The following is a 144,179-nucleotide window of genomic DNA, read 5'->3' as shown; positions in this document are numbered from 1 at the left end:
AAAGGAAGGAACTTCTCACACATGCTACAACATGGATGAACCTTAAGGACGCTATGAGACAAGCCAGTCACAAAAAGACAAATACTGTATGATTTCACTTACACGAGGCACCTAGAATAGCCAAATCCAGAGACAGAAAGTGGGATGGGGGCTGCGAAGGGCTGCGGTGGGGTGGGGAATGGGGAGTGGCTGTTTCAAGGGGACAGTTTGACTCAGAAGATCAAAACGGTTCTGGAGATTGGTTGCACAACAGTGTGAACGGATTCGACATTACTGAATGACACACTTAAGGGCATTAGGGTGTATTAGACACCTGAAACTAGCATAACACTGTACGTTAACGTCACTGGAATTAAAATTTAAAACTTCATGAAAATGAAAAGGAAGAAAAAAACTGTTAAGATGTAAATTTCACGTTATATGTATTTAACACAACCTCTTTGAAATCCTCAATCTAATCAATAGCTCATTCCACATGCTGTTCACAGTCTGAGATCCTGTCACAATCACGTAATCCTCTAACACCTTTAACCTTCCTCTAACCCCTGAAATAGCGTTTTTTGGTTTGTTTGCTTGCTTGCATGTTTTTGCCAAAGGCAAACCAGGGGTCTCAAAGGCACAGCGTGATCCCCTAGACACAGTAATATTTCCGGCTCCAGAGCCCGCCTTGGAAGGAAGCACCCGGAAGGTGAGCCCGGGGACTCCTGGACAGAAGGCAGAAATGGTTAAGATGTAGAATCTGAATCTCCATCCCTTCCCAGAGGTGGCCCCCAGCCTCAAGGATGCAGTGGTTCCCTGTGACACTGGCCCATGCCCACCCCAAAAGATAGTATCCCCGGAATCAGTACCCCAACTGCTCAGGCCAAAAACCAGCCAAGTGTTTGTATGTTACGGACCGGCTGACGACACCGATGGCAGGCCATCAGAGCCGGGGAGTGCAGGGAACCCCCTGAGCGTCGTGGGTGACGGCTCTCCTGGAATCCACTCCCGCAGGCCCAGGGAGCCGGGCACCTTGAAGCCCTGCATACAGTTCTCATGTCAAGTGTGGTCCTGTCAGCTTCTGCAACAGCAGCTTCCACACCCTTCACAGAGGCCACACCTTCTAAAGCATGCCCCACTATTAGCCTATTAGCCACAGGAAGAAAAGACTTCCAAGCAGCCCTGTTGCCAGCCTTCTCTTGCTCATTTCACTACTTATAATTACATCAGGTGATGTGTCTGCATGCCTGTCTTCCATTAACGTCTAAGGGCATGAAGGAGGGGACAGCCTCATGGCATTTGTGATCTCAGGGCCCTGGCAGCGTGCTTTATGCAACAGACAATCAATACGCGATTGTCGAGAACTCAGAGGTGCACAAAATTTTTTACCCGCAGGCACATACAAAGTAGGCACTTGAAACCCCGCCGACAGCTGTCTCTGGGCTGTGTCCTGCTATCCACGTGCTGTGTCCTGCAGCACGATGCGCATCATCATCTTCTGGGGCCTGCCACATGGAGGGGCAGCCCCATCAGAGCCGAGCTCCAGAGCGTATCCTCAGCATACGCTGGAGGTCTCAGCAGGGCTTCAGGGGAAACTTCCCAGATGTTACTGAAAGCCAGATTTCACACAAATGCTAAGATCAAATTATCTCCATAATGCTGGCTGATTTACAGGTGGGTTGGGTCAGGTCATAGCCGGAGACGATGGTCTCCTGTGCTCTTCACACACCTTGCACACCAGCCAATAACAGAGAAAGAAAACCAAACGCCAGAAACACCAGGCTTGAAGTTCTAAGCGTCTCAGGGGAAAGACACCGAAGGAAACATCCTGAAGATTCATATTCCAGCCTCTGGAACCCGCTCACATGCACAAACGTCTGCATGTACAAACTGTTTCATAAGCTTTTGGGGGAGTCATATTTAAGTTTTACTGGATGCCGAAGGGAAGGGCAGGAACCTACAATCATGGGTGAGCTTTCATGCCGACTAAACCCTCATCCTGGAAAAGAGAACTTGGGTGTACGATTTAAACTGAAGCCATCTTGGGGCACCTGGGTGGCTCAGTCGGTTAAGCGTCCAACTTCGGCTCAGGTCATGATCTCACGGTTCATGGGTTCAAGCCCCGTGTCAGGCTCTGTGCTTAGAGCACGGAGCCTGGAGCCTCTTTCGGGTGTCTCCCTTTCTTTCTACCCCTCCCCCACTCTCAATCTGTCTCTCTCTCTCTCTCAAAAATAAACAAACATTAAAAAAAACGAAAAAAATATAAGCCGAAGCCATCTGATGAGAAGGGTTTCCAGAAGTGAGAGCACAAGACTGGCACGGGGGACGCGAGTGAATGGCCTGAAAGTGGTAAAACAGCAGGGTTTTTCTCCCCACTCCATAAACATCGTCAGTGTGCCGACAGGGGTCCTGGGGCTGAGGGGTGCAGGGCACCAGGTCCTTGCCTGCAAAGAGTCTGTCGTCTAGCAGGCACAGAGTAAACCAAAAGTCGCACAAATAAAATATGGCAAAGTCTAAGGACCCTGAAGGAAAGCAAAAGGACAGCAAAGGCACGAGACCTAATTTACACGTGGGGAGGGGTCCTGGAAGTGACTTGGAAGCCAAGAACTGAGGCTGGGTGAGTCAGGCCAAGTGGAGCTCAGGACAGAGGGGCTACGTGAGGCACAGGTAGTGCAGGTGGGGGGCGGCCAGAGGCCCTGAGAAGGCTGTGTCACTGGCAGCCTGCTGAGTTCCAGGGGATGAGCCCAGAAAGGCACAGAAGGACACAGAGCCCACGGGTGTCCTGAAAACATCATTTTATCCTTCAGTCTGTTCGGTCCTGACCTCCTGCCATGGATTTGCAAACAGAAAAGGAGGAAGAAAGGAGGTGAAGAACACAGGAGAACGTTTCTCATTGTGAAATCCAAATAGGAGTGCCAACCATGAGGAGCAGAGGTGTTCCTGTCACCAGGAGGGGACACGCCTGAGAGCCTCCCAAGTGAGGAACCCCCCCCCAACCTGTCATTCACCACAACGCTCCCCCCAAACACTCGGGTCATCTGGGCTAACTCATCTGTGCTTCTGGCAATGCTGTGTGACCTTGGCCATGCCAGCTGACCCCTCAATGACTCAGCTTCCTGGTAGTGAACTTGTAAAAGGTCCCCAGCAGGAAGGAGTCAGAGTCATAAACAGGGCCTTCCAGAAGCATCTGCTACATGTCTCCCCTTGATTCCAGGGTGGGGCTGTGACCATTCAGCATTTCTGGAATTGCCTGAATGAATGGTTTGCAGCCTTTAAGCATTGTACTTGGAGGTTTAAGTAAATCAAACAGACTATAATTTCTAGGCAGGCACTCTAGGATGCAGGGACCCCAAATGGTATATTGGCAGCTGACTCTGGTCCCTGCTCCTCAGCCCCCTAGCATTCCAGGGCAGGGGTCTTCCGGTGTCCTCCTACAAACAGAAGTGCTTGTCCCTCTATACATTCCAAGTCAAAAGGGGGTGCCCAAAAGTAATACTGCCCCATGGAAATAAAGAGTGGAGGGACACCTGGGTGGCTCAGTCGGTGAAGTGTCCGACTTCGGCTCAGGTCATCATCTCACAGTTCGTGGTTTTGAGCCCTGCGTCAGGCTCTGTACCGACAGCTCAGAGCCTAGAGCCTGCTTCAGATTCTGGGTCTCCCTCTCTCAGCCCCTTTCCCGCTCACACTCTGTCTCTCTTTCTCAAAAATAAATAAACATTAAAAAAAAAAAAAGAGTGGAAAAAATTTAGAATCTTGCCATTTTACAGATGAAGAAACTGAGACTGGGACAAGTGACATGTTTTTCTCAAGGTCACTCAGCTGGTGGGCCCCTGATTATCTTAAGCTAATTACAATTCACCCTAAAATACAAATGTTTCATGTGCCTGTGTTCACAAAGAAAAGGCTTTTTTGCCTTGCCTTTTTCTCAGTTCGTTCCCTGCCCTCCAAGCTCAAGTCCTGAGTTGACAAAGTTCTCCCTGTCCCTTAAACTGGCTGCTCACAGATCAGAAATCTGTTTTCAATTTAAAGCAGTTCCTGGTAAAAGTCCAGCTTTGCAGTGACTTTCGGTTCTTAGGGTCTAGAAGAGAATTTCAGAAACTTTCTTGTGACTGGATTATCAGAAAATACAAAAGATCCCTGAAAGAGACACCCACAGGAGGTCTGAAACGAGACTTTCCAACTCAGGGTCAGGGGCAGCACCACCAGCGGGCTCAGCAGCCTGCGGAGGGACAGTAATGGAAGGTGCTGCCACCTGAGGCCATCCTGGCTACATCGCCATCACCACAAACTGCACGCACTTCCAGCCCCTCCTCCACCTCCTTCGGAAACTTGGAAGATTCTTCTAGAAGCACCGAAGGAGCTAGGAGTCTTCCAACATGTCAATATACTCCTTGTTGTTATTACACTGTTTTTACAGTGAAAAGTCACTTTTGAGGCTGATATTCTTAAAGCTCTAAGTGCCAACCATAAATATTCAGTAATTTGCAAAGCAAGTTCACATAACGCTTCACCCTTCCTGGCCTGCGTGAATACGTGTACGTTAATTCAGTTTATTATCTGAGAAGCCAGGAAAAAGTTTATTATCAAAGATTCCAGGGGAAAAAAATTAACACAATTACATTAAGAGAGAGCTCTCTAGTCTCACGTACTTTTTAGGATTTTAACCATTTCACTGATGGCTCCTGTCCCGACCGGGCACTTTCTATGGTATAACTTGAACCAGATCAAATCTTGGCTTCTATCCCGACCATTTCTTCTGGATAACAGCTCAGCATTGTCTAACGACACTGAAAAGGCCCACACACGTCCTCCTTCAAAACACTCAGCAAATAGATTTGGTAACAAAGACCTCCTGTGCCAGGGGAATCCGCAGACACAGAAACAGAGGGCTGGCCTCGGGGTCAGCCGATTCTTGTCCGTGTCACCGGACTGGCCTTTTACAGAAACAGGACTCGGTTTCCAGAAGCTGCGAGTTCCAGGAGCTTCTGTCTAAACCTGGCTTCATACAGACACCAGGGGAACATTCCTCAAGTTTCAAGCTCTTTATCAAAACTGCCTGAGACTGATGGACGAGCCGAGGGACTGTACTCTGCGTTTTATAGGAAGCACTACCGGAGCCAGAGAGGCTAAAAAGGAAAGAGAGGACAGGGTAGAGTGTTCAGCTACATAGTTGCCTTTAAAAAGTGCTAAGGAATGACATGAGAAACTGAGTTTCAAGAAAAGGTCCAGGTGCCATGGGGCTCCAGATCAATCTCACTGTTTGTCGAGTCTTTCTCTCATAACCCTACAAACTGTGACCTGTGCCAGTAAAGGTCATTCAGGCAAACCCTAAACCTCCACGAGTCATGTGACTGTATTTAATTTTTAGCCACTTCTCTGGCTGCTGCTGCTGCTGGCATTTGCCACTAATGCTACCCATTAATTATGAACCAATTATGAGCAGAAATGCCTTTGACATGACAGCTTTCCTCCCTTCCTCCTGGTTTCCGCCCTCCTCGGGGCTTTAGCGCTGCGGTAAAAGTTCCTACTCAGGGAGGAAAAGCCACCAGGCAGTCGCTGAGTGGCCAAACGGAATTAAAATCCCAGAACATGGGGGAGGAAAAGAAGAAATTTCAGAAAACAGGGGTAGAAAATTTCAGAGCAGGGGGGGCAGGTCCCCTGTGGAGGCCCCAGTGTGGTGACCTCAAACCACAAAAACTTTCTCTGCAGATTCTGCAGTCAGGAGGCTCAGGACAGAACCCCAAGATCAGAGTGTCAGAGGGGTGCGAGTGTCCTGCTTATGGCCAGGCACCTCGGGGACAGGAAGTGACAGCCTAGGGGAGAGAATCACATGGTTTTGTTCGAGTATCTCTGTCTCCTTTGGTCTAGATGTGGATCCTGAGCCATTGCCCCAAGGGACCCTTTCCTGACCCTTCTGGATGAGGTTCTGGGCCCCTGAGTACAGGCTCAACACCTCCTACAGGAACGACTCATCCATACGTCTGTCCTCTGGGCCACACAGGGACTTCCGTGGGCAGAGACCCCAGAGGTGTCTCGAGCCTTCTGGCTCCCTCATGCCCAGCACCCGTGCTCACTTTCCATGTGCCCCCCTCCTTAATTAATCTGGTCACCGAGTGAAGTCCAGGGGCCGAAGTTACATTTTTGCAAATGCCTTTCAGCTCTTCCACGTTTCTACGAACCGAGCTGACGCAAGCCCACATTTAACAAATAAGCCGTGGAGACAGTGACTAAGGAAAGAGACCGACTCAGTTCTTCAGTTAAAGACACGCCCCGGGTTTGGTACACACACACCGACGTCTTTCCTTTGGGAAGGCTTCCCTGCTCTGGTCGGACTCCTTAGATCTGCTCATCAGCTCCTTTCGTCCAAGCTCGTGACGGCCCTGGGACATCCCTGGGACATGCCCCGCTCCAGGGGAGTGGAGCACTGCAAGCCAGAGGCAAGGCCTGGCGCGTCCACCTCCCGAGCAGGCCTGGCTGGCAAGCTTCCCACGGGCTGCTGGTGTCTACGGCCAGGCCCCGGGCAAGCGAGGCGCCGGCACTGCCCTCAAAGCGGGCAGCATGAGGAGACGAGGACTGGAGGACCTCGAGACAAAGGCGTCTGTGTCCTACCTCCTTCCCCTCTTACTTTCCTGTGACCGCAGTCATGAACAAACAAGGAAAACCGAGACACGAGGGACCGAGATGGGAAAATCCCCAGCCCCATCTGCCTGGCACGCAAGGGGCAGACTCACTTAAAAAAAGGACAAGCGAGCACATAAAATGCGAACCCCCCCCCCCCGCGAGATGAACGGGGCCCGACGTCCCCTGCACGTGGCCTGGTCACTCACTAGCCTCAGTCTCAGGAGCCACACGCAGCTCCTCTCCATGCCAGCCCAACGGAGTCAGTGTTGGGTGTGTTGTTTTGAGCATGCTCGGAGTACTACCCGGCGAAAGAGGCGGGAGCAGGCTCCCGCCTGCTGGTCTTTCCTCAACAGATGGGAGACACTGTGTAAGGAGAGAGGTGAAGTGCCCGCGGCCACGCAGCTGCGGCGAATCCTACAGCGGCTGGAAGAAGAGCCCGTATTTTCCATTGCAGGGAGCAAACCTTACCCCTTTAACAGGATCCCAGTCTGATAATAAATACCGTGACCTGGCACCTGCAGACAGCTTTATACTTTTTCAGCAGCAGAAAGGCTCGTTCGCTGCAAGCCTGGCCATCCTTTCTTCCTGGATGCACTAAGTAGACCTACCAGGAAGGTAAGTCAGGCATCGCTACCCTTCCCCGTGTAAGATAAGAAAACTGCTGCCCTAGATCAAGGAACTCTGATGTAGAGCTCATCCCAACAGGCCATCTTTATACCATGATTTGCAAAACGATTCTCAGGCCAGTCCAAATTCAAATCACTATACTGAGCCCAACTTTTCAACTCCCTGCTGAAAAGAGAAGGTGCCTCTGCAATTCACTCCAGAGAGTGAAGCCACGACTTACCTACAGCAACAACCATTTGTCATCATCCCCTTGCCCTCTGTACTGGCGTATCTGACCAAAGAACTCCTATGTATGTGTTGGAGCCCTGCATTCCACACCATATCATCCCCTTGCCCTCTGTACTGGCGTATCTGACCAAAGAACTCCTATGTATGTGTTGGAGCCCTGCATTCCACACCATACTTTCTGACCAAAGAACTCCTACGTATATGTTGGAGCCCTGCATTCCACACCATACTTTCCCTGCTGGCTCTCCCTTAATTCCAATCCCTCCCTCCCAATAACGTGGCTGGGGCCGCATCATCTGCTCCTCTCAGAACCCAGCCCAGGGGCTCTGCGGCCATTAACATGTGAGTCTACTCCCCACCTCACTTGTTGCTCTCACCTGCTCCCTTCCACACTCTCCCCCCTTAGCTCTGGTGTAGCAGAAAATGCTATTTTTCTGAAGCTGAGTTTTCTCATCTGTGAAACGTGAAACAGTACATGCCTTTTCCCACCTTCAAAGGAGAGCTAAGAGAATCAAAAGACAGAATGCAGATCGAAACAATACAAAAATACTGCAATATACAAGTGCAGAAACTACATACAGGCATAGGCAGGCCTTCAAGTAATAACGCTTTTAGAAACAATATAGGAGCTAAAACGAACTGAGTGCTTAACAGGTACCGACGCTATTCTTAACACTCTAGGTGTGTCATAATTCAATATCATAATTCTCATAGCAACACTGAGGTGGGTCCTGTTATTATCCCTGTTATTACAGATGAGAAAAATTAGGCACAAAGAGGTTTGTCTGGGCACCGTCCCCAGGCAGTCTGGCCCCAGACCCTGTGCTGTTAACCTGAGCTGCTCTCAATCATTAAGTGTATTGCCTCTGATACGATCTGTCATTATCTGGGCAGGTCAGGGTTTAGAAAAGCTGCTCACAAATGGGATCCCACCTGATCCCAGCCCCGTCAAATAAGGAAACAGCAATGTTAGTCAAAGACTAATATTAGGGGAGTCTGGGTGGCTCAGTCAGTTGGTTGACCCTCCAATTCTTGATTTTGGCTCAGGTCATGATCTTACAGTTCCTGAGATTGAGCCCTGTGTCCAGCTCTGCGCTGAGAGCTTGGAACCTACTTGGGATTCCCTCTCTCTCTCCCTCCCTCTCTCTCTCTCTCTCTCAATGCCCCTCCCCCACTTGCACATGCACGCTCTCTCAAAATAACTAAACATTTAAAATAAAAAATAGGGGCGCCTGGGTGGCTCAGTTGGTTAAGCATCCGACTTCAGCTGAGGTCATGATCTCATGGTCCGTGAGTTTGAGACCCGTGTCGACTCCGTGCTGATAGCTCAGAGCCTGGAGCCTGCTTTGGATTCTGTGTCTCCCTCTCTCTCCGCCCCTTCCCCGCTCACACTCTGTCTCTCTCTCAAAAATAAATAAACATTAAAAAAAACTGGGGGGGGGGGAAGGGCACCTGGGTGGCTCAGTCAGTTAAGCATCCAATGTTGGCTCAGGTCATGATCTCATGGTTCATGGGTTTTCAAGCCCCACGTTGGACTCTGTGCTGACAGCTCAGAGCCTGGAGCCTGATTCAGATTCTGTGCCTCCCTCTCTCTTTGCCCCTCCCCTGTTCACATTATGTCTCTCTCTCTCTCTCTCAAAAATAAGTATTTAAAAAAATTTTTTTAATTTCTTAGATAAATAAAATGAAATAAAACATAAAAAGAAAAGGCTAGTATTAGTCTATTAGACAAGGAGGCACTAGCCTAGAGAAGTAACTTGGCCAAAGTTTCAAAGCTGGCCAATGGCAGGACCAGGACTTAACTTCCTAGGGCCTACCCTGCCCCAATTGGGTGCCCTTTCTAGGGGCTTCAAGGCCAGCACAAGCCTGAACACACACACACCCCTGCCCAAAGGAGCATCTCAAATGTAGCCCTTATAGCCAGACCAGGGAACAAAAAAGCGGTCACTATGAGAGATCAGGGCAGGGCTTTTGCCAGCCAGACCTCAGGTGCCACTGCTCTGTGTCTCTCGCCCGATGCGTCCCATGGATCCAGAAGCCCCAGAGAAAGTCCCCTCAAGTGACACAAAGCTGCAGCCCCTCAACTTGACCCAACAAGGGCCAGACATTTCTAAAGCTGTTATGCAATTCTTGCTTCAACCAAGCTGCTGCTGGGATCTCTATTTCAACACGTTTTGTTTTCTCTTCAGAGAGAAAGCATGAATGTGAAACCATAACACCTCTTAGTGACCAGACAACGGCCCTTCCCGACCGTCTGGGATTACTGATAGGGTGGAGGATGTTTTCAGAGTTACCTTCTGGGAGCCGATTTCAGCTTCCAGAATGACTAATGACCTCAAGAGCAAGGAAGAGGACCGGGGGGGGGGGGGGGGGGGGGGGCTGGTGGTACAACTGAGGGCCACTGTCTCCTCCAGGGGAAGGAGCCAATTCAAGATTGCTCAGCAAAGAAGCCCAAAACAATGCTTCCCGGCAGGCTCCAGACCTGCAAGATGGCAGCCTGAGTCCAGACACCCCAGACCTTGTGCCTATTTGAAAGCAAATACCAAGTTGGGCCATTCTTCTTTTCAGAGAGAGCCAGTCCTGCCACCTTAGCTCAAGGTCTAATTATAGGGAGCAATGCCCCGGGAACAGGGGCCGGGACTTATTTTTGTTGCCTGATGTCTAGCACCGAGCCTGGCAGGGAAGGAGCTCAGTAAGTGGGGAATGAAGTGGGTGGCCAGATGAATTAACAGCCTCACTGGGGGAAACACTGAGACTTGCGAGTTCTACTGCAAAAAAAAAAAAAAAAAAAAAATACAAAAGGGCTGAGAAAGTCTTTCTGTGGGTAAGATCCACATGGATTCAAAAACCACACATACACACACACAAATAAAATTAAAACTAGCATTTTTTAATAGCATATTTCAAAGCACTTTCATCCCCACGTCTCTATAAAACAACCGTGTCTGCATCCATTCAACCGGTATTCACAGAACAGAATACCTTTATCTGTCTTGCTCTGGCCAACACGTCAGAGCAGGAGAGGCTCTGGGTATCTCACACTACCCAAGGTTCAGGCTTTATTCTGAAAGCAACTAGGACAGCTGGGGGAGTAGGCGGAGAGAGACACCATGTGACATGAGAGGCAGCCGATGGGGCTGGGCCTCAGCCCCCCTTGTGGGCTCTGTGGCACTTGAAGAACAGGCTGGATTTTCCATTCCAATCAGCTAACCTTACCTTTTAACAGGATCCCAGGTTGATAATGTCATGCCCTGGCACCTGCAGAGAGCTTTATACTTTTTAAATTGTGTTCATTGTTTAAGCGCGGTTCACTGCAAATCTGGCTGCATTTTCTTCTTAGAGGCAGTAACTGGACCTGAAAGGTGGGCAGGACGGGCACTGTGACTCTTCCCTGCTTAAGAAAACTGCAGCCTGCCTAGAAGCTGGAGGCCTCAGAGATGAGGATGACCAGGAGTGATTGACAGTAATTCATTCAACAAATCCTTAACTGAGCACCTACTATGTGCCGGGTGTGGTTTCCGGCAATGGGAACAAACGAGAGAACAAAAGAGCTAAAAGATTCCCGCCCACTGGGAGCTTACATTCAAATAAGGGGAGACGAACCATAAATAACATATAAATAAACGTACAAAGAACACAAACGATAAATAAAAGTAAAGGGCACTGTGTGTTAGAAGGTAACACACGCGGTGGAGAAAAACAGCAGAGCCCGGCAACGGGGAAGTGGGGGCGAGGAGAGGGAGGGCATACTCAGTCGTGACTCGGGTGGTCAGGGAAGCCATCACTGCAAAGGAGACAGTGAGTCCCCTGAAGGCCCCAAGGTGGCCCCAACGGGAAGGAGAAGAACAAATCAAAGAGCTATCACAGATGCAGAAACGGAAGGGTCTTGGAAACATACAGGGGGAGGGGGGAGAGTGGGCAGAGGCGAGAGGAAAGCTGACCACAGTCGCCACGTTCCTGAGGGAGGGGGCCCAGGCGGGAGCGTGGCCATCATGGACACCGAGACAGCCAAGTGTGTGACATGGCTGTGAGGCAACAGGACAGCCGGCTCCAGGGAAGACGGGACCGGAGACACCAGTCCGCCATCTACGAGTTATCAGGACCCAGGCAGAAACGGAGACACATGTCCTGAGGGAAGAAAAGAGAGTGGCTTCCAAGGAAGACCAGGCGGCTGCCCCACATCAGAGGGGCCAGGAAAACGACGACTGGATTTATTAGCAAGGAGATCACCAGCAGCTTCCGTGAGGGTGCAGCAGAGTGGTGGGCACAGAGCCAAAGGCCTGGCCGGTGGGGGGTGGGGGGAGGGGTGGACAGGTGAGGAAGGAGAGGCCGAGTGCCCATGTTCCTCTCACAACACTTGTTATTTTACGGAGAAAAACCCTCGGGGCACATGGGGTCAAGGTGAGATGTCTGGGGTCTGTCTGTTATTTAAGACGGGACAAGTCTGGGCTGTACCGATGCTTTTAGGAGGGAATCGCTGGTCGGGGGGAGGGCAAAAGATACCGAAACTGAGTTACTCAGGAGATGACCAAAACGACTCCCATCATGACCATTCAGAGAGCACTGGTGCTTTATCTGCACTGCCTCGTTTAAGTCTGTCCCAGCCTTCTGTCCGGGTAGGCCTCGGCATTAACCTCCCCACTCTGCCGACAAGGAGACTGAGCTGAGACAGGCCCCTAATGTGCCCCAGGTGCAGAACCAGGATTGAAATGCAGGTGTATGTGGGAGGTCCCCACACACCCCCTTTCCCTAGGCCCGCTGGTTCATCTTTGACAGAGGAAGGGCCCTCTTACCTTAACGACAGTAGGAAGGTGGGGAACGGCACACTGGTTGGAAGGACAGTGACGGGAAGGTGAGCTTGACTGGGGTCCTGGTTTCTCTATGAACTAGAGCAAGCAAGATGCCGCGCAGAGGCTGAAAAAGCAGAGGGATGGGAGTTTGAGAAGCAAGAGCATGGTCTGGAACGGCTGTTGAGACTGACCAGAACCCACAGCAGGACAGGCTGCGGGCCCCGGAGGCGTGGGCATACACGGCACCAAAGGAGGCATTATGGGGCTTTTCTCCGGAAGGGCTCGGCTGCCCCGTGGGTCGATGGGTCATCCAAGACTGGGGTGTGGGCAGGCAGGTGCGGGAAGAACCGAAGGCAGGAAACGAGAGGCCCCGGGAGTGGATGCACGGAGTGGGTCATAGGCCCCAGTCTGGATGAAGGCGACAGGGACAGGCTGAGAGGGAAGAGAAGAGGCTGAGACCTAGCCCAGTGTGGCCTGGCTGAGACATCTGGACTCAAGACCTCCAGGTGGAAAAGGTGGGGGTTAGGACTAGGCCCCATGGAGGTAGACGCCATCAGCCTGAGGGGCATAAAGAACGCAGGGATTTGGATGTTAGTCGGGCAGTGGCCAGGAGGGGACATTCTCGGGTGATGACAGCATTCATTCGCGGTGGGAGCAGTCTGTGAGCCAGACGCCAAAGCCCTGGGGGTGGGGGGGAAGGGGCTGCAAAACCACGTTGGTGCCCATGACCCCCGGGGAGCACTCACTGCACAGCAGCTACTGTCCTCGGTGCTTTAGGGACTTAACCCTCACAGTCACTCACAGGCAGCAGTACCGCCTGCCTCCTTTTCACAAACAGGGAACACAGCACAGACAGAAGGGACTTGCCCAAGGCCACACTAAGGGGAGCCAGGGCCCAGTCCACACAGTCTGGCTCAAGGGTCCCTGCTCCTCACGAGTCCGCCTCCTGCCCCTCAGCGTAAGTCAGGCTGGAGGCGGAGGCGAGCAGGCGACAGGAGAGAAGAGGGAGGAGAGGAGCATCAAAGGAGGAGAGGCTGATAAGAGGCTAGTGGATAACGGTGCCTGGGTTTGAGCTGATGGGAATCCTACAGGAAGGAGCGGCCTCAGGAGAAGAGCTGAATTTCTCTCAGCTCAGGCAGGCAGAAGGAGCACAGGGTGAGGCTATGAGGGAGCTTGTTACAAGGCACTTCCGTAGGGCCTGACCGATAACGAGGGAAGAAGAAAGCAATGGACAGCTGGGTCAGGAGAGAGAAAGCAGCAAGAAAGTTAGTGTCTGCATTTTACAAAGAAATGACACCTCAGAGAAGCTAAGTGTCCTGCCCCAACCAGTAAGTCAAAGACTGGGCTCTGAATCTCCCCAGGATAGTTCTCTGAGGGTGAGACATCCGGCTCAGAAAGAGATGGAGGGAAGGCTTATATAGTTAAAGACAAAGGGATGAGATACTTCTCCCCTATGAGAAATGTCAGCCGTGAACACCCCAGGTGGAGGTGGGGAGGGGAAGGGCCGGCTTAGGGCTCACGGTGCTTCCTGAAGCGCCCGGCAAAAAACAGCATGACTGTAGCCATGTGTCTGCAGCCAGCACCCATGAGGCCAGAGGGCTCACTGAGGTTTAAAAAAAGAAAAAGAAAACTCTCTGAGAAGGAAATGTTGGGTACTAGGAGAGATATGAAGAGAGCCAGAATGTTCTGGAGTTTAAGAGAGACTGCCAAAGGCTTCATTCAACACACAGAAGCCAGTTCATCCAGTGGGTTGGGGAAGGGCAGCCCAACTGGAGTTGGAAGGGGGGGGTCAAAATCCCATAAAAAAAAAAAAAAAGGGAAAGTGGGACTACAGTTGGTCATTGCTCCAAAGAGCAGATGGGACAAAAGTCCTCATGAATGAGATGGCCAAAGGTGGTGAAAACAGGCCCAAATGAAAACCAGGAAAAGGCAGGGGAAGAACACTCCACAGAGCAACGCCCTCTCTTCCCCTGTGACATGTGCACACCCCTGAGTGCTTTAAAGGACCCAGTCGGTTAAATCCCCCATGAAGCCCCCACTGCCCCTCTCTAGAGGTGAAGGCGCCTTCTCTGCCCACTAGAATCCCAGGGGCGCCCCCTCAAGCCCTCTGCCCCAGCCCACCCCTCCCCCACTTCCGGGCAGACGGGGCTGGGTCAGATCCACCCCCTCCTCCAGCGGCAGGCCTGCAAGGTGCAGATCCCAGCTCTGGGCAGCAGCACGGGTGCTCACGAGGCAGAGAACAGGACCCGAGTTCAAGGGCACTCCTTTCTTGACTCCCTGGCCCTCCCAAATGCACCTTTTAGAAAAGCACCTCCCACTTAAGGACAGAAAAGAACGGAGGGGAGGGACGCGAAGGAGACAAGACAGGAGAAGAGAGACAGAAAAATCATTGTAATTTTCTCGCAAGAACTAGAGCAATTTGGGATTTCACGCCCTTTTGAAGCTGAATGGCACCTACTGAACTGCACTGGGTTTTGAAAGCTCTGACGTGGGTGGGAGGGGACTCTGACTGAGCACCCTTCCTACCAGTCAGCCTGCACGGCTAGGCCCCGGTGGAGCAAACTCCGGGGTGAGGAATGCCGAGCCCTCCTGGCACCTGCCTGGCTCACTCCTGCTCAGAGCTCAGCAAGGCCAGCGACGCAACCACTCCCCCCCCTTCCCCGAGGCCAACTGAGCTTTCCAACGGGCTCAGCACCCACAGGCTCCTAGAGAGAAGCTGAGCCTCACACCCTCACCATCAGCGCCACGGGCCCGGCTGGGCAGGAGGCCTTCTCCCAGCAGAGTGAAGGGCAGCATTTCCCTGACTAGCAAAGCAAGCAAAGGTCTGAGAAAGGGTCAGCGGAAGTTCCCTCGCTTCAAATCTTTCCTGTTTCCTTTTGCCCCTGCTTTCACCACCACGGGACTCAGCATGGTCTAGAGTGGTGTGCCTAATCTGGATGGAATTTCCTCCTCCACCCACCTGGCATTCTCCCCACGGTCTCGAGCGTTCCCGACCAGGGCTTTTCACCGCCACCCCCACGTGCTGGTCTAGGTGACCATGCCCCTTGCCACTGTGGAGCGCCGGCTAGAGAATCGTGGGGAACCTGCTGCAAAAGTCCCAGTTGGAAAGGAATGAGTCATCGCTACCAGTTGGCAAAAGCCCTGCAGAACCCTCGTGTTCCCTACCTTGGTAAGATGCAGGGGCTCAGAACGGATGGCAGGACAGGGTGGCTGGACCCTTCATGGGTTAGTAAGCACTCACAGTCCACCCCTGGGGACTGAGAGAAGAAGGCACAGGAAGAAGCAGTGAAAGTTTGCGGAAGGTCTTCCAAATAATGCTTTAATAATCACAGGCCGTCGCGACTGGAGCTCAAGAGGCATTAGTGCCCATCAGGTTCAGTGTTCTTCATACTTTCTGGGGCCATAAACCCCAGTCGGAAGAGCATTTTGCACAGCCAGCCAGGGAATACACACACACACACACACACACACACACACACACACACACACCAATTTCACTAAGCAACACTCTCCTTACTGCATGCCACACGCACTTAAATTCTGAACTCTCACCAATCTGTCTTTCTTAAAATGTTGATGCCATTAATGAGTCACAACGCACAGTTTGAAAAACGCAGGTCATTAAAATGACACGGGGGGGGGATGGGACTTCATGGGAAGGCATAGTGAACATAATACTTTAAGGCATTAGTAAGGCTGGCCTTCTGCCCCTGTGACCACAAAAGCAAGGAGGACAGGCTCAGTGGTGAAAGCGGCCAGCACCAGCTTCCATGATCCCCACCATCTAGGACAGAAAAACTAGAAAAAGCAGGCCCACTCGATACTCTCACTTAACGTCACATGATCAAAGTTCAAACTGTGTGCCTTATAAAATTAAAGAAAACGTTTTCTTCCAACCTACAGTTCACACTGACTTGGCTTCAACCGTGATAATTATCAGGAATGTCAAGTATCATAAAGGAGGACGATGGGTGTTCTGTGTACATACAAAGGGGAACAGGTTAAGGATGGGGAGACATACTGAACTGGTCCACTGCCCCCACTTTCCAATGACAAAACTAAGGCACCGAACAGTGCCTAAGTCATGAAGCAAGTTAGGGGCAGGGCTGCGAACCCGACCTAGGGCTTCTGACTCCATTACTCACAGTCTCCATCGCCCAAAACATTTAAGCACACAGTCGAGGTCTCCCCAAATGGAGCATTTCCATGACTGAAGCATGGACGCATCCCTGATAGGTCATGCTGGGCACGGACAATTCTGCTGATCTTGGCAGACCTTGGCACTCTGCTGCAGCCCCCCCTGGGCTCATGCGATGACCCATGCCACTTAACTTTCTCTGTGCCTTTTTGCTCAGCTGAAATATGAAAAGAATAATCCTTGCTACCCGCTTCCGGGAAAGTGGTGGTGAAAAGCGAGGTGCTCTAAAAGCAAACCTGCATGCTTAAAAACAGAAGAACTCCTTAATGATTAGCTAACCCAGGCCTTCATTTTACAGTCAAGCCCCGTAAGGCGAGTGACTTATCTAGGACAGCCAGACCAGCTCCAGCTACCGCATGCACCCTGTTACCTCTATCCACAGGTGAAAACTGCTAAGTAAAGTAACACTAAGTACACAGTGACATCTGTAGCCAAACAGACAACGTCTACAGGGCAGGAGGAGGGGCAGGGAAAAAACTAAACAGAACACACAACTTAAACATGTAAGACAAATGCCTCTTTAGGGTGTTGAAAAGGGAGTTGAAAAGGCATGACTAATTATTTCCAATCCTAAAGATAAGCTACAGTGATGCGCTAAATCGAACTCTGCAAAATCTCTGAAACGGTAGAGTTCCTCGATAGAACGTTCATCTCTGAGATGCTGTGGGTCTGGTGCCTGCTCCAATAACACCTCCCTGCCCCTAACTTTTTAGATACTCTGTCCAAAGGCACTGGAGACAACAGCTTCAAATATGGGAAATTTTATTACATGTGAGGGATTCTTTGCTATACAAATGCCACCTGGTATCTGTCCAAGGTCTTCCCTGGAGAAGCTTTGAAAGCCTAAGAGCCAAGATCTCCCCGCTGCCCTCCATAACCCTGGCAGCAAGGATCATTCCCTTCATTCCCTGCTGGCATGCTGGACAAGCCAAAGGTGTGATGGCTCAGGCTCAGCGGCATAGTTACAGGCTTGGACCTCACCTTTCCTCAAAGGCTCACGCTTTCTCTCACTGGATTGGTGTCTATCTGTCCACTGACGGCTAGCTCTAGGAGAGCTGTCCAGTGCAGGGAAAACCCTCTGAGTCAGACATTCTGGTCCTCACACCTCCAGTGTGGGGCCAGCATCAGCAAGAAGATAACAGCTGCAGTGAGGGAGCGCTGTGAGCCCTGCCTTTCAAGATAAGTGCCACCAAAGCACACTGGGGCTGGAGTCCGAGGAGGCAGGTGGAGTATCAGCCTGGCAGGTTAATCAGTTCGCTATCTCTTTGCCTCAGTTTCTTCATCTGTCAATCCCTGGGTTGCTGGATGAATTAGTGGAGTTATGCTTACAAAAGTGCAAGGTGTCAATACCCGCATTACCTTCCTGCCACTCGGTGTCCTGGATAGGCGGACAGAAGGCAGCTCTCCGTCTAACAGGAAAACTCCTGGCTAACGCTGCCTCCTTGCAGAAATGCATGTAAAACTACCTGGGGAAGTGATGGGCAAACCGAGTGCCTATTACACAACCCACAGTAAGAGTGGTAGAGCTCACGCTCTCCTTGCCTGCCCGCCTCCCTGCAACAAAAAAAGAAAAGGCAAATGTCAACCCAGGGCTCGCTGCCTCTAGGCTGCTCAGCTGCCCGAACTCCTGGGGAAGAGGTGCAGAAACCCCGTGAGAAGGGGATCACCTAAGGGCGTCGCTGAACCGGTATCTCCAAGAGAGCTGCTAAGAACCAAGAGAACCCCTACCACTCCTACGCCTCCCCAGAAACCCGGGGAGCAGGAGCAGGAGCAGGAGCAGAAGCACACTCGGGCCAGAGGGCGCGCGGCCGAGCCGGGGCCACGTTTCTCCGCGCCAGCGTGGTTAGCGCTTCCCGGCGGCGAGCTCCCTCGGAAACTGCGCACGTGTGGGCAGCCTTGGCCGCCCTGCACGGACCAGAAGACACCTCTCGCCGCGGCTCGGACAGGGGGCGCGCCGGCGGGAGCCACGAAGAGCTGGGACCCACCGAGCCCTACGGTCGCGTGGGCAGACGTGGTAAGACTGTGCAGAGCTGCAGCGATCGCTTCCTCGGGCACTCCGCCGCCGCCGCCGCCGCCTCCGAGAGCAGGGGCGCTCGCCAGTTCCCCCCGCCGCAGCGCCGCGAGCAGCCCGCGTCGGGAAGGCGGCGGAGGCAGCGGTGCGGGGCGCCGGCGGGAGCACCCCCGTGGGCAGAGGGGCGCCCCCCGGGGCCCCGGCGCGCGGCGGAAGGAGTGGCGCGCTCGCCGCGAGAGCCGGGGCGCCGGGCCCACGCCCGCCACAGCCCGGAGGAGAGGTGTTTTCGGGGCGCTCCCCCAGGCTGCTCTTGCGCGGGATGCAAACGCACGCGCGCACGCTCCCCTCTCTGCGCCCTCCGTGCCTACAGTCTTCTCGCGCCTCACCTTCACTGAATCTACCGGGTACATGACCGAGTGCTCCAGGATCCCGGCCATCGCTCCGGCTGTCATGTGGGTGGATAAGGAGGCGCTGGTCGGCAGGTTCTCATAGTCCTCCGACCCGCCGTCCTTGCAGCCGCCGCCGCCGCCATCTCGGCTGTCCCCATCCATCCTGCGCCCCACAGCCTGGCTCCCTACGCCGCCGCGGCGCAGCTCCATCCGCCAGCTCCGCGGGGCGCGGGAGGCTGCAGGAGGTGGGCAGGGAGGGGGAGGGGGCGAAAAACTTCACTTCTTAAAGTGGGAACCACCTCCCCGGTTTTGCGGCGCCTGACGCCATGGCGGGCTGGGGTGGAGCAAAGGGGCCCCAGACACCAATCGCTGGAAAAGAAGAGGCCAGCCGCGGCCCCGCCATTGGTGTGCGGGATAGTGGGGACCCGCCTTCCTGTGTGACGTCACTGTCCAGTGCAAATTTCCAAGCAACCGGACGGGGGCGAGAGAAGACATGGGGGTGTCCCGGGAAGTTGTACTACCTCCAGGGTGCTGCTGCTGCTGCCCTTGGGGCGGGCGGGGCGGAGGGGGGCGGGTGGTCACTGGGCAGCGTCAGCCGGACCGCAAGAGGGACGTGCCCAGGGCTGAAGGGAGATCAGGAACAACGGGTAATCTTCCCCCAGAGCCCGGAGTTTTGCAAACAGTGTTACTCAGCACGCGTTGGCATTCCTAAGGCCTGGAGTGGGGGCAGTTCCTGTGGATGCCATCTATGGAGCAGTTACGATGGCTGGATGGGGGAGGGGGGCACCCGGGGCGGGTGTGTGTGTGTGGAGTGAAGTTCTAGAAATGAGGGAGGACGCACTGCGTGGTGTCACTGGAGCACCACCTCCTTTTGTGCAACACGAGGGCATATACCGTGGAGGTGACAGAGTTTAGACTCAAGAGCCTGTGCTAAGCTTCTTTGTTGAGGAGAGCGCCCATTTAATCAAAAATTTTTCTCTCACTGAAACACGTAATATAGAGGTAAATGTGTTCTCCTCTTAATTCTCACGAAGAGGCTAACGCCACCTTGCCCTGGACTGATCAAGGCATGGGTAGTCACCAGAACGCCTTTCAGCACGTTTTCCTCAAGACTGACAGGCCTGGAAGGTCTTTAGAGGCTGATCTCTGGGTGGGGTGCAGAGTGGCCCCGAGTAATATCTTGCATCATCGCGTCTGCCTTTTAAGACTCTGCTCTCCTGGTTCTTAAACTCATCCGAAACGGACTCCTTCAAGTGTAACCAGGCTGCTTTATTTCAACCTAAACCATGTTGTCTTGCTCTGTCTGGGGGAAGGGGAGGAATCAGAGAGTAGGAGAATGACCTGTCTTTGGAAGCCTCCATGAAAGCATGGCATCTGCATATCTAAATGTGCTCATTCTGGGGCTTAAGACCTGGCACTTGTAAAGCACCAGACACCTTATCCCGGGAAGCCTTCTGGTCAGGAAAGCTGTGCCTTGAGAGATAGGAAAGGGTGGGGGAGATCCTGAAGATCTGCACCGACTCTGCCCTCACCCTGGTTCCAAGATTCAGGTCACAGCAACCCAGCCCCCCCCCCCCAGGGGTTTTAGGTACAGCGATGTAAGCATTGTCAATTAAGACTTCAAGGCCAAGGGCACCAGTTTCCCATTTTGGTTAGCAGCCAGTAGTAGTTCCCAAGATGAGTGCTAAGGATGTCATAGGTAGAAGAAGCAAGCTCTTTGTTTAGTGATCGCCAGAGAAAAAATTGTTTTTACTGTAGGTGATTTTTAAGAAACGTTAATCAAAAGCTGTTGATACTCATTTAAAAATGGTACTTTTGGGGATGCCTGGGTGGCTCAGTCGGTTGAATGACCAACTCTTGATTTCCGCTCAGGTCATGATCCCAGGGTCCAGGGATCGAGCCCCATGTCGGGCTCTGCGCTGAGCGTGGAGCCTGCTTAAGATTCTTTCTCTCTGCTCCTCTCCCCTGCTCATGTTCTCTCGTTCTCTCTCTGAAATAAAATTAATTAATTTTTAAAAAGAATTTTAAATGATACTTTTAAACCAATACGTATTTTTGACCCATTGTCCCTTCTGGCAATGTGCCACAGAAGTTTTAATATGCGTAAGCTCCCCTTCAAAACATTATTTATAGTACTAAATAATTGGAAACAACTGAAATGTTCCACTAGAGAGGAATGGATGAGTAAACTATAATTTGTATCTTAGTGGACTATTATGGGACCATTAAAAATTGTGGTTACATTACACCATAAGATGAGAAGTGATTATGATACAATGTTGAGTGAAGAAACAAAACAAAATTATATAAAGATGACATTTACAAAGATGTAAATATGCACATGGACTGAGTGAAGTGGTCATTGTGATAGTGACGTAGGATTATAGGTATTTTTACTGTATTTTTCAGACCTAAATAGTACTTTTTATTATCTCTATAACTTAAAAAGTGGAAAGAATGAAACTAGATCACTCTTTTTTAGGAGACAGTCTCCTAATGGATGAGAAGCCTTCTGAACTTGGCAATGGTGATGCTGGTGGAGAGAAGCCACCCTCTGGATGATTAAGAGGAATCTTGGCAAATGTGGACATGCCCATAGTTTTCAGAGACACCAGACTTTTTTTTCTTTGAACTTTTTTTTTAATTTTATTTTTAATTTAATTTAATTTTATTAAATTTTTTTCAAATGTTTTATTTATTTTTGAGAGAGAGAGAGAGAGAGAAAGAGAGATAGAGAGAGACAGAGCACAAGCGGGGGAGGAGCAGAGAGACAGGGAGACACAGAATCCGAAACAGGCTCCAGGCTCTGAGCTGTCAGCAAGGAGCCCGACGCGGGGCTCGAACTCACGGACCGCGAGATCATGACCTGAGCCGAAGCTGGACGCTCAACCGACTGAGCCACCCAGGTGCCCCTATTTTTTTATTGTTTAAAATTTACATCCAAATTAGTTAGCATATAGTGAAACAATGATTTCAGGAGTAGATTCCTTAATGCCCCTAACCCATTTAGCCAATCCCCCCTCCCACAACCCCTCCAGTAACCCTCAGTTTGTTCTCCATATTTATGAGTCTCTTCTGTTTTGTCCCGCTCCCTGTTTTTTATATTATTTTTGTTTCCCTTCCCTTACGTGCATCAGTTTTGCAGAGACACCAGACTTTTTTAAATGTCATTAAATAAATGTTAAGCTAGAGCCGTTTAGAGAATCTGGAAAATTTAAGTATTCAATACTTTTTCTCATGTAAGGAAGATATGGTAGTTTGGCACTTAGCATCCATCTTAAACTCCTTCTTGTACTGCAGTGGCCAGAAATTTTTAAACCACATTTATCAGACCCTTGCAGCTAGGAGGCCAGATGTGAGTTTGATTCTGCTAATTAGATGAACTGGAGAGATCTGGGAGGCAGTAAGGAGACAGAAGTCACCTTCCTGCTTCTTTGATGCTTTCTGATGCCTCGCGAGGTCATAAACGCTCCGGCCAGGAGCAGCTGGGGTGGGCAATGGCTTTCCTCTTGCAACAGCACGGCAGTGTCTGGTCACCGGATCCATGGATGTCAAGAAGCAATTGTGGCAATGGGAGTGGCAGCAGGAAAGATCCCTGAACCATAGCTCCCGTAAGTGGCCTTCCTCACTTACCAACACACGGTGGAGATTCCCTTGGGAAGCCAGTTAGGCAATGTGGATCTGAGAGTTCTCCCTGGAGGCCCAGCCTTGGTTTCAGCTCTAACAATATTGTATATACTAGCAAAAGGGTCTGATAATGAAGGAGCCATTCCTGGACGTCAAAATACAGCCACCAGCCCCGGTCCTAGACCGCCGTGAAGGCCTGTTTAGAGGGAGTTGACATCCCAGACGCCATCACCCAGTGCTTTGGCCACCACTGTCAACAAAGAGGGAGCATAGGGACCTGGGAGCAGAGTAGTGATCCTGTCCTGTAGGGTGAGCCTGGAGACTCAAAATGACACGCCGACTCCACTGGATTCTTACATAAAGTTCCTGAGTCTTGAAGTTCTAAGGATGTCATCATACTGCCCTAACCTAACTGGGATCCAAGCTCCACTTAGAAAAGGGAAGCCACAGAGGCTGTATGGTGAAGAGCACGTCATGGATCTGTGTGGCTCTTGCCCACTGGTCGGCATGCTTCACATCTACTTAACACGTGGCGAATGAAACACAGGCAAAAATAAAGGGGCACCTGGGGGCTCAGTAGGTTAAGCGTCCGACTCTTGGTTTCAGCTCAGATCACGACCTCACTGTTTCAGTTTGAGCCCCGCGTCAGGCTCTGTGCTGACAGCCCAGATCCTGCTTGGGATTCCCTCTCTCCCTCTCTCTTTGTCCCTCCCCCACTCATGCTGTCTCTGTCTCTCTCAAAATAAATAAATAAAAACTTAAAAAGAATGCCTGTAAAAAATAAAATCCCATGGCCAAGTATATATAATTTGGGAATACTGAGGGGAAAGAAATGGAAAGGAGTTAACAGTACAGAGGTAAGAGGTCCAGTCTGTCTCCAGAATCTTCCTTTTTTTTTTTTTTTTTTTTTTTTTTTCACAATAATTGCTCCAGCCCTGGCATCCACCTGCCCACCTATGGAACACACAGACATATTAACAGTCCTATCCCGATTTCAGCCAATGCTGTAGCTCCCACCGGGGACACACTTGTCAGGGACGAGGCTCCATGCCTTGGGAGTGAACGCAGCTGGAGTGATGCGTCCTAGAACACCATGTGGAGTTGGTGTGGTACCAGGATGGGGGGCTGTGCATTTTGTCTTTGTTTTTCTTGATGTACACCCATCCGCCCGTTCAAGTCAAGTTTATATGTTGGAAGGGCTGCAAGGGCCTCTAAATGGAGGGATCCCTCCCTCTTATACGTATATGGCCCTGTATTCCCAGAATCTCTTGCCTTCCCAAGCTCAGCGCCGTGTTTCCTAAAAGCTCTATCTGTGATTCATCCTTTGGGATGAATCTCCCCATAAGATGGAAGAAGAAATGAAGGCAAAAAGCTAGCCTTCCTCTACAGCCCCATGTCCAATAAGGAAGGAGTGAGAAGAGCCATCAGGCCCAGAGAACACAGAGCTGCTTCACTTTACCAGGCTTTTCTTTTCAAAGGATGGCGATGGGCGAGGGTCAGAGCTGGGGGTTGAATCGGCAGGTTGGGAGAGGAGTGTTGACACCTGCTCTACCTGCCCTTTGTTCACGCTTCTGCAGACTCTACTGCTGGAGTCCACCGGTGATCATCCATGTGATGTGGCTGGACCCCACCGCTGTGGGACAGTCTCCTGACTCCTGTTCTGTGGATGCCTGGGCCATCCTCTTTAGCAGCTGTCCCATGCACTTTCACTGAGGAGAACCAACCATGCCGGCTGCCCCCTCCCCACATCGCAGGCCACACCGTCTATGCACTGCCCCCATGCCTGCTCTACTCAAGAGCCTATGCCCTAGTGAATGGCTCGGGGCCCCAGAACTGGACAGGGGTTGTGGCGGAGGAGTGCTGAGGCCCCATTGGAAGCAAAGCACTGGCTAAATTCTGGGCGAGAAGTACCATGTCTGTGTGTCCACGTGGGTGGATGCTGGACCATCCATTAGCTGCCCACTGTGATAGCTTCCATCTGTTTTTCCCTCTCCTCACCTTTCTCCATAAATAGACTCAACTCTCCATGGCTTAAAAAAAAAATCCCTCTCCCCTGCTTTACACCTTAAGCGATTGCCCTATCTCTCCCTCCATCCGGAAGTCCTTGAAAGAATAATCTCCCCTTGGGGCGCCTGGGTGGCTCAGTTGGTTAAGCAGCCAACTTCAGTCAGGTCATGATCTCACGGTCCGTGAGTTCGAGCCCCGTGTCGGGCCCTGTGCTGACAGCTCAGAGCCTGGAGCCTGTTTCAGATTCTGTGTCTCCATCTCTCTCTGACCTTCCCCCATTCATGCTCTGTCTCTCTCTGTCTCAAAAATGAATAAACATTAAAAAAAAATTTTTTTTAAAGAATAACCTCCCCTTGTCTTTCCATATTCACAATGCACTCACTCCTGAAGCCTCCACATGGTTTCTAACCCCTGCGGTTTTCTAACAGAGGAGCTCTCGAAAAGGTCACCAGTGACCTCAGTTCCAAATCAGCCTGGTCTAGTCCTGACCTCTTGACCTCTGCTTCCTCTAAAATTCCTCCCTCACTTCCTCTCTCTTCTTGCCCTTCCAGCAGTGCCCTCTGCCTCCTCTCTACCTTGCCTTTCTCTCCGCACCCTCTCCTCAGACTTCCTTTCTCCTCTTCCCTGTGGTCCTTTCTTCTAGTCCCCCCTTCCCACTCCCAACCCTGGCTCTGTTTTAATCCTGACCATTCCTCTGCACTCAAGCCCCACATTTTCTTGTGTTTCCCAGACAGTGACCTCTGAATATCCCACCTGAACCGAAAGCTCGGGAGGTGGATCAGTGTCCCAGGGCTGCCTTAACAAAGTACCTCAAACTGGGTGGCTTAAAATAACAGAACTATACTCTCTTATGGTTCTGGAGGCTACAAATCCAAAATCAAGATGTTGGCAAAGCCGCGCTCCCTCCAAAGCCTCTAAGGGAGGATCCTTCCTTGTCTCTTCCTAGTGTCTGGTGGCTCCCGGCTATGCTTGACCTTCTTTGGCTTCTAGATGCATCACTTGGATCTCTGCCTCCATCTCACATAGCGTTCTCCCTGTGTTCTACATGTCTACCATCAGATTGTCCTCTTCTTATAAGGACACCTGTCATATTGCATTAAGGGCCCATACTATGCCAGAATGACATCATCTTAGCTTGATTATATCTGACGAAGACCCCATTTCCTAATAAAGTCACATTCATAGGTTTTCAGCAGACCTGAATTTAGGAGGGACACTATTCAACTCAGTACAGGGAGGTAGAGAGAGCTGCAAAGAGGGGCAAGTGACCTAGGTTCCAGTCCTAATGTCCTTTGCCCCATTTCCTTTACCTGTGAAAAGAGGGGTTGGGGTCACTGGTGTGCAGACAACTCTATCTCTCTGATCAAAAACTGAATTCATCATCTTTCCTTCTAGTTGGCCACTCCTTCTGATGCCATTTTTATCTGTATTTTACCAGGCAACCAGCTGGCAAGCTTAGTCATCCCTGACTCCTCTCTTTTTCTTTCCTTGTTTTAATTGAAGTCTAACTGACATGCGATATCTTACTAGTTTCAGGTGTACGTTATAATGGCTTGATATTTTTATACTTTACAAAATGATCCCTACCTTAAGTCTAGTTACCATCAGTCACCACACAAAATTATTACGATATCATTGAGTATATTCCTTCTGCCGTACATGACATCCCGGTGACTTGAATCTTTTATAACTGGAAGTTTGTACCTCTTAATCCCCTTCACCTATGTTGCCTGCTCCCCCACCTCTCCCCACTCTGGTAGTCAACAGCTTGTTTCCTGTGGCTAGGAGTCTGTTTCTGTTTGTTTTGTTTTGTTTTTATTTTTATTTTTTGATACAATTTTTAAAATTTATTTATTTATTTTGAGATAGAGAGCACGAGCAGGGGAAGGGCAGAGAGAGAGGGAGAGAGGATCTGAAGCAGGCTCCGCACTGTCAGCGCAGAGCCCCATGTGGGTCTCGAACCCACGAACCACGAGATCATGACTAAGCTGAAATCCAGAGTCGGATGCTTAACTGGATGGGCTGCCCAGGTGCCCCTGTTTTGTTTTTTAGATTACACATATACGTAGCCTCTATTATGTTGATGTACCTTCCTTCTATACCCACTTTTTTGAGAGTTTTTAATTAGAAATGGGTGTTGAATTTTGTCAAATGCTTTTTTCTGCAATTATTGAGATGACCATATGATTTTTATCCTTTGTTTTGTTAATGTGGTGTGATTTGTGGATGTGGACCCAACCTTGCATCCCTGGAATACATCCCTCTTAATCATGGTTTATGATCCTTTCAATGTGTTGTTGAATTCAGTTTGCTAATATTTTGTTGAGGATTTTTGCATCTATGTTCATCAAGGATATTGGCCTGTGATTTTCTTTCTTGCATGTTGTCTTTGGTTTTGGTATCAGGGTAATAACTTGCCTTGAAAAATGAGTTTGGAAGCATTCCCTTCTCTTTAATTTTTTGGAATAATTTGAGCAATATATGCACTAACTTCTTTCTTTTTTTATTTTTTTAAGTTTACTTATTTATTTTGAGAGAGGGCGCACAGGTGGGGGAGGGACAGAGAGACATAGAGAGAGAATCCCAAGCGGGCCCACCTCTGTCAGTGCAGAGCCCGATTTGGGACTCGAACTCACAAACCATGAGATCATGACCTGAGCTGAAACCAAGAGTCAGTCGCTTAACCGACTGAGTCACCCAGGCACCCCTGTACTAACTTCTTTAAATATTTGATAGGCCTCACCTGTGAAGCCATCTAGTTCTGGATTTTTTTTGGGGGGGGGGGGGAGTTTCTGATTCAATTTTATTACTTGTGATCAATCTATTCAGATTTTCCATTTCTTTGTGATTCAATATTGGAGGTTGTATGTTTCCGGGAATTTATCCATTTTTTTTTAAATTTTCAAATTTGTTGGCATATCATGGTTCATAGCAGTCTCTTATGATCCTTTGTATTTCTGTGGTGTCAGTTGTAACTTCTCTTTCACTTCTGCTTTTATTTATTTGGGCCCTCTCTCTTTGTTTCCTGATGAGTCTGGCTAAAAGTTTATCAATTTTTTTATCTTTTCAAAGAACCAGCTTTTAGTTTCATTGCCCTTGCCTATTTTTTTTTTTTTTTAGTTTCTATTTCATTTATTTCCTCTTTTATCTTTATTATTTCCTTCCTTTTAACTTTGGGTTTTGTTTGTTCTTCTTCTTCTACTTCCTTTAGTTAGATTGTTTAATTGGAATTTTTCTTGTCTCTTGAGGTAGGCCTGTATCCTATGAATTTCCCTCTTAGAACTGCTTTTGCTGTACCCCACGGATTTTGGAAAGTTGTATTTTCATTTTCATTTGTTTCAAGGTATTTTCTGACTTCTTTGATTTCTTCAATGACCCACTGGTTGTTTAGTAACACCCCTCTCTTTCTTTCCCTCTCAGATCCTATTAGCCATGTGGATATTTGGCCTCTTAAAGAGTATCACTTATAGCTATGGTGACAATATAGTTTATCATCCAAATTAAGATGATTTTTGAGAGTGAAAAGGGGGCGCCATTAACAACTACACCAGGACAGAAAATATAAACTGAAACTGTCTTGGGAAAACTAGGACATATGATCACCCTGTGTATGGCCAGCCCCTGCTTTCCATCCCCAAACCTTGGTCAACCTGTGGCCCCGTCCCTCCTCTTCTAAGGGAAGACTCTCCATGTCTCCACCTGCTGGAACAGTACTCATTTCTCAGCTCAGACAGCTTTGCTTTCATAAAACCTTATCTGACCCGGAAGAAGTGAGCTGAACCCTGTCACTTTCATGCTTTCTTCATCGCTCTTGCTACCTCTCACTTTTAATGTTTATTTATTTTTGACAGAGAGAGAGAGAGAGACAGAGTATGAGCCGGGGAGGGGCAGAGAGAGAGGGAGACACAGAATCCGAAACAGGCTCCAGGCTCTGAGCTGTCAGCACAGAGCCCAACGCGGGGCTCGAACTCACAGACCGTGAGATCATGACCTGAGCCAAAGTCGGATGCTCAACCGACTGAGCCACCCAGGTGCCCCTCACTACCTCTCACTTTGCATCGTAGTTCTAGTAGCCATGTCTTAGCTTCCCCCTACAGTCTAAGTTCTTGAGGATGTAAATTGAGTAGGCAATCAATATTTGTTAAAGGAGTAAGAGTTTCTTTCAAAAACATTCCATATTCTTACATAACATGAAAATATTGCAGACCCTTTTGGTCTCCAGGAAATTAAAGCACATCCTTCACTTCACATGAGCATAGCTCTGAACACAGTTTGTGAAGAAAAGAAAAAAAAAGTGGCATTTCCTTTCCTTCCAAAGGACATGTCACAAATGCTAAATTAGGTCGCTACTTTCCAGGAACATGAAGTTACAAAGCCCAGGAACTGGAAGAGATCAAGAATGGGATATAGGCCGTAAATCTCATCTCACGGGTAACAAAAGAGATCCAAAGGTAAAGCAGCTGTCCCAGGATACAAAAGTGGTTAATGGCAGAACTGGGATCCAAACCCGGGTGTTTCATCCAGTATTCTTTTACTCCACACCTTTGAAATAAACCCTGAGGCTGATAAGATTTACTGCTGCCATTAGTCATATCTCAGATGCCTGTTCTGTAGAAATAAATTGTCATCAGTCCTCCACTCTGGCCAGGTTTGTCTGACACAGCACATTAGCACATGGCCACGTTTGCCAAATTCCACACGTGAGTTTTACGCTGAGCTCTGTACCTCCTGAATAAGAGATCGTGATCCTCTGGACAGTATGGTTACCATTTTCAAACACCTCAAGTAGACTACTGAGCATAGAAGAGGTGGTCTTTAAGGGAACATAGGAGATACAGAAAGCATGTGCTTTGGAGACAGATCAGAATTAATTAAATCGATACCTGCTGCTTCCAAGAATTGTCCTGGAGCAAAGCAGCCCCTTTGCAAATTGGAGCACCAACATTGTGATTTTTCATTTGAGTTTCATATTTGTTTTCTCTCTCCATAGTATCCTGTTATGCACGGCATGTCTCTCCTGACCTCTAATCACACGTGCGTCTCAAGGGTGGACCTCAGTTTCAGCTGCTGTTGGAGAACACTTGCAGACCAATTGTGAACTTACAGGTGAAAGACACACAAAGGGGCACCTGGGTGGCTCAGCTGGCTGAGTGGTTGAGCATCTGGCTCTTGGTTTCAGATCAGGTCATGATCTCACGGTTCGTAGGTTCTAGCCGCAGGTCACGCTCTGTGCTGACAGTGGGGAGCCTGCTTGGGATTCTCTCTCTCTCCCTTTCCTCTCTGCCCCTCTCCTGCTCATGCTCTAAGTAAATAAATAAATAAATAAATAAATAAGAAAGACACACAAAAGTGCCCTAGTCACTAGTGAACAAAGCAGGGGCTGGGTTAGTACTCGGAGTCTCTCAGATCAAGGAGAAGTGTTAACCAAGGATAACCACTGGATTTTCCATCTCCACAGTCCCCTTCAGAAATGGAGAGTAGAGGGAAAGGGCCCAGTGAGTGGCCTCGGAGAACAGCCAGTCTGAACCCCTCAGTGATCATCTTGGGAGGGGGAGTACCAATATCCGAGGTTCCCAACTTGGTCATGCTTAGAATAACCTGGAAGGTGTGTTTTCCCTAAATTAAAGCTCCAGACTATGGGAAAATCCCACTGCACATAAACGGTGAAGTGTTTCATTTCACTTTGTTAATTAGTAGTTAATTAATTAATTTGTTAATTAGTAGTAAAAATATGAAACTCTACTAATTAACTCACTTGATATGAAAAAGATATCCTTCTCAAGTTAGCCCAAATGTAATTCACAAAATCTGTCTGGGCCGCAGTAAGCCGTGTAACAGTTTTTCCCAAGAAATCTGCCTACCCAGGACAGGTTATCAAAAACCAGACTATTTGGTCAACATAATCAGAAAGAGTAATTTTAGTCTGGTTTTTAAAACTAACTAAACCGATACAACCAATTTGGAAAACTGTCTGACAGCATCTTCTAAAACTGAACATACATACACATAACCTTTGACCCAGCAATTCTACTCCTAATATATACCCAGCAGAAATGTATACTTTGAGTACCAAAACGTACAAAACGTGCATGTATCAAAATGCTCATGGCAGCACAATTTGCCACACAGCCCCCACATGGAAACAACCCAGATGTCCCTCAACAGCAGAATGGACAAATGAGCTCTAGTTTGTTCACACAATGGAATGTTAGGCAGTGGTAAGAATGGATGACGTCTAACTCGAATGCCTCATTCATAGAGAAAACAATCCAAACCAGCCCCCAATCACTTTGTAAAAAATTTATAGCACCCATTGCTCTGTCAGATTATCTTGTTTGTTTATTCTCTCTCTGCCTTCCCACTATCTCCCTTCTCTCTCTCTCTCTCTCTGTCTGTCTCTCTCTAACACACACACACACACACACACACACACACACAGTAAGCTTCAAGAGAACAGACACCGGGTGTCACATCTTCACAGTTGCATTCCCAGTGCTTATGACTGGCACAGAGTCAGCTATGATATGAATGATGTGAATGAATAAATAAAATGTCATTTCTTCCAGGAAGCCTTCCCTGACCCTGACAGCCCACACATACCTCTCTCCACTGAACTTTCCTAGGATTTGTTTGCCACACCACCCACATGACATTTATCCTTTACTACCTTGCACTGTGCTTTGCTTCAGTACACATCTTAGTCCCCTTCTAGTTCTTAAGTCCTTGGAGAGCAGAATTTCTGGCTTATACTCTTTTATATACCCAGAAACTAGCCCACAGGAGGCTCCAAACACCCTGCTCATAACAGGAGAGCAATAAACATGTGCTCAATCTATTGAAGAGGAAGCAGGGCATAGTAGAAAAGGTGAACTTTGAAGTCAGAAGTCCCGACTAGCACTTATTACCTAGCTGTACGTCCTTGGAAAAATTACTTAGCATCTCTGAGTCTAGATTCTCAATTATAAAATGGGCACAGGAATTCCTACATCATAGGATCAAAAGCGAAGTTATATAAAGTAGTATGTGTGTGTGCGTGTGTGTGTGTGTGTGTGTGTGTGTGTATGTATTCAAAAATGTCAGTTCCCCTTCAATGTTTGATAAAAGTTTGTCATCTCTTACTGTAACCATGGACATATTTCATACAATGCTTATGTTTACCAAAGATCTCCTGTCTGTTAGGCAGCAGCTGATTCTGCTTTTTAAGTATTTTCTTCCCCCACCCCCACTAAAATGCAAGTGTATAAAATTTTCATCAGAGTGTTTTCTGATGAATGCAAGTGCATAATAAAATTGGGGCATGAACACAACTTGCTAAATTTAATAGGCTTCATTTCAACGTAATACTAAACTGGACCAATTCAAATTCTCACCATTGCTTTCCCACCCACAAAAGTGACTTCAAGAGCAAAGCAGTCTCCCAGAACTCATTAACTTGGTGCAAGGAAGGCATGTTTTACTGCAGCACATTTGAAAAGGTAGAAACCCTCCCATCATCTGCTCTGTGACAGCAGCATGCTCATTTAGCCCCTGTTGTGTCTCCATTCCCAGAGGTTGGTGGCCAAGTCATAGTAAACAATGGCAACTTGTGTCACTCTGGAGAACTTTCTGGCAGTTTTACGCATCTTATCTCGTTTGATTCTTAGGGCTGTTATTAGGGGGTCAGATGGAGAAGTACGGGCCGTGTAAGATTATCGTGCGGTCGGGTTGATCTGCAGCTGTCCCCCAAGGATTGGTTAAATGGGGCCTGTATCAGCAAGAAGGGAGGTGTGACACAGGACTCTGACCTTGACCGGGTTCAATTCAACTATTTTTTAAAGTCAGCTACTAGAAAAAGTCATGGAATACAACAGACTTATCAACGTCTTAGAAGACATAATACCGGGGGAATAGCTTCCCGGAATGCTAAAAGTCAAGGTTGTTTTTAAAATCTCTAAAAACGTAAAATGCTGCACTTCAATCCTAAACAGGATGGATATGCTGAACAGGATAGAGCACCCCTGAACTGCTGAATCTTCACATGACTCTGTAGTTGTCTGTAAACTTGGCACAAGCTCCAGTTTCTAGGGCGTTTTCCCTGGCACGCTTCATTTGGATAGCCTCCACTTGTCCTTCCAGCCCCCCTTTAGATGTCACCTCCTCTGGGAAGCCATCCTGATCCCACACCTTCACCTCTAGTTGCTCAGGCTGAAACCCAGGAGTCATCCCAAAGTCCTCCCTGTCATTTACCTAGAAAACCCTGTCTATCAAGAATCATGCCAGCCTACCTCCCAATAGACAACATAGTTGTATTTATCATTTATTAATGCATAATGTGACTTTTGTTACTTATAGTTTTATTATTATGCTTTTGTCTGTCTCCCTCCAATATCACATATGCTTTTTAAGAGAAAGGCCTTTTCTTTTTGGCCCACTGATCATTCTCAAAGTCTACGATAGTACCTAACACATGACAGGAACCTAATAAGTATTTATTTTTAATAAATGAATGAATGAATGAATGAATAAATGAATGAATGAAGGTGAGTTAGGTGCCCCACTTTTGTGCTCCTATATCACCCTGTAATTTTCTCATCATAAGGCTTGATATGCTGTGGGGCAACTGGGATTTATTTCCACTTAAAAAATATATCTTTTAATTATACGTTTGCCCATGAATAAATTCTAGTTGTCATGTAATGGTTTACTTGTCCGACCATTTCACTAGACTACAAACCACAAAAAGCCCATAGCTGGTCTGCCTGGCTGACTGCTGTGCCCCCAGCTCCGGGCACAGTGCCCTGTGCAGAGAAATAGTACATTTATGGAGTGTCAGGCACACTTCTAATGTTTTACATGCACTAATTCACTCAATGAATACAACAACCCAATGAGGTGGGTTCGATTTTTACTATTTCACAGATAAGGAAACTGAGGTTCCGATAAATTAAGAAACATGAACGATGGCATCTATGAAGTCTGGCTCTGGAGCTCAAGCTCTAGATGACTGCCCTGAATTGCCTCACCTTTACAAGGTACCCAATAAAACCTGTTCAATAAATGAATCAAGGAAATATGGCTGACCAAAAGAAAAAGGCAATGTGCTGCTTGGCTGTGTCAGTAAAGGGTCGAGATAAGAGAGGTTGTAGTCCTGGAATACAGTTCAGGTCGGGTGAGTTGAGGATAATTCCTGTTTGGAAGCAGATCACTAAATTGAAGTGGGTCTAAAGACCCACACCACAATGGCAAAGCATCTGAAAATTATGAAATAGCCAGAGACTGCTTAGATTTTGAGGAGTTGGCAGTGAGAATTCAGGACCTGTCTTCAAATCCAGGGATTCCTGCGGCGCCTGGGTGGCTCAGTCGGTTAATAATCCGACTTCGGCTCAGGTTATGATCTCACGGTCCGTGAGTTCGAGCCCTGCATCGGGCTCTGTGCTGATAGCTCGGAGCCTGGAGCCTGTTTCGGATTCTGTGTCTCCCTGTCTCTCTGACCCTCCCCCCATTCGTGCTCTGTCTCTCTCTGTGTCAAAAATAAACAAACGTTAAAAAAAAAAATCCAGGGATTCCTGTGGGCCACTCTCAGGCTGTGGGCCCCAAGGGCAGAGCTGGACGGGTGGGTGGAAGTCACAGAAAGGCAGGTTTTCGCTCGCTCTGTGGAGGAATTGGTAGGAAACATTCAAATCCTGAGGGCCCACCAGCAGATGAATGGATAAACAAAATGTGGTCCACACATACAAAGGAATATTACTCGGCCTTGAAAACGAAGGGAATTCTGACACAGGCCACAACACGGGTAAACCTTGAAGACATTACGGTAAGTGAAATAAGCCAGTCACAAAGGACAAAAGGATTCCCCTCATTCGAGATATCTCCAGTAGTCAAAAACCACACAGACCGGAAGAACAGTGGTTACCAGGGCCCAAGGGGACAGGAGCCAGAGGAGTTATCGTCTAAAGAGCACAGAGTTTCCATTTGGGATGATGAAAAATTCTGGAGACAGACAGTGGGAAGGCTGCACAACACAGTGAATATACTTACTGCACTTAAGTGTACTTAATGGTTACTTTTATGTTCTATAAATTTTACCACAACAAAAACAATTAAATTAAAAAACAAGGAGACAGCGAGACATTGAGCCTCCACCACTGGCAGTGAATAAACAGCAGCTAGCTATCAGGGAAAATATAGGGGCATTTTTTAAAATGTTTATTTATTTATTTATCTATTTATTTATTTTTTAATAGATGAAATTTATTGTCAGATTGGTTTCCATACAACACCCAGTGCTCATCCCAAAAGATGCCCTCTTCAATACCCATCACCTACCCTCCCCTCCCTCCCACCCCCCATCAACCCTCAGTTTGTTCTCAGTTAAATGTTGATTTGTTTTTGGGAGAGAGAGAGAGAGAGAGGGCGCGCACATGCGTGGGGGAGGAGCAGAAAGAGAGGGAGACAGAGGATCCAAAGCAGGCTCTGCACTGAAGCCCGATGCGGGCCTTGAACTCATTAACCATGAGATCATGACCTGAGCCGAAGCTGGACACTCAACCAACAGAGCCACCCAGGCACCCCAAGGGGCTTTCTTGAGTTTGGGTGGGAGTTGGACTGGAGAGCCCTTATAATCCCTCGGTCCTTCAGTTCTTGTCTGTTTGCTTTAACATTTATGGGGCACTTGCTGTGCACAGATTAGCTTATGGATGCTACACCACTCCATAAGCCATGACTACCATAGTCTGCACCTTACAAGTGAGGAAACTGAGGCCAAGAGACCTCCAGTCACTTGCTCAAGGCTTCCCGTGTGCTAAGCATAAGGAAGAAGGGCAGGAATTCCAGAGGCGGCACGTGCTACAGCACATTGACTGCACCACGCGTAGGAGGAAACCTAGAGGGTTTCACGACTTCTCATGCTATCTCAGCCTCTTCCAGTAACTCCATGCCGCCTCGCGCTCTTTCCTACTCTGCCCTGGACCTCAAATGCCCGACGTGGGCATTCCCAGTCAGTCACAGAGGGCACGAAGCTGCCCGCAGGAAGGCACAACCTCGAACGGATTCTGAGGGTGTTGCTATGGCCAGGATGTCTTATGACAGACAGAAAGCCTGGACCGGCGTTGGCTGGTACCATTATTGGCCTTGAAGGGTCAGTTTTCCTGGGAAATAAGCAAGTGACCTTCTTATTTCCCTCCCAATTCTCATTCCACAACTTCCACGTTCCCTTACTTGAAAGCTGATTGTAAATGAGGGTTTGAGAACAAAAGCTCTTGCATAGACTCAAAGCCCATTTTAATTTTATGAGCGTTGTGCTTTATACTAGTTACAGTCTTTAAATGCTTTGAAGCAGTGTCTAGACCAGCAGGGCCCAATAAAAATGCAACGCATGCCGCATATGTAATTTCAAATTTTCTGGTAGCCACATTAAGAATGTAAAAAGAGGAGGGGCGCCTGGGTGGCTCAGTCGGTTAAGCGTCCAGCTTCGGATCCGGTCATGATCTGGTGGCTCACGAGTTCAAGCGCTGCGTCTGTGCCGACAGCTCAGAGCCTGGAGCCTGTTTCAGAAACTGTGTCTCCTTCTCTCTCTGCTCCTCTCCTGCTCACACTCTGACTGTCTCTCAAAAAACAAATAAACATTAAAAAAATTTAAAAAAGAGGGTCTCCTGGGTGGCTCAGTCGGTTAAGCGTCTGACTCTTTGATTTCGGCTCAGGTCATGATCTCACAGTTGTGAGATCGAGCCCCACTGGGTATGGAGCCTGCTGAAGAGTCTCTTCCACTCTGCCCCTCCCCACAAAAATTTAAAAAATCTAATCTTGAAAAAAAAATTAAAAAGAGAATGTAAAAAGAAACAGGTGAAACTAATGTTCATAATATGTTTTATTCATCTCAATTTATCCAAAATCATTATTGATGAGATATTTGACATTCTTTCTCATATTGTCTTTGAAATCGCTGTATGTTTTGTACTCTAAGCACATCTCGATTCAGGCTAGGCACCTTTCAAGTGCTTAACAGCTACATGGAGCTGGTGATGACCACTGAGCAGTACAGGTCTAGGCTCTGCTTTTCAAGGGGTTTGATGGTGAAGAGGAAAGAAGGCATGTTTTAAGGGGAGCTGGACCTAGTGAGAGTGTTACTTATTACAGAATTCGTGATCATGTATGTTGACCGTGGGGGAGAGAGAGAGGAGAAACTTAACATGGAAGCAAGAAATCGTGGTGCCTCACCCAGGAAAATGCTGCGTGAAACTGGGAATGGAGGAGAGCTCAAGGGGCAGTGGGATCAAGGCCCGAAGACAGGGGCAAGCTTTGAGGTTGTTGCTGGTTGGGTTCTTCTGTGATTACTTAAAACCGTTTTAGGGGTCCCTGCGTGGCTCAGTCGGTTAAGTGTCCAACTCTTGATTTCCATTCAGGTCTTGATCTCGGTTCGTGGGATTGAGGCCCGCCTCGGCTCTGCACTGACAGCACGGAACCTGCTTGGGATTCATTCTCTCTCCCTCTCTCTCTCTGTCTCTCCCTCTGCCCTACTCTCGCTCTCTCGTCTCTCTCAAAATAAACATTAAAATCATTTTACTCTTTTTGTGATCCCTAAGTGTCACCCTTATTCCCTTCCCATCACCCCCTGCTGCTGTTGATTTATCCAGTTGCCACTGTTGTGATATCACAAATGCAGAGCTGAGACTCAAGTCCCTACTCTGCCCCAGGTGCCAGGGCTCTGCTGTGGCACTTGGAACCAATCAGCATTTCCCGCCCCCTTCAGTTTCCTCCTTTCTAAAAGGAGCTGGTTGGACTATTCAAGAATTCATTCAGCCAGTCAACAAATATCCAATAAGTCAACAAGGACCCAATAAGTACTGATCACTGTTCACTGTTCTAGGTGCTTTCTGATCATTGCTTCCTTTTTTTTTTTTTAATGCTTATTTATTTATTTTTAAGAGAGAAAGCGCAAGCAGGGGAGGGGCAGAGACAGGGAGACACAGAATCCGAAGCAGGCTCCAGGCTCTGGGCTGTCAGTACAGAGCCCGACATGGGGCTCGAACTCACGAACTGTGAGATCATGACCTGAGCCAAAGCCGGACGCTTAACTGACTGAGCCACCCAGGCGCCCCCAGCTTCCTTCTGACTCTAGTTTTTTGTGCCCCATGATTTTTGGGTGCTGCTTTGTCTGTCACCATGAGGTAGATTTCACAGCCCGAAAATGTCCATTCCCAAGTGACAGCAGAGATTCCTCAGGCTGGTCAGACAGTCCCCAGAGAAAGGGAGAGAAAGTGGCAGAGAAGTAGGGGGGGGAATGGTCACTAACAGGGTGGGTCAAATCTGTGCCCACTACACTCTTCCACTCTGAGCCCCTACTGAGAGGGATTTCCTCAGCATCAGTGGCCTCCTTAGCTGACATTGGAGGTTCTTACCAACATCCACCTAAGCCCTTGGTACTATACAGCACAGCACTGAGAGGGTCAGGGAGAAGGTAAAACAAAACTCCCTAACCTGATCTATCTAGAAGCCTGATTTATGGTGGCCGTCAGTACCTGGGAGCTTGATGATCCTCAAGGCTTTGGCAATGAGGGACAGTTCGCTTTCTTCTGAGTGCTAAACTTGAAAATCTACACACAATACGCCGGAGGTGTGCAGTCATTTGAAAGAGAGAAGAGGTTGCTCAGGTCTATAAAATCTGACTGATCATTGGTTGAAAATAGCAATATTTCAATTAAAGAAAAAAAGGGGGCACCTGGGTGGCTCAGTCGGTTAAACATCAGACTCTCGATTTTTGGCTCAGTGCTGAGTGTGGACCCTGCTTGGAATCCACCCCCCCCACCCCCGCGCCCAAAACGCTCTCTCTCTTTCTCTGTCTGTCTGCCCCTCCCCAACTCAGGTTCGTGCTTTCTCCCTCTCTCAAAAATAAATAAATAAACTTGAAAAAAAAAGAAAAAGGAATGGACCTTGAGGCCATTATGCCCAGTGAAGTGAGTCAGACACAGGAAGACAAATTCTGTGTGATCTCACTTATAAGCAGAATTCACAGAAAAAGAGATTCGATTTGTGGTTCCCAGAGGCCAGGGTAGGGGGTGGGGAGATTGGAGGAAGATGGTCTGAAGATACAGGCTTGCAGTTATGAAAGAAATAAGTACTCGGGCTGTAGTAGGCAACATGATGGCTATAATGACTGCCATGTGGTCTATTTGAAAGTTGCTAGTAGAGTAAATCCCAAAAGGAAGACACACATTATTTGTAACTATGTGAAATGATGGCTGTTAACTTCTTGTGGTAAACGTTTCATAATATATGTTTGCCAGTCGCTATCTGTATGCCCTAAACTTATACAAGGCCGCGTATCAGTGATAACTCAATAAAGCTAAGGGGGAAAGGAATGGGTTAATCAGAAAGGGTTGTTAAAGTCTAGAAGTAAAAGCAGACTCACAGATAGAAACGTCAGCGGCACTTGTCTGGACAGAGATGAAGAAAAGAAGGAGGGAACAACCTTCAGTGTCCCATCCTTTGCCAGCCTCTCTGATGCCAGGACCCGCAGGGCCGTGAACGCCGACAGCACACCGGTATTTCTGCCTTTGGTGGGATGGTTCTGTAAAGGGCTGAAACCTATTATGCGGTCAAAAAATGTCTGATTCATCTAAATACCCTGGTTCTGGCTCTGTGCTCAGCAGGTCACCATCCGGGTCATCTTTGGGTTTCCACAGGGATTGCCTACGGAGTTGGAATGTGCAAGGCCCCCCGCGCATTTATTTCTCAGTGTGTAAATTCACGGGTAACCTGGCATCCTCATTCCACACATTAATCTCGAGTGTTTGATAAATATAGAAACACCTGAGGAGTCAGAGTACCCTTGGGGCACCAACAGAAGCGGGTCTCTGAGCCTGGGATTCTGTGGCCCACACCCTGGACTGTGCGGTCAGTCACCACCACCTTAGTGAGTATCACCCAGCAGGAAGTGGCCGTGGCTTATGCATCTGACACATCATCTTTGGACACCTTCTTAGTGCTAAGCATGAACTGAGTGTTGGGGACACCGGACCCCTGCGCTCTTGGAGCCGCTGGCATATTTTCTACTGCAGCTCTCAGAGAAGTTAAAACCAACAGCCCTTCCTACCTTTTCTCAAGCCAAAACGCTAACTTTGAAAAAATATAATATAAATGCAGACTGCAGGAAACTTCTGCAGGCCTGTCCTGTCCTGCCACACCCTTAGGTACTGCTGACATGAGGTTTGTCTTTTAATGAGTGGTTTCCCCTCATGGGCCCCTTCTTGAAACCTGGCTCTGTCTTTGCTGCGTGCTACCTGGACGGGCAAGCAGGAGAGAGCAGCCAAGGCTGTCTGGAGTCCGGGGGTGGGGTGGGGAAGGGTGGGGAGAGACCTGCTGGGAGACAGACAAGGAGCAGTCGGGTGTATGGGCACCCAAGGAAAATCTTCCCTAAGGTTCAAGCCATTACAGAGTACCCAGGGATCCAGCTGGGTCCCACAGCCTTTCTGCGTGATTGTGTCTGGAAGTGTAGAAACAGCAGAGAAGTTGTACACGGTGCCCTTGGTGGGCCCTCAGTGGAAGCTGCTGGCCTGCCCATCACTTCTTCGCATTCCATTTTCAACCTCCCAAGGGGCTCCTACAGGGGAGATCTCAGCTGTATTTATCGCCCGTGGACCTGCCAGGTCCTTTTTGGTTGATTAGGAGAGGGATGGGTTCAGCCCATCAGAAACCATCTGCTGTCAGGCCAGAGACACGTGTGTGAAGCCAGATGTCTCCGAGAGGTGGTGGGTATGCTAAGATAAGCCGGGGGGACCTGCCAAGGCGGGCACACCCGTCCCAGGACCCGGGAGAAGAAAGGCTCTTAAACGCGCCACATGAGGTCTGTGTGTTTCCCGAGTTGCTTTGATTGTTCAGAACATTCCACTGCGTGATTGTGGCTTAAAGGACACAAAGCTAACTGTCACACACGGTGGCTAATTGAGGGCATGGCTTTGTCCAGTGACCACTAGCAGTCTGTGTCCTTTTTGTGTTCTCTCGGAGGCCATTTATAAATGGTAGCTACTCTACATAGATCATTTAGAAGCAACACTTCAACGTGTTGCTGAAACAAAGCAGGACTGCCTAGGAATTGCTTGGTGCTACCATACAGATTCCCAGGTCCCACTCTCGGAGATTCTGAATTCAGTGGGTCTCAGGTAGGACCCAGGAATCTCTCAGCAACTCTCCTCTCTACACCCACCATCTCGCCTGTGCCCTCATTTATACACGGGGTGATTTGGACAAGGAATCTCAGAGGACTCCACTTTGAGAAAGTCTGTGAAAAAGACACCGGGCTCATAAAGTGAAGGCCTGGATGTAGGAGTAGCTGTGTAACCTTGCAGAAGTCCCTTCACCTCTCTGTGCCTCCACTGCTGTCTGTAGAATGAGGGAACTGATCTTTCGGGTCCTTTCCAGGGCCAATATTCCACAAATTTAAGCATGCTCACCGTGGCCTCCCAAGGCTGTGGGTGTTCCAAAGCTAGAATGGGCAACCCTCAGGCTGAGCTTTGCCCTGAAGAGGACCAGTGAGCAAACCACAGAGCTTTGTCCCGACTTCCCACTCGGGATTAGACCTTTGAGGATACTCCCCTGAACACAATACTCCCCCCAAACACCATCCCCTTCCTCCTCGCGTAATTCTGAGCATGTCCACAGGGGTGACTTATTTTCACCTTTCGGGAAGCTAGACTTGAGGCAGGGCAACAGGTGAAGCTCCACTTTGATTGAAGAAGATTGAGGCACAGAGAGGGGAAGAAGCCGGGAGACCCTGGCGGCCCGTCTGTCCCAGGCTCCCTGCCTTGTCCCGGGGCACCATCCTCAGCGTACACGCAGTGCAACCACACTGGCAAACGGCAAGGGCCAGAGATGAACATCGCAGCCCCCGGATGCGACTTGGGAACAGGCCGTCTCCTTGTGGTAGGATTTCTGTGAGTTTCCGTGGCACGGACACATCACAGGGGCAACGTGCACAGCCCTGCGCTCTTCAGAGTGACAGCGCTCCTGAAAGGCACCGGGCACTTTCTCTTACGTGGTTTTATTAGATCTGCTCACCACCACTGCAGTTAACATCTAATGAGCCATAACTGCCTGCACTCAGAGGGTCGGGATCTAGTGGTGAGTCACCAGCCCTCTGGGTCACAGCAGCATGAAGAAGAAAGAGCAAAGCGCAGAGACCCACACGTTAAGAAAGGTCTCGATCTGTGATACTTGAGCGTGGCAGCCCTGCTTTATGTCCTCTCACCTTCCCCCTGCCGATTTTGCCCAAAGGAGGCCTGAGATTATAGTTCTGCCCCTGCACCACCTCCCGGCTCCCAGTTTTCTCGGCTGCTTCAGGTTGTTTCTGACAAAGACGTCATTAATGATCAGTTGCTGTATCTTGGGAAATTCTTGCACCAACCACAGACTCTTACAGCAGATGCTGTGTGACTCCGGTTTCGGTCTCAGTGTAGGGCTTTTTAGACATTTCATCTTTTGGCCTCTCATTTCTGTGGCAAGAACCCTGTGCCAATAGCAAAACCTTTGCCCTTGATGGAGATCACCCTGGCAATGAGTGACGCTGTTCTTTTCTCTCCACCTGTCCCACCTCCCAGACTTAAGCCATCCCTTGAGAACACCACTGAAAACCAGAAGGAAGTAAAAAACAAAACAAGATAAAATAAAATAAAACTTAAATTAATTTCAGTTAAAAAGATGGCATAAAGTTGGTGCATTCTTTTATTTTGGGGAATCCTCTTAGCATGAGCCTTGAGCCTCTTAGGCTGATTATTTTACAAAGAACTCCAAGAAGTTAACTTCTAAATTCATGGCAGATTAGAAGGAAAGAGGGTGCTATAGACAGAAAACTGATGGGGTAACTCGCAGCAGTCTTGGGAAATGGCAACACTGGGAAAGCTCTAACTACACGTTCTGTGTTCTATTTAAAAAGGCAGAGAAGTAGATAAAATATTCTAGAAACAGTTCTACTCCAACTCATTACAATACAAAAAAAAAAAAAAAAAAAAACGTAAAAGACATTAAAAGGATATGCCCTCAGCCATCTGAGAAAACTCACTCCCAGAAAGTAGCTATGTTTAACTGTAGTTAAATATTTATTGTCAGTAAGTTGTAAGTCAAGTCAAGTCCTTGCAGTGTGCTGGGTAACAGAACATTGGTGAGTAGAATGCAAGAGCCATTTGCCTAGAATCTCTTGAACCAGGCTTGGCTAAATGAATCCTAGAACCTTTTGCTATACTTCCAAACTTTGGGATTTTTCTAATTTTGTGATAAAACCTGCCATCCTTCCCAAACACAGTGCTGTGTGTCTAAGTCCGGGGGAGGAGGTTTATATTTAAAAGTAACCTGGGGCGCCTGGGTGGCTCAGTCGGTTAAGCGTACGACTTCGGCTCAGGTCATGATCTCACAGTGCATGAGTTCGAGCCCCGCGTCGGGCTCTGTGCTGACGGCTCAGAGTCTGGAGCCTGTTTCGGATTCTGTGTCTCCCTCTCTCTCTGCCCCTCCCCCACTCACACTCTGTCTCTTTCACAAATAAACATTAAAAAATTAAAAAAAAAATACGGTTAACCTAAAACTAACTTTTTAAGAATTTTTGAAACTTTCATCAATCTTTGAAAAAAATGACTGTATTTGGGGTGCCTGGCTGGCTCAGTTGGTAGAGCATGTGACTCTTGACCTCGGGGTTGTGAGTTTGAGCCCCATGTTGGATATAGAGATTACTTAAATTTTTTTTTTGTAAAAATAAAAAATGACTGTATTCTTATCACAAATGTGATACGTCAACATTGTGGAAATTTTAGAAAATACAGATAAGAAAAAAAAAGAAGTAAAAATCACTTATAGTTTCATTCTAAGAGTTAGGACTGCAAACATGAATCCTTCCAATCTTTTAATTTAATTTAATTTAATCTTTATTTTTTTTGAGAGAGAGAGGGGGGAGGCACAGAGGGAAAGGGAGAAAGAGGGGATCATAAAGAAGTCTTCATGCCCAGCTAGGAGCCCGAAGCATGGCTCGATCTCACAACTGTGAGATCACGACCTGAGCTGAAATCAGGAGTCTGTCATTTAACTGACTGAGCCACCCAGGCACCCCCCCCAATCTTTTATTTTTAATTGAACAAGAGATACATAAATACAGGCATCTTTTAAAGAGATACATAAATACAGGCATCTTTTAAAGAAAACCAGAATATCATATATTAAACCAAATCATCCATTGACCACGTCTCATAATCCCAGGCCCTTCTCTCTATCTAAGTGACCAGCCACTTTTGGGAGTTTGGTGTGTTTCCTTCCAGAGTTTTATAATTATATATAACATAGTTTGTGGATTATTTTTACATAAGAGGCATCATACTGTGCAACTTAGCAATCATCTATTGCAACTTATCAATGTTTTGGAAATCTAACCGCGTTAATTTATGAACCAAGCTAATTTCTTTCAACTGCTGAGTGGTATTCCATTGTATGGATATACCATATTTAATCATCCTCTCCGCCTTTAGTGGACCCTTAGGATTGTTAACAATTTTTCACTACCCCAAACAATGTTGCAATAAATGTCTTATATATTTTTTCCCACGTCTCTCTATTTTAAATTTCTACAAGGGGAAATTCTGGATCTGAGACTATGCCCACATTGCCTCCAAAGTGGCTGTGGGTCATATGAAGTGTCCCAGCAGTCTCAGTGACCCTTTGCCCTCCAGACCTGTCAAAATGGCCAGTTGTAGTAGGTGTAAACCACTCTCTTCACTGTTTTAATTAGTTATTTGCCTGACAAAAACTGTTTGAGTGTCTTATAGGTTTGTAGCTATTCATATTTCCTCTTATGTGAATTATGTATTCATATCCTTTGCTCATCTTTCTAAAGGTTGGGTTTTATATATATATATATATATATATATATATCTGTTATACTCATTCTTTGTTGCATGTATTGCAAATTTTCTCAGCCTCTGGCTTGCCTTTAATATTGTTTGGGGTATCTTCTGTTATATAGTGGAGCTTTGAACAACTCAGGGCTTAGGAGTGAGGACTTCCTCCGTCCCCAGTGGAAAATCTGCATATAATCAGAATCCCCCAAAACTTAACTACTGATAAATAGCCTGTGGGTGACCAGAAGTCTTGCTGATAATGTAAACAGCTGATTAACACATATTTTACGTTTTATTGTTACTACATTCTTACAATAAAGTAAGCTAGGGAGAAGAGAGAAAATGTTAGGAAAAATCACAAGAATAAGAAAATACAGGGCCACCTGGGTGGCTCAGTCAGTAAAGCATCCAACTCTTGATTTCAGCTCAGGTCATGATCTCACGGTTCGTGAGATCAAGCATGGCATTGGGCTCTGTGCTGACAGCACAAAGCCTGCTTGGGGCTCCCTCTCTCTCTCTCTCTCTTTCTCGGCTCCTTCCCCTCGCTCATGCTGTCTCTCTTTCTCTCAAAATAAATACATTAAAAAAAAAGAAAAAGAAAATACACATATAGTGCTGTACTGTAAGACATCATGTATGAGGGGACCCATGCCGTTCAAATCTGTGTTGTTTAGGGGCCAAGTGCACAGTTCTTTTTCTCGTTTACAAGTTAGGTAACATTTACTCAAGAACTTAAGTTGTTTAGCGTTTTACTGTTTGAGTTTTGCTTTCCATGGCCTCTTCAAGGTCTCCCTTTTCCTTGGATTGTAATGATATTTCCCCTTACTTGTTTCCCCTACTACTTTAAAACTTTTGTTTTGAGGGTTTAGGTTTTTAATTCATCTAGAGTATAATTCTGTGTATCATCTAAGGTAGAGACTTGCTTTCATTTATTTTGTCTACATATAAATACTGATTTGATACCATTCATTAAATAGTTCACTTTTCCCCACCGACTTGAAATGTTGTATCATACACCAACTTGCTGCATTGTTCCTAGATTCTTTTCTAAATCATGTTTTATTGACCTAGTTCTATTTGAGTCTCACCGAAAAATGATACTGATTGACTTGCTCTGCCGCGTGTATGTTTGTTTTACGCCCTGCCTTTTTTTTTTTACAACCTACTTTTGTTGTACAGCCTGCTTTTTTTACTAAAAAAAATTGCAACAGGAGAATGGATAAGTTCTGACAATCACACCGTGGAATAGTATATAGCAATTTATAGAAACTAAAGCTATACATATCAACATGGATACATTTCCCAAATATGTTGAATTAAAAAAAAAAAAACAACAAGTAAAAAACAGGTTTCCACACAAATACCATAGAGCATATCATTTATAGAAAGCTCAAAAATGTGTAAAAGACACTTGATATCGTTTAGGAGTACATATGTAACAAAAACAGGAAATTCATGGAAATGATGGAAACCGAAATCAAGATTAAAGGTGTATCTACCACAAAGCTTGTGAAGGTTAAGCCCCTCACTTACATGGACTCCTTTTGAAGTCCTGTAGTGAAATTTTATTTCATAATTTTGTGCTTTTTTTTTTTTTCTTAAAGAGGCTGGCCTTTCCCAAATCGTGTTAGCTTCAAGCCTATCCTCAGAGTAGGGGAGGGAAGGGGAAGGAGGTAGGAAGGGGAGGGGAGGGAGGAGGAAACAAAGTCTCTCCCAAAAGCCTGCTTGCTCCTGGGCGCCTGCCTGCCGTTCTGCCACCACCACCGCCACCACCGGCTGGCTTTGGGGCCCCCGGGCCTGGAGGCGTATTTACTGTAAACCAGGTGGTAATTGGATGGGATCTGATGTGCTGTTCAGTGCCTTGCGCAGGGCTCCAGGCCTGGAGACACCTAGCAGCAGCCAGCTGACAGCCAACAGTTCCCAGGAGTCCTGCCTGCTGCCACACCTCACGGATGGGTCTATTTCTTCCAGAGAGAAGCTCTCCAGGCCAGAGGCTGCGTGCTTGAGGCTGTGTCCCGGAGAACGATTTGAGACCCCAAAGCACCCTCGAGTTGCAATTCTGCGCCAGGGCTTGAAGCTTCCAGACTAAGTCTTGCTTCTTGTTCAATTAAAAAAACAAACCGGGCACCTGGGTGGCTCAGTCGGTTAAGCGTCCGACTTCAGCCCGGGTCATGATCTCGCGGTGAGTTCGAGCCCCGCGTCGGGCTCTGTGCTGACAGCTCGGAGCCTGGAGCCTGCTTCGGATTCTGTGTCTCCCTCTCTTTCTGCCCCTCCCCTACTCATGCTCTGTCTGTCTCTGTCTCAGAAATAAATAAACATTAAAAAAAGTTTTTTTTAAAAACCGACTAGAACAAAATAAATTTACGGCAGTTACTTCAACAACGGCAACAGAAATACACACTCTGGACATCTTTCCACATGGTGAAATACTCTTCAACAACATCTTTCATGGCTACATAGGACATGTCACTTATTATTAGATCACTTATTGTTAGACGTTTAGATCATTTCCAGTTTCTGCTCAGGGTTGGAACAAATGTTCCTACAGCTCACCCCTGGTGTACAGCCTTAATTATGTCTTCAGAAAAAACTCCCGTAACTACACTCCCTTGGCCAAGAGTCTGATTATTTTCAAGGCTTTTGAGATATAGTGCCAACTAGACTTCCAAAAATGTTGCATCAATTCACCCACACGTCAGGATAGGAGAGTTTCCTTGGCAAATTGAAACCAATGCTAATTATTTACCTTAAAAAAATTGTTCAGGGCACCTGGGTGGCTCAGTTGTCTGAGTGTCAGACTTTGGCTCAGGTCACGATCTCACAGTTGGGTTCGTGAGTTCAAGCCCCACCTCGGCTCGCTGTGTCAGCATAGAAGCCATTCCAGATCTTCTGTCTCCCTCTCTCTGCCCTTCCCTCTCTTGCACTCTCAAAAAAAAAAAAAAAAAAAAATTGTTCATTGGACAGACAAAAAATGGAACCTCATAGCTTTAATTCGCCATCAGTTACTAGGCTCAATTGCCTTATGAACATTAGACACTGTTTCTTCTGTGTTGATTTACTACTCGTGTGCTTTGTTCTGTCTTCTATTATGGCACTCCCCTTTTTCTTACTGATTACAGAGAGCTTCTTATTTATTATGATATTGACTCTTTTTCATGTGTGTTTTTAACTCTTTTCTGTTCCATCATTTGCCTTTATATTTTCTTATTCTAAGTTTTCTGACATGGGTATTTTTAATTAAATATTTAATTTTCTACTTCAGCTTCTATCTTTAGTTTTGTTGTGTTTTTTTTTTGTAAGAAAGTCTTTCCCCCCAAATTATGTAAATGTTCACCTATATTTTCCCCCAGTGCTTCCCTAGCTTTATTTGGGGAATTTTTCCTAGTCTGAAGGATGAGATGGGACTCTCTTTTTCCCCCCAAAGAGTTAATCATTTCATTAATAAGTCCTCTTTTTCTTACTGATTTTCAATGGGACTTTAATTATATACCGAACTGAGTCTGTTTCTGGACTGTCTTCTGTTTTAATTGATATGTATGTTTCTGGGGCGCCTGAGTGGCTCAGTCGGCTGAGCGTCCCGCTCTGGCTCAGGTCATGATCTCACAGTTTGTGGGTTCGAGCCCCACATTAGGCTCTGTGCTGACACCTCAGAGCCTGGAGCCAGCTTGGGATTCTGTGTCTCCTTCTCTCTCTGCCCCTCCCCCGCTCATGGTCTGTCTCTGTCTCTCTCTCTCTTTCTCTCAAAAACAAATAAACATTAAAAAAATTAAAAAATTGATATGTATGCTTTTGCCAGTACTTATGTGAATTATTGTAATTATTGTATATGTCATTTCTAGTATTATGGAAACTCTTCATTTCTTTCTTTTCTTTGTTTCAACATTAGTGTGGTAGTACTTGCCTGTGTATTCCTCCAGAATTAGGGCAGTTCTGCTTCTTTTCCCTTTTCTTATAATATTAAGAGTATTAATGCTTTTTCTTAAACTCAGTCATGGTTATGACCAGAAGATGTGGTTGGAAAAGAGAGGGAAGTTTAAAGAGACACTTACCAGTCCAGATGAGACATTATAGATTTTTTGCTCTAATCATTTCACAAATAACCAGACCTCGAACTCTTCCAGAATGTTCCAGAGCCTTGCCACTTATGGCATAAATGAAAACCTTCTGGGTAAAAGGGAGCCATAGAGAAAATAAAATGACATATGGGTAGAAGTAAAAGAAAGAAAACAGGATCTGAAATTGAGAGGAACATAAAGGCACGTGACATCAAAATGCTGGATGTAACCAAAAACATTATCCATGGTTTCCATTTGTTCCTCTTCATTCATTTTTCATTTCTGGAAAAGGAAAAAAAAGTCTAGAAGTTTCTAAGCAGCTACTGAAAATTTTTCATATTATCTCCATATCTAATTCATGAAGTATTGAACTTGCATTTTGGACAGTTACAGAAGAACAGAATCTTTGAGTTAATCTGCCCAATGCAAGAATCCCCCTGCAGCACTTCTAGGAGTGGCTGTTCAGCCTCCGCTTGACTACTGCCTGAGGAGGTCCTGACTCACTGCCTCATTGAGCTCTTTCCATGTTTAAAAAGCCGAATTCTTTGAAGGCTCTTGCTGTTATAAACTCAAAGTCTGTCTCCCAGTATTCCCTCTTCCTTCACCTCGGTTCTGCCTTTTCAAACCAACAGAGGCCTCACTGCTTTGAAGGTGCCTCTCCTTCAGCTTTATCTTTCACAGCCTTGTCATTCCTGATTCCTCAAACTAGTCCTTTTAGGACATGGTTCTAGATCTCTCAACATCTTGGTCTCTCCTCTGGAAATGTTGTAAAATAGCCAGCATTTCTTTTACAGGTAAAACACAGGAGTTAACATAATTCTCCAGATTCCATCTGGCCTGTGCAGCAAATTGGGAGCAGCTCATTCCTGACTTGACCTTTTTTTCTTTTCTTTTCTTTTTTTTTTTTTAATGAATGCACCTAAGTTACAATCAGGCCTGAGATCACAGACTCAGGCTGGAGCTATTTGGCCTTGTCATCATGAAAATAGCTTAGGCCCTTTGCACATAAGCAAGTGAGCAAATCTCACAGGCAAAGTTGACCCCCTAACAGACTTTGGTGAAATTTGGGAAAGCCAAGAGAAAGGAAAGGCATTGCCATGGAAAAACGGAAGAGTCCAGGTGGTGGAATTGTGGGTTCTGTGCCCAGGGAAGATGGGTGCCTGCTGGCCCACAAAGAAGCCCCTGGATGAGTCCCTGTTCCAGGTACAGGCCTGTGTGCTGACAGACGAGCACTGCATGACTGAGCTTTTGCACTTTTCAGTCTTGCTCCCTGCTTCTCAGGATTGGTTGGGAGCAGGGCGGACTTACCTTTCCATCTTGTCCATGGCAGTGAGAGCGCTGGCCTGACCATGCAAAATGGAAATTAATACTAAGGACCCCAGTTACCGGAGGGCTTCAGTCAGACCTCCCAGCAGCTTCTCTGTAACCCAAGGAGCACCTAACTCCAGGGATGCCCCTCCTCCCACTGGCCTTTCCGTCCCCAAGAAGACAAGGCCATCAGCGCCCCAGGAGGGCTGGCAGGCATGGGCAGGAGGGTGTGGTGACTCCACCATTGAGCTGTGACCCTGGGGTATGCCACATCTGGGGGGGGTGGGGGCAGATCAAGGAACTGGGGGCCGCTCTAGCTGCGCAGATTGGCCCTCTGTTGTTGCCTCCAGATCGGAAAAATCAGGCATATTCACAGATGGGCCCTGCCTGAAATCCAGGAGCGGTCTAATTACAGAGCTACGGCTCTCGGTTTTCTCTGTTACCCTAAATCCTGGCATAAACCATAGTGAGTAAGTCAGGAACTAAATAAACACTAGCTTTCAAGGGAGGGAGGCGGCGGTGGAGGACGAGGAGGGTGGGGGAGGGTGGAAGCTCACCGAGCTTCTATTGGTAGAGGAGGATCACGTGATCTGAGGTGCACTAGGATCTTTCTGAGCACACAGAAGTTTCTTCCACTCGCTCATTGTCGGTGGGACCGGCCTCCCTCACCTTTTTGGGGCTTTGTTTCCTATTAATCTGCCTCTTATCATGTCAAATCCATTCGGGAGTAGGTTGCATATATCGTCTTACACTACTATTCTTCCTGGCCAATTAAGTCACCGAGGAAATACAAAGCAGCCTGGTTTGTCTTCACTTTTGCCACCCGATGAGGCACCCTATGAGGCCCTGGGCTCACCCTATGTTATTCGGAGGTGTTGATGTACAGGTGCTTTCTGTCTCTTTGGTTCAGCCAGCTGGAAAGTACATCTCCCTTTGCAAAGTGGAGCCCAGGGCCAGTGGTTATAAAATAGAGGGGAGTAGAAAAGCTGACAGCATCCCACATGCGCCCTCTGCCCCAGGCTCGGCCATGAGCCCCAGGCCCCTTGGACGTGAAGAGAGTGACTGGGGACAAAGAGACGCCCTCTTGGGCTCCCCAGTCCGTCCACCCTTCCTCCCTACCTGGGAACTCTAAGCCCTGGGCAGAGGCATACCACACATGGCCGCCTCCCTGACCCACTGAGCTTCCTGTAAGGTTTGGGGCGTTTGCTGAACTGTTACCTTGTGTCAACTTTTTTATTTGTATATCACATCTCTGAAACTCAGCTATACCCCTCACGGCTCATCTCTGGGCTCAAGATGAAAAATAACACCTCCTGAATGAATGAATAAACCCGTAATGGTCACTCCCCTGGTCCACAAGGAGGAGCTGGGCCTTAGGGGATGTTTCCATGGACTGATCAACACTGGGGAAGCTTTTCAGAAAGCTGCAGTCAAGAGGTGAGTTTATCTTTATGTTCGACTCTGAATCTTTACACTCTGGGTTGGAATATCCCGCAAAGGTCATTCGTGAACAGTCCAATGATTTGAGATTTATTTTTATTTTTATTTTTTTACGAAATTTATTGTCAAGATGGTTTCCATTAATTTGAGATTAAAAAAAAAATGTTTTCCTATGACAACTTTCAAGCCAATGCAAGAGTAGAGACAGTTCCCGTGTATCTACCGCTTAGCTTTAACAAAATCAACTCTTGGCTGATTTTGTATCACTTATCCCCTGTCTGGTCTGTTCGTTAGGCCCCCTCCCCAACCCGGATGATAAACAAAACACCCCAAACAAACAAAACACATCATGTCATTTTGTTCCTAACTATGCAGTGCATATGTCTAGAAGATAACTTTTGTTTGAAATAATCACTTCTGTGCTATCGTCAAAGTGCTCTGACCTTTGAGGCAGAGCCTAAAGGCTGATGAGCCCCTTCCCATAAGCCCCTGTGAAGCCCCTATTTACTAGCACATGGGACGTCATGAGTGCACCAAAATCTTACATATTTCTGTCCACCCTGCCACTCCTCCTCTTTTCCCAATCACCCGCTGTCAGGAGGACTGGCTTCTTACAAGAGGTTTACATGTATGGATTTGGGAGAAAGTCTGGCTTAGAATCCCAGCTCCACCATTTCCTTGCTCTGTGACCTTTGACAAAATACTTAACCTTTCTGTGCCTCAATTTCCTCATCTGAAGGCGAAGCCAGTTCATAGTATGCGCATACTTGGTAGAGTCGTAAGGATTAAATATACTAAAGCTAACGTGAAGCTCTTAGAACAGCACCTGGTGCATAGAAAGTACCATGTGTTTGCTTTTATTATTATCCTTTGCTTAGTACATGCATCATCTCCACCAACACCGCCTACATCCTGAATTAACTGACAAATGCAATAACGCGTCGTAGTTATTTCTCAAAGTATTTTCGTACATTTCGTCAGGTGCCGTCCTGCCATAATCTAGGACGGTTCAGGGAATTCGGAGGTGTTATTGCAGAACAGGGGAGGGCAAAGATTCAGCCACAATTGGCCCTGTTCATGATGAGGAGAAATTAGAACCAAACAAAGGGCTAACAAAGAGAAAGCTTGTTAAAAAAAAATAAAGCATATTTGTTATAGTCTATCATCATACATGAAAAAGAACATTTGATGACAGAAAAATTATTCCTGCCGAGTAAAGCGAAAAAGGAGGGGCACCTGGGTGGCTCAGTCAGCTAGGCATCTGACTCTTGTTTTCGGCTCAGGTCATGATCTCACAGCTCGTGAAATTGAGCCCCGCGTCAGGCTCTGCACTAACAGAATGGAGCCTGCTTGGGATTCTCTCTCTCCTTCTCTCTCTGCCTGTCCCCTGTGCTCACTCGCGCTCTCTCTCTCTCCCTCTCTCAAAATAAATAAACTTTTTTTTTTAAAAAAAGGAAAAAACTAAAGTGAAAAAGAAAAGCTACGAAAAGGCATGTAAACTATGAATCCACTATGCTTTTTTTCCCTTCAGGTATATTAGGCTTGTTTAAAAGACTGGAAAAATATACATCAACATAAATGTTATTTCTCAGTGGAGTAACAAAAAGTCATTTCTCTTTTCTTGGGTTTGAAATTTCTTTTTTTAAATAAACAGATAACCTTTTTTATTATATTGGTAGCATTTACATTTCTTCATGGCATCTAATAATAATAATAATAGATTGTGTTTGAAATTTCTGAATGCTACATAACGAATATGTATTACATTTACAATAAGAAAAGGTTACCATTTAAAAACAGGATAAGTAATTGTACCTGCAACATGGTTCAGTTACGTAGAAGATCTGTGAAAACAGCAATGTTAATGGGAGAATTGTGGATAATTTTTTCTTTATATTTTTCAGGTTTTTCCAAAAATTTTATTCTGAGAGCATGATGTTGCTTTTAGGTAGATGGTTCATATAGGGAAACTGAGGCACAGTAGGTGGGCAGGAAGTCTCTCTGGCTTCAAACCAGCGCAGGTGTTCAGTCGTTCCCAGAGATGCTCCCTTTTGGGTCTATTCCTGACCTGTGACTTAAGGTCAAGGCTATGACTGTCACATAATAACGGTCTTTAAGCCTCTCCTCTCAGAAGAAATGGGCTGCAGGGCCCTGTGTGTTTGGGGTGAGGGTGGGGAGGCTCAGCACCCCTGAAGCATCACCCTGGCCATCTGTAGGAGCAGGAAGCCAGCCCTTAGCTGGGCCACATGGCAGCTGTGTGTCTCCAGATTCTGAGGCTGCAGCCATCTCTCCGCTCCAGATGCCAGCTGTTAGGGAGGAGTAAGCCTTGTAGGCAAATGTGTCCATATGTGATAGCAGCCCACCCAGTCCAAATATTTGGGGGCCTCCCTGATCTACCTCCCCAACAAGTATGTCTAAACCAACACAAAATAGGAATAAAAACAAATAGAGGTGGGGAAAGAAGAAAAAAATGGGAAAATGAGAGAGAAGTATTTTTCAGATAAAGAAGTTGGATCTGATAACAACCCAGGAAACAGGCAGAAGGGAGGGTGGTGTGGCCCAAAGGGCAAAGCTGTGGGTTAGAAGTCACTGACCAAGAGTGTCTTTCACCCTCTGCCTACCTGTATGGTCCAAGGCATGCCCCCTACCTGGCAGAGTGCCTCTTCTGCAAGAGGCAGATGTCACTAAAGAGTAAGAAGGGTTCTTTGCTCCTGGAAGGGGCGCCCCAAGTGCACGTTTGGCCAAATACCCAGAGGAAGAGTGGTTGGTTCACGGTCTTCCCACACATGCCTGTTAGGATTTAGTTGTCATTGCCAGACTCACTGCTTCCAGATGCGTAGGTGAGGAATCAGCCGATGGCACACTGGGGCGGCTCCTGCTGGGCTAGCAGGCAGCCCCTGGCCCCTATGTCACAGACAGCAGCAGGTCTGGACCATCTTCAGGGCAGTCGACTCGAAGTGGCTCAGTGGCCCATGGCTGTCCTCCAGCAGGCCCACGCTGCCCAGGAGGACATTCACACACCTGTCCTTTGGCCTCAGAGTAAAGTAGTCTTTTGGGCTCCCCACCCCGCCCCAGCCAAGTGGAATGGAAGGGGGGAAAAAAGTAGCAATGGTCTATTGCCATTAAAATGTTATTTACAGTTCTGGCTGTTCTAAAGATGCCCCTGGGTCACTTACCTGTCTTTGGACAAGAAGAGACTCCAGCAGTGATTTCAAGGCAAGGAAATATGGAAAGAGAGCAACGTTGAAAATTTGGGTAGTAGGAAAGAATCATTCCTCCTTACTCCCTAGCTTCCTAAGTTTTCCTTTAAAATCCCGCCCCCCCCCCAACCCTCCCACTGGCATCCGTTTGGCTTTGCAGACTGATTCAGGTTCTAGGACTGGGCATGAGTTGGAGGAGGCTACAACGAAAGAAGAAGACTTGATCCCGGTGATGTCATTCCAGAGGGGGTGACAAAAGCCACTTGGCAGGGTCTTCACTAGAATAGGTCAGACAACAGGTTCTGAACTGAAATATGTTGATATAGTCTATGCGCACGCTCATTCTGAATTAACACCAACCCCCAACAAAACATATAGACGGAATCATAAAATGGACCCCTGTCGATAGCAGCCTGTGATGTTAATGAAGCTGCTGTAGGGGTGGTCCTGTGCCTTAGGATACAGAAGCTATAGGATGACCACTCAGCATCATGTCTGGACATTAAGGTTTGTTAATGTCCATCTCCAAGCAACAGCAGCTAGGCTGTTTCAAAATAAAAGTATCTGGCAGTGTTTGTATATGTCCTACCCTGAGGATAACACAGAGGGAGAGAAGATAGTTACTGGGACCCCAAATTCACTTCAATAGCGTGCAAGCTGCTTCTGGCAGGGTGCACCTGCAAGTCTCAGATAAACCCCCCGGGTCCACCCCGCATCTGCTGGGTGTATCCTTTTGATTGACTTAAGACTTCTTTCTCTCTTTTAAAGGTCCAGTTTGAGCCTCATATCTCCCCCTCCTTCTCGGTGACATCTCCAGTTGCTCTTACAATTCCAAGTCGGTATCATTCGAGTCAAACTAGTTCATGATTGATTAATATTTTGTGTTTCGTATTTATGTTTCTGTTGCAGTTCCAGAGAGTGTAGCCGATGATACTTCTGTCAGCCCCCCCCCCCCCGTGGGGCCTACCCGGAGCTGTCACCAGGAAAATAGTGGCAGACACCGCTCTAAGTATCTAGAGTTTGTCTGTGTTCTGTTGTTTAAGTCACTGTAAGTGAGCCCCCGTGAACATCCGCTTAGCTGCTTCGGAAAGCAGGTGGGTCACACCTAATGATAACCATGACTCTCACCGTAGCCTATGCCAATTTGATGTTTGAATCACATCGTTCAAGTTCATATTCATCAACCAAAGGGTTACAATGAAAACCGTCATTATTACAAATAGTCGTTTGTGCAGTCAGTGGTAACTGCACAAGATACGTGTGACAAACAACATCTCTGTGAATAACACTTACACAAGAACACAAACACATCCACAAACGTGAGGCTGAAATCCACATGCTAGCTCCTTCTGGGAGAAGGAGATGCAAACTGTGAATTTTCTTTATATTTACACACTGGTTCCAAAGCTAATGGTTAATATGTTTGCCTCGTTCTAAGATTTAGAATTATAAGCTATTATATATCATGCATAGGAAATTGATAAATTACATTATGTGCCAAAAAGCTACATATTTCTATGTAGACACCTCTGTTTCAAACGGAAATGTGTAACTGAACAAATAATTCTTCACCAGAATGGAAGTTAACACATAGGCAAGAGCAGTTAACTTGCTAAGTCTTTCCTCCGTGCTAAGAGTGTTAGTCTTTGTTTCCTGTGTCCTTAGTATACTTCCTTCCTAGATACATTGAGGGGAGGTCAGTCTGAATTAGAAGTCTGATACAGAGCTTTTAAAACTTTCCTTCAAATACATAAACAAAAGTCCCATACCGCCAATATTAAATTAGGCCTTGTCGAGCCCAGGCCAGTACAGTTTTTCCTTTTACTACTAACTTAAAATGATTTTTAATTCAGGGGCGCCTGGGTGGCTCAGTCAGTTAAGCATCCGACTTCAGTTCGGGGCATGATCTCGCGGTTTGTGAGTTCGAGCCCCGGATCGGGCTCTGTGCTGACCGCTCAGAGCCCGGAGCCCGCTTCAGATTCTGTGTCTCCCTCTCTCTGCCCCCACCCCTCCCTCCACCCCTCCACCCCCACCCCACTCCCTCATGCTCTGTGTGTCTCTTTTTGTCTCTCAAAAATAAACATTAAAAAAAATGTTTTTTAATGATTTTTAATTCAAATATCCAAGAGCCAGTCTTGGCTTTGGCATACAATGAATTGCTGTAGATCATTTACATATAAAAGGACACTTTTTAAAGGCTTTAGGTATTCTCTTAAGTGGGTAAGTAGTACTTGTATCAGTTTCCTCTGGATGCTCTAACAAAGGACCACAAAATGGAAGCTTAAAAGAACAAACAGGGTCTTACTGGAGTTCTGGAGGCCAGAAGTCTGAAGTCAGTTTCACTGGACAAGGTGTCGACCTGGAGGGGTCCTTCTGGAGGCTTTCGGGGTGAATGTTTCCTTGCCTTTTGTAGCTTCTGCAGGTGACCCGTGTTCCTTTGTCTCCTAGCCCCTTCCCCTCACTTCACCCTCTTGCTTCCCCCCTCACCTCTCCTCCTTCCTCCTCTACCTTCTCACCTCCCCCTGGAAGGACCTTGGGATTACAAGGGTCCACCTGGATAAGTCAGACTGATCTCCCCACCTCAGGGCCCTTTATCCATCACTCTTGCAAGTCCCTGTTACCATATAAAGTCCCAGAGATTGGGACACGGACAGCTTTTGGGGTGGCCTTGTTCTCAGGGCATTTACAGTGAGATGGACCAAGGATACACTTCAAACCGTGGAGCCATATGACATCTGAGCCCCACGTCCTGGAATCAGAGATGGTGCTGGATTGGCAGTGGGGAGATCTGCCACAGCCACAGAAGGGTAGCTGGGGAACAGATGGGTCTGCTTTGAAATCCTGGATCTGACTTACTAACCGGGTGACCTTGGGCAAGTTGCTTAACCAATCTGAGGAGTAACCACAGCTCCCGGGCAGGGCTGTCCCGGAAAAGAAATGAGTTACTGTACGTGAAGTACCTGGCAGAGGAGGTGTTTGGGGAAATAGCTGCCCTCCCTTTTAAATCCTGTTTGGCCTTCCTACCATATCCTCAGTGATGAAATTACACCTGTGATTTTGTTTTTAATTTCTAAAAATTAAAAGCACCTCGCAAATATAGATTCATATGATTATAATAGACAAAGCGAGGTAAGCCTACCCTCTGATCGTCTCTCTCCTAAACTGAGAGCCCAGTGAGGGCATAGAAAGCAATGGCTTTCCATGTCATTAGTTGAAGGAGTGAGTGAAGTCCATGTATAGAAGAGCTTTGGGTATAAAGGGGGCAAAGGGATGAATGAGAAGAAAAAAGAAAAAAGAAATATGAGAGAGTGTGAGTTCGCAGGCTCTGAGAAGATAGAAAAGACCATTTGAGCCCACCTTGCCCTGGATATCACACTGGATGATTTAAGCACATCAGTTCCTTGAATTTCAGTGTCCCCATCTGTAAAACGAGCATTATGAAGAGTATCCCACCTCGCTCTAATTATATACCAATAATAATTTACATACAGATTGAGAAAATGTGTGCACAGTGTCATATAAATGGCATTCTGGCCCACAAATCTAAAGTGGCCTCATACCCCATTGTTACAAGATATGGTCAGGAGGGGCAAAAACTGTCACCCAGGTTCAAAATGTGTCTTCCATATCAGCATGGGAAAAACAGGCAACACAACTAAGAAAGAAACTTTGCAACAAAATCTGTCAACAAGCCACTTATCCCCTTCCTCCATAACCAATGCCAACACTCCCTTCTCTAGGACACACCGCGAGCCGTGGACATTTATACCCAGGTGCCTTGCAAGGAAGGCAGCCTTTCAACTGGGCCCCTGCCTTCTAAGGAAAATGGCTTCTAAATGACAGATCTAGAGGCTGACTGCTCTCAGGACACCCTGTAGTACAGGTAGAAGCAAAAGGATCAGAAGCAAGCAGCTTACTTTTCTGTCAGTGCCCAAGAACTAAGGGGAAACCCACATCAGCATGAAGCTCTCTGGTCTCTGTCAGCTACAGAAGCACCTGGAAGCAGTGAGCCTCCTCCCTATACAGGGCCTCCACTGGGTTCATTCTTGGGTGTTAGTCCTATTAGTAACCAGGCAGTTTTCTTCTAAGGATCAAATCTCATGGTTTTCTTTTCTGGCTTTGCTCTAGCTATTTTCCTGGGGACAGTCCTAATCCCTGGGCCCCAGTATCCCCACCTTCTCATTAGGTGGGCTGTGCTTAGTTGATCACAGATAAGTAGGATTTTGTACTTGCGATCTCCTAGTACAACCAGTTCATTTTGCAGAGAAGAAAACTGAGGCCCCGAGAGAGGAAGTGACTTGGCAAAGGTGGCAAAGAGGTTGGATGTGAATTTCTGGTCTTTGTCTTGTCTCCTTAGCCAGCTCCTCTGGAACGCAGGGGCAGGGGCTATGGCTTCCTGCTTTTTGAGTCCCTCCAGGTGCCCAGGCCCATAGGTGGGTTGGGGGTAGGGGCGGTTGGAATCTGTAGACACTATCGGTTGGTGGACCTAATTGATGGAACACAGGATTGGTATATTGAGTTGGGGAGAAATTGCCAAGAGTGATCCAGACTCTGAAGCAGGTCCACATGGTTCTGAACAGCCACTTACCAGCTGGGTGACCTTGGTCAAGTTTCTTGACTTCTCTACGTCTCCATATCTTCAACTATAAGATGGCGGTGACCATACCTACTCCGCATGGTTTGAAGATTTACTAAGGCTGATATGCTCAGTAGATAGGAGTTGAGTTTTGTTGTGGTTCTTATTATTGTGTGATTACAGTAGGGAAAAGCACAGGGTCACTATGGGAGGTGGGGAAACAGCGAAAATGTCATGGAGAGATGTTGGGAAAGCACAAGAAAACCAGTCCCTTGCCACCGCTCCCGAAGTCAGGGAGCACTGCCGGCCTGCAGGAAATTCCGCTGATTCCGGTGGACGGAGAATGTGAGGCAAGGGGAAAACGAAGTGACTCCCATTCCTGGTGCACAGAAGACCTTCGGCTCATCCACCCACAGGGATCCTGGGAGCCCCACCACATCACCAGAATGGGTGGGGCCTCCCCTCCGTGTTTCCACTCACGGGCTGAGCGGTAGGTGACCCTTTATAGACAGTTGCCATCCACCTGGCTTCCCCTGTGACCGGAGGGGCATAATCCAGGCCAGGGCCCACACTCAACGTGACTTCTCCTCCTAGAAATGGCTCCTCCAGCAAAGCGCTTGGGAGGATGGCAGGCACGCAGAGCTCCAGCTGGGCGGGCCACTCAGCTACACGGAAACGGACAGGATGCAGACACAGCTGTGGGGGCAGAATTCTGCTGTCACCCTGGAAGAAAATGGTGACAGAGAGAGAGATGGCTTCCTAAGGAATTGAGGAAATCTCACCTCGGGGGGCAACACAAAGGTACTAATGCCTGGGTTGGCTCATTTCTGGCAGAATGGCCCTGGCTGACAGGTGTGGTTTGGCATGTATGCGTGGCTCTTCCAGCCCCTGGAGTGAGGCCCTCCCCCAGAGGTCAGTCCTGTGGGCGGTCACAACGTGATCATGTTCTCAGTGAACCTCTGCTTATCACTGCAAAAGTGTTACTGACGATTAAGCAGCGAGATAATGACCAAACCGGAGGGATCTGCCATTTTTTGTTTTAAGTTTTTATTGATTTTGAGATAGGGTAGATCAGGGGAGGTGCAGAGAAAGAGGAAGAGAGAGAGTCCCAGGCAGGCTCCACACTGTCCTTGCAGAGCCCGACGTGGGGCTCGAACTCACGAACTGCGAGATCACGACCTGAGCCGAAGCCAAGAGTCAGACGCTTAACCAACTGAGCCACCCAGGCGCCCCGGGGTCTGCCATTTTAATGGGGGCAGAGCAAAGAGGGAAACCAGTAAGATGAAGGAAAGTAGCTCTGGAATCCAGAAGACTTGGGTGTGAGCTCCACCTGTACTACTGTCTTGCACAAGCTGTGCTGCTTTGCCGGAACTCAGTTTTCTCATCTGTGACATGGGAATCAAAATCTTTCTCGTCTGCTGTGGTTGTGGTGAGGTCCAAGGGAGATATTTATCTGTAAAGGTACTTGGTTAACGGTAAATGCTATACTCTTGTAGTAGGACGTTATTGCTAGCTGTCCCTCTCGAAGTTTATCTCAAGGACTTTTAAAGTTGGGAAGGGAATTCTCAGCTGTACCTCAGATGACAGAGCTTGGGACAGCCCTGCACCCACCGTGTTGCTTTGGGAGAGTAGGTGCGTCCTCCAGTCTCGGGCCAGGGTAGCCCTTCAGAACTGAACTGCTGTGTGCTTGCTTGAAACCTGAAACCTTCCAACCTGATGGAAATAAAGCCTTTCCATTGAATCAGAGCAAGCCTGCTAAAAACTGCCCCTTTCAGAAAGCAAGGAAGTAACACCTCTGATGGTTGGGTCCCGTGCTGGCCACTGAGCCACTGAGTCATTCCAAAGGCTTCGAGCGGACCCTTTTCCCCCTTGGGTGGCCCGGAGCCTTCAGGACTTCCTGAGTGTGGGAGCAAAATAAGATAATGACTCTACTAGCTTCTTGAGGCTGCCGTGTTGGCGTGGCGGTGAGTGTGGCTGAAGGGGAAATATGTGTGCACGTGCACGCGTGTGTGCAGGTGGGGGAGAGAGGGCAGGCAAGAGTAGGGAGGAGGGGGATGAGGCTCACTCGGTCTTCCATTCAAAAGTGCTGTTTGGCAGTTGACCGTACATAGGTTCTGTGGCGGATAAGGAAGATGGGGCGAGAGAGAGGGGACATGAGTGGGGGCGGGGGGGGGGGGAGGAAAAAGAGCTCAAAAAGGAGGTTATTTGATAGAATATTCTGAGCTGTAGAGTCCTGGGCAAGCGGGCAGGCAGGAGGGCCTTCCCCCAGAGAAATCCTGTCAGGGACTGTGTGGGAAACCTCTCCTGTCAGGTCGTTTTACCCTCCTGGGTTTCTTCAACCAAAGACGAACGTACAAGGCAATTAAAAGAGCTCTTGCCTGAAAAGCAGCAGCAGCCCATTCTGATTCCTGACCCTTCGCAGGTGCTCAGCAAACAGAAATGGAAGGCCAGGCATCAGTCCTCCAGGCGAAGCTGAGTCTGGCTCGGAGCCAGTTTTAGAATCCTGAAGCCCAACTCAGAGGCCTGGGACTAACTCTCAAGCGGGAACCCCTTCTACAGATTCAGGAAGGCACTTTGCACACGGACTCTGCAGTGAGGAGGCAGATAGCATGATCCATTTCAGTAATTTCACAGCAAAATGTCCTTCTCTGAGACGTGTGCAGGGCATGCATTAGGCCTTGCTTCACCCATTCTCAGACCCCTACTAGGAGCCTGGGGGGATTCAGCTCCACCCAAATGACCTTTATTGACAGTACATCCTGTCTACGGGTAATGCAGTGAGGGCTAGACATACACAAGGAATACAGTCCATTCCCTGCCCTTCCACAGCTCTCAACTCAAAGGAGAGGGGAAACCCTACCTATTGACAGATGAAGAAACTGAAGCTATATGTGATACCATTAAAACGTTCATTAGTTATTTCCTTCATTCATTTATTCAAACAACTTTTATGGAGTCCACTTGAGGTGCCAGGCCCTGTCCTGGATGCTGGGGGCTGACACAGAGAACAGTCAGGCACATCCTGCCCCGTTGTGGGGCAGACCCCCATTGTCACAGACCATGACAAATAAATGGAACGCTTCGGAATTTATGTTCTGGTGGTGCCCTGGACCCCTGTGACTTGTATCTGTGTGGCTTCAGTTTCATCATATATACATGCCATTCAGAAATGGCATGTAATGGGAAGGTGCCGGGTGCGTGTGTGTGTCTGTGTGTGTGTCCCCAAAACCTCCTGAAATTGCTGCCTCAGATCTCAGGGAGTTCGGGGGAGAAGGATGACTGGAGAATGGTGTGAGAAAAGGCAGTCCCGGCCAGTTTAAGTGATGAAGTGGTACCTGCAAGGAAGAGGTTGGCAGGCGGGGGGGGGGGGGGGGGGGACGGTATAGCTGAGAGCATGAGTTGGACATTCAACCTGCATCAAGACAGTGGTCAAGAGCATGGACCAGGGACAGTCAATTAGCTCTGCCACTTACTAGCTGTGCAATCTTGAGGAAATGGCCTAATCCCTTTAAATCTCAGCTTTCTGACCTATAAAATGAAGATAACTATGCATATCTCTCAAGGGTGTACAGGCATCATTGTGGGGATTCACTGAAATACTCTCTAATATCAGTGGCGCCTTCTAGGAATTCAGTGAGCTATTGTCATTCGTCAGCATCATCATCGTTATCAAAAGTGTCCCACTGGGAAGGAGTAGCATAAGGTGACAATAAGTGTACAAGGGGACTTTCCTGGTCAGGGCAGGCCTGAGTGGATCGAAGGCCCCCTCCCTATCTCTCTGGGGATTTCAAGCACCCGTGGGAGAAAACGACATCGCGAACTAGACCTTCAGGGCCCAGGCTGCATCAGACTGGGAGGGAGTATGCTGCACCTGACAGCGAGTGGCTGGGGCCCCAGAGCCCCTGGCTGGGTGGGGTGGGGCTCTGGGGCCTTTGAAGAAGGACAGCAGTTTATCGGTCTTGTCTCCCCACAACCCCACAAGTGGGTTCCTCAGAAAGAGATAAGCTCAACCCACCAGTCTCCTTCCCAGAGAGCAGGTACTTTTGAGTTTTAAATAACCACATTTTTTTTCCTATTTACACAAATGTTTATATTTGCAAAGTGTAGAAAAGTTAAATAACATTTTATAATGATCCTGAGCCTCACCACCCAAAACAATCACTCTTCTGCAGTCCAGATATTTTTAGTGCTTTATTTTTTGTTTTTTTCTTAAAGGTAAAGTTATAATCAGAATATAATTCTATTCTACTTTCTCACTTAACATTACTTTGTAAGATTTTGCTATTACAGACTTTACCTACAAAATTTTACGTCTGCCTTTGGTTTTAAATAGATGATGTGTTTTTATCTAATCATTCCTGCACTTTTAGACTGTTCCCAATTTTATACTTTTTAAATAACATCACATTAACATCTTTGGATGCAGCATATTCTGTAACTTGAATTATTTACTTAGATTAAGTCCTCAGAATAGAGTTCATACAGTTAAAGGGCATAAACATTTATAAAGCTTTTAATGTTTTAGGCATCTCAAAATGTCTTCCAGGTTTTTTTTTAATGTTTATTTATTTTTGAGAGAGAGAGACAGACAGACAGACAGAATATGAGTGGGGGAGGGGCAGAGAGAGGGAGAGACACAGAATCTGAAGCAGGCTGCAGGCTCCAGGCTCCAGCTATCAGCACAGAGCTGGACAAGGGGCTCAAACTCACAAACCATGAGATCATGACCTGAGCCAAAGTCAGATGTTTAACCAACTGAGCCAACCAGGCATCCCATGTTTTCCAGTTTTTTAATGGTATATGTAACATTCAAATGTTAAAACATAAAGATAAATAAAGTAAATGGAAAAAATGGGATGGTGCCTGGGTGGTTCCAGTTGGTCGGGCATGTTTAGTCTTGATTTCAGCTCAGGTCATGATCTCGTGGTTCCTGAGATGGAACCCCATGTCGCTGACAGCGCGGAGCCTGCTTGGGATTCTCTTTCTCCCTCTCTCTCTGCCCCTCCCCTGCTTGCACACGCTCTCTCTCAAAATAAATAAATAAATAAATAAATAAATAAATAAACAAACTAAAAAAAATAAAATGAATGGAAAAAATGATGCATAATCCTACCACCCCAAAATAACCACTTTTCACATTTTCATATACTTCCTTCCACATTGCTCAGGGGTCATTTTTTATATAAAGTCATTATTTTCCCCCAAAAAATCATTATTTTCACTTATTTCTCCACATCTTTAAGATTCTGTCTACCACATAATTACTGCACAATGGCCCTTTATGTGTGCATGTCATAATTTATATCTTATTGGTGGTTAACGGGATTTCACCCTAATGACTACCTATTATAAACAACACTAAAGCAGATGAAAAAGACCACAGCATTCATGAGGAGGACCCTATCTGGAGGGAGTCATGGAATTATAACCTCAAGCACTCATACATCTCAAGAGATTCACTCATTCAGCACTCTGCAACTAGATTCAAAACCACTTCGATACTGGTTTCACAGATGGAGTATACTGCACTATAGAGCATTGGAGTGACCCGTGCAAGTTCATAGATCTAGTAAGTCTCAGAGATGAGAATTGAAACCTAATGTGTTGGGTCCAATGCTCCTTCCATACATGATTCAATTTGGTCATTTTTGTTCCGAAACATTTTTGTGTTTTGAGCAATTTGAGAGCAAGGTGTGCATAAGGTGGCAATGTGCTAAGGGGGAGCCTGAATAGGATTCATGCCAGCCCGAGGGAAGCTCTCTATTGGTGTGTCACATGTCTCTGTCCTTGACTTTATGCTGTTCAGCATTTTAATGAAGATGGATAAAGGAGGCTTACCCAAATTTCAAGTAACATACCACTAAGGTGCTGAGAGACAAGAGCAAGATACAAACTCAGTGGACCTGAAGGGAGGACCCAAACTCTTCCTATTAGAAAGAAGTATAAATATTTATTCTCTTTCCAAAAAGTGGGGAGTTGGGGTGGAGGAGAGGAAACTATATACAGCAAGGGGGGAAACTGACCTTATAGCATGTCTATTAAAAATATTTGAACCTGGGGTCTCCTGGGTGGCTCAGTCAGTTAAGTGTCCAACTTTGGCTCAGGTCATGATCTCACAGTTTGTGGGTTTGAGCCCCGCGTTGGGCTCTGTGCTGTCAGCTCAGAGCCTGGAGCCTGTTTGGGATTCTGTGTCTCCCTCTGTCTTTGCCCTTCCCCTGTCCATACTCTGTGTGTGTGTGTGTGTGTGTGTGTGTGTGTGTGTGTCTCAAAAATGAATAAACATTAAAAAAACATTTTTTTAATGTTTGAAAATATATTTAACTCCCCCTGCTTAGTGCTGGCCAAAAATGTAATGTGGGAGCCACCAAGTTGCATAATCCAGGGGGCCCCATTTACATGTACGTCAATGAGACAGCCTTGGATATGGTTGCCAAAAAGCTGCAGTGAATTTAGGCTGCCTTAATAGAACTTCTGGGTCATTAAAGAAATCTTCATGATACTTGTTAAAGACTATAAGGTCAGACTTATTCAGTAGGGACTTCTACAATGGCGTTTTGTAGTAGGGGAGAGAGCTTGGGCTCAACTCCAAATACAACAAGGACAAGTGAAGATTTATAGCCAAGGAGCAGAGGCAGTGGATGGAAAGTTACTAAGATGAAACATGGGGGGTAGAGGGGATTCTGGTTAAACAAACTTGACAGGATTATTGCTGAAGGCAAGCTGGAGTGGTAAGATACTGGTGGTTGGGGGGTGGGGGGTGAGGGTGGGGGGTGGGGATAAGGAATTTGCCCAGAAATCAAGGGTAGAGAGTTTTCCCTCAACTGATCCAGCAGAATTCTTGCTAAAAAACGAAGCAGAGGTGAACACAGAAGCCCAAGTCAGGGCCTCATGAGAAGAGAGTTCAAAGGTGATGATAAAAGTTCTGAGAAACATGTCGTGTTTATCTTTCAGAAGACATTGATTGAATACCTACTATGCACCAGTTAAATAGTACAGGCAACAAAACTAAATTCCTGGCCCAAAGAACTTTATGTTCTGCTGTCAGTATAGGGAGAGACTAAAAATAAGCTGGTATATGAAAATAAGCAAGATAATTACAGTATGGTAAATACTATGAAGGAAATAAAGGAAGGAAAATTGTATAGAGTGGGATATCATCTCTAGAGCAATTAGTGAGGCAGAGGAAAATGAAGTTTGGGGTGTCAGAGACACAGAGGCAACTCAGAAAATGAGGGAGAGGCTGATTGTGTTGAGTGCCATGGGGAGCACACAGAGCAGAACAGAGGAGTACCCAAAGAATTTGGCAACATGGAAGTCATCTGTGGCATAACCCAAGAGCAGCTTTGGCTGGGATACTGAAAATGGAGGCCCAGTTGGGTGGGTTGAAGAAAGAATGGGAGGTGAGGAAGTAGAAACAATCTTTTCTAGAAGTTTTGCTCTGAGTGAGGAAAACAGAATGGGGTGTGGCTAGTGGACGATATAGAGTCAAGGAAGGATGTACTTTAAAAGATGGAAGGTATTAGCCCACAATTGTGTACAGATGGGAAGGCTCTAGTAGAGGAAGGGAAAGTGACGATCAGTAGAGAGGGAGGAGAGACACATAATCTTTGAGATGGCAAGTGGAGATGGGTCCAGCACGTAGGTGGAGGACTCAGCCTTTAATAGAGGCAGGGAGACAGAATGCTTACTACAGAGGAAGCGTTGTAACTGGAAAGAAAATGGAAAATATGAGGTCAGCTGCCAGTAGGCTTATAGGCTTGGTGGTAGGAAGGTGTTAACCACTTCCATTTTCTGAATGAAAAATGAGCCTGATATTGAGTGGAGCAGAATGCAGGTCTGAGAAATAGGGAAAGCTATGAAGTGAGTGCCTTGGGAAGTGAGAGTCCATACTGATGGGAAACTTAGCAGGACTGCTGGGTGGAACGGAGCATCCATCTGAGGTTCACGCAAGCCTCAGATACTGACTCTGGCTAGCTTGAGCAACAAACCTGTTGGAAGAATGGAGAGAGTTCATGTGGTCATAGGAAAAGCTGAAGGACCAGGGACTCATGGACAGCAGCTGTTGGGATGAGTGGATTCCATCCCTTCACATTCAGATTCCAAGGAGAGAGCAATGGCCAGATTGAGGCGAAGAACGATGATTTTATTGTAAATCTCACCAAGACTGTGCTTAGTGGGAGGGGGAGGGATACTTCATCCAGCAAAACTGTGGTCTTATTACCTAAGGAAGAGGGAAAGGATTCTGGACATACAAAACCAGATGACCACTATGTAGTCATGAATTAAAAATAACTAGTTAGGGGTGCCTGGGCGGTTCAGTCAATTAAACCTCTGACTCTTGATTTTGGCTCAGGTCATGATCTCAAAATTTGTGAGTTCCAGCCCCAAATCAGGCTCTGCGCTGACAGTGTTGGGCCTGTTTGGGATTCTCTCTCTCTCCTTCTCTCTCTGCACCTCCCTTGCTCTTGCTCTCTCTCTCAAAAAAATAAACTTAAAAAAAAAAAAAAAAACATAAGTAGTTAGTAGGATTGTGTGTTTTCTCCAGCAACACTTTTCTCTGGGGCAAGCTCAAAGAAAGTGTGTCATTGGGATTGAACTAAGTAAGCTTTCTGGAATAAGGAGCTTATTATAGTAATTAGACCTTACACAATCGTGGGAGGAGCTGGGCAAGTAAAAGTCCAAATTTGGAGCTGAAGAATCAGAAAAAAGCCACGATCCAGCCCTGGCACTGGAGAATGAGTAGGCATGTGTAGGAATTCTGGAAGCTAGCCATATCCAGCTGCTGCAGTAGGACCACAAAGGGGGCTGGTGTGGAAGTCCAGGGATGGTTGTTGGTTCTCCACTGTTACTGCATCTGTGAGTTCACACCCAAGTGTCTGGGCTGGGTCTGGTGTCACTGTTGGCCAGCACTGCCAGAAAGTGGGAAGAGAGATCCCGAAAGGGAAAAGTAAGTACAACCCTCAGCGTGTAATGGCTGCTATTTCACTCTGCTTCCCAAATCTTGTACAACCTCACTTTTGACCAACTCTAACCTTGAACCATTCGGCAAAAGGGATTCTGGGAAGCAGTTCCCAGTGTAAATAAGTCATCAATTAAAAAAAATACAACACGGGGGGCGCCTGGGTGGCTCAGTTGGCTAAGCGTCCGACTTTGGCTCAGGTCATGATCTCGCAGTTTGTGAGTTTGAACCCCGCGTTGGGCTCTGTGCTGACAGCTCAGAACCTGGAGCCTACTTCAGATTCTATGTCTCCCCCTCTCTCTACCCCTCCCCTGCTCATGCTCTGTGTCTCTCTCTCAATAATAAATAAACATTAAAAAAAAAAACCATGGTGGGGTGACTCAGTTGGTTGAGCATCTGACTCTTGATTTCAGCTCAGGTCATGATCTCAGAGTTCGTGGGTTCAAGCCCCATGTGGGGCTCTGTGCTGACCGTGTGGAACCTGCTTGGGATTCTCCCTCTCCCTGTCCCTCTGCCCCTCCCCTGCTTTCATGCTCTCTCTCAAAAATGAGTAAATTAAAAACAAACAAACAAACACGGTGAATGTTAACAGAAGAAAAGACAGGGGCACTTGGGTGGCTTAGTCGGTTAAGCGGACGACTTCGGCTCAGGTCACGATCTCATGGTTTGTGGGTTGGAGCCCCGTGTTTGGCTCTGTGCTAACAGCTCAGAGTCTGGAACCTGCTTCGGATTCTGTGTCTCCCTCTTTCTGCCCCTCCCCCACTCATGCTCTATCTCTCTCTGTCTCTCAAAAACTGAATAAATGTTTTTAAAAAAATTTTTAATAAAAAAAAAAAGAAGAAAAGACAGACCAGGATTTAGGTTTTCTTCTGGGGAATGATTGTAACGATGGACTGTAGGGTCCAGAACACGGGGTTCGTGTAAATTGGCAGTCTGAAGGTCAAAGGGTATGCTAGTTAGGTGAGCTGTAAGGATGAAAGATGATAGGAAGTGGGATATGAATTTGAGGCTTTGGACGTGTTATAGTTGCTGGTGATGAGGAGGTCAAGGGCGGCCAAGGTGATGAAGACCCGTGTGTTGGAAGAATCATTCACGAGTCTGTTGAAGTGGCTGAGAATGGAGCCTGGAAGAGCCAGAGGGAAAGAAAGTCAAGGAGACAAGGGCCGAAGTCATCAGCGAGCAGTAAGGACAGGTGGACACCGAGGTTGAGAGAAGCTGGAGAATTTGAAGTAGAAGGAAGAGAAGTGGTTTTTAAATGGCGATACAGAACAAGAAGGGCTCCTACCCACTTCCTGGCCTTGAGGCACATGAAGTGTAGGGGAAAAAAACCAACCTGTCTTCTGAGAGAGCTGCAGGGGAAGCAGTGTCCTGAAGGGAGCGCCAGATTTCACTTAATGAAAGGAGGTGGGAAGGGCATTCACCGGAGAGGCAAGAACATACGAGGGAACAGGGCAAGCTCTCAACGTGTCATCCAAGAGGTGCAATGCAATGTCCCCCAGCAGGGGAGGGGTGGGAGGGTGAGTCAGATTAGAAATTATATTAGGACTTGTCAGTGTGCAATGTCAGAAATCCAGCTCAAACTTAATTAAGCAAAAGAAAAGAGAATTTATTTTGCTCACATGCCTGAAGGCCAGTGGGACTGCTGGCTTTCGTCTCAGAGGCATCGGGGACCCAAACATGTCCCCAGGGTGCTCTCCTCTGCGTTGGCTCTGTTCTCAGGCAGCTTCTCCCCACAGAGCAGTGGATGGCTGTCCAACAGGTAGACTCAGTCTTCAGCCACCGCCTCTTCCCTTATCACACCAGTGAAATCCCGACCCTAACCGTCCACTGTAGCTAGTGTGGAGGCATCTCTGATTGGCCAGGCCTGGGGCCGCTGCCCACTTACGGTGAACAGAACTCACCAGAACCGCATGTTGGCAAGTAAGGGAATGGTTCTTCAAAGGAAAACTGCAATGCAGTCATCGAGAGAAGGAGGGCAGGGTATGGACAGGGAAAACGTGGGATGTCCATATCAGATACGTAAAGAGCAGGAGGGGGATGATGTGTCAGGGTCATAGTGAATCACTGCAGAGGCTGGGATTTGGACTTCTGGTGGTCACTGAGGAAAACGGATATGAGGCAAGATGGGGTCAGCACCGATAACTTCTTAGGGGAAGAAGGCAAACTTTACATTAGTCCTAGAGCTCCAGAATGGGGCCTTGGGCATAGCACCATCTAGCTGTGCGTCATGGCACAGCCAGGAAGCCAGGGCACAAGAGGGTCTCCGGATGATGGACTGTTCACTGGCTCAGCTCCAGATAGTTTGTGGTCTAGGAGAGGCGAGGAGTCCTTCGAAAATGTCTGAAGGTAGCGGAGAGGTTGGGGGAGAAAAAGTTGAGAAAGAGGTGATTGACAGCAGCTCTTGTCAATTTGAAGAACCGACCTGTGAAAGAGGGAGGAAACTTAAGTGGCTCCAGAGTAGAATCAGAACCAATGTGTAGAAGTGAGGCAACAGTCTCGATCTAATAATTACAATTAGAACTGTCTAAAAAGAAGGGGACCTTCTTCTGAGGTGGCGAATTCCTTGTCCCTAAATGTGTTTAAGCAGTGATTTGAATGCCTCTAGTCAGCGATATTATATAAAGGCTCCTGTTGTTGGTATGAGATCAAACCAGAACACTTTTGGGGCGCCTGGGTGGCTCAGTTGGTTAGGTGTCTGGCTCTTGATTTCAACTCAGGCCATGATCTCATGGTTCGTGAGTTTGAGCCCCATGTCGCTGACAGCACGGCGCCTGCTTTGGATTCTCTGTCTCTCTCTCTCTCTCTCTGCCCTCCCCCATGCTCGCTGTCTCGCAAAATAAATAAATAAACATTTTTTAAAAATCAGAGCACTTTTTAAAAAAAAATTTTAATGTTTATTTATTTTTGAGAGAGAGAGGGACAGAGTGTGAGTGGGGCAGGGGCAGAGAGAGACACACACATAGAATCCGAAGCAGGCTCCAGGCTCTGAGCTCCCTCTCTCTCTCTGCCCCTTCCCCGCTCACACTCTGTCTCCATCTCTCTCAAAAATAAATAAACATTAAAAATTAAAAAAAGAAATTAAGTTGAGTAAGCTCTATTCGTGAGCTAGTTTGTTCATTCGCTCAAAATCCATGCAGAGGACTACCCGCATGCCAGGCACCATGGTAGCTGAGAGGGTACACAGGTGAGTGGGTCAGAGCTCCTGCTCCGTCTGGGGAAGAAGTGAGACCGAAGATCACCTCCCAAGCGCCAGGCACGGGGCTGGACACATTGCATCATTTTTATGTCTTCCTCTTTGACAATGCCATCAGGCAAGGATGATTCGTTTTTAGAAGAAAACTGAGGCGCAGAAAGGACTGTCCAGACGATGACAGCTAAAGCTCAAACCCAAGTCTGTCCGGCCCCATGTTGCCTATGAACAAGTAAGCAAAATACAATCACAAAACAAATCTGTTTTCATAGGTTTTTCACATTTTCTTTCAGGAGCCCCAGGAACAAAAGGATCATTTTTTTTTTTTTTTTAACCTATGATCAGATGCAGAGAATGAAGCAAAAACCGCCTTGTTTGGTCCTAGTTTAGTCCTGGTGGATACCCAAATGGAAGTCAGCAAAACCAGGTACAGGAGTGGCTGAGGAGCGACCCCGTCCAGCCCTGTGAGGGGGTCAGTCCCACAGCCCCGGACAAGTTTCTGGCCGCCTTGCCGCACTGCGGGAGAGAGCCACGGCACAGGTGCCATCTAGTGGTGAGTCCAAAGCCTCGTTGCAAGGCTGGAGAAAAGTTCTGCTTCCAACATGCTTTCAGGATAGGCAAGGACCTAAGACTCAGTCCGCTGTAAAGGGTGAGTCCTGAATCCCAGGCTCAGAGCCCATCGTAGCATCCCCAAAGAAATCAATCTTATAAAGAAATCAATGCCCATGTTGTCATCAGATCCATATCTCTGAACTCAGTGGCCTCTGTCAGCCCATTCCTTCACCTTCCAGGCTTTCCAGAAAGAAATACGAATGCCCTTCTATACTCTCCTTTGTACTTACAGTCAAGTTAGTCACAAGTAAAAAAAAAACAGGACTCAGTTAATCTACTCTTGCAGCTCCAAACACACACGTGTGCGTGCGTGCGTGTACACATACACACACACACACACACACACACACACACACACACACCCAGGGTCATTCATCAGAGAGCCTCTCCAAGAGAGCCTAAACACAAGATCCAGGTGGGAAAAAAAAAAAAAAAAAAACAGCAGCACGAAAAGGTCAAGGGACAAAGACCACCAAGGAAGAAAATGCTGTTCTTGCAAAAGGAACGCCCATAAACAGAACCTAGCAAACAGCAGCTCTCTATTGAGGTACCAGGCTACCTTCAGGGCCTCCCTCCTGCTCTCCTGTACCCTCACTTTGCCTGATAATGCCACATTTCAGCTCTGGCCCCACCTTCCACAAGGCAGACAGTTGTGCAGAGCCTGGGCCCGGACAGGAGGGGAGACTGGCAGTTTCAATGGTCCAGACATGTGGGCTTGGCCTTGGTATAAGAGGTGCTGAAGAATCTACATGACATCCTGGAGGATTTTCTCTGAATACAACTGGGTGACGTAGCGTTCTCCACTCTCATACTGACTTTCGTACCTGATTCACCCAATTTAGTCATTCATTATATAAATGAATATTATATGTTCCTGTGAATGCATATATTTTAAATAAAAAACATATTTCCATTTTAGGTCTTCTGGTTGGCAAAATAATCCCTCCCTCCAAAAATGTTCACATCTTCATCCCCAGGGCCTATGAATACATTACTTTGCATGGCCAAAGAGACTTTGCATATGCGATTAAGGTTAAGGACCTTGAGATGGGGAGATTATCTTGGATCTTGGATTATCTAGGTGGACCCAATCTAATCACATTAGCCCTTTAAAAGCAGAAAACCTTTCCAGGATGTGGTCAGAGAGACAGAGAGAGAGAGAGAGAGAGAGAACTGCAGATGAGTCTGAAAGATTTGATATTGCAGGCTTTGAACACAGAGAAAGAGGGCCACGTATGAACCAGAGATTGTGGGCAGCCTCTAGAACCTGGAACAGACAAGGACACGGATCCTTCTCTGGAAGGATCTGGAAAGGAATGCAGCCCTGTGGATGTCTTGCTTTTAGCCCAGCAAGAGCGTGTCAGACTTCTGCAGACCTGTCAGATAATTTGCATTGTCGTTAGCCGCTAAGTTGTGGCAACTTGTTAGAGGAGCCATACAAGCTAACACAGGTCTCCTTGGGATTTGAGATCTCAGAGTCTCATTCAGCATCAAAGGCAGAACTGCCTGAAGCTATGCTAGTCTCAGAGACTTTGCTCTGATGGGGGCCATGGTTTTTGGATTTTATTTTAGGACCTGAGGGAAAGGCATCATTTCTGTTAATAATCTATTTTGTTATTCAGAAACCAAAAGCTCTGCTTAGCCCCATGTAGTAAGCTTCCAATAAAAGTTTTCAGACTCTTCAAAGAGTTCTGAATTAGGGGGCTCTTGGGGATGGCGTCTATGGCCCTCATCATTGACTTGGACATCCTCGAGAAATAGACATGTGAATACGTAGCAGAGTGCAGGCATAAAAGGACTGTCCCCACCAGGAACTATCGGCTCCTTAAGAAATCTTTATTAAATCATAAAGCTGTCCAAACCTCCTTTACACAGTAATTCCATTCTTGGGAATTTTTTGTATTTGAAACAGATTCCAAAAAAGCTAAATAAAATGTGCATAAAAATTTTATGACAAGATTATCTATAACAGTAAAAGCAACAACAACAAAGCAAACAGTCAGAATCCCAACGTAAGGAAACCTTTAATAAATTGCTGTTTGGCGCTATTGGGGAACCATGAAAGGTTGCAATTAGTCATGCTATAGAAACAGGGGAATGTTCTTATGACCTTAAATGGAAGCAGCATAATATAAAATAGTAGTCGTTCAATAATCCCTTATTGACCACATGCTATATATCAGGGATTCTACCAAGAGCCGAACAATTAAGTGGGGCCAAATGAGATAATACTCGTGGCCCTTATCGACTCAGATATGCCATGATTGCAAATGTGTAAAATGATCGATACACGGGGAAGGAGATGTGCCAGAAAATGAAGCAAGGTGTTATGTTAGGGCATGGTAAATATTCTACTTAAATTCTCAAATGATCTTTCAGTCATAATCATTCGATTAAAGGACAGGACAGGAAGAAACGTAAACCACTGGACCTAGTCCCAATGCAGAGCACCTTGCTGAGGAAGTGGAGTCTGAACACAACCCTTTAAAAAATACAAGAAACAGCAAGCTGGCAGGACAGGAGGCCAGGCTCCTTCCTACCAGGGGGAGCAGGAATCCAGATGAACACACAGGTGCTTCCCAATGGGGTCAGCTCTGGGAGGCTACATTTGAGCCTGTCTGTTCTGTGTACTTGGGAAACTTACGCCGCACCAGGAGGCCCTGAGGGACAGCAGCACCTGCCTCTACCTGTCTCCCCGGCAGCCGAGAGGTTAACTGTAAAAGCAGATGCTGCATTACCAATGTCTGTATCTGGCAAGCCAAATGCACTGGGCCTACCTCAGTTTCCCAGGGTGAACAAGGAAGGTCAGGGCTTTTTAATTTCTTTAAAAAAATTTTTTTAATGTTTATTTATTTTTGAGAGAGAGACAGGTTGTGAGTGGGAGAGGGGCAGAGAGAGAGGAGGAGACACAGAATCTGAAGCAGGATCCAGGCTCTGAATTATCAGCATGGAGCCCCACGTGGGGCTCGAACACACCAACTGCAAGATCATGACCTGAGTCCAAGTCAGACGCCTAACCAACGGAGCCACCCAGGTGCTCCGTTCATTTTCAAACCGCCTTCTAGGGATGCCTGGGTGGCTCAGTCAGTGAAGTGTCCGACTCCTGATTTTGGCTCAGGCCATGATCTCACAGTTCGTGAGATCAAGCCCCACAGTAGGCTCTTTGCTGACAGCTCAGAACCTACTTGCAATTCTCTCTCTCCTTCTCTCTCTCTCTGCCCCTCCCTCCACTCCCCATTCTCTCTCTCCACCTCCCCCTCAAAATACATAAATAAAAATAAATAAATAAAGTGCTTTCTAAGGCTGTGGCTGTGGGAGCTCTGCCAGGCTCTAGGGCAAGGGAGATGGACCCTAAGTAGGCACAGCCCTGACCATTAGCTTATAATCCGAAGTCGCTGTTATGACGGTACAGATATGAAGAACATTTAGGTGACTGAACGACTACAGAGCTCACGACAAAAGGGAAAGAGACTTGTCAGCAATGAACATTAATTGCACAACATGGATGTGTAAGGTAGGGTGTGGTTAGGAAAGGTATTTATAGAGATCTCATCTTCTGACTTACCTTCCCCTGTCAAGCCCCAAGTTGCTTTTAAATAAAATTCACGGCAGAGTTTTATCAACTCATCCTATAGCCAGGCACTGTGCTTAGTGCTTCCCTTGGATTATTTCATTAACTCCTCATAGCAACCCAGATAGGTGGTAATATGATCTCCATGTTACCTTTGAGAAAATAGGAGTTTAAACAAATAATTTGCCCAAGGTCGCATAACTAATCGATGTTCTGGGGCTTGGACCAGTCTTGAGGAGACACACCCATGCCTCACCACCGCAACTGGAACTCTCTGTCTGTTTAATTCGACCCCTTCTTCCAAATCTAGTAAATAAGACAGCCTTCCCTGCCCTCCCCACTGTCCTACCTCCGACCAGTTGCCCAGCCTCCTGTGTTTTGTGTCTCTCTGGGCCGCAATTGCTGTCCAGCTGACATCCCCGACCCCTGTTTCCTTCTGTCAGGATCTCATTTCAAATACACTTCTGTTCTAGTCCTTCTCTGCTTCATGTTAGTCGTCTGCTGGCCCTTTATACTGTTCCTTGGGGTACAGCATGCAAACTTGAGCCTGCATCGAAGTCACCTGAAGAGGGCTTGTTATAAAATAGCCATTCATGGGCCTCATCCCCAGAGTTTCTGATGCAGTGGGTATGGGTTGGGGCAGTGAATACCAGGATTCCAGATGAGCTGGATGCCCTCACTTCTGCTGTCATCCTTTGAGAACTCCTGTTCTGGGGAGCCTGCATCCTGCCGCACTTTCCTGTATTGCTGATCTCCTTAAACAAAGATTTCCCAGTGCCCTATATAAGGAACCCTGGTTTTCCTTGGAAGGCACTTCACCCAGGGTATTTTTTTCCTAGATCCCTAATCACAAGATGAGAAGGAGTGGTTCCCATGGGCACCTGCAACACCCTCTCGATTCTCCCAACTCCGATAATCATTTCCACCCCAGCTGCTCGTGGCAGGCAGGGCGACGTCACAAACAGGAAAAGATTTCCAGGCACCAATCTAGATAACCCCACGAGTCTTTTTTGCTCCTTCCTGACTCCTTGGCTGCTGGAGACACCAGGATCAGGTTCATCAGGTATTCAAGCCTCCTGACCTCAGATGGAGCCTCACCACTGCTCAGTTGTTTTTGTAATCACCCCTGATTGATTCACTTGTTACTTCCCTGCTGGCTCCTGTTTGAACCTCTGCCAGTCCCCTCCAGCCCCTCCCCGCTCCATACCTTCCTCTCTGGGCTTATGACTCTGCCATCAAGGCAGCTGACAAAATGGAGATTGGCTAGGAGTGTCTTTCTTAATCACTTCAAAATAGCTCTGCCTCTCACTCACCTTCCCGTCCTCCCCTCTGTTTCAAAAGGAGCCTTTAAAACCACAGGGAGATACCACCTCATACCCATCAAGATGGCTACTTGCAAAGGAAAAGAAACAGACAGCAAATAACAAGTGTTGGTGAAGATGCGGAGAAACCGGGACGCTTGTGTGCTGTTGGTGGGAATGCAAATTGGTGCAGCCCTTATGGAAAACAGTACAGAAGTTCCTCAAAAAATGAAAGATAGACTTACCATATGATCTGGCAATCCGGCTTCTGAGACTACATACAAAAGGAATGAAAGCAGTCTCAAAGAGATATCTGTACCCTCATGTTCACTGAAGCGTTATTCACAATAGCTAAAATGTGGAAGCAACTCAAGTGTCCTGTCAATGGATGAACGGAGAAACTAACTGTGTATATATCCACAAGGGATGTTATTCAGCCTTAAGCAACGAAGGAAATTCTGACACATGCCACAACAAGGCTGAACTTGGAGGACATTATGCTAAGTGAAATAAACCAATCACAAAAGAAAAATACGGTACGATTCCACTTCTATGAGGCATCTAGTGTAGTTAAATTCACAGAAACAGAATGTAGAATGGTGGTTTCCAGGGCTGAGGGGAGGTGGGACTAGGGGGTTGTTTTTGAAGGGGTATAGAGCTTCAGTTTTGCAAGACAAAAATGTCCTGGAGATCGGTTACACAACAATGCAAAGATATTTAACCCTACTGAAAAGGGGTTAAGATGGCCAATTTTATGTCGTGTGTATTTTACCGGCGGTATTTTTTAAAAAGAAGTCTTTCCTCTCCACGGTAATTGTTCCCTTTGTGTCCTCAACCCTATCTCATGCCACTTTTTCCAGGAGGCTATTCCTTCTGTTTTCTCCCTTCTAGAATGGACACAAACATTTGTAGGACTGGCAGTAGGAGCACGTGCATATATTCCGAGATGTGTAAGATTATATATCCAGAGTGAATAGAGTTTGTTCACAGAGTGAACAAAGAGCCCGGCATTTTCAGTTTGCATTAAGTCTGCATATTACGCAGCCAGTCCTAGGTAGCCACACTCCTGGGAGAATTCCAAACCTCAGCCTTAGGATGGGGACAGTAGGGTGTGTGTGTGTGGGGGGGGGAGACATTCCCCGAGTCCTCAGTTCCTTCCTGTCCAGTCCTCCCACCAAGCCTAGAGGTAGTAGATGCTTTTGGCTGCATTTTCTTCTTCTGGACCATTTTATGGAAATCTCTCTCTTTTTTTAAACTTCTTTTAGTAGTTAAGCATGTCCTACTAGGTAACAATTCTTTATATTGAAGTGTTCCTGTTGAAATAACATATGTGGTTTCTGGTATGCCTGGGTGGCTCATCTGGTGAATCGTCTGACTCTAGATTTCAGCTCAGGTCGTGATCTCACGGTTTGTGGGATCAAGCCCCATATCAGGCCCTGTGTTGACAGCAAGGAGCCTGCTTGAGAGTCTCTTTCTCTCCTTCTGCCCCTCCCCTACTCATGTGTGCGCATGCACGTGCTCTGTCTCTCTCTCTCTCACACACAACATAAATAAACATGAAAAAAAAAACCATATGATTTCTGCTGCCTGACTGATATGGGGAGACAAACAGGAAACTAACAAAAGAAGAAAATATATGGTATTTCAGACAGTGATATGAGCTACAGAGAAAGAGAAAAGCATGGATGGGCATAGAGTGTGCTGTCGAAGGGCGACAGCTTGCAATTTCACACAGAACGCAGAGAAGGCATCACAGAGAAAGATGCTGTACTGAGAATACACAACTGACTCTTCGCCCCACTTCCCAATGAAACGATGAGATGATGTAAAAATAGAGTTTGACCTGCATCATTGAAGTGGAAAATTCTCCATCCAACTACAAAAACTCTAAAGAATTTCCTGTTAGGCACCACAAGGCAGGTACATTCAGAATATAGTGTAGAAAGATAAAGCTTATCTCTGGATCACCCACTGCTTTCTCTCCCTTTTCTGTCCCCTCACTTCAGTGACTTTGAAGGGTGGTGAGCGGAGAAGTGACTTATCTCGCCGAGCTCTGTCTGTAAGGAAAGTAATGTCATTCCTTCCTTCATTCATTCACTAGTCACCTAGGAAACATGTTTGGAGCACCTCCTACGTATCTAGCACTGTCCTAAACACTCTGGAAGGTATGAATTAGAAGACACGATACCCAGGGGCGCCTGGGTGGCTCAGTCGGTTGAGCGTCCGACTTCAGCTCAGGTCACGATCTCGCGATCTCGCGGTCCGTGAGTTCGAGCCCCGCGTGGGGCTCTGGGCTGATGGCTCAGAGCCTGGAGCCTGCTTCCGATTCTGTGTCTCCCTCTCTCTCTGCTCCTCCCCTGTTCATGCTCTGTCTCTCTCTCTATCTCAAAAAAAAAATAAATAAACGTTAAAAAAAAAAAAAAAAAAGACATGATACCCGACTCCAAAGGGATTACAGTCTAGCAGGAGAGGATATGGGAACTAAGACATGTATGCAAAGAGATATGATTCAAGCTAAGAAGGGTAATGAAAAAGTTGGTTAATAAAATATGAATTCCAAAGATTCTGACAGATGGAACTATTAGCCTGACTTGAACAAGATGAAACATCCAATTCCGTTCAAGTCAACATTACCTGTCATTACAGCTACTCTAAAAAATACAGCATGCATTTGAAATGGGGATGAATTTGGAGACCAGGCAAAGTAGAATCATTGCAACAGAAGATGGGTGAAATCTATTTCTGGTGTGGAAGGCAAGGTAGCCAGAGCCTTAGTTCTGCAGGGCATGGGAGGAGCACAGCCCGACCACCCAAAATGTACCTGTTGAATTGAACTCATACATGCTCCAGTCTAAGAATACTCAGAGGAATAAGCTAGTAGCAAGAACCAACAGCAGTTATAGCAAGTGATGGTGCTGACGGATAAAGGAGAGAGATTTTCTTGCCTGGAGGTCAGGAACAACTTGACAATAACACAGCTTCAGAGGAGCAAACTGAAGGATGAATAGATTTTTTTTTCCCTAGGCAGTCAAGAAAGAGAAAATCATTCCGGTCATAGGAAATGTGTGTAAAGACACAGAGGCATGAAAATAAAGAACGCTCTGGGAACAAGCAAGCAGTTACGCATATGAGAACCAGGGGATATGTGAAGTGTTAGGACTTGGGGCTTAAAACCCTGGAGGGGCCTCAGTCGTGACCTTGGGGCATGAGGCCAACCTACCAATAACATCTAATCACCTGTTGATTCCCAGAGCTGATCCACTACGAATTTCAACTCTAACCTTGAGGTGATAAAGACTGAATGAAGGATGCTTGGGATAATGGTATGTTAGCTCAAGTGAGGGAGGAACACAGAAATGGCAAGATTCAAGGGGCCTGATAAATAACCCGTTGCTCCCTGCCCAAGGCTGAAAGGTTTGCGAAATGGAACAAAATCTGTATGGAAACCAGAATATCATCCTTTCTGCAGATGAAGTTGATATTGAAGAATGTGGCTTATATTGATCAGAATAGAATGATTCATGCGCCAATCACAGTAGTCAGGGAACGAAATTACTCTGCCGAACTAGGCCAGGGTCATGTTCTGACCTCAATGGACTGAGTGAGATTTCTTTTAGAAATCTGAGACACTGTTACCAAAAACAGAAGAATGGGTCCTGAGCAGCAACCATGTCCACTCCCTACGTGTGTGTGTGCTTGTGTGTGTGCATGAGTGTGTGTATGTCTGTGTGATGACCCATATCTCACATGATCCCTTTCGGGTACAGTTGATCATGCTGCTGTGATGAGAAAAAGTCGAAGCAAACTCTGAATTCTGATACTGCTTTAAACAAGTCACTGGCTCTTTCTGGATCTCAAGCGCTTCCTCTCCATAAAAGAATACCATAAAATAAGAATTCTCTTGGCCCATTCCCTGCCTTAGGAATGCTGGGCTTATAAATGAGGTCATGTCTGTCAAGTGTTATGATCTCCTTGAAGACAAATTCTGTACAAGTATATAGGATTATTAGCCAAGTTGCTCAACAACCAGTCTGTGCATGAACGACTTAGGGAGGCAAACAGCACCAGGGGAGAACAATAGGACCCACCATGTCCAAGGGCCACTTGATTCCTGTGTTTCTGTGACATCCACAGCACCTCACAGGTACCTGCTCTGAACATCCACAGTGCTGGGAGGGACAGTTTAGCCAGTTTGGTTAACACATCTAGAGAGCAAAGCCAGCAGGACGTCAAGCAATTGCCATATGAGAGGATTTTTTCAAGAAGATAATTTAAGAGAAATCCTGTTTGGGTTTTAAAGACTGATGGTTAAATACTGAGCCATTCATCAGGGTTCCCATAAGCACAATTGGAAAGCAATCCAGAGTTCAATGAGAAAAGGAAAGGGCTCTTTTATGTTTGACTCTATAAGGAGGAGGAAGAGGAGGAGGACCTTGTTTCTAGTCTTCTCTTTTGCCTCTTAGAAATTATGGATTTGGGACCTGAAAAGGACTTTAGACACCTCCCATCTACCTTTTTAAAAAAACGTACAGATGGTGAGGACCAATGAAGTAAACTAACTTTTCTGAGCTTACACAGTCAATTGGCAGCATAGCAGGGACTAGGGCTCAAGTGCCTACCTCCCAGTTTGGTATTCTTCACATTCAAGTCTCTTGTCTCCCAGTCTTAGGAGCTTGTGGGAGCCGCTTTGCCTCAGGGAGCCTAGCTGTCTCATCTGTAAAATGTAAATAGACTTTAAACTGACAAAGTAAGGCAGCTGGGAGATAGGACCTCTTGAGGGCCCTCCTAGTTTTCAATCAACCAGTCCACAAATCTTTTTAAAGACCTAACAGCAGGTAATGGGGTATCCAGCCCGAACGAATTTAAACAAATAGGGGCTTTAGTTTCCTCTCCTTACAGGAAATCAGGAGGTAGATCCTGTGGCTGGTGTTAGTTCAGTGGTTTCAGGATGCCATGACAATCCCAAGAAACTCTTCCTATCTGTTTCATCATATTTAGTATGGCCTTCTTATCCACATTACTGTTGCCTCATGGTTGCGAGATGGTTTCTGCAGTCCAGATGTCACCCTCTTTTTCAAACTTTCAGTTAATACTTTTAAAATACCAAGCAGGTAATGAGATACTTTGTTTTCATGGCCATGTTAGCTATAGTTCTTTTATAGATACCCTATCAAACTGAGGAAAGATCATTCCCTTTACAGATGATGAGAGCTTTTTGGTTTAAATCATGAATGAGTGTTCAATGTTGTTAAATATTTTTTCTACATTGATTAAGATCATGTGAATCAAATGCACTGTCTCCTTTACACTGTTTATGTAGTGGATTGCATTGATTGATTTTAAAATGTTGAACCAACCTTGCATTTCTTGAAGAAATTACACTTGGTTAAACTATCTGACTCTTTCCAGATATTACTGGATTTAATTTGCCAATGATCTGTTAGAGTGTTTGCATCTGTGTTCATAAAGGACATTGATGTGTAACTTTCTTTCCTTTTTATTTCTTGGCATCAAGATCATTTTGACCCTCCTCCTCTAATTCTCTGACTTTATGTAAGATTGGTATAATTGCTTTTTCTTTCTTTCTTTTTTTCTTTTAAGTAGACTTCAGGCCCAGTGCAAAGCCCAATGTGGGACCTGAATTCACGACCCTGAGATTAAGACATGAGCTGAGATCAAGAGTCAGACACTCAACTGACTGAGCCGCCGAGGCACCCTGGTATAATTCCTTTCTTAAAAGGTTGATAAAATTTGCTTTTCTTGCCCTCCTTTTCTTTTTTAAGATTTGTTTTTGAGAGACAGAGAGCACAAGTGGGGAAGGGGCACAGAGAGAGGGGGACAGATCAGAAGCTGGCTCTGCGCTGACAGCAGTGAGCTCAATGCGGAGCTCAAAATTACACGCTGTGATATCATGATCTGAGCCAAAGTCGGACCCTTGACCAACCGAACCACCCAGGTGCCCCTTCTTACCCTAACTTCTTAAGATGGAGCCTTAGATAATGGATGTCAAATGTTTTTTCATTACTAAAATAAGCATTTCAAGGAATAAATTTCTCAGAGGGTGCTACTTTAGCTGCATTCCATGAATTTTCATGTAGTTTCAGTATCATTCTATTTCAAGTGTTTTCTAATGAACTAGAACTGTGCCTAGAATAAAGTACTCAGTGTTATCTCCAATTAGCTTAGTTTTTTGTTTCTTTTGTTAATAAGTGAGACTAAATTGATGGATCACCCCGACAGTCGTGTTCCTTCCTCCTTGAGAGCCTCTTTGCTGGTTCCACTGTACGACCTCTTCATGTAGACCCAGATTTCACCCTTCTTCTCGTTAATACCAATTCATCTTGCAGGTGTGACCTCAGACGCCACTTCCTTGGAGAGGCCTTCCTTGACAACCTAGACTGGGATGGTCCTCTCATGTACTGGCTAAACAGTGTCCCCCAAAAGTTCACGTCCACCCAGAATCTGTGAAAGTGACCTTCTTCAGAAATAGAGTCTCTACAGATATAATTATGTTAAGAAGACATCATATTGGGTTACGTTGGGCCCTAAATCTATTATGACTGGTGTCCTTTAAAGCAGAGGGATATTTGGACACAGACACATGGGAGAACACCATGTGATGACAGAGACAGAAGTCTGAGTGATGCATCTACTAATTGAGAAATGCCAAAGATTGCTGGCAAGCACCAGAAGCTAAAAAGAGGCAAGGAAAGATCCTCCCCTAGAGTCTTTGGAGACAGCATGGCTCTCCCAACACCTTGATTTCAGAACTTTAGCCTCTAGAACTGCGAGAAAATAAATTTCTGTCATTTTTTTAAAGTTTATTTATTTGAGAGAGAGTGCATGAGAGAGCACACGTGCCCACACACGGCCAGAGGAGGGGCAGAGAGAGAGGGAGAGAAAGAGAATCCCAAGCAGGCCCCACACCTCCTGTTCAGAGCCCGACATGGGGCTCAAACCCACAAACTGTGAGAACATGACCTGAGCTGAAGTCAAGAGCCGGACGCTTAACTGACTGAGCCACCCGGGCACCCCATAAATTTCTGTCATTTGAAGCACCCAGTGTGGGGTAATTTGTTAGGGCAGTTCTAGGAAATGAATACACCATGCTCCATGTTTTCATACCTTCTTTATACTTGTCTTTCCTAGCTTTTATCAGATAATTATCACATATAAATTATCAAGAAATGTTAATGGTGTAGTAATACTAGTCTGGCATTTTAGTGGGGGCTATAAGGGAGACTACCATAATCCAAACCAATATCTCTGATGGTGAGGGCTTTGAAGGGCACATAGTTTTGAGGGAGAATGGCCATAAAATCACAGCATGTCAGTGGCCAACTACTTAAGCTTCTAAAAGCAACCTTAAGTACATGTTACAGAAGTTTTTAATGTGCAAGCTAGCCAAGCTGGTCATTTTTAAAATAGAAACAGATCGCCATAAAAAAGTAGATTGCCATAAAAGGGCACTGAAGTAGGGATCAGAACCATCGGTACAGCTTCCCCCTTTGGGTCCAGATCTTGGGTGAGTCACTCAACCTCTCTGGGTCCAGGTTCCTCAGCAGCAGAAGGAGGTAGTTTGAAAGAGTGTCTACAGTCTCTTGGGCCGGAACATTCTATGGCTTTATGATTCTAATGTGGAGCAGTAGTAAAAAAGACAGTATTTACTTCTAAAGCACAAGGCTCCCTGGTCACTGCTAGCTTTCTTTCATGAACAGTATCAGAATCCAGGGATGAAACATTACCCCAAAGAGATGATCCAGGCTGGTGCTAGACCAAGAAGGATTCTGCTTGAAATATGTAACTACTAGTTCTTTCCAAGTTTGTTTTACTTGAAAGGGGAATAGTGTAGATTTTTCCAGGGCTCTCATTTTAAAAAAACATTTTAAAGTGTCTAGGCTGGCTGGTCACTTCCTATCCTTGGATAGCAGTGTATTCACCTGTTTAAAAAAAAAAAAAAAGAGGAAAAGGGGAACAGAAGCTGTGATTCTCAATGACTCTTCCAGGTCTGTGACTTCAAGGTAGTTTTTGTCAAGCTAGAGAGAGTGGCCTTGAGCTAAGTGCAAGGTCATGGGTCAATCTCAGGAACTGGTGTTCACCCTACTATTTCTTCTCAGAACCATTGTGTATGGGTGAGGTCTGTCTCCCGAGAACAGGCTCTACCACCTAACTTTTGGCAAGGATGAAATCCTGGACCTTGAGAGAATCACTGGATGAGTTTGAGCCTTAATTTCCCCATCTGTAAAACAGGGATAGCAACTTACTTCACTTAGCATCATACTCTCTAGCTCCATCCACTCTGTTGCAAGTGGCAAGATTTCATTCTTCTTTTGTGGCCGAGTAATATTCCATTGTATATATACCACATCCTCCTTATCCATTTATCAGTCAACAGACACTTGGGCTGTTTCCAGAGTTTGGCTAGTGTAGATAATGCTGCTATAGCAGTGTTAAAAACACTGGGGTGCATGTATCCCTTTGAATTAGAATTTTGTATTCTTCAGGCAAATACCTAGTAGTGCAATTGTTGGATCAGGGTGGTTCTATTTTTAACTTTTTGAGGAACATCCACCCTGTTTTCCAGAGTGGCTGCACAGTTTACATTCCCACCAACAGTGCACAAGGGTTCCTTTTCCTCCACATCCTCACCAACACCTGTTGTTTCTTGTGTTGTTGATTTTAGCCATTCTGACAGTGGTGAGGTGGTCTCTCACGGTGGTTTTGATTTGTATTCCCCTGATGGTGAGTGATGTTGAGCATCTTTTCATGTGTCTGTTGGCCATCTGGATGTCTTCTTTAGAAAAATGTCTGGAGCACCTGGGTGACTCAGTCGGTTAAGTGTCCGACTTCGGCTCAGGTCATGATCTCACGGTATGGGAGTTCAAACCCCACATCGGGCTCTGTGCTGACAGCTCAGAGCCTGGAGCCTGCTTCTGAGTCTGTGTTTCCCTCTCTCTCTGCTCCTCCCCTCCTCATTCTCTCTGTCTCTCTCTCTCCCAAAAATAAACATTAAAAAATTTAAAAAAGAAAAGAAAAATGTCTATTCATGTCTTATGCCCATTTTAATTGGATTATTCATTTGGGGGGTATCAAATTTTATAAGTTCTTGATAGATTTTGGATACTAACCTTTTATCAGATATGCATTTTCAAATATCTTCTCCCATTCCATAGGTTGCCTTTTGGTTTTGTTTATTATGTCCTTAGCTGTGCAGAAATTTTTATTTTGATAAAGTGCCAAAAGTTTACTTTTGCTTTTATTTCCCTTGCCACAGGAGACATATCTAGTAAGAAGTTGCTATGGCTTATGTCAAAGAGGTTAGGTCCTGTCTTCTCTCCTGGGATTTTAATAGTTGTAGCACTAAATGGTACACCAGAAACTAATATTACACTGTATGTTAACCAACTGGAATTTATATAAAAACTTAAAAATAAAAACAGGTATAGCTACTGAAAGAATTGTAAACATATCAAGAGTTGAGCGAAAATGCCTAGACTTTGTCAGATTTTCAAGTGTTATTTTCCATACTCCTTGGGGCACCAAGGAAAGATCACCTGGTTATCACAAGCACATTGCAGCTTGCTGACTACCAGACTGGCTACGACCGACAGGCGGTAGCCAAGCCAGACTTACCTTTACTTCTGTGACACCGCTGTCACCTTCCGCACTCTCAGAGGCGAGCTGCCCGCCGGTCATTACCCTGGGAAGAGCGCTGCACTCCACGCCAATCATCGGGGCACAGGCCCCGCCCCTGGCGCAGCCCCACCCCCCGCGCCGCGCTTCTCTCCCCTCCGCCCCCACGGCGTGCGCGCCCCGGGAGCGGGCGGTGACGCGCACGGGCTAGAGCCGGGTGGCGGTGCGGCTCCCGGAAAGGAACGGATCCTCCAGGAAGCCGGGTCCGTGTGGCTGCCGCTGCCGCCGCGCTGCGGTGGCCGTGATGCGTTCCGCTTGCAGCTTCCCGCTGCCAGGAGCCCCGGCCGCCAAGTCGGGCGCTGCGAGCAGGTGAGGCGGCCTTCCCGGCGCGGACGAGGGGAGGGCGAGGAAGCGGCCGGCGGGGCTGGGACGGTTGGAGCGTGGGACGCGGCGGAGCGGCGAGGGCCGCGGACGAGCCCTTGTGCCCCGGGAGCCCTCCCCGCGCCTGCTGGCGGTCTTCACGTCCGCGCCGCCCCCGCCGCCTTGGCCGCGCGGCCACATCCGGGCGCCCCGGCCGTCAGCCCCCGTGACCCCGGGCGGCAGGTGCTCTCCCCCAGCCCCTGGCAAGAGAAAGCTGGCAGCCGTGCTGTCGCGCCGGTTCCGGTGACCACGCTGGATTTTCCCTCTCGCACACGTAGTGTGGGCGGATCTGGCCCCCACTGGCGGGGGACGTGGCCAGGGAGAGGGGATGCTGCACGACTGGTTCTTGCTTGTCGCCTTTCCTAACATTGGTACTTTTCAGCCTCGGTTTTGCCTTGCTCTGTTTTTACTTTTATGCTTTAGATTGCTCCTTGGAAAAATGGAACTAATCGGGCAATAAAGTGATAGTGAGAGCAGTGTTTCTCAAACTTGAGTAATGCGTGGACGCCTTTTAAAGGGACAGTTCTCATTCTCTAGAATATGTCCCAGAACTCACAGGGAAACCCAGACCCCAGTTAGGTGAACAGCGGTGCTCTCAGAGAACATTTATCACTATTGGGAAAGAGAAGAGATGCGTTACAGTTCGGGAACTTCCGTGCTAGAAGATAAACGAGAAGTTACTGAAGAATTCTAAATTAGAGACTCAAATCCCTGGTTTAATTTTACATTGCAGCGTTTACTGTGCCCTTCTTTGTGTAATGAACATTTTCCAACCTTGGGGAGGCCTTCAAAGAATCCTGTTTTTTGTGTTATGTTGTATTTGATGTTATTTTGTCTTTGTACCAGGTTTTTTCAGTTTGACACAGTAGCAGAATTACAGAATGTAGTACTAATTTGTATTAGTGGTTTAATTATTTCTCTCTGTGTTTATGTTAACATTGACTAATCACTTGTGTTTGTTACATATTGAATCCATGGCCTACATTCTTCCACATCCAGTGTCAATGCCTGATCTCAACCCTTGTGCCTATAGTCTACAGAGAAGAAACAAGAATAAAAGTGGATCTAAGGATGTATATTCTGTACATATTTGTTCAACATGTTTACTTAAAATAAACTACACTTGGGTGCCTGGCTAGCTCATTCGGTAGAGCTTGTGACTCTTGATCTTGGGGTCCTGAGTTCAAGCCCTCTGGTGGGTGTGAAGCCTACTAAAAAATAAATAAAAATAAAACAGCCTACGCTTGAATAAAAAGATTTCAGAGTGTGGGAAAACGTGAGAAAGTAAAACAGGTTAGATCTTGGCAAAGAACCATATTGACTTGTGCTTTGAAAGAAGTGTAGTATTGAAAGCAGGACATACTAGAAGAAGGGATATTAGTAAAGGTCAGAGGCAAGAATGAGAAGAGTGTGTGGGGGCAATAAGAGACCCACCTTTCTAGAACAGAGAGATGTTCTCTGGGGCCGAGGAGAGAACAAGTTGATAAAATAAGAAGGCCTAGTCGATGGATGTTACGGTTTCAGATACCACCCAAGCAAGTTGGTGTTGACCCGTAGGCTCCAGAAGTTTCTTGAGCTGATCATATTTTGAATGTAGCATTTTGCACAGAGGTGTTTCTGAAGTGCGGTGTTCATAGTAAAGCCGAAGGTAGGGGACCTGCCTAGAATCTGTCTTGTGGTAGTAATGTCTGCTGTGGTCATTTTAGATGTGTGGACTAAATGTGATGTTTGAAAAAGAATTGACAGGCCCCAATAAATCGTGTAATAGGTAGACCCACAGATAAGCAGGCTTCAGAGTTAAGAACCAGGTAGCTCCAGTCACGGTGATCCCCCTCTTAGGCCTGGAGAATTTGGAAGGTGGTATTGGTTTTTGCCAAGAGGTCATGACCCCAGCCTTGGACTGAGTGAGTTGCAGTAGCAGGGTGGCAGTAAGCTCAGGATGTGGAATTGGAACTTGAGGAAAATCAGAGTTGCAGATTTCAGAAACTGCAGAGGTAATGCCGGAAGAGTGTGACTAGAAAAAAAGTCATTTAAAATAGGGACCAGGGGCACCTGGGTGGCTCAGTTAAGCATCTGACTCTTGGTTTTGGCTCAGGTCACGATCTCATGGTTCCTGGGTGCGAGTTCCACCCGGTCAGCTGCTGTCATCGAGGAGCGTGCTTGGGATTCTCTCTCCTCTCTCTGCACCTCCTCCTCCCCCCGACTTCTCTCTCTCTCTCTCTCTCTCTCTCTCTCTCTCTCTCAAAATCGATAAACATTAAAAACAAATAGTTTGGGGTCCCTGGGTGGCTCAGTTGGTTAAGCATCCAACTTCAGCTCAGGTCATGATCTCACACTTTGTGGATTCGAGCCCAGCATTGGGCTCTGTGCTGACAGCTTAGAGCCTGGGACCTGCTTCAGATTCTGTGTCTCCTTCTCTCTGCCCCTCCCCTACTCACGCTCTCTCTCTCTCCCTCTCTCTCAAAAATAAACAAACATTGAAAAAATTTTTTAAAAAGAAAAATTTTTTAAAATAGATGTTGAATAAAATGTAGATCATAAATGCAACTATGCATTCTTAAAACAAAAAAAAAATGAATTAAGTCATTTTGCTGTCTTTTTCCCCACAAATGAGTGAGGCACAGAGTGCTTCACTTTGGCTGCTCACTCTCCCAAGACCGTTGTTTCCTACAAGCTCTGCATAAGTGTTTGTGGGCCCCTTTGATTGTTCAAGGTCCTCTTGTAATCCCGTGATATTCATATGTTCTTTCCATCATGTCTTCTTACCTTTTCTTACAGGCCTAGCTCTTCCAGAGTCTCATTTGCCTGTGATTTTGTTTGCCAGTGATTTGAGAATTTGCTAATGTCTGTTTCGTTGCATGCTGCATTTTTCACCAGGGAGCCATTTCACTTTGCAATTGATTAATATTGTTTTCACTGTTTTCCTTAGGACTGACAGTGAGAAACTGACAGACATTGAACCATGACCCCATGAGCTTCACTCCACTAAAGAATGTTCAACTAAGGAGGGCCCCACTAACTGAAATCATGAGTTAATGGATCTCTCTGGTGGTAGGTCTAACACAATTTGGGCCTTTTAAAAACGCGGCAATTTTACGTAATATTAGAGTTTGCCTTGCTAAACTCAGGTGCCAAGATTCTTAGCTACAAATACAATTGGAGTTTACATTTTGAGATCAAATTACCATATTGCTGACTGCTGGGTAATATTTGGCCATACTTTTGTCCTAAATAAAAGTAATTACTTCAGCAGTTTATAAGCTGTTCTATTTTCTTCTGTCTTTAAGCACAGTTTTGTCAGTTACAAAAATATCTGTTTATCCTTTTTGTCAAAATCCTCACATATCTCAAGACAAAGTTCCAAGGCGAACATCAGATTAAATAACGTTTACTAAGTTTGCTGTAATCATTCTAATTTTCTTTTTAATGTTTATTTTTTGAGAGAGAGAGAGAGAGTGCAAGTGGGGGAGGAACAGAGAGAGAGAGAGAGGGAGACAGAATCTGAAGCAGGCTCCACGCTCTGAGCTGTCAGCACAGAGCCCAGAGCGGGGCTCGAACTCACAAGCAGTGAGATCATGACCTGAGCCAAAATTGGATGCTTAACCAACTGAGCCATCCAGGCGCCCCAGATGTGCTATGATCATTCTAAACAGTGCACCTTCTGCTTTGAAATGTGTTCTTTTCTCATCTCCCATCGAAAGTATACCTCTCACCTCCAGGTATCTTTTCTGGTTCCCTAGCCTCCAGTGTGCTCTTCTCTGAACTATTACAGGAAGAGTCGGGATAATTTAACATTGCCTTCTGTTACTCTCTTGATTATTTTCTGGGTATTAGAATTTTCTCTGTAACCAGTGTGCAAACTCCTCGAAATCTGGAGCCAGGTTTGTTATTTCTCTGTGCCCTTTGTATGCCCTCCTAGTTCTCATCATTGAATCATTAAAGCTCTTTCTTCCCCCTAGGACCTTGACTTTAAGCTATTAACTAGAATATTCTTTTCTTTTGTTCTTAGTTCAGCTATCACATAATTATCGATTTTAAAAAATGTCCAGATTGGAATTCCTATGTCACGGTTTTTAAGGTAGGCTTTCTTGATAATGTACAAAAGAGGATTTGATGCTGAAAACTAGAGAGATCAGTGGAAGGTAGCTTGGTAGAAATAGTTCCATTGTCTTCTCTGATGGTACAATTAATATATGCCCTTTAAGAAATAAAGGCAAGCCTAGGGAAGAATAGGCTAGAAATAGATGATCTATTATCTCACTACTTAGCAATAACCAACCACTGTTAACATTTTGGTTTCTGTTCTATCCCCGTCTTCCTGGGCATGCGTGATGCGGTTTTTTTCCCTTAATATATCATGGGGATCTTTCCATGTCAATAAATACAGATCTGCATCATCACTTTTATAATAGTCTCATCATGTTCCACTGCCTAAATGGACCACGTGTAATGTAACCCACCCACTGCAATGCACATTAGTAGCAGTGTTTTGCTGTTGCACCCAATACTATCACGAACTTCTTTACACATATTTTAGTCAATTTACCCTATAATTTCCTAAGGTTGAATGTCTGTAAGTGTGATAGAGCAGAGGGTAAGTCTGTTTAAAATTTTCATATGTGTTACCCATATGCCCCCAGAAGGTTAGACCTAGATTCTCCCCAGCAGTGTTCTCCTTTGTTAGCAAAGTATTGTCAGACTTTAGTCTCCACTAATCCGATAATTGTGAAGTCTTGTTTTTATTTATGTTTCTCTGAATACTAACGAAGTTACATTATATTAGCCATTTGTATTTCTTATTTGGTTAATTTCCAATTATCCTTCTTTTTCTAATGCATTATTTCTCTTATTTAGAAGAACCTTTTATATATAAGGGGTATTTACCTTTTTCATGTATGTCACAAGTAATTTTCCCAAGCTTTGTCTATTTGGGAAGGGATTTTTTTTAAGCACTCATAAGTCTTAAACTCATATGATGTATTTTCTTACATTTATGGTTTAAGACATTGATGTCAATTGTAGAAAAGCCTTACACATTCTGAGATTGGGTACATTTCCATCTTAACATTTTAATGCATATGTTTAACATTTAAATTTTTGATGGAGTGCCTGGGTGGCTCAGTTGGTTGAGCCTCCAGCTCTTGGTTTCTGCTCAGTTCATGATCTCATGCTTCATGAGTTCGAGCCCCATGTTGGGCTCCACACTGGCAGCAGGGATCCTGCTTGGGATCCTCTCCCTCCTTCTCTCTGTGCCCCTCCCCTGCTCACTTGCTCTCTCTCTCTCTCTCAAAATAGATAAACTTTAAACTTTTGAACCATTGGAATTCTCTTAAATGTTGTGATGCAGTTATCTTACTATATTCAAATGCTAAAAGGCAGCTACTTTATAAAAACGCATCAAAATTCATTTAAACATGTCAGTAATTGATATATTTTTTCTTTTTTGTGTAAACTGTTAAGTCAAATATTGTTTGTCTCAAACTTGGGGTACATGGTACAATATGGATGCCATATTGAAACCTGAACTAGTTAAAGTGATTCTCTCCCTTTGTCAAGTAGGCATTATTACTACTTATCACCCTATAATACCTTTGTGTGTGTGTGTGTGTGTGTGTGTGTGTGTGTGTGTATGTGTGTGCATGCGCACGCACGTGCATGCACGCAGTAACCCCTCTACTGTGTTATAAATCCTTTCAGGGCTGGGTCCATATCTGATTCATCTTCATATCTCCCATCCCAGCCAGCCATGAAGCAGACAGTGCTTGCTCATCACTTGTGTGACAGGCACTGGTCACTGGGGAAACAGAAGAATAAGAGTCTGTCCCTGCCAATGAGAGGCCTGCCGTGTAATGAGAAAGTCAACCACAAGTGTAATACTGTAGCTCACTACTGTCAGGAGCAAATGCTCTGGAGATAGGAGGAGGACTAGGGAAGCTTTCACAGGGAACTCACGCCCGACTCGTGTAGCAAGCAGTATTTAGGAATACCAGCAGATGAACCTGTTGAGAGAAGCATTCTAAAAAGAGGAATGGGCATTTCAGTGACCCGCTGTTTGTGTTTAGCATGGCTAAAGCATAGGGTACGTATCTGTCTAGCCTGTCGGGATAAGACTAGAAAGACAGGGACGAGATCAGTGCAGTCTAATGCAGAAGCTCCGTGTGGCTGTTGAGCACTTGAAATGTGGCCAGTGCAACTGAGAAGCTGCACGTTTCATTCTAATTACTTCAGCCACACATGGCAATGGCTACTGTGTTGAACAGCACGGGGCTGGATCATGAGAGCCCTCCTTTACCATCCTAAGGAGTTAGGACTTCTTCCTGAGTGGGAGAGAAAAGTCGGGAGGTGGGAAGGTGTCAAGATTCCTGGTTTTGGAAAGATCACTCTAGTGTGTCAATTCTCAACCTCTTTGGCCTCCAGAACTCAGAAACTTGACTTTTTGCCAGACACTTTCCTAGGGTCTGTGATGTTGGGAACGCAGCAGTCAACCAAGCAGACAGAAATCTGGCCCCCTGTGGAGCTCGACACCTGAGCACGAGAAAAATGCAGTCACACAGTACGTTGGGGGATGAGGATAAGAGCATGGGTTCTCCTGCTGGAACCTCAGCCGTTTTGCATATGATCATCTTTTGTTGGCAGTGTGACCTTAGGCAAGTTACTTAGCCCCTCTGCCTCAGCTGTAAAATGGTATACAAATAGTGGCTATCTGTGGGTCATTAAGAAGAGTAACTTGATATTTGTAAATAAGCAGGGCCCAGCACATAATAAGTTCCGTATAACTAATAAATAAGTAAACGCTAAGGAGAAAAACTAAGTCAAAGGAAAGAGATGGGTGGAGGGGACAGCTTGCAATGATGGTTTGGGTGGCCAGGGAAGGCCTCCTTGAGAAGGTGACATTGAGTAAAAAGTGAGAAAGTGAGTTGCACGGATGATTTCTAAGCAGAGGGGGTAGCACGTTCAGAGGCCCAGAGACAAGGAACATAGTACCTTGCATGGTACTTTGTGCATAAGAGGGATCTAACAGTCATTTATCAGGTGAATGGGTATTTCAGATTCCCGTTCAGTTTAATCATTTTGCCTATCGCCTACCTCCAACCCCCACCCCTAATCTTCCTTAATTCAGTACCTGTTTGGCGACCTGGTATTTTGGGTCACTGATTGGCTTTTAGGTAGAGAGCGACGAACTAGTGCTAGATTTTTACCATCTCTTTTTCGATTTTTTTTTAAATTTAAATTCAAGTTAGTTAACATATAGTGTAGTCTTGGCTTCAGGAGTAGAACCCAGTGATTCATCTCTCTGTCAGTCAGAGAAAGACAGATTTCATATGATTTCACTCATATGTGGAATTTGAGAAACTCAACAGATGAAAATAGGAGAAAGGAAGGAAAAATAAGATAAAAACAGAGAGGGAGGCAAACCATCAGAGACTCTTAAATAGAACAAACTGAGGGCTGCTGGGGTGGGGGGAGATGGGTCATATTACCATCTCTTTTGATTTAGGCTTGTATCTCTGACAGCATGAAATTGACTAAGAAGTGTATTGCTCTCAGTGAGCTCTTCCAATGGCTTCAGTGCAAGGATCACGTACCAGATCGCGTGTGGTTGGATTCAAACACGTACTTGGTAAAACAACATTCATGTCTTCTTGGATTGTGCCGTCTTTGTGATTTTTCTCGCTTTCTGGAACAGGAATGCTCTAACTCCAGGAGGACCCCATCGTTTCTGTAGTGGTGTGTGAGGACTGACTCCTAGAACATTGCCTGGTCTCTGACCCATCAGCATGGGGAGGTAAGTGATGGTGTCTAATCATTGACACTCTAAAACCCGAGATTTTGGTGCCACAGAGACAGGTCTCGAGAGGAAAAAAAAAGTCTAAATTCCAAGTGCAAAGTGTTCAAAGTTACGCTACACTTGTGTTTTAACACCTTTGTCCTTCCAGGCCTTGTTGGGGTGCTTGTCACAGGAAGAAAGTGGTCTTGCCAGGTGGATTTTCTAGGGATTAATGTAGCTTACTGTAAAGGGCATGCGTGTTGGAATCTGTGAGGAGTGCATTAAGCACAGGGTAACTGTAAGCCTTGAGGTGTGGGCAGGGACGACAAACTCCATGGAGTGGCCCAGGGACTCATAGGACTCATAGGACTCAAACTGTAAGTGGAAAACTCCATTGGGTTAGCAGGCTATCCCCCCTTCTGTGAGATATTTTAGTCCAAGAAGCACTCTTTAAAGGGAAGAGTGTAGAAATTAACCACAGAACAGTAACATTTATTCTAAAGGTTGCAAGGTTTTTTTAAAATTTTTTTAATGTTCATTTAATTTTGAGAGAGAGCAAAAGACAGAGCAGGAGTTGGGCGGGGGGGAGGGGGGGCCGAGAGAGAGGGAGACACAGAATCTGAAGCAGGCTCCAGGCTCTGAGCTGTCAGGACAGAGCCCAATGTGGGGCTCGAACCCACGAACTGTGAGATCATGACCTGAGCTGAAGTCGGCTGCTTAACCAACTGAGCCACCCTGGCACCCCGAGGTAGCAAGTTTATTTTAACTCCAATAATAATCTCTCATTCCTGACATAAACTAAGAAGAAAAGTAGGGTTTTTTGTTTTGTTTTGTTTTGCAAAAATGTCTCAGAAATATTTCTAAAAACACAGGACATACAAAACTCATTTATTTACTTTGTTATGAGCATGTCATTAAAGATGATATTTTTGTCCCATTTTCTCACGCAATCATCAGGGAGAAATTTGCCTTGGAATTCGGTGTTAAGAAAAGCTTACTCCTCCTGAGCTATTTGTATGTTTCTAATTTAATGGGCAAGGTTTTGGCCACTATGATGCTGAGCTACCTTTGCAGGCCTGTCTTATTACATGTATTTCTTTGTACTAGATTGTTTTTTGGTTTCATCATCCTTAAACCTGACTTTGTTATACATTTGTATGTTTATCGTGTTGAACATATTCTTGTAAATTGTTTCTAGTTCTTTTTTTGGAACAAAGCAGAATAGAAATAATAATCTACATAATGTCAAGGGGGAAAAACACCATCAGGATGTAATTCTCATTCGTGTAATTTTATAATAATGAGTTACATAGCAAAGTAGCAGTATGGAAGATACTGGCATACAGACCAGTATACTGGCTTACTACCAGCAAGGAAATAGAGGTGGCTGAAGCCAGAGGCCTCCTTCCTTTGGCATCAGTTTAGGTGAGGAGAAGCCACTTTGGAGCAGATTGCTTTAAAATCTGTTTTTTGGAATTTTAGGATCGGCATCTCCTGTCTTTTTCCTGCTTCCTGGCATTTTAGCATCTCTCCGGTGGGGTGTCCTCGAATTCTGAATACCAATTTACGCCAGATTATTGTTATTAGTGTTCTGGCTGCTGCTGCTTCACTTTTATACTTTTCTGTTGTCATAATCCGAAATAAGTATGGGCGGCTATCCAGAGACAAGAAGTTTCAAAGGTAAGAGAAAAAAACAATTCTTCTCCAGATGGGGTGCCATACGTCCATTTTACAGCTTCGAGACTTTTGGGATTAGGTTGGAATTTAAGAAGCATGTGGCTGTAGGAAACAGAATCTGTACTGAATACAGCATGGCGTGAAAAATAAAACTGTTTGAAATGGTTTAATCATTAACTACCAAACCCACATCATAAGAGGATTTAAACATAAGCTTTTCCTGTGATATCTTTTAAGCTGATTTTTCAGTTAATGTCCATGGTTTGGGAATAGTTTTGCTTCTCAGTGCTTGTTTGAACTTCTTACAAGGAATAATGACTGTGTATCTGATTCAGATAATCTTTATCGCTGTCACTTGTTTTGTTTTGAGTCTTCAATCGTTTGGCAGTTGTAAAAATGGTATTGTGGATCAGCTTAGAATCTGCTGCCTCGACATTTATGTATTGCATTTGCTTGGTTAAGGTTTAGGATGATCATCTCTGCCTCACTAAGAATGTGCGTTCATTTTTGTAAACAAGGTACTTGGCACGAGTTACTGACATTGAGGCCACAGACACCAATAACCCGAACGTGAACTACGGTGTCGTGGTGGACTGTGGTAGCAGTGGGTCTCGGATATTTGTCTATTGCTGGCCGAGGCATAACGGCAATCCTCACGATCTGCTGGATATCCGCCAAATGAGGGATAAAAACCGAAAGCCAGTGGTTATGAAAATAAAACCCGGTATGTAAAAGATAGATATCTGACTGGTAACCTGCTTCTGTCCTTTCTTCTCTGTGAGGTTTTTCATGTCCTTCCCTTCCTTTCCCCAGAGTCATCGCTCTAATTCAGAACTCACCCCAGGACCTGACTGGTTCCCTTTCTTTCCCATTTTCTGCCCATCCTGCACGAGGTGACTTAACTCTTTAATAAAATACCCCAAACCATGTCTTTCTTTTGGTCTCCTGCGGCATTTACCACGGTGCCTTACTCGTGTCTCCTGAGATGTTTGCTAGTTGACATTAATTATGGAGGGATGTGTTTTGCCTATTTGGTAACCATTGGACTCTATCCCTAATGACAGAGTAATTTCAGATAACTCATGGATATCTGTACCCTAATACATTGGTGTATATTTCTTTTTTCCCCCATTTTTATTTTATTTTTTTTAGTGTTTACTTATTTTTGACAGAGAGAGAGAGACAGAACATGAGCAGGGGAGAGGCAGAGAGAGAGGGAGACGCAGAATCCGAAGAAGGCTCCAGGCTCTGAGCTGTCAGCACAGAGCCCGACATGGGGCTCGAACTCACGAACTGTGAGATCATGACCTGAGCTGAATTCAGACATTCAACCAACTGAGCCACCCAGGCGCCCCCCCCACCATTTTTAAAAAGTGCCCCAGTATATTTCTAACTGGATTATTTAACTAGAGTGACTTATTACTGATGAGCTGGTGTTATTATGTCTAATTTTTAATGATACCACAGTTTCTAAGTCAGTGTGTTATGCAAAAATTGGGATTTGCTGTCTCCATTAAAGAATTTAAATCAGTAGTTCTCAACCTTTTTATGTATGTACACCATTTCTATGGGCAGCGCTGTTCTGTCAGAAGTTTTAGGAATGGAGGGTGTCCATTGGAGTGCCTTGAAATAGGCATTTTATGTCTTGATAGTTGATAATCACTGATTTAAAACAGTGGACCACAGATCTTAATAGAGATTCAACACTTTATTTCATCTTACTAGTGTATTACATAGTAAGATATAAAATCCAAACAATCCAAGGAATTTATCTTGTAAAATATTAGAGAATGCTGATTAAAAAAAATTATCATAGGTTATTACCTCCTATTTCAAATATGTAAATGAAAAGGGGGCTTAGTATTAATATGATAAAATACCTGTCCTCTCACATAGTTCCTAGTCACATAGACTATTGGCCCTCTGAATCCTTCCCTTTCTTCGTTGAATAATTTAGGCCCCACTTCCTTCTTCAGTCAGTCTTCAAGTTGATTGTTCTTTGATGTTTGGGCAGCTGGGCACCAGCATATTGCTCAGAAAATGTAAAATCTCTACCTCATGCATGTTTCAGGATAGAGAGAAGGAATTGAATCTGAGTCTCTTGTATAAGCATTATTTTGATATCAGAGTACATTTCCATGAACAAAGGTCATTTTTTTCTATAAGTCTTAGTGAATGACTTTTAATTTTTAGTTTTCTATTATCGCGTCCCTTAAATTTTTATGCGTTCCTAATCTAGAAACATTTTCAGAGTTAAAGTGATATTGATCAAAAAAAAAAAAAATTCACCAGAAGATTGAAATATAAAGCTCTATAAAGCACATTGCATTTCATCCAGCTTCATATACCAAGTTCTGTCAGTGATTAAACTGCTCACATGGAATAAGATAAAATCTTTCATGCTTTGGAGTGTCCTTTGGGACATCATCCCAGGGTGTACACCAGAATCTCCTTAAAATCAGGTTTAACATGGTTCTCTCTCATGCTGCAGAAAATGTTTGAAGTAGAAATTCAAGTACCTTTTTATAGCAGTTCTCAGTGTTGAAGCGGGGCCTTTCATGTATAGCATTTCAACAAAGCTCTAGATATTTCCTTACTTAGTGGATTCTGGGTAGTTTAGGGCTTGGTGTCTGTTGGAAGAGTATGTGGAGTAAAAAAAAAAAAAAAAAAATCTGGCTTTTGGTCTGTTTTCTGCTGATTGCTCCTACAAATCATTACATCTTTCTGGATCCACAGTTGCCTAATCTGTGAAATGAGAAATTTGGGGACTTCTAAAATTCAAAGCCAGGAAGACTCCCTTTGCCTAGGGCATGGTCGAGGGATCACCAAGACTGGAGGGTAGGATGTGTTGCGTCAGGCTGCCAGAAGAGATGAGGAGAAGTGAAATAATGTGAGAGGAACCAGGGAGAGGCAATCAGTGAGACCCAGAATGCATATTAGGGGAGGGAGAGGGATTTTATCCAGGATCCCAGTTTGGGCCGCTGGATGGCCAATGATGGTGGTCACTGGGGTAGGTAACTACAAAGCAGGAGTTGAGTTCAGATTTGTCTTACGTGTATATGTTGAGTTTGAGGCGTGTCCAGTAGACAGTTACCACCTACTGATGTGGAGAAGGGGAATGAGGTCTGGTGGCTACTGGTGACACTTGGAGATCCGAGACACATAGATGGTGTGGCAGCCATGGGAGTGAGTGTACTTGCCCGAGCAAAGCGGGAACATGTTCTCGAGGGCAGGCATGAGCTTGTGTGCAGGTGATCCCAGTGTCTGACACATAGCAGTTGCTCAGCTGGGTCTCAGTTTTTTGGAGACTGAGAAGAAAGTGTAGGACTGAACATTTAATACCACCAGCATTTAAGGAAGAGAGCTTGTTGCTAGAAAGATAGGGGAAAACCAGGAGAGGGTGGTATGCAGCTTGAATTTCTCTCAAATTAGCCACATCGAAGAAATGTAACTTATTAGTTAACCATCTCCTTGTTAATGGAAGTGTCCTTTTTCTGTAGGCATTTCAGAATTTGCTACCTCTCCGGAGAAAGTCAGTGATTACATTTCTCCACTCTTGAACTTTGCTGCAGAGCATGTACCACGGGCAAAGCACAAAGAGACGCCTCTCTACATTCTCTGCACAGCTGGAATGAGAATCCTTCCCGAAAGGTGATCCTCCACGTGAAGCCAGGGCTGGGTGGGTGAGGGTGGTAGTTTATTTTTCTCCCCTTCCCCCCTCCTGTCTCTTTTCCTTCTCCTCTTCTACCATTATCATCACATGGTATCATCACATACCATTATTATCCAAAAGGAAAACATTAAAAATCCCTTTTTCACATTTGGAATATTACCAGAACTATTCCCTTAGCCGGAACTCCCCAGAAATCTTTTAATGTACTTGTGTATTTCTATAAACTGTAAACTATAAGGTTGTCATTAAAAAACCAGATTTTCTATCTTGTAAGTGTAAGGGTTGCGGTTGTACTTCTATGTCTAGGAATCACAGAATCCACACAGCTCATGAAATTCCTTCCTAAAATAAATAGGTTTTTTTAATGGATTGCTTTGGTTTTAAAATGTACTGTTTTCCTATAGGATGTACCAGAGCCACAGTTTTTGTTTGGTTTGGTTTGGTTTGTTTTTTTTTAAACAAAAAACGTAGGATGCATCTTGATCTGTGAATTTGGGGCTTGTCTTACAGCCAGCAGAAAGCCATCTTGGAAGACCTTCTGACCGACATCCCCGTGCACTTTGACTTTCTGTTTTCTGACTCTCATGCAGAAGTAATTTCAGGGAAACAAGAAGGTTGGTATCTTGGTCTTCAACTTGAAATTTGGGAAGTTATTCCTTTAAATCTTCCCCATGTTTCCCAGTGTACGCTTTATTAAATTACTTTTAATATCTTAAAATTTGGGAAATCATAGCCTGGAAATAGTATCTTTAAATGGCAAAATTAGTTTCTTATATGACAGTCTTTATTATCCAAACAGTAAGCCGTTAAAAGAATAACTTAGTTTGTGTTCACTGCGTTTAGGACACATATTTTGGACTCATTTTGATAGGAAAGGTTTGTGTTCCTTGCCTAAGTTATACAGTTTTATGGAGTTACGATAATTACTGAGTTACTGGAGCCTTCTATTGATTTACTTGCTACAAAGGGAAATTATTCTTGACTTTGATATGCTAAGAAAATATTAGTTCTGTTTTCAAAGAAATGCTTCAACTTGAAAATGAAATGACAAGTCAATGAAATTATTTGGGGAACAGCTTGCTAGAAATGGAGACCAAAAGCATTTATTTCAAAATCATCTATCATTTCAGCAAATACCTCCTCTGTGAAAGGCACTGTAGAAAGGCACTGTAGAAAATATAAACTGGGTGAAATTCAGACACTGCCACTGAGCTATTTACAGACAAGTGAGGTACACAGTTGGCCGCCATATGAGGTGGAGTCTTAGGTGCCATGAGGAGAGTGGGGAAGAAGTATAATGGGAGTTTGAAAGAGGGAGGCATTTTTTTTGTAACCAGGGACCTCATGGAGCAAATGACATTTGAATTGTGCCCCAACGGATGGTTAAAAGCATGCCGGAGCACGGTAAGGGTGGGGGTCTGAGAGAGGAAGTTCATTCCAGGCTGAAGAAATGATTTGAGTCAACACAGGTTAGAAAAGCTGCATGATGGATGGGGAAACAAAAGTATTTTAGTTTGAATGGCTTACGGCCCTTTGGAAAGTGGTAGTCATTCGAAAAGTTGGGACTGGTCTTGGCGGCCCCATCATCATGGCAGCATGAGTTGTTCCTTTTTTCTCTCCCATTTGATTTACAACTACTCAGACATCCATAACCCAGAAAACGCAGCTAAAGGCCACCCAAGAGACCCATCCATCTGAAAGTGGGTGGCTTGAACCTCAGAGGAAGGCCTGGGGCCAGGCAAGTGGCAGCAGGGGCAGCAGTGGACCAACACGAATTTTCTAGCAGGGGAGGTGGAGGGTGAAGGCGGTGAGTGGGGGGTTACCTAACAGCACACAGCAGGACCTGTTGCTCTTTCTGGGAGGAGGGAAAGGAAAAGGAAGGCTCAGAGAACGGAGGGAATGTGTTTGCCGCTGTCTGCCCCAGAATTCTGGCAAGAGGATTGCCCATGGATCTCTGGAACACCCCACCCCCAACCTTTTGAGGATCCGCTAGCAGGCTGTGGGCACATTCAGAGCCCCAAGTACTAAGCACACACCTCCACCAACTCCGCAGTCATCCTTTTTTAAATTACCAACCTGTGGAACTGTTAGACTCAAAGTGAAAAAAGCCATACGCAAATAAGAAAGGTGTTCACTACTTGAACATTTTTTATCAAACGTTGAAAAGTCACGTTAATATGGTATCACAAAAGAACATGGCCATTTTCTAGTAATGAACCCAAAGGCACAGAATATTCAAATCTAACTGGTAAAGAATTCTAAATAGCAATTATAAAGAAATCCAGTGAGCTATAAGAAAACTGAAGCAGTACAGTGATCTCAGGAATAAAATTAATCAACAGAGGGGTACTTTACCAAAGAGATTAAAATTCTAAAGAACCAAACAGAATGTGGAGCTGAAGAATTCAACACATGAGATGAGGAAGGCACTAAAAAACGTTGGAAATAGAGCAGATGGAGGAGAGAATAAGCAACTTGAGGACAGGGAGATAGAACTGTTCCTGTAGAAGAGGAGCGAGAACCCTATAAGAACTATCAGACCCCCATTAGGAGAACCTACAAAATTAAAGGGGATCCCGGAAGGAGAAGAGTGGGAGAAGGGAGCAGAGAGCGTATTTAAAGAGGTGTCCTAGAGAACTTCCCAAGCCCAGAGAAAGAACTGGATACACAAGTCTAAGAAGCCAATAGACCAGCTTCTCTAGCAGTGCAAAAAGACCCGCTCTGAGACATCACATTAAAACTGTCAAAAGTCAGTGATAAATTATTTTGAAGGAAGCCGGGGGAAAAAGACAGCCTACAAAGGAAGTCTCGTTAGGTTATCAGCAGATTTGTCAGCAGAAACTCTGGAGCCCAGGAGAGCATGGAATGACATTTTAAAGTATTGAAAAACACAAATTGCCAGCCAAGAATACTGTATCTGGCAAAGTTATCCTTCATATATAAGGCGAAGTAAAGGCTTTCCCAGACAAACAGAAGCTAAAGGAGTTCACCCCCTCCAGACCACCGTCTAAGACATGTTGAAAGGAGCTTCTCAAGCTGAAATGAAAAGATGAAAGCGCACAGAAGCCTAATTAAGGTGATAAATAGAATTAGAAAACGGACTTTTTTAGAATAGTACATAAAACAAGTATAAAGCTTAAAGGGAGAAGAGCATTAAAAATGACTATAGCTACTACAGCTTGGTAACAACATCACAACATAAAAAAATTTGTGACATCAAAGCTATAAAAGGGGAAGGGTAAAGGATGGAAACTTTATAGGTGAACAAAGAGAAGTTGCTATCAGAAAAAAGACTGTTCTGTCTGTGGGATGCTTTATGTAAACCTCATGGTAACCACAAAGCAAACATCAAAGCAGAGACACACAAAACATAAAGGGGGAGCCTGAGCAAATCATGGAAACCATGGAAAACCACAAATTTACAAAGATAAACAGAAGGGGAAAAAAAAAGGAGAGACAAAATAACCAGAAGGCAAGGGGTGCCTGGGTGGCTCAGTCACTTAAGGGTCCAACTCTGGATTTTGGCTCAGGTCATGATCTCACGGTTCAGGAGTTTGAGCCCTGCATCAGGCTCCACACTGACAGTGTGGGGCCTGCTTGAGATTCTCTCTCATTCTCCCTCTGCCCCTCTCCAGCTTGCTCACTTTCTCAAAAAATAAAAAATAAAAAATAATAATAACCAGGGGTGCCTGAATGGCTCAGTGAGTTAAGCGTCGCACTTCAGCTCAGGTCACGATCTCGTGGTTTGTGAGTTCGAGCCCTGCATCGGGCTCTGTGCTGACAACTCAGAGCCTGGAGCCTGCTTCAGATTCTGTATCTTCTCTCTTTCTGCCTCTCCCCACTTACGCTCTGTCTGTCTGTGTCTCTGTCTCTCAAAAATAAACATTTAAAAAAATATTTTAAATAAAAAATGAACAGAAGGCAAAACAAAATGGCAGTAGTAAAACTTTACATATCAACAGCTACCCTAAATGTAAACAGATTGAACTCACCAATCAAAAGTCATAGAATGGCTGGATTAAAAAAGAAACAAGACCCAACTTTATGCCACCTACGGGAGACTTTTAGCTTTGAAGACACACATGGGCTCAAAGTGAAAGGATAGAAGACAATATTCCAAGCAAATGGAAACCGAAAGAAGGCCGGCATAGCCAAACTTATATCAGACAAAATAGACTTGAAGGCCAAAGGGTAACAAGAAACAAAGAAGGTCGTTTTGTAATGATAAATGGGCCAATACATTAAGAAGATACGACATTAGTGTATATGCTCCCCACACCCAAGCATCAAGATATATTAAACAAATAGAGAAATAGGGAACAAAACAATAATGGATGGGACTGCAGAATCCTACTATCTGCAATGGATGAATCATCCAGACAGGATCAACAAGGAAACATTGGAATTGAACCACATGTTAGCACAAATGGACTTAATAGACATGTCCAGAACATTCCATCCTAAAGCAGCAAAATACACATCTTTCCAAGTGCACATGGAACATTCTCCAGGCTATATCATATGGCAGGATGCAGAGAAAATCTTAGCAGGTTTAAGAAGATTGAAGTCATGCCAACTGTCTTTTTGACCACAGTGGTATGAAACTAGAAATTAAGAGGATGGTGAGGAAATCTACAAATATGTGGAAATTAAACATCACACTTCGAAACCAGTGGATCAAAGAAGATTATTAAAGTAGGAAATTCTAAGTATCTCAAAAGGAAGTATCTCAGAAGGAAATTAAAAAGTATCTCAAAACAAATGGAAATAGAACATTGCAAATATTGTGGGATGTAGCAAAAGCAGTTCTGAAAGTTTGTAGCAATAAAAGCATGTATCAAGAAATTAGATCTCAAACAATATAACATTATACTTCAAGGAACTAAAAAAAGAACAAATGAGGCCCACAGCTAGCAGAAGGAAGGAAATAATAAAGATCAGAGTGGAAATAAATAAAATAGAAAACAGAAAATCAGTAGAAAGGATCAATGAAACTAAGGGCTGGTTCTACTTAACAAACCTTTAGCTAGACTAAAAAAAAAAAAAAAAAAAGTTAAAAATGAAAGAGAAGACATTACACCTGACACCACAGGAATACATAGGATCATGAGACTGCAGCTGACCGTTGAACAACGTGGGTTTGAGCTGCACGAGGCCACTTGTGGACTTTTTTCCCATAAATACAGTGCAATACTATACATATATTCTCCTTATGATCTTCTTAACAACACTTATCAGTATGCTTCTGATCAACAGTAAGCTCTTAGTAGTCAAGTTTTTAGGGAATCAAAAGTTAACAAGGATTTTTTACTATTGGGGGGTCAGTGCCCCTGACATGCACATTGTTCAAGACTCAACTGTACTATGTACTGTTCAAAGCTCAATTGTACTATGAACAATTCTATACCAATAAAATATGTAACAGAAGAAAGGGATGCATTTTTAAAACATACAACCTGCCAAGACTAAATCAGGAAGAAATAGAAAATCTAAGTAGACCAATAACGAGTAAAGAGATTGAATCCATAATCAGAAAACTCCAAGACCAGATGGCTTCACTGGAGAATAACATTTAAAGAATTAATACCAATTCCCCTCAAATTTTTCCAGAATATCAAGAAGGAGGGAAAACTTCTAAACTCATTCTGTGAGGCCAGCATTATGTTAATACCAAAACCAGATAAAAATACCACAAGAAAACTGTAGGCCAGTATCCCTGATGAATATAGATGTAAAAATTCTCAACAAAATACTAGCAAACTGAATTCAAAAACACATTAAAAGGATTATATGCCATAACCAAATAGAATTTATCACTGAGATGGAAGCATGCTTCAACATGCACAAATCAATAAATTATATCACATCAATAAAATGAAAAATAAAAACCATGGCATCATCTCAAAAAAGCATCACAGAAAAATACTTGACAAATACAACATCCTTTCATGAAAATCCTTAACAGATTGGGTGAAGAAGAAATATAGCTCAACATAACAAACGCCATATATGACAGACAGCTAACCTTAGACTCTGTGGAGAGAAATTGAAAGCATTTCCTTTAAGATCGAGACCAACACAAGGATGCCTACTCTCACCACTCCTATTCAATGAGTACTGGAAGTCTTAGCTAGAGCAATTAGGCAAAACAATGAAAGAAAATACATCCAGATCAGAAAGGAAAAACTAAAATTGTCACTATCTGCCGATGATATGATCTTATATATAGAAAATCCTAAAGAGTCAGTTAGGAAATGTCATTGACTTGATCAACAATTACAATAAAGTGGCAAGATACAAAACCAACATACAGAAATCAATTGTATTCCTTTACACTAATGATGAAGCATCTGAAAAAGAAAGAAAACTATCCTGTTCACAGTGGCATCAAAAACAATAAAATAGAAATAAATTTAGCCAAGGAAATGGAAGATCTTTACAATGAAAACTACAAGACTTAGCTGGAAGAAATGGAAGAAGGCAAATTGAAAGACAACCCATGTTCATGGGTCACAAGAATTAATCTTGTTATAATTGACATACTGCTCAAAGCAATCTATAGATTTAGTGCAATTCCCATCAAAATGCTAAAAGCATTTTTCACAGAAATAGACGAAGCAATCCTAAAATTTCGTATCAGAAAAGACCCCTAATAGCGAGGGCAATCCTGAGAAAAAGAACAAAGCTGGAAGTATCATGCTTCCAATTTCAAACTATTGTGCAAAGCAGTGTTAATGAAAACAGTTTCGTACTGGCACAGAAAGAGACACGTTGACCAATGGAACGGAATAGAGAGCCCAGAATTAAATCCCAGCATATACAGCCACCACCCAGTAGTGGAAAGGATGGTGTCTTCAACGAACAGTGCTGGGAAGACTGGGGAAACACGTGCCAAACAATGAAATTGGACCCCTGTCTCACACCACTCACAAAGATGAATTCAAAAAGAATCAAAGAAAATCCCTAAGACTTGATACCATAAACTCCTAGAAGAAAATGTAGGCAAGAAGCTCATCAGTATTGGTCATGGCAGTGATTTCTTGGACATGATGCCAAAAGCACAAACAGCAAAAGCAAAAACCAGCAAATGAGACTATATCAAACTCAGAAGCTTCTGCATAGTAAAAGAAACAATTAACAAAATGAAAAACAACCTACAGAATGGGAAAAAAAAAATGTGCACATACTGGACAAGGGGTTAATATCCCAAACATATATAAAGATCTCATACAACTTAATAACCAAAAAATTAAGATAATTTTTTGATTAAAAAACTAAACACACTTTCCAGAGAGGACATTAAAATGGCCAAACGGCACATGAAAAGATGCTCAGCATCCCTAATCATCAGGGAAATGCAAATCAAAACCACGAAGAAATTTCATCTCATACCTGTTAGGATGTCTGCAGGTGCTGGTAAGAATGTGGTGAAAAGGTAACCCTTATGCTTTGTAGGTAGGAATGTAAATTGGTCCAAGAAATATGGAAAACAATACGGAGGTTCCTCAAAAAATTAGAACTAGTTGATACAATCCAGTCAATCCATTTCCGGGTATACACCCAAAGGAAACAAAAACAGGATTTCAACAGGATGTCTGCACTCCCATGTTTACCGCAGCATTAATTAAAGGAACCAAGATACAGAAACAACCCAAATGCCCATCAACAGATGAATGGTTAAAAAAGATGTAGTACATATACATAATGGAATATTATTCAGCCGTAAGAAAAGAGGAAATCCCGCCATTTGTGACAGGGTGGATGGAGCTTGGGCACAGTATGCTAAGTGAGATAAGTCAGACAGAGAAAGATAGTAGTTGTTGATATCACTTGCTCGTGGAATCTGAAAAAGTCAAACCTGGGGCTCCTGGGTGGCTCAGTCAGTTAAGCGTCCACCTCTTGGTTTCAGCTCAGGTCATGATCTCACAGTTCATGGGTTTGAGCCCTGCGTTGGGCTCTGAGCTGACAGTGTGGAGCCTGCTGACAATTCTCTCTCTCCCTCTCTCTCTGCCCCTCCCCCCAACTCTCTCCCTGTCTCTCTCAAAATAAATAAACTTTTTTTTAAGGCTTTTTTAAAAAGCCCATAAAAAAAACAGTAAAATGGTGGTTACCAGGGCAAGGGGAGGGATAAGATTGATGGTATTTAAGGATGCAAACTTATTATAACAAGTAATAAGTAAGCCATAGAGTTCTAAGGTACAGTATAAGGAGTATAGACAGTAATGTTGTACTATAACTATGTAATGTGAAAGTATCATTACAAGGGCAGTCATAGGACAGCGTATAAATGTATCAAAGTAAGACACTGTACACCTCAGACTTACACAATGTTACGTGTCATTTCTCGTCAGTAAAAACAAAAAGCTGGACAGGTCTCGGATTGTCAGGCCGTGGGGCAGTGGAGTTCGGCCTTTGTTCTGGGGGTCAGACCAGTAGCAGAGAATAGAGTTGGTTGGAGTGGAGGAGGAGGGCAGGCGGAATGACTAGGTCTCTGTGACGCCTTAAATCCAGGTGGAAATGAAAATGGGTAAAGACTGGATAGGGAATGTTGTAGAAAGAGAATCAGGTGCAGCAACTGAGTGGCAATGAGAGACAAAGGAACGGGAAGAGTCAAAGTTACTTTGTTTTTAGAACCTTGCGATTGATAGGTGTAACTTGATAAAGTGAAAACTCCGTTATTTCAAAACAGTTTCAAAAGAAAACTAGCACTGAGGGAATTACATCTTTACCTGTGCAATTAATATGAAACCGTAAATTTTAAAGTTGAGAGGTATCAGAAAAACACCAGGAAAACATAAAATACATCAACAGGCATGTGTTACTTCAGATGATGTTCTCCCAGGTTGTCAGGGAGTAAAGTAAATGAGTTGTTTGCACGGACTGCATCGATAAGAGTTGTACCAAGTATCTTAAAACTTTATTCTTCTTCTCTTCACCCTGTGAAATGTCTCTAGGTGTATATGCTTGGATTGGCATTAATTTTGTCCTTGGACGATTCGAGCATATTGAAGATGGTAAGTATCATGTTTCCAACTAATGTGTCTGACTGGAAATGATGGCTGGCCCATCTAATCCAAAGGATAGAAAAGGAGCGAAGGTTTGTGACACAACTGAGTGTGTAGGAGCAGAGAGGGGGACTAACGTTTCACACCATTACCTTGACTTCAGGTGGGAGGAGTGGATTGCATTTGCCTAGTTAGGCTTGAAAGTACCATGAAAACAAGGGGACTCTTCACGGGGTCTCAGTGCTCTGGATTTGTTCTGTTCCAATGGCTGTTTTTGTTCTTTGCAGATGAGGAGGCAGTTGTGGAGGTTAACATTCCTGGCAGTGAAAGCAGGGAAGCCATTCTCCGTAAAAGGACAGCCGGTATTCTCGACATGGGAGGCGTGTCGACCCAGATAGCATACGAAGTTCCCAAAACTGTAAGCTTTGCCTCCTCACAGCAGGTTATTATCTGTCAAATTTTCCTCTGTTTGCTTTGGTTTTCCTTTAACATGTCTCCATCCATTTTTGTTTTGTTTCCTGAGTCTGAACACACCCTTACTATGCTTGCTGAGGTCCCACCTTCCCGACCCAGGAGAAAGGAGTCAGGAGGAAGCCAAGCAAACCTCCGTTTGTGTTTGTTCATTGAAGTCGGCTGGTTTGTTTTCTGAACTTCACAGTTTTTGTTTGGTATAAATGTCAGTTACATGCTTGAATTTTTGTTTGTATTTCCTCTTCAATCACTTCTTTTCTCAACAGATATTGTAAAACTTAATGTAATGGCATCATATTTCTTAAGTTATAGTTGGGGAACGTGCTGCTTTTCTTTTTTTTTTTTTTTTTTTTTTTTATAAGGCTCAGACAGCTTTTGACTTTTCTGGAAAGGACTGAGGTTTGAATGCACTGCTTGCACATTTCTGAACAGGGTTCCTCTGTTTCTCTCCATGCCCTTCGTGGCTTTCAGTCACTGCCTGTAGTTCCCCAGTAGGCTGGGCAGCCTTGTATAGTGAGCACCAGAAAGGTTTCTACATGTGTTCCTGAATTGCTACATGTCTTTGTGATTCTGTTTCCACTCAGCTATAAATTTCCACCAAAGCCTGGTTTCCTGCACTATGACTTTCCTGTCATATAGTGTAGTGGTTTAAAAAGGCTGCAGCTAGACAAGTCTAGGCTCCCTCGTCAGGCTGGCCTCACTAGTTGTGTGACCTGATGCACATCACTTAAGTTCTTTGAACTTGGTTCTTCATCTGTAAATGTGAATGCAAGTACCTCTCACGGGGGCTTATTATAAAGCTAAAATGCTCTAGTGCAGATAGTATATCTAATGTACTGCCAGGCACCCAATGTTCACTCACTAAATGTTATTGGTATATTTATTAAGCTCTTAAGAAAAATGCTTTCTAAATTCAAGTATTACAATTTGTGTTTCCTACTTCTCATCCAGGAATGCCTCTAGAAACTATTGCACTCTGTTAAAAGTCATGTTTTCCTCCTCAAGATAAAGCAAAAACAAAACAAAAACAAATAACATAGCAGGTTTGGAAAAAATACTGAAAAATCAGGGCTAAAAGTTTTCTGTGTATGCATCACCCAAAAAAACCCATTGTTATCATTTTGTATTTCTTTTTATTCATTTTTTTCCTCTTTATAGTTTTTTAAAATACAGTTGTTGTAATATTGCTGTTTATACAATTTTGCATCGCTTATTTAATAGGGCATATGCATGTTCCTCCATAAAATATTACCATAATTGACGAAACCCCCTTGAGGTTGTAGATTTAGATAACACCCAGTTTTTTTCTCGCACAGAATCGCTGAAGTCATATTTGTGTCTAAAGACTTTTCAATGGTTAGAATTATTCCTAAAGCATAGGCTTCCATAAGTAGGTTTTCTAGATTGGGGGATGTGAACTACATCGCTCACATCCCTTTACAGAAAGTAACGGTATCACAGATGTGCAGCATATCTGGAATTTCCTAAGTCAGAATTGTCATATTGAATTCAGAGGGATGCTTAGAAGGGTCCTTGGGAAACGCAGAAGCAGAATTTTTTTGCTGCTTTTAGATGAGAATCTTTATAGATCCTTCTTTTTCACAGGAGGTAATTGTTATGGTATTGCCTAAAATATTAAAGTTTTTTATCCTTGCATCTGCAGGAAGAAGTCGCTAAGAACTTGTTGGCTGAATTTAACTTGGGATGTGATGTTCACCAAACTGAGCATGTGTACCGGGTCTACGTGGCCACATTTCTTGGGTTTGGTGGCAATGCTGCTCGACAGAGATACGAAGACCGAATATTTGCCAACACAGTTCAAAAGAACAGGTAAAGCACCTTCTGCTTCTCAGCGTTCACTTTCAGATCTCGGTCTCTGCTTGTAGAGCACCTCTCCAGGCAAAGCTGGGAGACCTCAAGCAGCAGAAGTGTGTCCACGCCATCAGCTTTCGACTCCCCTGCTAGCTGAGAAATAATTGAAGGGGCACTGGGGTCCTGCCTTCAGCCCCGAATCCACACCCCCCTGGATTAGAAATTTCACTATTAACATAGTAGGAGTTTTGAGCCCTGGGTAGTGTATTTCACATTGCAGAGTCCCTGGGAAACTCAGTACCTGGGCTACTGCAGATGTCCTGGGGGCCAGCGGTACGTGACGATAAAATTGTCATTGATGATTGACGGGAATTATGTGTTGTTCTGGTGGTGTTCTGGAAAACCAGCCTGTGCAGTTATTTAGTGGATAAAACCATAGGGCAGGAAGGTATTCAAGAGCAAGAAATGATCCAGAAGTCTAAGTTAGTGGTTTTAAACATTTTTAGCAGGGAAACTTTTAAAAATGAGTTTATGAAGAATTCTGGTATCGAAGAAATATAAAACAAAAGCAATGCTTTATCAGTTTAAATTTATTTTATCAGTTTAAGTATATAGCAGTTATTTATTTGAAATCAGTTCATAAGAAGAGCAAAGCTGTGTGGATGAATAAAAATATCTGAAATCTGGGGTTATATAAAATATCCTATTAATTACTGTTTTGTTTTCTTTGTTTTGATGAGCAATTTTGAGGGAAAAAAAATCCTAATTTATACAGATAAATGGTAGTGTATAGTTAGTTCCTTGATCAATTTAATCTTAATAAGCCTGGGGAGGCCTGAACTTGAAGAATGACCAAGTCAGAGCCATTCAGTACCACACTTTCCAGAAATTCACATGTGTGAATAGGAAGAACAATAAAAACTTCTTCTCCAGACATTAATTGAATGGTGTTAGTTAAGAGATGGGTAGTCCCAGGGCACCTGGTGGCTCAGTCAGTTAAGTGCCTGACTCTTTGTTTCGGCTCAGGTCATGATCTCACGGCTTTGTGGGCTCCAGTCCCACATCGGGCCCTGTGATGACCGTGCAGGGCCTGCTTGGGATTCTCTCTCCCCGTCTCTCTCTGCCCCCTCCCTGACTCACACTGTCTCTGTCTCAAAAATAAATAAACTTTAAAAAAAAGAGAGAGAGATAGGTAGTCGCATAATTTCTTTTTAAGCGTGGTGTATTATACGGTACATTGTGGCATAATTATTTTCTATAATAAATAGTCCTAAAATAGAAATATTTTATAAGTGATGTTTGAATTAGAACTTTGGAATTTTTTTTAATGTTCGTTTATTTTTGAGAGAGAGAGAGCATGACCGGAGAAGGCCAGAAAGGGGGAAATAGAGGATCTGAAGCAGGCTCTGTGCAGTGAACACAGAGCCTGAATGCAGGGCTTGAACTCACGAACCATGAGATCATGACCTGAGCGGAAATCAAGAGTTGGCCGCTTCACTGAGGGCCACCCAGGCGCCTTGTGAATTAGAACTTTGGAGAAACACCTTCTGCAATGTTAATTTTTACTAATTAATTTTAATGTCAAGAAACTTGTATAACAGACAATTCAGTGGTACTTCTTAATTTAGATATAGGGCAACTAAAAACAGTAATTTGACGAGTCTTGGACTTTGATCATAATTATAAATGTTAGTCATCACTTTTTACATATGAATTGAGCCTTGAAACACATCGCTATTTCTCTATTAGTAGCCATTGAGTTTTAAAAACGAAACATTTTTATTTAATGGTGAAGACCTTAACTTACTACATTCAAGTCCATCTTGAGTTGCCCTGAGTTTAGGAATAACCAACCTGTCAGTTGAGTGGCAGTCTCCGAAGACGTACACAGCCTTTTCGGCCCATGTGACATCACGGCATCAAACACTAACAGGTCCAGTTGTTGTAAGCTGTTTTTTGCTCCTCGCTTGCTTAATGGTGACGAGCAGTGAGTACACATAATGGGATGACAGATGCAGGGAAATTTCACCGGGAAGTCGTGAGCACAGCGCATTCCGGTAGACAGTTAAGATTTCTTTTCCATGGGAATTCTCAGAGCCTGTAGTACAGTGGACACTCTCTTATCTACAGCAATTGGGATCAATAGTTTGATTTTTAAAAATCAGTTAAAACCTGGGCTCCTGGGTGGCTCAGTCAGTCAAGCGTCAGACTTTGGCTCAGGTCATGGTCTCGCAGTTAGTGAGTTTAAGCTCCTCATCGGGCTATGTGCTGACAGCCTGGAGCCTGCTTTGGATTCTGTGTCTCCCTCTCTCTCTGGCCCTCCCCTGAGCGTGCGCGTGCTCTCTCTCTCTCTCAAAAATGAATAAACTTAAAAAAAAATCAGTTAAAATAGAGGATCAAAAATCGAATCAAACCACAAGCATCTTAATTTATGTGTTCGTTTGCCAGTCTTTTGCTCTGGACTAAGGTCTTTTCTTAGGCTACACCCGTCATCTCTCTGGCATGCACCACACCTCATCTCAGTGTCATTTTGGCTTTTTTAAAGATTACCAGGGGCTTAACAGACATTTGTAAAGGAATTTGATTTTTAAAGTTCTAGATTTTTCCCACATTTTCCCAGTGTTTTTAAACCATGCTAATACTGAACTTGACAGCAGTTTTCGAGCAACTTGCCTTTATTGTGTTTTTCTAAGGCATCTAATGTGGCTTGCACGGGCCCAGTTACTTCTGTCTGTAGTCACTTTTCATCTCTGTATGATTACACCGGCAAGCTCTAGTGGCAGAAGAGGGTTGGAAGCGACACAGTTGGTGGGCATTCAGCTGCAGTGAACTTTAGACCGAGAGGAGTTCCGGAACCGCAGGCACACGGGCCGAGAGTGCAGGCCGTGTGCCAGGGTACAGAAAGCTCTGGTAATCTGACCAGGTAGCTGTTTCACTGGACCCTGTTACAGTGTCTGCGTAGGTATCTGCTGTATGCACGTGTGGATGGGTGGTGAACCAACCTCCTCCAGGAGGGAGCTCGAGAACCTGTTTCCCTGACCTCGTTATCCCGGAACCCTTTCGTGTTCCCCCAGGACACCCTGCAGGGCTCACGTTCCACACAGCATGTCTTGAGAAACGCTGGCTTGCAGCCGCTGCTTGAAAACACGGTTTTCTGTCAGTCTCAAATCAAGTTTCTCTTTGTCCCGTAGGCTCCTGGGGAAGCAGACTGGTCTGGCTCCTGACACCCCATACCTGGACCCTTGCTTACCCCTGGACATTAAGGACGAAATCCAGCAAAATGGGCAGACCATGTACCTCCGGGGAACAGGAGACTTTGACCTGTGCCGAGAGACCATCCAGCCTTTCATGAATAAAACAAACGAGACGCAGACCTCCCTCAACGGGGTCTACCAGCCTCCCATTCACTTCCAGAACAGCGAATTCTATGGCTTTTCGGAGTTCTACTACTGCACTGAGGATGTGTTACGAATGGGGGGGGACTACAACGCTGCTACTTTTACTAAAGCCGCAAAGGTAACCTTCAAAGAAACCCTCTTCTCCTGCATGCTTTTGAGAGATGGTGTAGACACTGGCAGCCTGTGTCCCCCCTTCACGTTTGGAGGCCCAGCCCAAGAGCAGGGGAAGGTGGAGGATGGAAGGCTGTAGTGCAACCTGTTGGGGATCCTGTACCTTGGCTGAGCGAAAGAGGTAGTCCCGACAGGAGTCACAGATCCTCGGGGAGCCACCTGCTGCCCACCACTCCGGGCACTGCTCTGATGGCCAGTGGCTTCCGGGTGACAGACTTGCATATTACTCTGTAGTAATGCCACTGGTATCAGGCCATACTCCTGCAGCCTTCCTGTCGCTTAGCTGCCGGGACCCCTGTTCTCTTGTTGGCCACTGCCCAGGGTTCCCTACCTTCATACCCCCTAAACCTTGGTGATACTGGACTTCCACCCTTGGAAGGGTGTGGACCCTCAGGCTCTTAGCTGGTCTCTTCCATGCTCATGGTTCGCAACTACTGCCCACCAAGAAGAGGCTCCAGCCTCCATGCCCGGTGCCTCTTAGATTTCGTGACCCAAAGCAAACCGGTTTCACCATTTTCTCCCCGTGCCCTTCATCCTGTGATGTTGTCTCAGTTAATGGCATCCCTGACCATCTGGTCACCTCTCAAAACTCAGGAGTTCCAGACTTCTCCCTACCATTCATTCCTCCCTCGCTGCACATCCCCCATAATCAGTCATCAAGCATGTTATTTTACCTGTATTCATTTCTCAAAGCCCTCCCTGCTTTCTGTCCTGCTCTCTCCGCCCTAGCGGGGCCTGCGTCTGTCACCTGCCCTACTACAGGAGCCTCCCCGCTGGCCTTCCTGCGTCTGGTCTCCCTCTGTCATTCATCAGTCACGCCGCTCCCAGAGACAGACCTGTCTAAAGCACAAGTCTCCTCTCTATTTATTGTCTTCAGCGGCTTCCTTTTATACCAGGATAAATCACAAATGCCTTAGCGTGCCTTCTTCCCGGGGCCTCCTCTCCCGACCTCTCATGACCTACTCCAATCATAGCTACTCGTTGCCCTTGCATCCAAGCTACTTCCCATCTTGTCTTCATTCACGCTGTTTCCTCTGCCCTAAATGTCTGTCCTTACCTCTCACCCCAGACTGAGTGTTGTTCTGTGTTCCCTGGGGCAGTTTCACCATCTCTCAGAGCCTCAGTTTCTTCCTCCTTGAAATAGATGTTGCAATCATAGCCATGCCAAGGAGTGATCTTAAGTATTGCACTCAGAAAAGGCCCTTAGTGCTCAGTAGATCTTAGTTATTAATATTATTACAGGGGCACCTGGCCGGCTCGGTTGGTTAAGTGTCCGACTTTGGGTTTCGCCTCAAATCATGACCTGTTTGTGAGTTCGAGCTCCGAGTCGGGCCCCTCGCTGACAGCGCAGAGCCTGCCTGGGATTCTCCCTCCCTCTGTCTCTGCTCCTCCTGCGGCCACATGCCCGTGTGCTCTCTCTCTCTCTCTCAAAGCAAAAATCTTTAAAAATACATAATATTACAAATAACTTCAGGAAAAGATGGCACCTCTCTCCCTTCACCTAAAGACAAAGCCTTCTGTAATCAGCTTGGTGTTCCCCGAGCCTTGCACTGTGTCACTTCAGACACAGGCGGCCACTCTGAACCAGCTCAGGTACCACTTCACTCTTCCAGAAGCTTACGCCAGTCGCAGGCAGTCACAGAGGAGGAAACTAAGCAGTTTCGAAGAGGCTGGTTGTGGGCAGGGAAGTTTTCTGTAACAATAACTTTGGCAGAATTTTAAGACAGAACAACCATGGTCTTTGCTGATCAGTAAGCATTTGCTGGGTTCACGTTACACATAGAGGTGAAGCTTGTGTTGCCTAATTGGAAGGATATGGTTGTTTATGAATATGAATTTGGTAAACCCTTTTTAAAATGAAGAACCTGTTCACTTACCGGTGATTTATTTGGGGTGAAATTTCTTCCAGGATTATTGTGCAACAAAGTGGTCGATCCTGCGGGAACGCTTTGACCGAGGACTGTATGCCTCACACGCCGACCTCCACAGGCTAAAGTAAGCAGTGGGTGGCCGTCCCCAGGCGGTTTTAAGAAACTGTGCACGAGTGTTGGCCCCTGGCTTGCCACACCCAGGCCCCAGTCTACTTTTGCATCCTCATCGGTCACTGTTTCCCCTCACCTACCCTGGGCTCCTTTCAGACAGGACAACAGCTACTTGTGTCCAAACATGTCTTAACGGTGTTTTGTTCACTTTTGCTGTTCCTTCCACCTAGAGTTCCCCTGTCCGTCCCTTGCTTGTTGAAGTCCTGCCCAGACCTCAGAGTCAGGTCAGCGCTATCTCACGTCTTCCTCTGCCCCTTCAAGCAGACGCCACCCACCTCAGTCTCCAGAGCGCTCATTATGTCTCCCCAGTGGCATTTATCAAATTCTGCCTTATTTCTTAGTAACTTGGTGCTTTTCAAAAATCCTGTCATTATAAGTCATTTAAGTGCATTGGCTGTCTTATTACTAACTTAGCCCAGCACTTTGCAAAAAGTAAGTCTCTAATAAGGATTTCAGATCACAAAATAACAGAGCTGAAAAGGACCCTCTGCCTTCTCGTTTTATAATAAACTGAGGTCCAAAGAAGTTGGCACTTTATCAGTGTAAATGATCGCCTGAGGTAAAAATATGTCATGGCCATGTATTAAATCCTACCGAGACCGCGTTTCGTGAGCTCATTGATTTTGACAGGTGAATTATTTTGGGTTGTGGACAAGGGGACAAACCAAGTAAATCAACCGGAAAGGCGCACATGGGTGGTCCGGCTGCTCAATGCAGGCCTAGGGAAGCCTTTGCACCCGCGTTGGTCACAGGGAAAGGCCGTTTCGGCGTCTGGTTCATTTTGACAAGCAAATGAATTCCACTTACGTTTGTGCTTGGTGTTCGTAGGTATCAGTGCTTCAAGTCTGCCTGGATGTTTGAGGTGTTCCATAGGGGCTTTTCGTTTCCTGTCAACTACAAAAACTTAAAGACAGCCTTACAAGTTTACGATAAGGAGGTTCAGTGGACCCTCGGAGCAATCCTTTACAGGACCCGGTTTTTACCGTTAAGGTACGGCTCTGAATTTGGTGACGAGAATCAAACAGAAGATGCTTTTCTGTGGTTATGATCAGCGCGGCAGCTGTGGTTTGAGGGCGTTTGGGGTAAGCGCTGGCCGTGGGCAGGACTGTGGTCAGTGAACTTTGACTTTGGTCTTCCCCCCAGTACATCCTTCCCACCCCACCCATCCCGTCAGATGCAGCACGAAACTGTTTGATTTTTCCCAAGTGTCTTTCCCTGGCCCCTGCACGGAAGGGTTAGTTCTGGGGTTCTTCACCTTTGTGGCTTTGGACTCCTTCTCAAAATACTGTTTTTAATGTATGAAGTCAATAACAGGTTACAGAGGAAACCACAGTATTGAAATATAGACATCAAATATATTTCTCAAATTTATCAAATATTTACAGAAAACGTATTGGCGACATAGCGATACGTGTTCTTTTTTGTTAAAACGTGAAATAACAAATCCGGGAGCAGAACTAGTGCTTCCTGTAATTTCAGTACAGTGATGTCAGTGATGTGTGTCGACGTCTGGAGGCACCTGCCAGCCCCCACCACGCCACGTGACGGCGGCCTGTGAGCTGCCCCACAGTCAAAGCCACAAGCAGTGCCGACGCTCCCGTAGCTTGTGGTCTGCACTCGTGGTTGGTGGCAATGCCGGTCAGAATCGGGAAAATAAAGGTGGACGTTTTCCCCGTTCGCGTTCGCAGACCTGGCTGTCAGCTGGCCCCGCATAACAACCCTGGTGTACTCACAAATGAGGAGTTCGTTTTCGGGGGATTTTTTTTATCCCCTTCACTTAATTGAGCATGTCCCAGCAATCCGTTTAGCTGGGCTAACCGCAAAGAAGTGTGAGTCGTGGCTGTTACTGCTCCCAGACAGGTGGTCTGATTCCACATTGGCGTCCAGCTCGTAGTGAAACCCTCACAGTTCTTTTAAAGTTCTCTGATTTTTGACCCAAGTTACAGTGATGGTAGCTGAACGCACGTTCACGTGGTATCCTGTTAATAATTACAGCCACCCTCTGTTAGGCCAGGTGGCCTCCGTTACAGAAGGAAAGAAACTGAGCCCCGGAGAGCGGGATGGCAGTTTTTGTCTCCGAGCGGAGCCCTAAATCCGGTTCCTCCGATAGGGCACGTGCCCCGTGCGCTGTCACATCGCGTTCCTGGCCTGATTCGCCCTCTTTGTTCTGTGTCCGCTGCCCAGGGATATCCAGCAGGAGACCTTCCGGGCCAGTCACGCTCACTGGAGGGGCTTCTCCTTTGTCTACAATCACTACCTGTTCTCGGGCTGCTTCCTGGTGGTCCTGCTCTCCATCCTCCTCTACCTGCTGCGGCTGCGGCGCATTCACAGGCGGACGCTGCGTGGCGCTTCGCCCACCACCCTCTGGCTGGAGGAAGGCCTGCCGTCCCAGAAGATGGCCGCGTGAACTTAGGGACGGGAGTTCGAGAGCCCAGGAAGACTTTCTGAAGGAAAAGCCATTTTTGCCTCAGGGTTTCTCCTCCTTATTCTCTTTCGGCTTTGTTTTTCCTTTCCCTTTTTTGTTCCTTGCAACAAAAACAAACTCCACTGTCGTAAGCTCTGCCTGTCCAGAAAGTGTTGCGGTTAGCCGTTCTGAATACAGGTTTAAGTGGAGGAAAAAGGGAAAATGACTTTGTTTTTGCTGCATAGGATACCGACGAAGATTTTTGGCTTTTCTCTGAGGGATGTTAAATTTTAAACAGCTGCACTTTGCCTCTGGAGGGAATGGCAAAGCCGTTTGCCATCAGTGGTGGTGGCACTGACAAGTGTCGCGTTCTCAGAACCAGAACCCGCCCGGCGGAAATCGCAGTCCTCTTTTTGTCCGTCTCAAAAGCTCTAAGCTGAAGAGGGTGGTGTGTAGTTTTTACTTACTGTTCAGGTCTGTCACTACATGTTTTGTTTGTGGGCTGAAAAACTCAAAGCCATTTATACCCAAGACGGAGAAAGGCAGGCACCAGGAGGTAACTGTTTTTAAAACTGATAGTCCTGGAAGATGTGAAATAACGACTAGAGCAGTGCACATGTGTGTGTGAGAGAGTGTTTTGTGTGTGTGTGTGAAAAAGTGAGAGAATGCGTGTGTGAGAGAAAGTATGAGAGAGTGTGTGTGTGAGAGAGAGAAAGAATGTGAGAGAGAATGTGTGTGTGAAACAGAATGTGTGTGTGAGAAAGTGTGCGTATGAGAAAGTGTGGGAGAGAAGCGTGTGTGTGTAGGAGGAAGAGTGTGTGTGAGAGAGAGGGAATGTGGGTGCATGAGAGAGCAATGCTAAGGGTAGAGGATGAGAGAATGCAGTGCTCTTTCTTTTGAAAGCACACACACTTCAAAATTTATTGTTTCATTTCTTTTTATGTAGAAAAATCCCCATTACCGTTCATGCATTGTCTTTCCTCACCACGGGTAATGACTTGCTCAGTCGCACCTTTCAGCAGCCTTAGAACATTATGTCTTTGAGTTGGAAAATCCCTCAAGTTTCACCGCTTTCGACATCATTGGAACTGGAGCTCGTGCCTGCTGACAGGCACGTCCGCATTTCTTAGTGGTACGTTTTTCCGGGCTTAATTGTGCTCTAGTTTCCTCCAACTTCGAGTTGGTGTTCCCCTCCTTAATTAAAAATGGTCTCAGTGGTTTTATTTTGGAGGCCCCCATGCTTACAGGTTCTCTTTATTACGGCCATGATTGAGGCCATGGTTGTTAATACCACTGTAAATCCAGACGAAGAGAAGGGTCTGACTTCAACAAGGAATAAACTCACATTTTGAGAAAACGGGTTCGACATTTTAAACAAAGACCTAAAGAGGACAGCTGGATTGGTGTATGTGAGATCGGTTGTTTTACACCTTTTCATTTTGTTTAGAAGCTTTGGGAATTCTCATACCTAGTTTTTTAGGTGAAGTTCTTTTTATGAGTGTGTGTGTATGTGTGTGTGTGTGTGCGTGCTGTTTCTTAGAACAGTGAAATTCGGTTGGTTGGTAGCAAATGTTTATTTTGAGAACCATCAGCTGCTTTTTCAGACTTCGTTGATTAGAGAAAGGATTCAGATCCTGGAGCCCTTATTTAACTTAGATTTTTATCTTGTTTATTATTTAAAACATGGCATACTGTATCTTGATGACTTGAAAAGATTACAAATGTATAAAAGAAACGCAAATTCTCTTACTCTGCTCTTCACAGTGAATATTCTAACAGTGAAAAAGTTATCGGTAGAATACTTGTCTCTGAGATCTACGGAAGGTTGGAGGAGCGGCGTCCTGGTACAGCCTCTGATGTGTGTGGGGTCTTGTTTCAGAGAGGACGGAGGTAAATGGCCCTGTGAAAGGTCCAGCTTCAGAAACGCTGGTCTCCAGCTATTCAAGTGCTCGGTCCCTGGTAAATGCTCTTCCTTATCAAGACCCAGCCACCGATGAGCAGTGTTTTAGATACCCCGGGAGCAGAGTGAGCTGGCATGCTCGTCCTTGAATCCTCTGACAGGGTTTGTCCTGTAGACTGCGGGTGGCATTAGCGGCGAAGAGGGAGTGTGTTTACGCGTTAGCTTTTCTGCTGCCCACCATTGGGAGTAGTAAGTGACCTGAGAATGAAACTTTTCAAATGCCTGGAGTATGTGATTTTTGCCTTTAAAATCAAGGCAAGGATTAGCCAGCATAGGCCCAGATTTAAATGGGCCTTAGTTCAGACTTCCCACCATAGATTGCCACTTTTTAAACAAAGGGTGCCAGTGTGGTCCAGCTCGGTACCGTTTGGGGGCAGAATCGAGACAGCCAGTTCTGCTTTACACCTAGCCTAGGGATCCCTCCGCAAGGACCTACCTCAGTCTTCGAAAGAAATCCCAAACCAGGGTTCCAAGGCCCAAACAACCTTATACTTTACATAGTTAAGTGCCCATGTTCCCCTGCCAAAGAACTCCCAGGACTAGGGCTTGGCCAACTATTGGCCACAGGGAAAATCTAGAAGACCTTTGAGCTGAGAATGGTTTTTCAATTTTTAAAAGGTTGTTAAAAGAAAAAAAAAGGGGGAAGAATATGTGACAGTGTATGTGACCTGTCGAGCCTAAAATACTTACTAAATGTCCCTTTATGGACAGATGTCCCTTAAAGATGTTCACCGACCCCTGCGCGAACGACCCCATTCAAGAAGGCATACGCACCACATTCTCTTAGTTCATGAGGCTAGTTGCCGTGTATGGGCACAAAAAGAGCTGGACAAGAGCTGACCAGTTTTCAATCCTGAAGTATTTGTGTGTGTACCAGAATTCCACTTCTTGCCTTTCCCTCTAGATTATTTTCAAGGTCAGTTTTCCAGTAAGCCAGCAAACATGCGTCCCCCCACGGGCTGAGAAGGTGCTGTTCAGGAAGGAGGGCTTGCTGAGTTACGTGGAGAGGCCTGCATTCTCCACGAGGATCTCACGTGGGTCTTTCTGACGCAAGGGGGGCCGGGCTGAGAGGCAAGCACGGGAGGAGCTTATTAATCCAGGGGAGGAGTTCATAGCAATTAAGGGCTGGCCAAGAAGGCAGGGAACTCAGAATACTTGGAATAGAAAGCAAAAGAAATGGCGCCAGTGGGGTTTTCTGGCAGCCTCGTGGAAGAAAACGCCGTGTCGAGCCTTGCTGGGAGTGCCGCTACGGGAGACGCTCTCCTGTCGTCACACTGTGCGCTGCTGCTTTCCAGACCTCCGAGGACGCTCCCCGAGATCTGGCAGTCCATTGAAGGACATCACAGTAACAGTACAAACATACCCCTTTGTAACCAGTGCTGCTTGCATATTTTCACCCTCAACTGCTGGCCTTGGTGCTCCCCAGCCTGGGGGGGGGGGGGGCGGGGGTAAGTTGGAGAGGCTGCGTGTGGCTGCGCCTGGCCCCCCTGGACGGCTGGGAGGGTCACTTGTTCACACCTGCGCACTCAGGTTGGCAACCTTTTAGATGGACAGATATTTAAAGTTTAAACATCAGGCCTGCATAGAATAGTTTTCCTTAGAAGAAGCATGCATCAAGAAGCTTGGAAAGGCAAATGTGTTTTCTAAGCTTTAAAAAAAAAAACATCGGCTTTAGGGTTTTGTGTGATTATGTGCAATGCAGCAAAACTACCGACACGTAAATTATTTAGCTATTTACTTCTACTTGAGTGTTTTCTTTTTTGTGGTACTGCTTTTCCAGTTCAGTAATGAATGATGTGCCCCACCAAGGAAAATTCTTTGTTCTGTCACTGAGGTGATATTTTACAGTTAGGAATTACAAAAACTAAGGGAGATCTTTAAATGGTTTTTTTTAAATTTCAATGATGTTTTCCATTCAGGATAAGGATAATGGCCTTTGGGGTGCTGTGGGCTCCGATGAGTTTCCATATTTGGCAGCCTCGTGTTGCCACGCTCACACACAGAAGGGTGTGGAGAGCCAGTAAAATGAAAGCTCATCCGCTGGCCCACAGACCCTCTGTGAGCTTGCTTGCTTATGACCGAAGTAGGTTTTCCTCTGGTGTTTGAATCTTGTCACCTGTTAGAATGCTTAGTTGAACTGGAGTCTCAATTCGGTACAATAAATGGTCTGAGTCTGACTGCACACCCTGCATTTGCTGTATTTACATGCATACAGTGAAGCACACTCAGTCTGTGTTCTGGAGGGAGGGGTCTGCGTGTCCAGCAGCTCACAAGCCAAATATTTCACAAGGAGAAATATTTACCAAGGTGTAATATCAACCCGTGCGTCAATAGAAAAGGCCATTCGGTGCCAACTGTTAATAAGGTTATCATTTTAAGATATCAACTATAGGGGCGCCTGGGTGGCTCCCTTGGTTATGTGTCCCAACTCTTGATCTCAGCTCAGGTCTTGATCTCCGGGTTGTGAGTTCAAGCCCCACATTGGGTGTGAAGCCTACTTTAAAGTAAATAAATAAATAATAAATAAAATATTAACTCTGAATATAGATCAGAAAACTAGAATTAATGAACTTTTATGTATTTTTTCTTATAAATAGTGAAATCAAATGCTAACCTTACATTACACGGTTCTGCAGTTAGATCTAAGCTTAAAAGCATGGGCTTGTTTCCAGAGAAATGTGAATCTCCGTGTTTATGTTACTAACAACTATTAGAAACTACAATTCTTTCAGCTGCTTGAGACTGTATAGAGGTTTACCCTGGGGTGGGAGGAGGTGAGCCCGAGCCATAACCCAAAAACAGATGATGGAGACAGGTGGAGCGGGAAGGGACCGGCTGTTAACAAAAAGAAGAGCCTAAGACATATGTATGGAAGGGTGTGAGGGACTAGCAGAGCACAGTGGGAGTTCAGCGTGAGCACAGAAGCACGGTACGTGGAAGGCAGAAAGAATGGGATGATGAAGTTGAAAGAGAACTTGCTTAAATAATTTCTGAGGTGGGACAATAAATACAGGTCTTTGGGCCTGAGGGCAAATAAAATATTTAAGGCAGCTAAAGATGTCTAAATTTTACTCCACTTGATTGACGAGAAGTAAGTACCTGTTTCCAACAGCTGCCCGTGTCAACAGGGCCGAAAGGCCGTGGTTTGGGATTTTTGTTTATTATCTGTTTCCATTTGCCCCACGAATGTGTAATGCACGGGAGGCTTTTTTTTTTTTCCACCCTGAAATGTTAATGGTTTGCACAGAGGGGTTCTGGCGTTCGCACTGGTCTGGGAGCAGAGACTCCAACGTCATCTGTATCGCAGTCAGACTGTCTTCTTATGGAAAGGTCATCAGAGGACAAAGCAGTGCCCCTTCACCCCAGTGGCCCGTGTGGCAGATTCTGCGATTTGCCTGGAGCATCAGCATCTGCTTGAAACCCAACACCTCGAGGTGTCCTCCCAGCCCCACCTTGTGTGAGCGCCTGATGGCCTCAGCCTGCCATTCCCCTCTTCTTAACAAAAAAGAAGTGACCGGTTGAGGCATTTCCATTTGTTCTTAAGAAGGTGTTAGTTCCCCCAGCAGTGTTGTCTCTTTCTATCAATATATCCATTAAGGTTGACTAAGCCCTGCCTCAGCCAAGACAGCGGCTTTGGCCTCCTATCTTTGCCCTTCACCCTTGATCCTGTTTGGCAGGCGAATTAGCTCTGGGCTCCAGACTTCACGGCCGCTTAAACGTTTCTGTCAACAGCCTGTTGTGTGTAAGAGACCCAAATAAGAAAACCCAGCCTGCAAAAGGATTTCTGCCCTGAGAAAAATGCTGAAAGCCCCTCACAGAACATAATGGGGGTAGTCGCAAAAGACAGGAGGCTTGTCTAAATGCATAAACTCAACGAAATGGAGGGAAAAGGAGACACTTTTTTCTTCCTGAAAAAAGGAGAAGGGGGAAGGAAGAGTTGGTCTGTGGCCAGGTCATGAGTGCCCTCCTCATTCCCCGTGTGGGACTTACTCTGTCACTGTATTATGATTTCTAGGAAGTACCCAGGTCTGTTCTCACAGGTTTATGATTGGTAAGGGTTTTTTTAATTAAAAACTTTTTAATGTTTATTTATTTTTAAAAGAGAGAAACAGAGTGCAAGCAGGGGAGGGGCAGAAAGAGAGGGAGACACAGAGTCTGAAGCAGGCTCCAGGCTCTGAGCTGTCAGCAAAGATCCCGACACGGGGCTCGAACTCACAAACCATGAGATCATGACCTGAGCCAAAGTCAAACACTTGACTGACTGAGCCACCCAGGTACCCCTGAAGCGGGCAATTTTGGAAAGATGAATCATACTCGTCCTGCCTGTGATTTCACGGCCTCAACTCCAGGAACCACACCCCACACTTTCTCCTAAAATTCCATCTTTTCCACCCGGCACAAGCTTTATCTATTACTTAGATTTGAGATGAAGACTGAGACACTTAAATGTTTGGGTTTTTTTTTAAGTTTATTTATTTTGAGACAGAGACAGTGTGAGTGAGGGAGGTGCAGAGAGAGAAGGAGAGAGAGAGAATCCCAAGCAGGTTTTGCACTGTCTGCAGAGCCCGATGTGGGGGCTTGATCCCACGAACATCATGACCTGAGCTGAAACCAAGAGTCAGACACGTAACCTACTGAGCCACCCGGGCACCTCAAGACACTTAAATAGGTTCTGCTTAGCCTTGTTATTTTATTTGGGTCATGGCAGCCCAAGAAGATTTTCTGGAACTGCCCAGCCATTCTCCATTCTGTTCGAATAAACATGTTTAAATTACCTTCCACCTTTTGTGGCCCTGTGGTCCATCAGTGAGTGTGTCTGTTCCACCCTGATGACCCTCCTTGCACATGGATCGTGATGCGTTTACTTCACGTATTTGTATATTTAGAACTGATCCAACGAAGAAATACTTTGTGGCGTGTAGTTCTTCCTCAATATTTGTTCTAATCAAAATCTAGTTTCTTGGTCACATGACCACTTCTGAGTGTCTACGGCTTGTGAAGCAGCTCTTTTTACAAAGCTTTTATTCTCAGTCTGCTTTCTTCTTTCAGGATGGCCGAGCTCCACTCAGTTTCAGCACCACATGCAGCGTGATGTGCCGGGTGAAATGGGGTCCCAGGCCTCTCTGGAATCTGTCCACTTCCTCCCTCCCACCATGAAGTTTGCTAAGGGAGTGTTGCATTTTATGGCTATGTTTAGCAAAACTTAGGAAAACCAAATTTACTTCAAGTGCCTTCCTTTCTTCTCAACCCAATCACTCCTTGAAGAAAAGGAAAAAGAAACCCCAGAATCAGGTAGAAATGAATAGGGGCAAACTAGATGGATGTTTCCCAAAACCCAGCATAGAGGAAGGTAATTTCTGTATATTGATCTTGTTCTAAGCATAACTTCAGAAGTTTTTTTTACTCTAAATTATCCTTAAAAGTCGTCACCTTTTTACCCCTCCCCTCCCCCGCAGAGCACCCAATGTAAGAAAGAATGGATTTAGAAACATCAGAAGTAAAGATTTCTGTTCAGCAGCCATCACAATCAAAGCTAACAGATGGCAGACTAAGAAGGCATTTGCAGTGACTCAAATTGACAAGGGATTAATATATATTTACAAGGTTTCTTGCAAACCGGGGAGCCTGGGTGGCTCTGTCAGTTGAGAGTCCGACTTCGGCTCGGGTCATGATCTCCCAGTTCATGAGTTCGAGCTCCCCGTCGAGCTCTGTGCTGACGACTCAGAGCCTGGAGCCTGCTTCAGATTCCGTGTCTCCCCCTCTGCCCTTTCCCCGCTCATGCTCTGTCTCTCTCTCTCAAAGATGAATAAACATTAAAAAAAAAAAAAAAAAAAAAGATTTCTTGCAAGTCAAGAAAAAAGGAAGAAGAAAATGGGCTGTGGGTCTTAGTAGATGGTTCACAGAAGGGCAGACCCAAATGGTTAACAAGAGATCAATGAAAGAGCCAGAGAAAATCAAATGAGAATAAAGAGCCCCTCAAAGGCCAAACTTTAAGTGTCGGCAGTGATGTGGGGACTGTGACTTAGGTATAAACCACTCCAGGTGCTCTAGAAGGTGCTTTACAGTTGGTGGTGCTTATGTCCAAGTGCCAGTGCTCCCCAGGGAAATGTCCGCCTGGGGCCACGAGGGAGGTACAGATGGATGCTTTCAGCAGTGTTACTCAAGTGTCTGTTGTTGGAGGCAAGCAAGGTTTTGGATAAGTGAAAGGGGCAGGTGCCTACTGTGGAATACTGGGTAGCTGTTAAAATCAATGAACCAGGGGCACCTGGGTGACTCAGTCGATTCACACTTCTGACTCTTGATTTCGGATCAGGTCATGATAGGGTTGTGGGATCGAGCCCCGCATTGAATCAAGAGTCAGATGCTCAGCACGGAGCCTGCTTGGGATTCTCTCTCTCCCTCTCCCTCTCCCCCTCCTCTGCTCGTGTGCTCTCTAAAAAAATAAACAATGAACTGGAGGTAAGGACAGCAACATGGATGGATCATAGAAATAGTGTTGATTACTTAAGAAAGAAATGAAATGTGTAGTATAATGCCGTTTATGTAACTGGCACAAAATACTGTGTCACGAGGGAACACCTCTTGTGACTGTGCAACATTAACATGCGTGTTGTGAGGACACAGATTGGTTATGGAAGGAGGACAAAGAATTGGTTACGGTTTTAGGCTGACCAACCACACCTATTTGCCCAGGTCGTTCCTGGTTTTCATACTGAGAGCCACACGTCCCAGTAAAGCCTCAGATCAGGGCCAACGCGGATGTCCACTCCCATGCTGTCCTTCAACATGGCAGCCTTAAAAAAAAAAACTTCCACAGAATCCAACCAGTTGGCTCTCCATTTCACTCAAGGGAAGAACCAAAATTTTTCTAATGGCCTATAAGCTGCCTCATATGCTTGCCCCAACTCCACACCTCTCTGACCACTGTAAGTTCTCTCTCTGACTCTCTCCGCTCCCACCCCACTCTCCTCAGGAGAGTGACAGGGTCCCGTGAAGGGCCACCTGGCCACCTACTTAAAACTGACTTCATCCCTCCCCAGCACTTTCCAGCCTCCTTACCCTGCTTGCCTCCTTACCCTGTTTCCCCCCCATGGTACCACCTTCTGGCATACTCTACATTCATTATATGCATTGTGAATCTCTCCACTAGACTGCAATCCACAGGGACAGAAGGTTTTCGTGTTCATTTTGGTGTTATATCCCTGGTGCCTGACACCAGGTCTGATACACAGTAAAGGCTCAATAAACATTTGTGGAGTGAAAGAAAAAAAGATCCTTGCAGGAAGGGGTAACTGTGGGCTGAGAACTAAGGAATATGCTGAACACCTTCTTCCCCAGCAGGGCTCAGACTCCTTCCTTTACTGGAGGGAAAGAATGTGCTTCCTGTACAGAATCATCCAAGAAGCCTAATAATGGTCTGCGATGTGCCCAGCAGGCTGTTTAAACACTTTATTAGTGTGCATAATCCTCAAGACAACGTCATGAGGAGGTGCGTTTATTATTCTCATTTTATAGGTGGAGAAACAGACATGGAGAGGTTACATAACTTGCCCACGGCTACACAGCTCTTAAGTGTGGGGCTGGGATTTGAAATCTGGCAGCCTATTCTAGAGTTCCACTAGCCAATAAGCCAGCGTGGCCAGGCCTAATTGAGAGGGGCTGTAAGTGCAAAATATACGCCAGATTTCAAAGACTTAGCACAAAAAAATTAAGTAAAAGGTCTCAATTTGTTTATATTGGTTACACAAGACATGGTAATATTTTGGCTATGTTGAGTTAAATAAAAGATTAATGCCATCTATTTTTACCTGTTTAATAGGGACACTAGAAACTTCAGTCAGACCAGCAGCACCAGTATCTCAGAGGCCTGATAGACGTGCCAAGTCTCAGGGCTGGACCGAGACCTCTGGAACCGGATTCTTCATTTGACAGGGTCTCTAGGTCATTGGACAACGCGCACTGAAGGTTGAGAGTGCTGCTCTAGACCAGGAGTCAGCACAGTTTCTCACCAAAAGGCCAGATAGTAAATACTTGAGCTTCACAGACCGTAGGACTTCTGTCCAAAACTTACTTCACTCTGCTTTTGTAGTGGGAAATGTGTCACAGACCATATGTAAATAAATAGGTGTGGATTTGCTCCAAAAAAATTTTTTTTCTTTACAAAAAGGCAGTGGTAGGCCAGTTCTTCCCATGGGCTGTAATTTTCCAGCTCCTACTCTAGACCCTGCGCTGTGCTGGGGCTAATATTAAGAAAACACATCCTGCCTCCAAGATCCCATTCTCTGCCTTTCGTTTCCTTCCAGACTCTGCTTGAGAGTTACAGCCCCTGATTTCTGCTTCCTACCAGGTGTTACTTAAGTGTCCCCAGGATCCTGAAACTCCGTACTTCCTCTCTCTATGCACCACCTTAGTAACTCAGACCAGAAACCTGGAAACATTCTACATGATTTCTTCCTACGCTCTCTCTCCATCTAATCAGTCACAATCAAGTATCAGATCCACCAGTTTTCTTGGATAAAAGTTTCCAGGTGCAGCCTCAGTCATCCCATCTGGATAGTTTCCCCCTAGAGCCTGAAGGGGGCATCCCCTGATCAGAGACGCCCGCTGAGCAGCTGCCGAAAGACATGTCGCCACCTGGTGGCTGCTCTAGCTCCCATGCTCTCTGTGTGAGAACCTGAACTTCCCCACTGAAGAAGCTTTGTATCCTTTGCAGCATAATCACCTAAAAGTACTCATTTTATCGGTGGAAATCCAGAAATGTGTGAATTGTACAAAGTGATAAAGATAATACATATGAAGTTTTCCAGGCTCTCGCTTTGACTCCACTGTGAGTAGGGAACCAAAAGGATGTGATCATGTGACCAGGTAGTTCCCCAGTTCCCCGGGGATAATGCTGGGGGTTTTCTTTTTCTTTTTTTTTCTTTCTTCCTCCCTTTCTTTCTTTCTTTCTTTTTTTTTTTTTTTACTTGAGAAAGAGAGAGCACGAGGAGGGGACAAGGGTTGAGGGGGGAGAGAGAGAGAGAGAGAGAGAGAGAGAGAGAGAGAATCTTAAGCAGGCTCCATGTTCAGTGTGGAGCTGGATGCAGGGCTCGATCCCATGACCCTGGTAGCATAACCTGAGCTGAAGTCAAGAGTCGGCCGCCCAACGGATGGAGCCACCCAGGCGCCCCCACACCGCTTGCTCACCAGAGCAGAGGCTGGCCTGAGAGGATCTGGAGAGCGGAGGCTGAGCACGACAGACTCATCCTTCACTCTCACACAAACGAGTCCTAACCGTGGTGATGAGGTGTGAACGTCAGGCCTGCAAGAAATTCACTTCAGATCAACCCCTTGGAATAGCAGGCACCCAGCGGCTGCCCTAACAAATTACCACAAACTCAGGTGGCTTAAAACAACAGAAATTTACTCTCATGGTTCTGAAGGCTGGATGTGCAAGGTGCTCACAGGGCCACACTCCCCACCAAGGCTCTGGAGAAGGGTCTTCTCTCTGGCTTCCTGTGGTGGCCCACAATCCTTGGCGCCCTTGGCTGTGGCAGACATCCCTCCAGCCCTGCCTCTGTCTTCACATGGCCTTCTCCTCTGGGTCTCTTCTGTGTCTTCAGATCTCTCCTTAGAAGGACACTTACCATTGGACTTAGGACCCAATACAATCGCATTTTAGTCCATCCCATCCACCAAGACCTGATTTCCAAACAAGGTCATGTTCACATGTCCCCGTGTTAGGACTTCTTATCTTTTCAGTGGACAGAACTCAACCCACAACAGCAGGAGATTATTTATTAAGCATCTTCTAGAAAGAAAGGGTTCTTGAAATGACATGGGTAATTGGACCCCTCAGAAATGTAGGGAAACCAGTGTGAGAAATGGGCAAATTTGCTATCACAGTAGATTTTACCACACTTTTCCTAGTTAATAGATCAAGCAGCAGAAGTCAGTTTACTACACTTGAATAACATACTAAGCAAACTTAATAACTGAACATTTATAGAGCACACACTTTTTAAGCACAGGTAGAACATTTAAAAAATTTAAGCCTAACAGAGACACCTGGGTGACTTGTTAGGTCAAGCATCTGACTCTTGGTTTTGCCTTAGGTCATGATTTCATGGTTTGTGAGTTCAAGCCCTGCATCAGGCTCTATGCTGACAGTTTAGAGCCTGCTTGGGATTCTCTGTCTTCCTCTCTCTCTGCCCCACCCCCACTCATTCTGTCTCTTATCAAAATAGGTAAATAACTTAAAAATGTTTTTTTTAATTTAAGCCTACAAATTTTGAGCAATTCACTTCACACTGACCGTGTTTTCTGACCACAGTATCGTTACATCAAATTAATAACAAAAGATAATTTTTTAAGCTCTTAGTATTTAAAAAATTAAAACACCAGGGGCTCCTGGGTGGCTCAGTCTGTTGGGCATCTGACTCTTGATTTCAGCCCAGGTCATGATCTCATGGTTCATGGGTTTGAATCCCAAGCAGGCTCTGTGCTCTCAGAGCAGAGCCCAGCTTGGGGTTCTCTCTCTTCCTCTCTCTCTGCCCCTCCTCTGTATGCACACTCTCTCTCACTTGCTCACTCTCTCAAAATAAATAAACTTTTAAAAAAAGAAAAATTAAAACACATTTCTAAGAAACTTGTGTGCCAAAGAATAAACCATATTAAGAATTAGAGAATAATTAGAACTGACCATTGATGAAATACATCTGAAAACTTGCTGGGTGCAGCTAATGTGCTTAAGAAGAACATATATAGCTATAAAATGTACATAGTAGAAAAGCATAAATGGCAAAATTTAATAGACTAAGTAGAAAAAAGGATAGCAATGAAAAAATAGAATAAAGCAAATAATAAGCATAGAAATAGAGGGTCAGCAAAACCAAAAGTTTTTGCTTTGAAAACACTGATAAAATGGGGACGCCTGGGTGGCTCAGTCAGTTAAGCATCTGGCTTTGGCTCAGACCTTGCAGTCTGTGAGTTCAAGCCTCACGTCAGGCTCTGTGCTGACAGCTCAGACCTGGAGCCTGCTTCAGATTCTGTGTCTCCTTCTCTCTCTGCCCCTCCCCCACTCACATTCTGTCTCTCTCTCTCAAAAATAAATAAACATTTTTAAAAATTTTTACAAAAAACACTGATAAAAATGAATGAAACTTTAGCAAAATTGTTCATGAAAAAAACAGAAGGCACAAATAAATAATTTTACAAATAACATAGAGATATAACTACAAATAAAGCAGATATTTAAAAGATAAGAGAAAATTATAAGAATATTAATGCCACTAAGTTTAAAAACTTAAGTAAAATAAACAAATCCCATACAATTACAACTTTTCCAAAGCTTATTCAAGAAGAAATACGTAACTTGAAAAGTCCTACATTCAGAAAAGAATGGGTTAATAATCTAAAATCTTCTCTTTGGGCCAGGTAGTTTTATAGGAAAATTCTACCAGTGTTTGAAAAACAGATAATTCCCATCTTACGCAAACTCTTCCAGATAATGTGAACTAGAGAGAACACTCCCCAACTCCTTCTGTGAGGCTAGTCTAATGCTAAAACTAGAAAAAGACAGCAGGAAAAGGAAAAACTAAGAAATGTATTTCTGTAATTGAACATCTTAATTAAAGACAAAGACCGGGGCACCTGGGTGGCTCAGTCGGTTAAGAGTACGACTTGGGCTCAGGTCATGATCTCGTGGTTCATGGGTTCGAGCCCCTCGTCAGGTTCTGTGCTGACAACTCAGAGCCTGGAGCCTGCTTCAAATTCTGTCTGTCGGTCTGTCTGTCTGTCTCTCTGCCCCTCCCCCACTCACACTCTATCTCTCTCTTTCAAGAATAAACATTAAAAAAAAAAAGATAAAGACCATATGATCACATCAGTAGATACAGGAAATGTATGTGACAATATTCAAGATAACTATGATAATAAAAATCTACAGACAAATAAGGAACCGAAGGGGGCTCCCTGACCCTGATAAAGGTTATGTACCATAGCCTGCAGCCAGCCTGATTTGTAATGGTGAAAAGTTACACATTCTCTGTACAGTCAGAAACAAAACTAGGATTCCCACTACAACCACCTCTATTCAGCCTCTCACCAAATGACCAAGTCTGTGCATGAGGCCGAGGAAAACAAACAAAATTATAAGAACTGGAAAGGAAGAGATAAAAGCATCATTTTTCATAAATAATATGCTTGCCTACATGGATTCTAATAAAAGAATCTTCATTTATTAGAATAAGAAAGCCAGCAAGGTTTTAATATCAAAAGAACAATTGCATTTTTATGCATTGGCAACCGAATTAGAAAAGTAATTTGAAAAATGCCCCTCATAATAGCAATAAAAATATGAAGTGCTTGGAATAAATCTAACAAAAGATGAGCAAGACCTTTATGGTGAAAATTATACAAATTTAATGAGAAACTGTAAGGAAGATCAAAAGTAGAAAAATATGCCATGTTCATTGGCAAAGATGTCTAAGATATCGATTATAAGAAATCAATCCTCCCCAAACTGATCTATGGGTTCCATGTAATTCCGGCCAAAATTCTAAGAGGGTTTTAAATAGAAATGCTGATTCTAAAATTTATATGGAGGAACAAATGGTCAAGCCCTGGGTGGCTCAGTCGGTTGAGCGTCTGACTCTTGATTTCTGCTCAGGGCATGATCCGAGGGTTGTGGGATCAAGCCCCACCCTGAGCATGGAGCCTGCTTAAGATTCTCTTTCTCTTCCTCTGCCCCCACCCCCCGCTTGGGTGCACACTCTCTCTCTCAAATAAAAATTAATAAAGAAAAAAAAAGAATAGCCAAAATGCTCTAAAAAAAAAAAACTTTAATTCTAATGTTATTACATGTTATATTCTGCTAACATTTAGGAGAGTGTAGTGGGGACAGTGTGCTCCATCCAGGGCTCATTTTTGCTTTCTCATCCCATGGCTATGATCACTTGGCAGGTGGGGATGTCTGCTGGTTCAGTGTCACTTTAAGGAGATCGCTGACCTTGAAGCACAGCTGGTTTACATGCCTGAATTTGAACACAGCCAGCAGGATGTACAAATTAAGACATTTAATTAATTAGGTTAAGTGATTGGGTTTTTTTTTCTCCTCAGATTGCCAAACATTCAAAACTGGGTGCCCTCCAGTTCTGGTGAGGGAATGGCGACATAGGCGGGTGCTCTCATATGTACGGCTTCCTTGTGAGAATATGAATTGCAGCAATCTTTAGCACGAGTAACCTGATGACATCAACTGAAAATTTGAAATAATCCTCCCTTTTGGCTAGATCAGACCACTCCTAGAAGTCTGTACTACAGAAAGAAAAACATGTGTCCACTTTGCCGGATACATAGCTGACGTTCATGAGCTTTCATACTGTAGCCAGGCATGGTTCTCCACTCCTCCTTCTGTGCATAAACTCATTTAATCCCTGTAACAATCCCACAAAGCAAGAGTTATTACTGCCTCCATATTCCACATAAGGAAATGAAACTTAACTCTGGCAGCTTGGTAAAGCACGTAGCTAGGGTGAAGCTAGGATTCCAACCTAGGCAATCTGTCTCCATGGCAAACATTCCTAAATACAGAACTGCTTGTAATGACAAAAGTGGAATCATCTGAATGCTTATCCACAGTGGAATGAATGGTTGAATACATTATGAAATCTGCATGCTACAAAATATACAGTTATTAAAAGAAGTGAGTTAGTTCTAAATAATATATTTAACAGAAATAGTTTGCATTTCTATAAACCAATAATGAAGCAGCAGAAAGAGAAATCAAGGACTCGATCCTATTTACAATTGCATCAAAACCCATAAAATACCTAGGAATAAACCTAACCAAAGAGGTGAAAAACCCATACACTGAAAACTATAGAAAGTTTATGAGAGAAATTGAAGAAGACACAAAAAAGTGGAAAGACATTCCATGCTCATGGATAGGAAGAACAAATATTGTTAAAATGTCAATACTACCCAAAGCAATCTACACATTCAGTGAAATCCCTATCAAAGTAACACCAGCATTCTTCACAGAGCTAGAATAAACAATTCTTTTTTTTTTAATTTTTTAAATGTTCTATTTATTTTTGAGAGAGGTAGACAGAGTACAAGCAGGGGAGGGGCAGAGAGAGAGGGAGACACAGAATCCGAAGCAGGCTCCAGGCTCTGAGCTGTCAGCACAGAGTCTAACATGGGGCCTGAACACACAAACCATGAGATCATGACCTGAGCCAAAGTTGGACATTTAACCAACTGAGCCACCCAGGCGCCCCCAGGACAAATAATTCTAAAATTTGCATAGGACCAGAAAAGATGCCGAATAGCCAAAGTAATATGGAAAAAGAAAACGCTGGAAGCATCACAATTCTGTAATACATCAAAATGTATTACAAAGCTGTAATCATCAAGACATTATGGTACTGGCACAAAAACAGACACATAGATCAAATGGAGCAGAATAGAGAGCCCAGAAATGGACCCACAAATGTATGGCCAACTAATTTTTGACAAAGGAAAGAATATCCAATGGAAAAAAGACAGTCTCTTAAGCAAATAGTATTGGGAAAACTGGACACCGACATGCAGAAGAATGAATCTGGACCACTTTCTTACACCATACACACACACAAAAAAAAACTCAAAATGGATGAAGGACCTAAATATAAAGTAGGAAGTTATCAAAATCCTAGAGGAGAAAACAGGCAACAACCTCTTTGACCTCAGCCATAGCAATTTCTTATTTGACATGTCTCTGGAGGCAAGGGACACAAAAGCAAAAATGAACTATTGGGACCTCATCAAGATAGAAATCTTCTGCATGGTGAAGGAAACAATCAGCAAAACTAAAAGACAACTGATAGAATGGGAGAAGATATTTGCAAATGGCATATCAGGTAAAGGGTTAGTATCCAAAATCTATAAAAAACTTACCAAACTCAACACCCAAAATACATGAAATGGGCAGAAGACACGAAGAGATATTTTCCAAAGAAGACATCTAGATGGCTAATAGACACATGAGAAAATGCTCAACATCGCCCATCATCAGGGAAATACAAATCAAAACCACAATGAGATACCACCTCACACCTGTCAGAATGGCTAACATTAACAACAACTCAGGCAACAACAGATGTTGGTGAGGATGCAGAGAAAGAGGAACCCTCCTGCACTGCTGGTGAGAATGCAAACTGGTGCAGTCACCCTGGAAAACAGTGTGGAGGTTCCTCAAAAAATTGAAAATAGAACTACCCTATGACTCAGCAATTGCACTACTAGGTATTTATCCAAAGTATACAGGAGTATTGATTAGAAGGGGCACATGCACCCCAATATTTACATCAGCACTATTGACAATAGCCAAAGTATGGAAAGAGCCCAAATGTCCATCAACTGATGAATAGATAAAGAAGATATGGTATAGATATACAATGGAGTATTACTTGGCAATCAAAAAGAATGAAATCTTGCATTTGCAACAACGTGGATGGAACTAGAGGGTATTATGCTAAGCGAAATACGTCAGTCAGAGAAGGACAAAAGCATATGATTTCACTCATCAGTGGAATTTAAGAAACAAAACAGATGAACATAGGGGAAGGGAAACAAAAAGAATATAAAAACAGAGAGGGAAACAAACCATAAGAGACTCTTAAATACAGAGAACAAACAGGGCTGCTAGAAAGGTGTTGGTTGGGGGGGGTGGGCTAAATGGGTGATGGGTATTAAAAAGGCCACTTGTTGGGATGGGCACTGGGTGTTAGATATAAATGATGAGTCACTAAATTTCATTCTTGAAATCATTATTACACTATATGTTAACTAACTTGGATTTAAATTTTAAAAAAAGATGTGTGATATATACATACAATGGAATATTATTCAGCAATAAAAAAGAATGAAATCTGCTCATTTGCAACAACATGGATGGAGCTAGAGAGTATAATGTTAAGTGAAGTAAAGTCAGTCATAGAAAGACAAATCTCATATAATTTCACTCACATGTGGAATTTAAAAAACAAAACAAATGAGCTAAGGGGAAAAAAGAGAGAGAAACCAAGAAACAGACTCTTAACTATAGGGAACAAACTGATGGCTACCAGAGGGGAGGAGGGGAGGAGGATGGGTTAAATAGGTGATGGGGATTAAGGAGGGCACTTGTCATGATGAGCACTGGATGATGTACCAAATTGATGAAATCACTATGTTGTACACCTGAAACTAATATGTAACACTGTGTGGTAACTATACTGTAATTTAAAAATACATAAATACATAAACAAAATTTTCCAAAAAATTAGGACTTTTGATTATAAATAAATAAATAAATAAATAAAACAGACCTTGGAAAGCTGTCTCTGATACACTTTTATGTAGATGAGCAAGTTTCTGGTAATTCACATATTATTAAACCATTTCAAAAAAATATGTGATCCACATGCACCTCCATGTTTAGTGCAGCACTATCAACAATAGCCAAAGTATGGAAAGAGCCCAAATGTCCACTGATGGATGAATGGATAAAAAAAATGTGGGCGCCTGGGTGGCGCAGTCGGTTAAGCGTCCGACTTCAGCCAGGTCACGATCTCGCGGTCCGTGAGTTCGAGCCCCGCATCAGGCTCTGGACTGATGGCTCGGAGCCTGGAGCCTGTTTCCGATTCTGTGTCTCCCTCTCTCTCTGCCCCTCCCCCGTTCATGCTCTGTCTCTCTCTGTCCCAAAAATAAATAAAAAACGTTGAAAAAAAAAAATTAAAAAAAAAAAAGTGATATATATATATCATGTGTATATATGTGTGTATATATATATGTATGTGTATATATATATATATATGTATACACACACACACACACACACACACACAATGGAGTATTACTCGGCAATCAAAAAGAATGAAATCTTGCCATTTGCAACTACGTGGATGGAACTGGAGGGTATTATGCTAAGTGAAATTAGCCAGTCAGAGAAAGACAAAAATCATATGACTTCACTCATATGAGGACTTTAAGAGACAAAACATATGAACATAAGGGAAGGAAAACAAAAATAATATAAAAACAGGGAGGGGGACAAAACAGAAGAGACTTATAAATATGGAGAACAAACTGAGGGTTTCTGGAGGGGTTGTGGGAGGGGGGATGGGCTAAATGGGTAAGGGGCACTAAGGAATCTACTCCTGAAATCATTGTTTCACTATATGCTAACAAATTTGGATGTAAATTTTAAAAAATAAAAAATAAAGTTAAATTACAAAAAAAAAATATGTGATCCATTTTTATATATTTGTATAGTCGATCAAATAATGAAGTTATTAACATTAATATTTGGAGGCTATATTTGTTATAAACATCTTCTAGTTTGTAGCTTGTATTCTCACTTTCTTAAAGCTGTATATTGATGTACAGAAGTTCAACACAATAAAATGTATCAATTTTGTTTGTTTATGCTTTCGGTTTTTAGTTTAAGATATTCTTCCTCACCCCAAAGTTAGAAGGGTAATCCCCTTTACTGTCTTCTAAAAGTTTTCAATTTTTGACTTTGACATTCATGTTACTAATAATCTGGGATTGATTTTGTGTGTGGTGATAACTGGGAATCTGATTCCATTTCTTCCATATAGATAATTAAATTTTCATCTTCATTTATTCAAAGTCCCTTTTCCCCCAGTAATTTGCCTGACACTTGTCACAAATTAAAAATCTATACATGAGTGGGATTGTTTGCAGTCTCTCTGTTTTGTTTCATTGTCAATTTGTCTACACCTATGCCAATACCACATTTTCTTAATTAATATACTTTACATTATAGTACATCTTTAAATCTGGTGAGCCAATTCTTCCCACTTTATTCTTTTTCTTCAGATGTATCTTCACTATTCTTGATATGTTGCTTTTCCATGTCATATTGTAAAATTTCTGGTAGAATTTTTACCCACATTGAAATAAACTTACAGAGCAACTTGGGGAAAATCAGCATCTTTATGAGATTGTCTTCTTAATCCATGAACATTGGGTGTCTCAAAAATGACAAAGAGTCCAGGGAAAACATGGGCCAACAGCCCCAAGAGAAAAATGAATAGGCACAGGAGAAACACCCATCTGCCAATAAACATATGAAGAAATACTCAGCCTCGCTAGCAATCAGGGAAATGCAAATCAAGATCACAATGAGATATCATCCTACACTCATTCAAATGGCAAAATTTAAGAGGCCTGATAGATTCTGGTGAGGAAGTGGATCATTTCTAACTTGTTAAAAAGAGGGAAATTATAAGCATAAGCAAATTATAATCTGACAAATAGACTTCAGAATAGCGGTTGCCTCTGTGGAGGTATAGAACATCACAATATGAGAGGGGTGTGTAGGTAAATGTAATTCGTTGATGGTGCTCCAGATCTTTGACTGGATGTTGTACTCATGAGCGTTCCTTTTATTAATAAATGATGATGTAAAACAAAATAAACCCGGCCATGCACAAGGAACCAAGGATGAGAATGTGTCATGAACCGGGGCTTATGAAGAGTGTGGTTCTGGGCACCTGGAGTCCAAATTAAAACACACACGTGGAAGGATACACAAATTTTGCACTGTTTACTTCAGGGAAGGATTTGGGGGGGGGCAGGAAGAAGACTAATCCCTTTACCTCCATAAAGTTCAAATTGTTATATGAGCTCTATGTGCCAATAAAATGCAGCACAGGGGTCCATTAGGGCTCCTCCTGTCCCTTCGGGGGAAACAAAACTACAGTGGTGTCTCTCACATCTGTCCTTTCTGGAGTGCCTTCCTATGGTCTTTTGTACAGCCTCCGGTCCATTTCACACCATATTCAGATGCCAGGCCATGACCTTCAAAGGTCTTGTTGGGGGTGGGGGGAGGGAAGACAAAACACAAAAACAAAACAAAACAAAACAAAATTCTTGTCGAGAAATCCAGTGCCCCTAGCATTTTCATGGATCAGTGCCTCTTCTGAAGATGTTGAGATACCCCCGGGAGACAGCCTACAGCTCTGTGCCATTGCACAAGACCACCTTCTCACAGTGCACACCCTCCAAAGTCTGCACTTGAAGCGTGACCCTCCCTGCCTCAGGCAGCCCTTGGGGAGCCGTGACCCCATCTCCCTGCCCCACTGCTTCTCTGATGTAGAAGAGCCCACCAGGTAGCTGGGAATTTCCAAACTACACCTCCCTCCACCTGAAATTTGAGCGAATAAAAATTCGTCCATCTCATTACACTTTGTTTGTAAAATGGGAAAAATGAGGCCCGTTCTGGGCACCTCACAGGCTTATTGCGAGGATCTAGTGGGCCTCATGAAGAAGAACACTCTGATGGAGGATGAGTTAATTGGCTGCAGGTCCCCAAGAAGAAGCAAATCTGAGGTTCACTCCTTTCCCATGAAGACCTGGCTGAGTTTGTGTCTTGAGTGGCACACCATTGACAGCTGCCAATTTAAAAAAAAAAAAATAGTAAAAGACATCATATTCCCGAGGAAAATTGGAAAGTTACCACACATGGGCCCAGGGAAATGTGCCTGCCTAGAAAAGACCTGAGAAGACCTTCGGTCTACACTGCAGGAGGATCCTTGGCACAGAGGCAGCCTATAACGATTAAAAAACAAAACAAAACAAAACAAAAACACAGTAACCAAAAACAAAATAAAAACTCCCAGCAAGCCCTGGGGAAAGGTGAAAATCTGGTTCCCAGAGTTTCCTGAGTTCCAGACATTATTAGATCGAAATGTCCAGTTTTCAACAAAAAAAATCAGAAGGCATATAAAAAACATGAAAGCATGGCCCATTGAACGGAAAAAAATACATCAACAGAAACTTTCCCTGAAAAGGGCCTGATGGCATACCTACTAGACATAGACTTTAAAACAGCTGTCCTAGGTGCTCAAAGGACTAAAGGAAGATGTAGAGAAAGGCAAGAAAACAATGTTTGAAGAATATGGAAATATTAATAAAGACAAAGACTAAAAACAAAAACAAAATTCTAGAGCTAAAAATTACAATCACTGAAATAAAGATTCACCATCTTCCCGAGACTCACAAAGAATTTTTTTTTTGCCTTTGTTGAAATGGAACCAACACAGGGGGACCAGGGCTGATAAAGAGAAAAGAGATCTCGGAAAACAGTACCCTGTGTGAATTTCACCCCCCCCACATCATCAGCCCAAGTTCTAGCTCTCTAACCTTGTGGCTCGGCCAGCCCCCATCCTGACACTACCCAAGGCCCCACCCAGGCTCACCTAGCATGCTCAGGGGTGATCTGGGACCTACCATAAATAACAAACACACCCCCATCACTGGGGAAATTCCAAAGTTTTAGAGGCTTACTCTCCAGAACCAAAGAGGAAGACCACACAAATCCTTTCTTATACAACAACCCCCACCCCCAACACACCCACACTCTGAAGAAGTCCGTGGCTCTTGCAATGCAGCCAAGCTCTAAATAGCATGCTTACTCCCTCTGTTCCTCAGTTTTCCTTCAGCCAAATGGACATGACTTTTCTGACTTTGTAGAGAGGGAGTGAATATGTCTGTAAAATTATCATGAAACCTAGAGAGGTGTGAACTTGTGATTTTCTGAGAGATTTCAGGAGGTGAGTATGATCGAGAGTTCTGGCATGAGGTACCAAGCAGGACAGTATGACCAGCTTGGCTTCTGCTCCTCCAGCTCCCCTGACTTCAGAGAAACCCATCCATTCATTCCACAAATATTCCACTGGAAACAGCAGTGAAAAAAGAAAACAAATTAAGAAAAAGAAAAAGAAAAAAAGCAAGCTCCGACCCTATGGAGCTTACATGACAGTGGAGAAGAAAATAAATGAATAATGTATATGGTAGGCTAGAAGATTTAAAGGCTAAACAGAAAAATATAAAGCTGAGATGGTAAAGAGGAAATGCCATAGGGGTGGGAGTTGGAAGTTAAAATATTACAGTCAAGAATGGTCTTCTAGAGAACATGGCACTAGAGCAAAATCTTGCAGGAGGCAAGGGAAGAAGCCCAAGGAGATCCTGGGAGAGTTCCAGCATGACGGCACCTGTGCAAAGGCCCTGGGGCAGGAGCAGACCTGGGGCACTTGGGGACCAGTGGACAAGGCAGTGGAACTAGAGCAGAAACATCAAAGGGGAGATGAAGTCAGTGAGGCATGTACTTGGGGGGGGCAGAGCTTATAGGAGCTCATGGGTTAGTTGTAAGAACTTTGGCTTTACGCTCAGAGTGATGGGAGGTTATCACAAGGTAATGTCAGAGCAGAGATGGAATTTGACTGATACTTTACTTGGTCTATAGGCTTGAAATCAACTGTTGAGGTGAAGATAGAAGCCAAGTGATCAGTTGGTCTGTATCAGTCATCTAAAGGAGAGATGATGAGTACAGGAGGTGAGGAGTGGTTGGATTCTGGAGATCCAGTGAAGGATTTGGAGTGAATGTGGGGGCTTAAAAGTGAAAGAGTCAGCAGGAAGGATAGCCTTACCCTTGCTGATGTGGGCAGATTTGGGGGAGAGGATGAGGAGTAAAGTTTGGGACATAGCAGAATTTAGGTGTCACTTAGATACCCAGGGGAGGCGTGAAGCAGAGTCAGACACAGGAGTCTGAATTTAGAGAGGAGCAGGCTAGAGGTACCCACTGGGGAACTGAGAGCATCCAGAAGTAGTTGAAGATGGGGGCCTGAACTGGATAACCCACTTTGAGCCCTGGAGCCTCCAATAATAAGAGACCAAGGAGAGACAAGCAGGAAAGTCATTACAGAAAAAAAAAAAAAAAAAAAAGGAGAGTGTTTACTTTCAGGGCTGGGAGGCAGTTTTGGGAAGGAACATGTGTGTTGTGGGAATGTTTCTGGGATGCCAGTAATATTCTAGTTCTTGAGCTAGACAGTAATTATATGAATGTTTCATTATGCTCATTTTTGTATTTTATCCACTTTTGTGTATGTAGGTTATATTTCATAATTTTAAAAGTTTTGAGATGATAAATAGACAGATAGATAATGGACTATAAGGAAAACCAGGAGAATGAAATTGAATGGCCAGAAATTATTTACATTGAGCCACAGACAGCGGGGGTTTTGTTTGTTTGTTTATTTTACTACAGCTCGAGAGCTCCAGGAATCTTTTAAGGAAAAATGATTCCAATTCCTAAAGTAGAAGGTGTTGGAGACACAGGCTGCATTGGCTTGACCATCCCTGCAATGGTCTCCTAGCAACCAAGGAGGCTGGTAGCTGGGGATGGGCCTCTGACTACATTGATGTTTCTTGGGTTGTTCCACTCTTCATAATCACATCCAATAATTATGGAGTTACTTTCCCTGTTTAGAGCACATGCACATTTAATCTCTTTCGCCTTCTCAATAGCTCTGCGAGGTCAGTGGGGAAGATATAATTGTATCTCAGTCTACAAGAAAGAATACCAAGATTCAAAGAAAATAGAACAATGCTATTTTTATAGCTAGGAGGGGCCTGCATTGTCTAATTCAACCCCTCGTTTCCTGAAGAGAACAACTGAAACTGAAATCCAAGTTGCCCGACATTCCTAGAGTGCTCCAGAACACCGGTTCGTCAATCTGGAGGAAGCGGCTCTCGCTGCTCCTGGCAAATTGCCAGCTCCAGAAAATCAGAATAAAAAGGAAAGTAAGATCTTCGTTTTATAAAAATAGTTTGACCTCGTGGACTCCTTGCAAAGGTCACAGTAGCCCCCAGTGGTCCCTGCACCACACTTTGAGAAGCACTGTTGGCCTAGAGCATTAAGGATCACCCATCGGGGATGGGTGGTGACCTGGATGAGAGTTAGGGCAGTAGCGGAAGGAAGGGGGTGTTGGAGAGACCATTGTTCACACATTTGGGACACCTTAATTTATGCTGCCCACGTCGGAGGTAGACAATGGGGGCTCAGCGAGAGACCCTGTGCGTAGCAGAGCAGTATGTGAAGGGGAAGGGTCAGAGAAGCCAAAGCCCCAGGGTCACAGTGCTGCCAATGGTCAGCTGTGGTGGGGAGGCCTGGGAAGGAAGCGCCATCCACCATCTGTGCACTTGTCTGAGTCAGCTCAGGCTGCTGAAACAAAATACCACACCCTGAGCAGCTTAAACAGAGGGACTTATCTCTCACAGTTCTGGAAGCTGGAAGCCCAAGATCAAAGTGCCCTCAGTTCCAGATCCTGGCAACCTGTTTCTGGCCTGGCCCGCAGGCAGACAGCCTCCTTTTTGCTGTGTCCTCACCTGGTGGGAG

At 45.1% G+C, this 144,179-nt stretch overlaps 2 protein-coding genes and 1 long non-coding RNA gene across 9 annotated transcripts in view; 1 reads left to right on the top strand and 2 right to left on the bottom strand.

Moving 5' to 3' along the window:
- Window positions 1–19,207, bottom strand: part of SLC25A37 (solute carrier family 25 member 37) — a 40,062-nt gene extending 20,855 nt beyond the window's left edge. Inside the window, exons 1-3 of one of the 3 annotated variants that reach the window (XM_049631583.1) lie at window positions 18,841–18,929; window positions 12,249–12,369; window positions 10,672–10,810 (exon numbers count right to left, since the gene is read on the bottom strand). Coding sequence is in view for 1 of the 3 variants with exons in the window: in XM_049631581.1 (XP_049487538.1) it covers window positions 18,841–19,053 (213 nt within the window). In the remaining 2 variants the exon portion in view is untranslated. Of the gene's footprint in view, window positions 1–10,671; window positions 10,811–12,248; window positions 12,370–18,840 lie in introns of all 3 variants that reach the window. The other 2 variants (XM_049631584.1, XM_049631581.1) reach the window with 2 other exon arrangements.
- A 50,240-nt stretch (window positions 19,208–69,447) lies between these two features.
- On the bottom strand, window positions 69,448–86,326 carry LOC125923346 (uncharacterized). Its single transcript, XR_007457995.1, has 2 exons — window positions 86,170–86,326; window positions 69,448–70,284 (listed from the first exon to the last, which is right to left on the bottom strand). It is a non-coding gene; the product is annotated as an uncharacterized LOC125923346 (long non-coding RNA).
- A 25-nt stretch (window positions 86,327–86,351) lies between these two features.
- Window positions 86,352–126,806, top strand: ENTPD4 (ectonucleoside triphosphate diphosphohydrolase 4). Of its 5 annotated transcripts, XM_049631577.1 has the most exons (14): window positions 86,352–86,538; window positions 89,519–89,640; window positions 94,277–94,375; window positions 95,840–96,037; window positions 96,553–96,758; window positions 99,535–99,685; window positions 100,218–100,321; window positions 108,662–108,721; window positions 109,000–109,154; window positions 110,847–111,013; window positions 114,187–114,511; window positions 116,474–116,559; window positions 117,435–117,596; window positions 118,791–126,806. In XM_049631577.1, the coding sequence occupies exons 3-14, from the start codon at window positions 94,368–94,370 to the stop codon at window positions 119,011–119,013; spliced, it is 1,845 nt and encodes a 614-aa protein (XP_049487534.1). In that variant the 5' UTR covers window positions 86,352–86,538; window positions 89,519–89,640; window positions 94,277–94,367; the 3' UTR covers window positions 119,014–126,806. The 5 variants fall into 5 exon arrangements, 4 of the variants coding, with proteins under 4 accessions (XP_049487534.1, XP_049487535.1, XP_049487536.1 ...); XM_049631578.1 differs by lacking the exon at window positions 89,519–89,640; XR_007457994.1 differs by lacking the exons at window positions 86,352–86,538; window positions 89,519–89,640 and having other exon boundaries at window positions 92,265–94,375; window positions 118,791–119,566; window positions 119,957–126,806.
- The last annotated feature ends 17,373 nt before the right edge of the window (window positions 126,807–144,179 follow it).

The sequence above is a fragment of the Panthera uncia genome, chromosome B1, assembly GCF_023721935.1.
Source record: "Panthera uncia isolate 11264 chromosome B1, Puncia_PCG_1.0, whole genome shotgun sequence".
Classification (NCBI taxonomy): Eukaryota; Metazoa; Chordata; class Mammalia; order Carnivora; family Felidae; genus Panthera; species Panthera uncia.
Note: the sequence above shows the minus strand (reverse complement) of the source record. Positions and strands in the feature narration are given on the sequence as shown.

Bases quoted from the DNA above. Each gene is read 5' to 3' on its own strand.
- ENTPD4 (XM_049631578.1), top strand. The intron at 108,722-108,999 runs GTAAGTATCATG...TGTTCTTTGCAG, and splicing joins ATTCGAGCATATTGAAGATG to ATGAGGAGGCAGTTGTGGAG. The intron at 117,597-118,790 runs GTACGGCTCTGA...TCCGCTGCCCAG, and splicing joins ACCCGGTTTTTACCGTTAAG to GGATATCCAGCAGGAGACCT.